Source organism: Hylobates moloch, unplaced genomic scaffold, assembly GCF_009828535.3.
Source record: "Hylobates moloch isolate HMO894 unplaced genomic scaffold, HMol_V3 SCAFFOLD_5, whole genome shotgun sequence".
Lineage (NCBI taxonomy): Eukaryota > Metazoa > Chordata > Mammalia > Primates > Hylobatidae > Hylobates > Hylobates moloch.
In genome coordinates, this window is record NW_026652280.1 from 106,192,000 (window position 1) to 106,336,178 (window position 144,179).

The 144,179-nt window shown below is 41.6% G+C and overlaps 2 protein-coding genes and 1 pseudogene across 2 annotated transcripts; all 3 read right to left on the reverse strand.

Moving 5' to 3' along the window:
* Positions 1–6,887: 6,887 nt before the first annotated feature.
* LOC116468031 (SHC SH2 domain-binding protein 1-like) lies at positions 6,888–36,120 on the reverse strand. The gene is made up of 5 exons (XM_032151663.2): positions 35,637–36,120; positions 15,825–15,910; positions 15,329–15,470; positions 13,648–13,789; positions 6,888–7,945 (listed from the first exon to the last, which is right to left on the reverse strand). The coding sequence occupies exons 1-5, from the start codon at positions 35,677–35,679 to the stop codon at positions 7,900–7,902; spliced, it is 459 nt and encodes a 152-aa protein (XP_032007554.1). The 5' UTR covers positions 35,680–36,120; the 3' UTR covers positions 6,888–7,899.
* Positions 36,121–54,007: 17,887 nt separating this feature from the next.
* GJA8 (gap junction protein alpha 8) lies at positions 54,008–61,648 on the reverse strand. Its single transcript, XM_032151633.2, has 2 exons — positions 61,582–61,648; positions 54,008–56,477 (listed from the first exon to the last, which is right to left on the reverse strand). Exon 2 carries the CDS (start codon positions 56,464–56,466, stop codon positions 55,159–55,161), a length of 1,308 nt encoding a protein of 435 aa, XP_032007524.1. The 5' UTR covers positions 56,467–56,477; positions 61,582–61,648; the 3' UTR covers positions 54,008–55,158.
* A 57,158-nt stretch (positions 61,649–118,806) lies between these two features.
* Positions 118,807–120,229, reverse strand: LOC116467936 (PRAME family member 17-like; annotated as a pseudogene).
* Between the last annotated feature and the right edge of the window lie 23,950 nt (positions 120,230–144,179).

The following is a 144,179-nucleotide window of genomic DNA, read 5'->3' on the forward strand; positions in this document are numbered from 1 at the left end:
AGGAGGGGTTTTGAGAGAGGCTAGATCTCTATGCATATGTGTCCATGAGCCTTTCCTCGGAAACTGTGCTCCAGCACCACTGGGCAGTAACACAAGGCAGAGGGCAATGCACAGTCTAGGACTCAGGGATCCAACATGAGTGGGCGCAGAAGAGTTCAGAGAGGGCTCCCAGGAAAACAGGCCCAGGACAGCCTAGGGAAACATAATCTATCCTGGAGGAGGATAACCAAAGGCCAAGGAAAGTTGCTCCAAGAAAAAACAGGCAACATATGTTTTAGTAGATAAAACATTATTTTTGTTAGGCATGTGACAAATGTTACAACACTTGGGGAAGAACAGCTGTCAAAAAAGAGGCAAAGGAACATAGTCAGAAAATTAATTCCATACACAAAATAATGAAGGATATGAAAACAAAGAGCCCAGCTGGGGGGTAATTGTCGCATTTGGCTTTATGAGCTATCATGGGCTAGGAAAAGGGGGGTTATCTCGTAGAAGTACAGAAGTGTTCAGATTTCAGAAATATTTAAGAGAAAAAATGAAGGATGTACAAGGAGGAGGCACAGTCAGAATACTATATGACTCAGCAGTGAATAATATGTGCATACCCATAATCATGTAAATATCAATTAGTGATTTAATTAAAAATGTGTTACAGGTGGAAGAAACAGAGAGAGAAATAAGGTCACAGTGGAGTGAGGATGCTACGCTTTCACCTGCTATGACAGGAAGTCAGCAGAAAGTGTTGAAGAAAGTGGACTTAGCTATTTTTAATTTTATTTGAATACAAAAGATTAAATATTTAAGGCAGATATTTATATCACAACCAAATTATGTAACTTAAATGTCAGACACCCTTAAAAATGGGCACAGTAAGCTAAAGACTTTCTTGCATAAATCCGATACTTAGGAAAATAGAAGAAATTTAGAAATTCCATCAAAAAAGGATCATGTTAACAGCACTAGCTCCCTGTTAAATATTTAAAGAATCATGACAGATAGACTTTTAATTCAAACAATTAATTTCTTAACTTTTCAAAAGCTTACTTACATAATATAGGTGAGAGCTCCTCCTCTTTTCTTGCACTAAGAATGAAAAAATAACTAATCAATTCCGGTAAAAATACCATAGAATAAAAGTAGTTGCTGATCATCTGATTATCACTATATAAAATGAGATAAAATTCCATTTTAAAAAATTCTTACCAACAGAATTTATAATTTAAATAATCTGGCATGATGAATCTCATAAAGTAAAATCTAAAAATATAGTTTTACTTTTTGACCTAACATATTTTATTACACAAATATGAAAGAATCCCCATGTACATAAGGAAAGGCAAAACAAATTAGGCAAGTGTGTGCTCTGCAAATCTCATGTTGAAATGTAGTGCCCAGTGTTGGAGCTGGGGAAGTGTTTGGATCACAGGGGCAGATCCCTCATGAATGGCCTAGCACCATCCCCTTGGTAATGAGTGAGTTCCTGCTCTGAGTTCATGAATAATCTTCTTGGCTTTTTATTGTTGTTGTTGTTCTGAGATGGGGTCTCACTCTGATGCCCAGGCTGGAGTACAGTGCCGTGATTATGGTTCACTGTAATCTTGACCTCCTAGGCTCAACTGATCCTCCCACCTAAGCCTGCGGAGTAGCTGGGGCTGCAAGCACGCACCACCACACCTGGCTAATTTTTAAATTTTTTGTAGAGACAGGGTCTCACTATGTTGGCCAAGGCGGGTCTCAGACTCTGGCCTCAAGTGATTTGCCTGCCTCAGCCTCCCAAAGTGCTGGAGTTACAGACATGAGCCACCACACCTGGGCTGATCTGCTTGTTTAAAAGCAGGCGGCACCTCTCACTCTCTCTTGCTCCTTCTCTCACCATGTGAGAGATGACTTCACCTTCCACCATGATTATTAGGTTCTTGAAGCCCTTGCCAGAAGCAGATGCAGCACCACACTTCCTGTACAGCCTGTAGAACCATGAGTCAATAAAGCGTCTTTTCTTTATAAATTATCCAGTCTCAGGTATTCCTTCACAGAAATGCCAAAATACAGGACAGATGAGAAATTTAGCTAATAAAAAATTTACCTATTGTATATCTGAACCTCTAGGCAGTAGTGTTTTCTGATTCTACATTTACACATAGCTTACTTTCATTACCAGGATATAATAGCTGACAGCTCTAAGAACCAATTTCTGGCCAGGAGCCAATCTCTAGATGCACTAGAATCCCTGCAAGCATCCCAAAGGACTTACCAGTCATCTACTAATATGTTACTGAAAAAATAAATGGGTCTTCACACAACTGAAAAGTAGCCTCTCTTAAACTCACATGTTGAAATGAGTGTCTAACCTAATTGAACATGGTATCCTCAACACACAAAACCATTTTGTTCTAACACAGGTCCAAAGAATAAAAGCTACAAAGGGGACTTGGGCCACACTTTGTTCTCCACAATGCCTCCTCCTTTGAAGTTGAACTGGTCTCACTGACACACATTTCTCACTGCTGAAGAGGGCATGGGGTAGGTTTTCTTCCACTTCCATGCACTCTATGTGTGAGAAGCCCATGGTTCTGGAAGAAACTGAGAAATACAACAATCCTAACCAGAAGTTACCAGCTCAAGACAGGCAAAGTCCACACAAACTATGAAAACGCAGGGGAGAAACCCATTTTTTATTGTGCTACGTTACTTCAGATGTTATTATAGAACCCCCACTTCTTGTATTCTTGCTGTTGAAAATAACTAAAAAACATGGTGTATGGCTTTTTTTGAAAATAAAGTAAGATTTGGCAGAATGTTACAAAAAATAAGCAGGAGTACAGAAAACTCCTACAGTTTTAATTCTCATCCTTAAACAAGCAGGATGTGGAAAATTTACACTAGTTTCACACACTAAGGCTAACCTGGAAAACAGCACAGGCCATATTTACATTTCCATTACATTTGAATGGATAAGTTCTGAGTAGCATGAACATGGATGTGATAGGCTCATGTGGTTAGAGCACTGTGTAAAAAGGAGGCCAAAATCACAGATCCAATCTAGAACAATGGATTCTTTTCATTTGTTCAAGTGAAATCCAAGCTGTAGCCTAAATCCTATCACTCATCACTAAAATGTACTCTTTGGAGCAAGGGAAAAATGGCAAAGACGTATGAAGAAAAAGGCATAAATCCATGACTACTACATTCAATCATGTGGCCAATTAATTGCATTGATAACAATGTCACCAATTGTGTAAACACAAAGTCTGCATGTTTCCATGAACAGTGACAACTAAAGGAAATTATGTCACACATTAAAATAAGACAAGTAAATATATGAAAAGTTGAAAATTTTTTAACTAATATCTGAGTTCCGCTAAATATGTTCTGTAATACACAAAACAGAAAGTTTGTAGTTTTTTGCTTGGAGGAAGAAACCATATTGTCTTACCACTCATTTGCTATTTTCTCAGGAAGAGTGTGCTTTCCCTTGGATGGTCAGAGGCAAAATCTGCAGAGGAAGAAGAAGGAAAAATGTAATAATTTAGATGAGTAGAAAAGATTCTTTTTAAAGCTACACATCCATTTTAATCACTTTTAACAGTCTTGAGAAAAGTTTTTAGCAATAAATGTAAAGGAAATAAAGGCCACAATGTCCCAATTCTACTGAAGAATGCAAAAATCACAGTTCTCCACATACGTGGAATAAAACCAGGCTGTGTCTGGGACTTCTTTTTAAAACTTGCACCTAAATAAACTGATGCAACTTGTAGATGAATCATATACATGCCCTCCTCCTTCTACTTATCAAATATAACCACCCTCCTCTATGCTGCTATTTCAGCACATTTCAGGGAAAAGTCTCAAGCAGCAAGTGATGCTGTGGTCAATTAGTGTCAGACACTGGCTCCATATATCAAATACGTAAAAACAAAGAGCTGTTTTAGGCAAAAAACAATTTGGTAAAGAGGCAGGGTCTCACTCTGTTGCCTGGGCTGGAGTGGTGCGATGGTGCCATAGAGCCAGCATAGCTCACTGAAGCCTCAAACTCCTGGGCTCAAGTGATCCTCTTGCAGCTGAGACTATAGGTGCAAGCCACCATAGCTGGTTAAGTTTTAACCTTTTTTTTTTTTTTTTTTTTTTTGTAGAGACAGGGTGATACATGAGGCATACATGAAAATGTGTTATAAATCCTAAAGAATGATATAAAGAGTCTATTTTGGGCTCTCATCCAACACTGCCCATCTACTACCTAGTGTGTAAAACCACTCAGAGGCTTACCTTACACCACCAAACAAGGAAAAACTTTCACAAGTACTTGCATGCTTTGTGTATAAAGGTACAACTCATTCACATACTATCTTTGTTCATTCTTTCACGATTTTTGAATATTCCAAGATACAGTACTTTCCAGTTACAAAGGCACATTCATCATGATGCTTAATTATTCTAATGTTTAAATAAATTAAGAGGCCAACCAAAGTTTATAAACAGAAGAGCTGTAAGACACTTCCACTATAGGAATGAAATCTGTAGCGTACATTTTCTATTTTGAAAACTTAGTTTTTGGCCAGCCTGGGGAGATGAGAAAGGGGCTAGAACTGGGCACTGGGGTAGGGAGGAGGAGAGAAACCACCAGATGCTGCAGGGAAAAAGAATGAGGGGTGGGGGCAGGCAGGCACAAAGCAAGGCCAGTCGTCCTGCCTGGTCCGGTCCCTGGGCCTAGGAAAGCTGGCTAGGGGCAGCAGGGAGGAACCCAAGGCTGTGGATGCCTCTAGGCGGGACCTTGGGTCAGTGGCGACCAGAGGCGCACCTGAGGGCAAACAGTATCAGCCGCCTCCTTACATTTGGGCATCTCCTGGTCGCTGATGTGCTGCAGGTCATGGCCCTCTTGGGCTCCGAAATCCGACGGGGCAGGCTCCACAGCAGTGGGGTGTGGTGCTACTGCCACCTCCACCTCCGTGATGTTATAGCTGCAGAGTGGTTCCACCTACCACACCCTGCGCTGTTCTTTGCTTGGGGCTGGCATTAGGGAGCAGCATGTTCCATCTGTAGCGGCTCCACTCCTCTCTGCCTTGGCCTGCACCTTTGCTTGATGCTGCCTCATAGATGTCAGCGCTGCAGGACAGCTCCCCAGACCTCCTGTGCTGGCCCCGCTTGGGGCTGGCGTTGGTGCACAAGCAGCAGCTCAGCGTGTTCCCCATGGGGTAGCTCCACTCCTCTCCAGCAGCTTTGGCCTTCCCCTGCTTCCAAGTCTGCAGAGCTCAGCACTTCCACCTCTTCCCAGCAAAGGTACGCTGGCAGGGCCAGCCCCTGGCAATGGGGCTGCACCCCACTAGCAGCCTGCACCTCGCCTCAGATGCCTCCCCTGAGCTGACTTGTCTGCAAGGGTCCCTTGGGAACCTGCTTAGTTTATTTAGAATGGGTCCAGACGCAACAAGCTGTAATTGAGGGAAGAGAGCACAGACGGAGCTCCTCCTCCTTCCACTGCTTCCCACCAACTGAAGGAGGTTGCCCTGCCAACAGCCAGAGCTCCCTCCTGGTTGCCAGGAACCAATCAGGCCCAGAGTCCCTTCCACGCGCCCCCGCCCCCATTGTGATGTGGGAGCCTAGGCACCTGGCTCACCAGGCCCCACCCTGCTGGCAGCCCTGCCCCCACCTTTCATTCATTGCTGGCTGCTGGGAGCTTTCAGGATTCTCCACTGTGAGGAAGATCTTATGGTTTCAACAAAGGAAGAGGCTTATGTAAAAGAAAACCAGGCCAGGCACGGTGGTTCACATCTGTAATCCTAACACTTGGGGAGGCCGAGGCAGGAGAGTCATGAGGTCAGGAGATCGAGACCATCCTGGCTAACATGGTGAAACCCCATCCCTACTAAAAATACAAAAAAAAAAAAAAAAAAAAAAAAAAAAAAAAGCCAGGTGTGCCAGCATGCACATGTAGTTTCATCTACTCAGGAGCCAAGGCAGGAGAATCACCCAAACCCAGGAGGCGGAGGTTGCGGTGAGCCAAGATCACACCACTGCACTCCAGCCTGGGCGACAGAGCAAGACTATGTCTCAAAAAAAAAAAAAAGAGAGAATAGAAGAGAAGAGAGGGGAGGGGAAAGGAGGAGAGGAGAGAAAACCACTACATAATAAGATTTTAAATGTGATCCTAATTGCTATTTTTTTTTTTTTAGATGGAATGTCGCTCTTGTTGCCCAGGGTGGAGTGCAATAGCGCGATCTCGGCTCACCATAACCTCCACCTCCTGGGTTCAAGCGATTCTCCTGCCTCAGCCTCCCAAAGTGCTGGGATTACAGGAGTGAGCCACCGTGACCAGCCTGTGATTTTTTTTTTTTTTTTTTAAAGACAGGGCCTCAGTTTGTCACCCAGGCTGGAGTGCAGTGGTGCAATCATAGTTCACTGCAGCCTTTAACTCCTGGGTTCAAGCAATCCTCCTACTTCTACCTCCTGAGTAGCTGGAACCACAGATGTGTGCCACCATGCCTTCCTAATTTCTAAAATTTTTTATAGATGAGGTCTTGCTATGTTGCTCTAGCTGGTCTCAAACTCCTAGCCCTAATCGATCCTCCCACCTCAGCCTCCCAAAGTGCTGGGATTACAGGCAGGAGCCACCACATCCAGCCTAAAATAAATTTTTAAGAAGCAGCTTACAACTTCCATTAACACATGGAAAGTAAACATTGGAAATATGGCTGCCCAGAAATCTGCAAATGTGATAATGGCTAAAGGCTATTTTGTCTAGCAAATTTGAGGCTAAGAAATTTTGTGGGATTGCAACCACTGTGATAATGCATGAGAGGATCATTTGCCTCATAAGATATGTTTAAAATCAAGAGGTTCATAATCAATAGCTTAAAAACAAGTCAAACTCAGATTTCTTGTACCCCATGTAATTCTGGAGAATAAATGGTTCTGGAGCAGGCTAGCAAATTTGAGGCTAATAAATTTTGTGGGATTTCAACCACTGTGATAATGCATGAAAGGATCATTTACCTCATAAGAGATGTTTAAAAATCAAGAGGTTCATAAAAAATAGCTTAAAAAGAAACTCATATTTCTTGTACCCCATGCAATTCTGCAGAATAAATGGTTCTGGAGCTGGGGCAATGGGTGGGGTAAAGTAATAACTCTTCTTTATGCTTATTTTGGAAGTCCCACCATCTATAGCACTTAACACAGGATCAGACAAAAAGTTCCCAGAACATATTTAGATTCACTGGTTGATGGCCATCATCAAAATGGCTGCTCTTGTCCACAATCTTGTTCAGCCAGATTCCAAATCTTAATCTGAACAAGAAAATTCCTACTGGAATCTGAGTTTCCATGAACATATTTACTGGTGGCTGGTACAAATAATAAATCTTATAACAATCAAAGAAATTTAAAATATAAATATTTTTAATATTTGTCAGTTGGAAACACAGAAAACTTTACAATTATACTCCCTAAAGCAGCATTTTCTGTAACAGCCAAAAGATGGGAACAACCCAAATATCTATCAATGGATAAATAGAGGAATAAATAAATTGTTATATGTACGTAAGTGGAATAGTACTAGGCCATAAAAAGAAAGTACTCATGCCTGGCTATAAAATCAATGTAGATTGCTACAATTTGGAAGAACCTCAAATACATTATGCTAACTGAAAGAAGCCAGGCACAAAGGGGTACATGTTGCATGATCCCATTTATATGCTATATCAAGAATAGGCAAATCCATACAGATAGAAAGCAGATTAGGTCCCTATTCACTTACTGGTCTCCTCTGTTCCAAAAGAATCCCACAGGCTCCTCTGGGGCTTCCATCGTCCTGTGACCTGTAGGTACTAGGAGATCTGTTGGGAGACCATTCAGATACTGCAGAAGCTGGGAAATTGACCAGTGGCCTTTGAGGATGTGGCTGTAACTTCACCCTGGAGGGGTGGGCTTTGCTGAATCCTTCCCAAAAGGATCTCTGTAGGGAATGTGATGTGGGAAACTTTTAGAAACATAGCTTCTGTAGGAAATAAATGAGAAAACCAGACCACTAAGGATCAGTGCAAAAATTCTTGGAGAAATCAAAGAAGTCATATGGTAGCAAGACTCTGTGAAAGTAAAGAAGGTAGTCAGCATGGAGAAATGTTCAGCCAGATTCCAAATCTTAATCTGAACAAGAAAATTCCTACTGGAGTAAAGCTGTTGTGAGAATCAGGAGACTGGAGAGATCAATAGGTAGAATAGGAGGATTTCATTGAGTGCACTCAGACCTAGGGGATTAATATCAAGGGATTGGGCCTAGAACAAAGACAGGACTTGAATTTTATACACACTTCTAAAAGGGGGTTGGCTAGTTTGAAACAAACTTACAGTGGCGTGAAGTGTAGTGGAGCAAAAGCGAGTGTACAGAAGCAGAACAAAGGCAGTTAATCAAACAGTGACAGGTTCATAACTCAGAATTACATGTGACTCTTGCTATGTGGCCTAGATGGCTGTTATCTAGGTTTGCTCAAGTCCCTTGCAGAGCTTATCTTATAACCTTTGCTATAGTGCCTAGATGGCTGCAATCCAGGCCTGCTCAGGCATGTCTTATGACCTTCACTGTGCTGCTTAGATGAAAAACAGAATACTTGGAGTTAGTAGTTATAGAAAACAGGAATCTATAAACTCATAAATTTTCTCATACTATAGGGGAAAGGAAAATAAAAACAATTTGTTTTTCTTCTCCTTATATTGAGAGAGTGCTAGGAGACTCTCCAGAGCACATTCCTTGGAGCCCTGGCTTCTTAGATAATGTTATCGAGACTTTGCCTGGGTCTGGAGTTTGCCTGTTACTGCTTTTAGGATGAGTCAGCCTAATACAGAAGCTTGTTTTTTTTTCAAGCTTGTTTTTCTTTTTATTTTTTTTTCTTTCTTTTAATTTCCTGCCTCAAAGCCATGTAAAAGCAGTGTGTGTAGAAACATCTTCACCTGCCATTCCTCCCTTTGGAGGCATATCATACCTATTTCTGGACAAAAATCAGAGTGTGAGGAATGCAGAGAGAAGACATACACATGTAAACAATGTGGAAAAGCCTTAATTTCTCACCAGTGTCCAACGACACACGCTAACACACACTGGAAGTTGATATTATAAATGTACGTTATGTGGGAAAGCCTTTGATTTTCCCAATTCATTGCAAATCCATCAGAGAACTCACACTGAAGAGAAACCCTATACATGAAATCAATGTGGAAAACCTTCAGTTTTTCCAGATCCTGTCAAATACATGAAAGAATTCACACTAGCAAAAGACTGTGAATATAGGGAATGTAGGAAAAGATCCATTTTTCCTTTGTCTCTTAAAATACATGAAAAGAGTCACACTGGAGAAAAATTCTATAAATGTAAGAAATGTGGTAAAGCTTTCAGATATTTCAGTTCCCTTTATAACTGTGAACTATAGCAAAACCCTATCAATGTAAGGAATGTGTTAAGGCTTTGCTCATTCCAGATACCTTCATGATCATAATTAAACTCATACTAGGGAGAAACTCTATGAATGTAATTAATGAGGTAAAACCTTCAGATATTCCACTTCCCTCCATAACCATAAAAGAACTCATACTGGTGTGAAGCCATACAAATATAAGAAATGTGATAAGGGCTTCACTCATTCCAGTCACCTGCATAACCATGAAACAACTCATACTGGAGAGAAACTCTATGAATGTAGGAATATAGGAAAGATTTGTTTTTCCACGTTCTCTTAGAAGACGTTAAAGTATTCACACTGGATAAACACCCTATGTGTGTAAGAAATGTGGTATTCACTTACTTGTTCCCTTTAACTACATGAAAGAACTCATACTTGTGGGGTGTGGTGACTCACACCTGTAATCCCAGCACTTTGGGAGGCCTAGGTGAGTGGATCATCTAAGGTTAGGAGTTCGAGAGCAGCCTGGCCAACATGGCAAAAGCCTGTCTTTACTAAAAAAATACAAGAATTAGCCAGGCATGGTAGTGTGCACCTGTAGTCCCAGCTACTCAGGAAGCTGAGGCAGGAGAATTGCTTGAAACTGGGAGGCAGCAGTTGCAGTGAGCCAAGATCACGCCATTGCATTCCAGCCTGGGTAACAGAGTGAGACTCCATCTCAGAAAAAAAAGAAAAAAGAAAAAAAGAAAAGAAAGAAAAAACTCATACTGTCAAGAAACCTTATAAAAGCAAGAAATATAATCAAGCTCTTATCCTTAGATGTTTAGTTCCAGGAACCAACTTTCATACAGCCTTTCTCAGTTGAGTTTCTATCACTTATAACTGAAGGAATTCTGGCAATGGACTATAACACAACTATCAAAAGAATAAGGTGGATTTGTACAGACAGATATATTTTTCTGCAAGGTATTAAGGGAAAATAGCAACAGCAGTTTTCAGAGTGTTGTTACATTATGCCTGTTTTGTTGTTTTTAAAAGATATGTATTTTTCTACTAATAGTGAGAACTGGAAAAAGAGGAGAATGTTCACTTCAACACATGTAAGACTTTAAAACACACACATACATATATATATTTAATCACAGAATAAAACAAAATGTTATAGAATTAAATGCTATGCATAAATTTTGCATCAATTATCAAATTGTCAAATTTGATAAGCCCAATTATCAATTTATTTCAATTTAATTTCCATAGAAGCCTGTGGAATGTACTTCCCAGAAAGGAATAAGAATAAAAACAGCAAACTGAATTACAAAGAAACATGAATGACACGGTTCTTATGAGCTCATCAGTGTTTTATTGAACTTTCTTCAATCTCCCTCTGAAAAGCAAAATCTAGAAAATGGTTATTTCACCATCCTTCTATAACTCCAGAAAGGTGAAGTATATACACTTGAGATCAAATGATCTCTGGGCAGTTTTTAAAAATATATTCATGTTAATATCTATGGTGCAATAATACAACAAGAAACCGAGGAAGGGAAATACATCTAAAGCAGCTGAAATAAAATGCTCAAATCAAGGTATAGAATTTTGCTACCTGCCATAAATTCAAGGTCACATTAAGTGTGGACCATAAGGACAGGACACACAATTAGTCAACACAGAAGACTATCCTTTTTCCACATCAGTGTTTTCATCTCAAATATCAAATCCATACCCCTCCAGGGCACTCCCTAAATTCCCTATGCTATTCCATTGGAGATGTTTAACTCTCCATAATTGGGGCAAAATATACTGCATATAACTTAAATAAGAACAAAGTAGGTCTACTTATTATAACGAATTATGTGAATAAAAATTAATATAAGCTTAGATTTAAACTAAAATAGAAATGAAATCTGAAAAACTCCACGTTATAAAATGGAACAAGGAAGGTATTAATGTTACTAACTTATCTACAAAATCTAAACCAAGATAAAGTAGAAATTCAGTTGAAAAACCAACGTGATTTGAGAGGCTGAGGTGGGTGGATCACTTGAGGTCAGGATCACGCCTGTAATCCCAGCACTTTGGGAGGCCAAGGTGGGTGGATCATTTGAGGTCAGGAGTTCGAGACCAACCTGGCCAACATGGTGAAACCCTGTCTCTATTAAAAATACAAAAATTAGCCAGGCATGGTGGCAGGTGCCTGTAATCCTAGCTACTCGGGAGGCCGAGGCATGGAATCACTTGAACCCAGGAGACTCAGGTTGCAATGAGCCGAGATCATGCCACTGCACTCCAGCCTGGGTGACAAAGCGAAGCTCCATCTCAAAAACAAACTAAAATAAAATAAAATTAAAATAAATACAAAAATAATTAGCTGAGCATGGTGGAATGAACCTGTAATCCCAGCTACTCAGGAGGCTGAGGCAGGAAAATTGCTTGAACTCAGGAGGCAGAGGTTGCAGTGAGCTAAGATAGCACCACTGCACTCCAGCCTGGGTGACAGAGCAAGACTCCATCTCAAAAAAAAAAAAAAAAAAAGTGAATTTTTTTAAGTTGAATAAGTGGTATTTATCTTAAGACATCACATCTAGAGGCAAAAATTTTAAAAAAGAATAGAAGGTTTTAATATCAACATTTGCCTGAAACTGATGCAGAAATGAACATTACTTTTTAAACCTCTTTGCGATAAGATTTTTAAAAAGTAAAAATACCTTTCAATGATCAAATAATAAATCTAACACAAATCCTACATTTAGTAGCATCCAAAAAATAAGAATTATTTTTCACTCAAATTTAAGAAACAAATATAACCACACTTCATGGGAAAAAATGTAGTACTCTTTCTGAAGCATAAAAACAGATACCAAAATACCATGTGTTCTTCAATGGATCACATATGCTACACCGACACTATGGCCCATATTGGGTTTGAAAAGATATGACAGGATTCAATTTTGTTATTTCATCACTATAATCTTAATAATCAGGCATATTAATGTCACATACAGTTTTTGAAATACAAATATTTTTAAAAGCTTGTTTTACAGTATGATACCAAGAACACACAGCAGATACAGGTTGTACAGTTAATCATTTTGACTGTGTCAGTATTATAATCAGAATACTGTAACGGTAAGAGATAAATATTTTTTTTTTTTGAGACAGGGTCTCATTCTGTCACCCAGGCTGGAATGTGGTGGTGCAATCACACCTCACTGCAGCCTCAACCTCCTGGGCTCAAGGATCCTCCAGCCTCAGCCTCCTGAGTAGGTGGAACTACATGCATGCACCACCACACCCAGTTATTTTTTTTTTAATTTATTTTTAGTAGAGACAGGGTCTCACTATGTTGCCCAAGCTAGTCTCAAACTCCTGGGCTCAAGTGATCCTCCTGCCTCAGCATCCCAAAGTGCTGCGATTACAAGTGTGAGCCACCGCCTGGCCTGAAAAATACCTTGTTTTTAATCATTCACTTTCAGCAATAGTGAAAATACTCTATTTACAACATTGACTCTGAATAACACATTTCATTTCTGCTTCAAACCTCCTATCAACAGAAAAATGCATCCCATTGACAGTCTCAATAATAAGTCTGATTAGGCAGATCAATTCCCAATCATAAAAGCTTTTATTTTAAGACAAGCATTATGCCAATACAGCATGGAAATCAGACTCAACTGTCATTGGGATGAAAAGGCAACTCTAAGAAGAATGCTGTACATATGACACCTATTGCATTTTTATGCACTAGTTTTGCATTCCCTTCCTTTCTTCCTCGTCTTTGAAGTGCTAAAGGTAATTACACTAAAAAGTTACTACCAGGCTTAATATGAGAGAACCATGTGTATAAGAAAGCAAGACTTTCAGATAAGCAATCCCCAAATATTTTCTATTTTATATGTGTTTATGATCTTTCTTATAAAGGGGAGTGTTTTATGTGCAACATCTGCAAATGGAAATAAATCTACCTTTCACTCAAGCCCAAATAATCAAATATAAAATACAGACATTACAGCAAACTACAATGGCAGCAGTGATTCTTAGGGCAGCATGTGCAAAATCCAGTATTTTGCTATCTACTTACATCCCTGTGGTCAGAAAAGAAATGTGCCAAAACTACCTTTCCCATTCCACTTGAACTGGTTCCCCACAATCCCAACAAACATCTCCTGTGACATTAAGTTGTCATCAGCTTGCATGACCCCAGTTCACTCAACCTTTTCTTCTTCATCTGGCCTTTTTGTGTAGAGGCAGCAATTAGTTCACTTACAATTTTCCCTCGACTTGCTCAGAAGGGTCAGTTCTTGCATAAAGCTCCATTTTACCAGTTGCACACTGAATCAGCTCTTCTAGATCCACTCTTTCAGCCACATCTGGCTCTCCACCTGTCTGAATTTTAAGTGCTTTATTTTCTGGAGAAACAAACAAATAATAACAAAGTTAAATATACAAGCTAACCCAACTAAAACATATATTTCTACACAGTCTGTTAGAGCTTGCAAGTTTTTTTTTGGCAAAGGATTTCTGCTGTCCTCTAACTGGATTTTACAAATTGTTTGCCATAAGATTCTCAACGAGCAGCTGCCTTGCTTTCTATACCAAGGTTCCCTGACCTTCATGCAGGATCACCAACTTTGAACTCTTCCTTTACCCTTTTAATCCAGAATCACTTTTACTCAACAGATATTTCCTGGACAGTTACTATCTGCTAAGCACTGTGTCAGGAGGTAGGATGCACAGACTGATAAGATAGTGCCACTTTTCTAAATGAAGTCCCAATCTAGCAGCTAATTCTGGATAGGCCCCATGATCCCCACCCCCTGGTATTACTTTCATGGCTATTAAATGGCAGAAGAATTTTGCATTGTAATTTTACAACGTAATTAAGATTACTCATCAGTTTTCTCCAGCTGGTTGCAAAAGAGGAAGTCAGAGAAATTCAGGGCATGAGAGATTTTCCTTGAGGGATGTTCTCTGTTGCTGAGATAGGGATGCCATGAGACAAGAACCTGAGAGCAGCCTCTAGGAGCTGAGTGCCAGCCCCAGCAAACAGCCAGCAGCCAGCAAGAAAATGGAGACTTCAGACCCATGAGCTAAAGGAATGAATTCTGCCAGTGAATGACATGAATGCATTTGGAGGCAGATTCTGCCCCTAGAGCTTTCAGATGAGTCCTGCCCAGCTGACACCTTGATTTTACTTTTGTAAGACCTGTGAAGAAATAAAGAACTTGCAGAGATGTAACTGGAGCGGATCCTGAAGAATGACAAGGACTACCCTTTAAACTCCTCTTTCAACCTGAAAAAGCTGATTAAATAAATAAACTGCTTTAAACTTTCCTCACCTATATCAATGCTTAATCCTTCTCTATGACGAGACTTAATAGTGATCTACATCATAGCTTGAAGTTCACAAATTTCCACTGAGTTAGCTCCCCTTTGCTGCCAAGAAAGACAGGTGACAGGAAGGCATTTACTTCTACCAATAAAAACAGAGGTAAACTCCACTATCCCCTCCAGGAAATGCAGCCTTCAACCTGGCACATTCATGTCACTGCCTCCAGCCTTAATAAATGCCAGGAGGAGCCACCATTGCTGTCACACACCCACTGTTGCTGTCACACACCCACCATAGTATCACACACCCACCATTGCTGTCACACAGCCACCGTTGATATCACACATCCACCCTCATTGAAAGCTAAGTGTGGTAAGAAGGGAACTGCACAGAAACCACATCAGGACTTTGAATGACAGTTGAACTAGTTAACCTTGAAAGTTTCTTTCACATTCTATAATGTTATGGCTTTATCAACCTTCTCTCTCTCCATGCCCAAGCATATCCCAACAACCTTTTTGAAGGAAGAGAGGAAGACTCAGATCCTTAATCAGCATTTAATGCTGAAATAAATTATGTCTGGTTTTTATATTAAAAATTACTAAATATAACATACCTTCAGTTCCATCTTTAGCATTTTCTTGCAGGTCAGAGAAGACTGTAGGTTTCACCAAGACAGCACCATAACCTTCATTATTATGTATTATATGATTCACCATGGATATCTTGGGAATGTCACAGTGTTCATCTAAGAAGTCCTGTGGCAATGAAAACAAATGTTTTAGGAACTATCATATTCAACATTTCCTGCTTTAAAAATCTTCTTTATTCACACTATTCTAAAAATAAAGGGGAAAAGCTATGCTTAGTTCCATGTTGTAGCACAGTTTGAGCCCTTAGTGACACGGCTTTCCTCTGTCATTTCTGCAGATCTATAGGTAACAAAGCATTATCACAAGAGATTCCAATCACTGACTACTGATATTATCGAAATGTGTATACTGTTTATGCTTTTCAAAACCAGAAAATAGAACCCAACAATTTAATAAAGCATAATTTGTAGGTGAAGCCATTCTATCCATTGAAAAGTGGATGTTTTGGCCAATGCTCACCTTAATGAAGATCCCTTCCTTGCAGTGGTGGATCCCATTGTCACTCAGGGTGCACTGACTCCCAGGGTAGATTTCTATACGGGCACTGTATGAGTCACAGTTTGAGAAAATGACAATCAGTTTTTAAAAGGCAAGACTATAAGAGTTTATTATAATTACTTCTTAGCCTTTAACACAGTACAAATGTACAGCATAAAGATAAAGTATTTTACAGATAAGTTTTATCAGCCATTTTTAATCAACATTTCCATTTGTTCCATTTCTAGCAAGTTGTTGACAATTTATCACTTTCAAAACCACAGACACACACACACACACACACACACACACTTGCCTAAGTGCCAACAGTTAATTCTTGTTCTACTCTTTTTCATTCTAGATAAATGTTTTCTGATTCTGCCAAAAAAAGGTCATTTAACAATTCTGTCAAAAGATGCACTTATTCAAAACGACCATTCTCTCAGATACTCAATTAGTTGGAGAAAAGTATTTGAATTTAGTAAAATATTGTAATTTGAGGATAGAAACAAGACCCTACATTTTCCAAAACGTGCCAGTTTTAAAATACCCCACCCAAATTAAAAATCATTTCTATGAGTTAAACAATGGCTTTCCCTACCACACACGTTAACGTTAGCAGCCAGTACAAATGCCATTCAAACAGAGTAACCAGAAGGATCAAACATGACACTATTCTCTCACACCTCATGGCACCAAAAAATATAAAAGAAATAAGAATTTCTTTCCTAATGCTATGCAAGGCACTCTGGAAAACAAAAATAATTCACTCAAACCTCTATAGTTATTTCAGCAACCATTTGGGAATAATTTAATACACAATAGCATCAATGAAGAAGAGTTGCTATAACCATTGATGACACATTTACTGCATGTATGTTCAGTTAATTTTCTAGTAGCAGTAGTATTCCATGAGAAGACATTTATGATTACTTAACCCTGTACATATGCCTGAACCATATGTATACACCAATCTAACTCTCTGTAGAGAGGATTTTTAAAATGTGCTAATTGGGCCTTCTTCTAAGAGATTTTCAGTTTGGGGTTATGTGCAAAAAAAAAAAAGGTTTAGGGGTGATTACATTAAAAAAATATCTACAGCAACATAGTTAAAATTAAGTATCAAACTATCAAGAATCACATAAAATTTGTAAAGGAGAACAATTAAAACCAGCAGTCATGCAGCACATGAAAGTCATATTCAAAGTATGTTATGAAAATGTACAGATAATTTGTTAATTAAAAAGTAACCGAGGAGCCTGCCACTCCTGGGATGATGGAGCAGATGTCCCTATTCCTCCTGCTAGGTACAGCCAAAAACCGTGGGCACTATATATAAAACAAGCATAAGACTGAAAAGTGGAGAGAAGAAGGCAGACCAGCTAGGGACCTCAGGACCCAAGAAACAACACCAACACAGTGGTTAAGTTCCTTTCCTTTTGCTTCATAATCCCTAGACTTGGAGCTGAAGAAGCCAGCAATCCAGTACACCAACAGACATACACCTAAAACAAAGCTGCTCTAATGAAAAGACTAAGCAACCTAGAAAGACAGAAAACTTTTACATAATAATAGCTCTATTCCAGGTAAACACCACAGAATAAAACAGCAGCCCAAATCTCACCCATGCCAGCAAAGGTCAAGAGACAAACCTAAACTTTTGCTCCCTCAAGGATGTAACCAGGTACCACACCTTGACTGGGGGAGTACCAGAGAAGATCAAGCAAGGAGCCAGGACTTTCATCCCCACCAACCACAGTTACAAGGCCCTCCCTGCAGCAGTGTCAGTGAAAAGTATATGAGGAGCCTGGACTTGTACTCCGACCTGGCAGTGCCAAGACAACCACTCCCTCCCTACTGGGGCAGTGTCAGAGCAGGCCTAGTGGAGATTCCAGACTTTCACCATTGCCCAGTGGTAACAAGACCACTCCCATATATCACAGTGCCAGTGGAGACCATGTAGAAAGCTAGACCTCCCACCCCTACATAGCAGTAATGAGGAGCTCCTCCACCCAACTTTGGTATCAATGGAGGACAAGTGGGAACCATGACTTCTACCTCCACCAGTAACAAGATGATGCCCATCTACCCCCAACCCTGTCCCTTCTTGTAGTAGTATCAGAGAAGCCAAGTTAAAACAGAAGATCCAGAGTCTCACAACATAATACAAAAATATCCAACTTTCACTTGAAAATCCCTTGTCATACCAAGAATGAGGAAAATGTCAAAATGAATAAGACAATCAACAGATGCCAAAACCAAGATGTCAGAGATGATAGAATTAACTGGCAGTGATTTTAAAGCAGCCATGATAAAAATGCTTCAATAAGGAATTACGAATGCACATAAAACCAATGAAAAATGAAAGTCTCAGCAAAGAAGTAGACGATATAAAAAACCAAATGGAAATTTTAGAACTTAAAAATACAATAACTAAAATAGAAACTAAGTGGATGTGCTCAACAGCAGAATGAAAACAACAGAGGAAAGAATCCGTGAACTGGAAGATAGAACAATAAAATTTACCCAATAGCAGAGAAAACATACTGGAAAAGAAAAGTAAACAGAGCTCCAAAGTTCTGCTGGAATATAACAAAAGATCCAATATGCATGTCATCAGAGTTCTGGAAAGAGAAGAGAAAGAGGGTGAGGCTAAAAACATACCTGAAGAAATAATGACTAAAAGCTTGCAAATTTGGCAGGATTTGGATAACAAGCCTACAGGTTCAAGAAGCTGAGCAGACCCCAAAATATCTCAAAATAGTCAACTTGGGGGTTAAGCTTTCAACATACAAATTCACAGGGAAACACTTCAGTCTGTAACATCAAGCAATACAGATGATCCTAAGATCCTCTACCTATTAAATCCTGTGACATTTGCCTGGTGGTGTGGCCAGAAATAAGTTGTTACCAAGGCTGCTATTATTGTTAATTCTATGATTAGGAAAGCACACCTGAGCTGGTTTGCCTGCCATATAGGAAAGAGTGCAGATCAAACAGGTATGAAATAAAAATAGGGGAAAATGGTAGCAAACAAAACAGTGCTCTTAAGTGAATCATGAATCTAGGAAGGACTGAAATCATGCAATTTCAAGAAAATCCTAGTGTCTTTATCAGGAGAATGACTTGCCAAGGTTCCTAAACTAGGGAGAAAAGGGTGGTGTGGATTAAGGTCCATACCTGACTGTTCTAGATAACGTGAGTTCTTGGCTAATCAGCTATATGGTGTGAGAGACAGATCAGAACTCAAAGAAAACTCTTAAGATTTCTGGATTGAGTGTATGTAAGGATGGAGTTTCCATCAACTGAAGTGAGAAAACTGCAGGTGCAGTAGGTTGCAGGAGGAAGAAGAGAGATCAGTACCAGGCCTCAAAGCCTTGCTTGAAAGAGGTTTCCATTCCCCCATCTCCATTTCTGCATCCCATTTAGTCTTTTGAGGTTGGATGCAGAGGTGTTGGTGATTGGCCACTTCTCCCCCTGGGCATTTCTCCTCTCACCTCCTCTGACAGCCACATCCATGGGCCTCATGTCTGATGACCATCTCCCAGCAAGATGTCATTTTACAAAGGTGATCTCAAAATCAGCTGGGTGAGGTCACCCACTCCTTGATTTTTGTGGCCTTGGTGGGCCCCAGGACCACTTCACTGCTTCTCAGGGGAGTAGGTCTTTTGTATGGAACTCTTCATCTGAGGGACGCAGGGAGGAAATGGCCTGTGGGGAGGAAAGGGAGGACTGTACCAGGGAGCCTAGGTGAGCAGATCTAGACTCTCAATGCAAAGAACATTTAACACCTGAGAGGTTCTACTCAGTTACTATTGTTAATTTAGGATCTCGTCAACGAAAATCGTATAGAAATTTGTTTTCTCCTTGGTTACATGTGCGCCTACATAATACCATGGTTTCTGCCTCCTGGCTTAGAAGCCTACAATATTTAATATCTCTCTAGCCCTTTACAGAAAAACGTTTGCTAAACTCTGCAGAGAACAATGCCATATGCTTTACAGAAAGGGACACTCAGGAATCTCCTTTGCTAATTTTTTTGTGTTGGATGTTTTTTCTGGCAAACAATAAATTCTCTTTCTTGGCTTGTAATGATTAGTCTCTGGATGGTTGTCATCTGCAATGAAACAATACATATGGAAACCTCAAAGTAGAAAAATCCTAGAAGAAAACCTAGGAAATACCATTCTTAACATCACCCTTGGCAAAGAATTTATGGCCAAACCCCCAAAAGCAGCTGTAACAAAATAAAAAATTGACAACTGGAACCTAATTCAACTAAAGAGGTTCTGCACAGCAAAAGAAACCATCAACAGAGTAAACAGACCACATACAGAATCAAGAAAATATTCACAATCTGTGCATCTGACAGAGGTCTAATGTCCAGAATCTATAAGAAACTTCGAAAAAGCAACAAGAAGACAAACCCCAAATAATCCCACTAAAAAGTGGGCAAAGAGACATGAACAGGCACTTCACAAAAGAAGACACACAAGCAGCCAGCAAATATAGGAAAAAATGCTCATCATCACTAATCATCAGAGAAATGCAGATAGAAACTCCAGTGAGATACCATCTCACACCAGTCAGAATGGCCATTATTAAAAAGTCAAAAACCAACAGATGCCGATGAGGCTGTGGAGAAAGGCTTATACACCTTTGCAGTGAATATAAATTAGTTCAGTCACTATGGAAAGCAGTTTGGAGTTTTCTCATAGTACTTCCAACAGAGCTGCTATTCAACCAGTAATCTCATTACTGGGTATATACCCAAAGGAGTATAGATCATGATAACAAAAAGACACGAACACTAGCATGTTCATCGCCAGGCTACTGACAATAGCAAAGACATGGAATCAATCTAGGTGCCCATCAACGGTGGATTAAAGAAAGAAATTGTGGTACATACACAACATGGAATGCTACACACCCATAAAAAAGAATGAAATCACATCCTTTGCAACAACACGGATAGAGCAGGAGGCTATAATCCGGAGGAAACTAACTCAGGAACAGAAAACGAAATACCAAATGTTCTCACTTAGAAGTGGCAGCTAAATAGTGAGCTCACACAGACATAAACAGAGGAACAGTGGACACTGTGGACTACCAGGAGGGGGAGAGGAAGGAAGAGGGAGTGGGTTGAAAAACCAGCTATTGGGTACTATGCCTGCTACTACCTGGGTCCAATATACCCATGTAACAATCTTACACATGTGCCCCTGGTATCTAAAATAAATGTGAAATTTAAAGAAGAACAAAATCATATTTTATTAAAAATAATTAATACACAGAAAGTATGATAGACAAGGATTTAAATGTTTTAAATATTACAAATAAATAAAAGATAACATTGAGATAGAAAACTGTACTAAATCTGAGCTTGGAAACAACTTTTGTGATCTGTAGTGATCACCAACCACTTCTGGGAGTACAGTAGCATTCCTGATACAATGTTGATAGACTACCATAAATGTGAAAGTTCCTCTGGGAATCCTAAGAAGATGTTTTTCCATTTTCAATGAAGCCAAATAACTTTAAATCATTTTCGTAAGAAACTGATTGTCTGTACCCACACATTAATCTTTTGTACTCAGTTGAACAAATGATTACCAATGATTCTTTATGGTTTCTACCAAGACAGAAATATGTGAATTTGCTTACATAAGAACTTCTTTTCTGGAAAGGATTGGATTTGATTATAGGCTTACAGGATTGAACTAAACCTTTGATGAAGTTTTCATGAAGAAACTGGGGTAAGACTTTTTGAGGCTTTGACTACATGAAAATGAAAAATGAGTCTGTGCACACATAAAACTGGGCATCAGGTTAAGAGAAAGCATGAAATTGGGGAAAGTACATGTAACATGAGAAAACCTTAATGGTATCTAGAATAAGTATTCAAACTCCAACAAATCAATAAAACCCAAAGGTTATGTCCAACCAAGCTGAATTTTAATAGTTAGAGATGCTGGGTGACCTGATTCACTGGTGAAGCAATTTTGTCTTGACATATGCAGAGGCTCCAGAAGCCAGAAGAATCCCACGTTGTTTTACTGCTCCTCTGCTGGTGTTAATTCCTAAAGGCAAACAGATTCAGGGCTGATTTTCATCGGGGGAGGCAGTGACATCACAGATTCCATAAGCACAATGTGCAGTGATGGATGTAGCCTTGAAAACTCCTGAGACCTCTTCCACATCTCCTGAAAGACAGGAATGCATCTCACTTACCCCTGCCTGCAGAAGTATACTGATTCCAGCAAGTTCCAAAGACTCAAGAGCATGAGAAGAACCTGAAACCTGTTATCCAAAACCTAATATGACAATTCTCTTTCTTTTAGCAGTTTTAGGATTCTTAGCATTTCTGGCACTAACCATTAGAAAAGTAGAGACTTGGTGAGAGTATGAATGAGCTTCTCTTGGGATCTTTCTTTTGACATCTTTTCAGGGTTCGGGATGTAACTGTGTGTTTGTTTTGTAATTTGGTACCTGGCAATAATTTCCACATGACATCAAATAAGTATTTCTCACATACACACACACACACACACACACACACACCAGTTTGCTGTGAAAAGGGCAAAATAAATCACTACTAATTGAAACAATTTCTCTCACCTGCAGAGAAAACAAAGGGGAGGAAAATATCCAATAATCATTATGAGAAAATATCCTGGGCCTTAAAGACATACAGTGCCCTAATAAATGGCTTGATGAAATGCTTAACCCATGGAAGCAAAAAATGAAGTACACTGCGGTACATCATCCTGGAATGCCAGAACTCTAGGCATGAGCAAAAGATCCTGAGAGCTTCTAGAGGGGTGGGGGGAAGACTCCATAGAAAAGATTAGGTCTCAGAATGTCACTGAAATACTTCATAACATTAAAACTAGAAAAAACAATCTGAGCACACTACTGTTAGGATAAATCTTTTTCCACCATGAAACTGGCAAACATGTGTGATGCATGTTATGCACAAGTACTTACATTAAAATGAAAGACAAAATCACTAGGAAAACCTGGTATCTGAGAAATAGGGGATCCAGAATGACAGAGGACGCAAGGGAAGCCCCAGGATGGCAGCTACGCAGTTGGCCTTGTGAGCAATCAGAAGTAGGGTGAGCAGAGGGATGCAAGACCTCATGTGGGGAGTGTCCAGAGAACAACTAACAGTACAATGGATGATTTATATGACATTTATTGATGGCTTGAAGAAAAAATCAGAAATTACAACCAGACTTGTAAAGCACTTAAAAGCCATCACTCCCATTCTCACCAGAAAAAAGCTGAACAAACCGAACATCAATAACTCTACTTATATGCAACAGAAAATGGAGGTCCTAAGACATGCCCACCCTATGAAACCTGGAGCCATGGGCGAATACAGAGAATCACAACTTACCTGGATCAGAAACCACCACTGGAGCCAGCATTGGGTAGACATACTTCAAAGGGAATTGGCTAATTGCTGGAGCTGACGGCAGCCTAGCCTGAGAGGTAAAAACTCCTGGGGGCCTAACTAGTGGGAGCCTCCCATACCTTCATGAGTTTTGTCTCCAGAAGACTTAGGGTGAGAATTGGAGAAAACTCCTCACATGCTTCTGGAGGGGAAGGAGAGGTAACTGTTGAAAAATATGCCTGGTGCAGAACAGCAAATATTGCAGAACAGCAAATGTTGCTGCCTGATCCTTTCTCTGGAAGCTTCATCTCAGAGGGGCACCTGGCTGTACGAGGTGTTAGTCAGCCCCTACTGGGAGGTGTCTCCCAGTTAGGCTACTCGGGGGTCATGGACCCACTTGAGGAGGCAGTCTGTCCATTCTCAGATCTCAGACTCTGTGCTGGGAGAACCACTGCTCTCTTCAAAGCTGTCAGACAGGGACGTTTAAGTCTGCAGAAGTTTCTGCTGTCTTTTTTTCAGCTATGCCCTGCCCCCAAAGGTGGAGTCTACAGAGGCAGGTAGGCCTCCTTGAGCTGCGGTGGCCTCCATCCAGTTCGAGCTTCGTAAAGAAGAAAATGCAAAGGCAATTAACAGTGTCATCAATAACATCCTTTCAAGAGAAATACCAGTTTCAGAGGGCTGTTTCTTACTGTTCCTTCCTTAGTACAGATGGCAGGCATCACAAAACAAAGAGCCATTCAGTAAAAGCTACCCTACTGGGAGTGAATACCATTTAGACTAGATACACTGACAACTTTTCACTCCTCTAGGTTAACCTACTTTAGAGCATTTAGAGAAGGAAACAAGCTGGACATCCTCCAGGCAATACTACATAGTATTTCAGCTAAGCTTCTGAAAGATTTTGGGAGGCAGTGGGTTTGAAATAACAAGTGTAACTTTACTTGGCAGTAGGGACTGCCTATTAGAAGTGAACCACATGTTTTAACTAGTCTTTTGAGCTGAGAGTAAAGTGATATTCTCTTGGAAAAATTAAGGATCCCAACAAGATTACACAGTTGAATAGGAAGTCATATAAGAGGTGAGTCAAAGGAATATTCTCGGCAAGATTCTCTTTTCAAAACGATTCTGAGTCCAGTCAATGGACAGTTATACATCATCAAGGTTCACATTTGTGTTCCATGATTGGGTGAAACATTAGCATGAAAAAACAGGTATAACTGAAGACATGTCTCAGACTGAACAAACCCAATCCTCTATAGAGCACACAAAGAAGAACCGGATTTTAGCAATGCTACTTCTTATCCTCTTTAACTAATTAAGAAATTTAAGAAATATATACCAAAGTATAACTGGTGTTTCTTACTATATGGGTTATTAACTATAAGTTAAAAGTTGGGGGACATCATCTACCAAAAACAATAACTATAGCTTTGGAATATCTGAATCCTCTGTATCAATATTTAGATGAGTAGTTGGCAAACTATGGCCTGGCAGCCACCTCCTTTTACAAATTAAGTTTATTGGAGCATGGCCATGCTCGTTTGTTTATATATTGCCTATGACTGCTTTCGCTCTACAACAGCAGAGCTGAGTACTTGTGATAGAAACCTTCTGGTCCACAGAAGCCTAAAATATTTACTATCTGGCCCTTTACAGAAGAAAGTCTGCCAACCCCTGCTTAAATAGCAGTGAAAGATGAAGGTTGTGATAATAAAATTTAATAGCCATTACATAAAATAATACTTGTCTATTCTCTATAGTCATAGGATCTATATCTAGCTCATCCAAGGAAAGGTTTGGATTATTAAAGTTTAAAAGTAGGAGAATCAGAACATACTTCTATTTTACCATAATATATGTTATTCATTGTTCTATCAAGAGACCATTATTATCAACTCTGATTCTCCCTCTCTCGTTTTTTTAAGAGATGGGGTCTCACTGTCTTGTCCAATGATCACAGCTCACTGCACATCCTCAAATTCCTGGGCTCAAGGGATCCTCCTGCTTCAGGCTCTAGGGTAGCTGGGACTACAGGCGTGTACTACCAAACTCTGCTAATTTTTCTTATTTTTTTTGTAGAGACAGGGTCTCACTTTGTTGCCCAGGCTGGTCTTGAACCCCTGCACTTAAGTGATCCTCCTGCCTCAGCCTCCCAAAGTGCTGGGATTATAGGCATGAGCCACTGTGTCTGGCCCCTCTCTCTTTTTTTAACCTTTCAATGTTTTGTGATTAATAATTTATATAGTAAGTTTTTCTTTTTAAATTTTGTTTTCAATTCTGATTATCAAAGGATTTGAGAGTACAGTCTCTCTACAAGTCTCAAGTGCCAGGGGTCTATAATGAACTCACCTTGGCGCTGGGTCCTAACTTTAGAGTGAAAGACTGCTTTACTCTTAAAAGGTTTTTCCAGGTGGTGATAAAAAAAAGTACAACAAAAGTCTGCATAGCATAGTTGATGAACCCTACATATAAATGCTGGCCTAAAAAAATACTCAAGCTTGCAGATTAAGAAGCAAGAAATATTTTGGATAGGCTGTCTAATAAACTAACAGGTCTATTATTTGGAGGGGAGTAAAGAGTTACTTTAAAAAAGTGTTTTAAGAAACACTTTAAATTCAACCAAACTTGACCATGACTGTAAAATCAGTAAAAGTAACTAAGTTAAGAAAGAACTGGAGTTTCAGTCTTCAGAGAGATCATTAAGTAGCTCTGAGGAATTCTAATCTTTTCAGGTAGAGATTTTCAATCAGCAGAACAATGTGAAGGGCTGTTACTGGGATTCAGTCAGCGAGCAGACCCGGAAAAATAAAGCTTCTAGGAGCGAAGCCTAGACTGTGGCTTCACAGCCTCACTCCAATGAGTTCTTCAGAGTTAATGGTCAGATCTTTTTCTTCCTGGTATCTCATAATCTTTGTCAAACCAGCTATTAGGTGGCTGTGACCCATATCTGCTGTGATCATTGTAGTTACTGAGACTAAACTATTAACACAGTTTTCTTTTTTTTGTTTTTGTTTTTTTTTCAGTTATGAGATCCAGGTAGATTTTCCACCGTAAAGAATGTAGCACAGAACTCTTCAAGAGGAGTTATTCAGTACTCTTACTCACCCGCAATTCAATACTCCTAAGATTTCAAAGATGATAAGCTCAAACATGGTGCAAGAAAATGCAAACGTCACAGAGAAGATCACCTGTACAACCTACTGACGTTACCTGTTAAAAGCCAAATAGAGACTAGAAGTTATTTCCTTGTTTAAAAACTGAACTGATAACCTCCTTCTCGTTACAAGTCAGAAACTTATTTTGAGGAAATTCTCAAGTCACTGGAAGTAGGGCCACAACAACAACTTGCCTGGAGCTAAAGAAAAAGATAAAAGTAGGTGGCACTTCTGAATCTTCAGTCACTATTACCAGCATCCTCTTGTGAATGAAGAATTTTGAGGACAAGAAGATAAAGTGACAGGGTCATAGGTAGCACTTAGAATTCCTGATGCACACTGACAAAAAACGGACAGATTCGTATATAATGGTTAATGTTTCAGGGGTTCTTCAACACTCTGCAGATCCTGCAGCAGTTCTGGAACCTCCTCTGGGAGGCCTTAAAGTATTGGGCAGAAGAAAATCTCCAGAATCCCAGGCTCTTTCAGACAATAAACTCCCTGGGAAAGTTTAATGAAGAACATCCTAGAAATGACCCAAATGTAGACTATAACAACTGATCTTATTACTAATTAGGAGAACTAATTAGGAAATGTCGAGTCTAGGGTGGTGATCTTCTGAATCCAAAGCTTAAGATAAAAACAACACCAGCCTTGGGATTTTGGTTTTAACTTAAAATATAAGACTGGCAATTCAGGGCCAGATAGACAAATGAAAGACATTATGAATCAAATTCTCTCCTACAGAATAACTATTTGCTATTGGTACATATCCTGATATGACTAAGGCATGACATTCCTTGCTCCTAACTTTTGGGCTATATTTGACTTGCCTTTTTTCCCCCCTTTTAAATCAATTAAGCCTAATTATATTCTCCAATCTAATAGTTATATAGTACTTATTTGGTAAAAGCTTCCTATCTTGGAAATGAACATAATGTTTCTTTAATGGAGGCATTTTTCTTGTCCCATTTTAAAACAATCTAAATTCATATAGTGTAAGTAGGACAAAATGATTTATCCTCACCTCATAGTCCTTAAACAATTGGCGCATGAAGAAAAGCCACCCAAATCCAAAAAATAGTATCTGGAGGAGAAAGAAGATAGAATGTCAATATATATTTTCTTTTGAGAAATGTTTTATAGAAACTCTTTTATGATAAAAGGTCTGCTAACTAGACAGTTAACTTGTTTCAGTGATTAAAGACAAGATCCACTCTTATAAGACCTACTTATTAAAGCTCATTACATTGGAAATAAATGTTTAAATGCTCTTGGATTTTTGAAGTTATCCATGTCACAGAGTGTGCTTTAAGTAAGACAAAAATGGAAGTATATGTTTTCCCATAATCTTAGGATAATCATTATATGAGCCAGAGAAGTTCGCAAATAGAAAAGGAGTCAGTGGCCAGGCGTGGTGGCTCACACTTGTAATCTCAGCACTTTGGCAGGACAAGGTGGGCAGATCACCTGAGGCCAGGAGTTCGAGACCAGTCTGGCCACCATGGCGAAGCCCCCTCTCTACGGAAAATACAAAAACTAGCTGGGTGTGGGCACCTGTAATCCCAGCTACTCCGGAGGCTGAGGCATGAGAATCGCTTGAATCTGGGAGGTGGAGGTTGCAGAGAGCCAATATCGCGCCACTGCATTCCAGCCTGGGTGATAAGAGTGAGACTCAGTCTCAAAAAAAAAAAAGGAGTCAGAGTGAGACTTGCTTCTTATGGATGATCTCTGATTGCAAGTATTTAAAAATAATACCAGCCTGGCCAACATGGCAAAAACCCGTCTCTACAAAGCACACACACACACATAAAAATTAGCTGGGGTGATGGGGCATGCCTGTAGTCCCAGCCACCTGGGAAGCTGAGGTGGCAGGATCACCTGAGCCTAGGAAGTTGAGGCTGCAGTGAGCCATGATTGCACCACTGCACTCCAGCCTGGGCAACAGAGTGAGACCCTGTCTCAAAAAATAAATAAAAATAAATTAATTTTAAAAATAAAAACTTCAGGGGAGAGGAGTTGAGACCAAAATTAGAGGAGTAGTAGAAAGCCTAATATTTTTATATCTGCTTCCTTCAGAGTTTTCTTAGCTTCTCCACCATCCTGCCTAATCTACATAAAGTGGTTTTCATCTCAGTGTAAAGCCGAGAGATTGCAGAATCCCTCTTTTGTCAGTTTTGTTTCAAACTGGCAGAGACCGTAGCCACATGACAGCTGACAAAGCTGGTCTGTAGTAAACAGAACTTTCTATACATAGATACACACTGACACAACTATTCTTCTTAAACTGGGTAGGACCTTTATGAATAAAATGATTTTATGTCTTTCTAGGGACTACTTTACTGAGCACGTGTAAACTCAGTAGTTTAGCACAGACTACTTTAGCTTCTTATGCCCCTGCTGCCTAGCAAACTCATGTGTTCAGCCCCCTGGAACTTCTTTGGTTCTTTAGATCCATATTCTTCCACATCGAGACCTGTGTAGATGTTCCTCCGACAGGAACTTCTCTCCAGCCCTCTCCCAGTTATGCTATTTACTCCCTCTGGAAGGTCCTCTCTGCCCTCCCAAATGCAGATAAATTGCTCTTTTTATATAATCCTATTTTACATTGTACTTCCCTCATCAGAGTGCTTACCATACGGTTTTGTAATGCCTGATTTAAATATTTTTTGACATTAGATTATAAGCTCTATGAGGACAAAATCCATGTTTGTCTTGTAATCTTTGTATCCTTGGCATCCAGCACAAAGCCTGGTACGTAGCAGGCTCTCTATAAGTGCTTGCTGAATGGCTAAGTGGTCTACATAAAAGATGGTTTATTCTTCAGCATTCAATCTTAAATCTTCTGTAATAACTCCTATGTGCTATGCTAGGTGCTGAGGATACAAAGATGAATAGGATGGTTACTACCTTCTAGGAGATCACAATATAGTGAAGACAATACATAAATAACATAATATGGATGTGCAATGATAGAAATACATACATGATATTGTAAAACAATATGAAAGAGGGGGTTAGGACGGATTTTCTGGAGAAGATAATGCCTGAGCTGAAGGAAGTTTTATTTGGGGTTAAAACCTGATATTGTGTGCACATTTTGGGGTTATGTGCATTTTTCTAGAGTGGTTTCAAGGTATTCATCACATACTCAAAGGTTTCCACCACCCCTAATATATTAAAAACCACCCTCTCAAAGGGTGAGTAAGAATCAAGTAGGGAGGCTGGACACGGGGGCTCATGCCTGTAATCCCAGCACTTTGGGAGGTCAAGGCAGGTGGATCACTTGAGCCCAGGAGTTTGAGAACAGCTTGGGCAACATGGTGAAATCCCATCTCTACAAAAAATACAAAAATTAGCTAGGTGTGGTGGTGCGTGCCTGTAGTTCCAGATTATGGGGAGGCTGAGGTGGAAGGGCCACTTGAGCCTGGCAGGTGGAGGCTACACTGAGTCGCGAGCACATCACTGCATTTCAGCCTGGGTGACAGAGCGAAACCCTGCCTCAAAACAAAACAAATGAACAAAAAAACGAATTAGGTAGGGTAAAAATAGGTGGTAGGGATAGGAGGACAGGACTTTCCAGATAGCAAAGGGCGTGAGTAAAGGCACAGAGTGAATAGCATGGCATATGCCAGGAATTGCACTTGGTGCCGCTAGAAGATGAAATTCAAAGGAGGAAGAGGTTAAAAATAAGGCTAGACAGGAGGAGTGGATGTCCAGTCACTGAGAGCTTTGAAGGCCACCCTAAGGAGCTTAGATTATAATCTGTAAGTGGTGAGGGTTATTTAAGCAGGGAAATGGCATGGTCTGATTTGTTTTATATTATATAGAGCAGTATGGTGGCTGTGTGGAAGACACATTTGAAGGAAACAACATTGTAGAAAGAGAAACATTATAGAAATGTGTTATGGGAGTTCAGATGAAAATGATGAAGCCCTGAATTAAGACATTTGGTGACAGAAAAGGAGACAACAGATTTGAGAACTATTTAGAAGGTAAAATCGGCAGGGAGAAGTCAAGGATGACTAGTTTGGAATACAGGATGAAGAGTGAAGCTACCCAATTTATATAAAGAATATTGGAGAAAGAAGAGGTTTAGGAAAGGGGGCAGAGGATGGGGAAAAAGATGAGCTCATTTTTGAACACACTGAGGGCCTGAGGGACAGCCAGCAAGATGGGTCGATACCCAGCAAGATGGGTCGATACCCAGCAAGCATCTGAGTAAAAGACAGATTGTGAAGGCAGGTCTAAGATATACCTATGAGTTGAAACCACCAAAGTACATGAGATCACCTGGGAATAGTATCTAGAGTAAGGAGAGTAATGTGCCAAGAAGAAAACACTAGAGGATAAGGAAAATAGTTTTGAATGGTGAGGTAGAGGCAGGAACCAGAGTGTAGCAGGTCAGAATGAATGGGACTAAAGCAGTGGGGACAGTAAATGCAAATTACTCTAGGGAGAGCCAGGAATGAGAAAAAAAGAAAACATTAGATAATAGGCTAGAGAAGAATGTGGAATAAAGGGAAAGTTTATTGGCCAAGGGGAAAGAAAGCAGTCAAGTAAGGAGAAAAAGATGAGAAGGATGATGGAATACTAGAGGATGAACCAATAATACTATTAATTAATTATTATTATTAGATAACTTTTATTGAGCATTTACCATATTTCAGGCTCTCTAAGTAGTATTTAGCATTATAATCTTATAAAAATCATTAGAAACCCAGTAAGGTAGGTCTGATTGTCCTATTTTCAAAGAGAAAGATGAGGTTTAGAGAAGTTAATCAATTTATAGTTAGTGTCAGAATCAAGATTGAACTCAAGCCTGTTTGACTCCAAAATCTTTTTTTGTTTTTTTTTAATATTATTTTTTCAGCTCTTATTGAGTCTGTCTGTCTAGAAAACCTGTGCTTTTAACCACTTCAAAATAAGCTACTTTAAGATCAAAGGCAAGTAAAATGGCCTTAAACTGGAGTAGGGGAACCCCATTTTCTGAAATGGGAGGAAAGGAGGTGAGAATGGTTGTGAACACAGATAACTTTTTAGATTAAAATGCAGAAAGTATTCATAGTAGGAGACTATACCTTTTGGCTTCACTTTTGTTGAGTAAGTACGAGGCAAGGTTATCTACTAAGAATAAGAGAGGTGAGTATAGAAAAGGGAGCATTGAGGAGAGTGACAAAGATTCAGAGAAACTTTGAGGGGAATGAAACAAGTAGCTGATTAAGGTCAAGAAAAGGAATAATTCAGTGAGCTGAGGGTTAAACTCATGGCGTTGGCAAATACACGGCTATGTGATTTTCATAGTAGCCCTCAGGCCTCTGTATTAGTAGTAGACAAACTATAGCAGTGATCCAAGTGTGGACTTATATATATATGAAGGTAAACGAACAAGAGGGTGTAAGAAAGTAAGTTGGATCCAAGCATCTAGATCAAGCAGAAAAGGAAAGGGTCAAATAGATCAGGAGAAAATGTCCAGGATGTCCTTTGGCTATTATAAACAGTTACCAGTGGAGACAGATGTAAATTCAGAGTTTAGAGACCATATTTATATGACTTATGAAGCCACGACTGAAGACAGAGAAGTTGGGCAGTTAGGACTGAGAATGGTATAGTATAGTCGAAATGGATGATTAAAAAAAAAAAAAATCACCAAGATTGCTGTGAAATGGAACTTTAGACAAGGAAAACAAGCAAAAATTTTAAGTTTATATGGTGGGGAGGGGAATGGAAGAAAAGAGAAACAGATATATACCTTTAATATTTCATTGTGGCCTCCTTTCGCATTGACAAAGAAAGCTTAAAAAGACTTTCAGAACAAAATTATGTCCTTTTCAGCAACATAGATGCAGCTAGAGGCCATCATCCTAAGCAAATTAACGCAAGAACAGAAAACCAAATACCACATGTTCTCACTTCTAAGTGGGAGCTAAATATTGGGTACTCACCAACAAAAGATGGCAAAAACAGAAACTGGAGACTACTTGGGGGCAGGGGAGGGGAGAAGGGGGAAGGGTTGAAAAACTAATTACTGAGTACTATGCTCAGTACGTGGGTGACCGGATCATTTGTACCCCAAACCTCAGCTCCCACAATATACCCAGCACAAGTACCAAATCTAAAATAAAAGTTGAAAAAAAGAAAAAGACTTTTAAACTACACACACCCACAAAAGTAGCTGGAGAATTCATTACATTCAAGATAAATACAAATTATGGCAAGATTATAGAGGATCCAAAAAGAAAGCAGAAGCAAAATGCAATTTCAAATAGCTTTGCAAATAAAATGGAAGGCACATAGCTTCTTATTAAAAACGAGACAATACTTTCAGAATTGTACACAGTAGAGTCTTGACCTTAGGACTTAAGAGTGTACTCTGGAACTGATAAGTCTTATGATGGTATAGAGGGCTCAAAACACGAGTTAGATAACAGTTGCTTTTATAGAAGTGACTTCTGGGTTGAAAATTAGCTACGGTTAAAAAAAAAAAGATGGCCATCAGCAGGATAGTTATTAAAGAATTAACTATAAAAGACACCTTTCTTGGATCATTTATTCACCCTTTTAATCATTTAACAAATATTTATCGTGCCTAATATGTGCCAGGTCCAAGGGATAGAATGGCAAACAAGAGAGCATGAATGCTACTCTTAAGGAGTTTATAATCTACGGAAGAGATACACAAGTAATTACAAAACAATGTGGTAGTGTTGTTACAGGGGAAGTAGATGAAGGGTACTATGGCAGTATGCATAAGGACATCTATTCCAGTCTAGGGGAAGCTTCTTGGATGTTCAAGTTGAGATCTGAAGGCTGAAAGAAGGGGAGGGATATGAGGAAAAGGCCCAGAAAGAGAAAACACACTGTGGAAATCTGGAGGCACCATAGCATGGCCAGGATAGGGAACTAAAAGAAGTTCAGGAAGTCTAAAGAATAAAATGGTGAAAGCCACAGCTGAAGAGAGAAGAGCCAGGGTCCCATCAATAAGAGAGCTGATAAGAGTGAGGGTCCCATCAATAATGGACCTGAAAAGTCATGTAAAGGAGTTTGAACTTCATCCTGTGCTGTGGTGAGCAAGATTCAATATGTGACCTCTGATTTCAGATTTCATTTCAGTTAACACAAAACAGAAAAAATGAGGGGGAAGGGGTGTAGGGGGCAATGGTGGTGTTTCCAAGGTAACCACACCTCTCTAGAGAGGGGCTTTTTATTAAACAAATATTCACTACAACTCTACTATGTGCCCGCAACTGATCTACATGCTGATGAATACAGGAGAAAACAAGAAAGACGGTATCTTGGACTTCATGGACAGATAACAAACACATGAACATACAAATGAACTATAGTAATAAATGCCAAGAAGAAAATAATGAGGAAGAAGGCAGCCGAAATGGAAAGCTACTTTGGCTGTGGGCAGGGTGTCAGGTAAAACCTTCCTAAAGCGACATTTTTACTAATACCGAAATGATGATAAAGCAGCCACATAAATATTTGAACAGAGAACATTCCATGCAAAGGAGTCTTTGGGTCTTTCTTCCACATTTGTAAAGAGCAGGTTTATCAATTAATTACTGCATGTGGATGCATGTGTGAAGTCAAAGTCTATGATTATAAGGCATACAAAATTAGAAAGCCACTTCCTTGGTTCAACGTTATCAATTATATCCATGCTAAAAATCTTAAAGGCTGCAATGCAAAGCCAATTTTCTACTGACATTATTATCATTATTCTAAGTGGAAAAAAAAAAAGCTAATTAAACATCGTTATTTTTCTTAAATTGGTACCAGGGCTAAAAATAACCCTGAGTTGTCACCAAGGGCACTGGGTAGTCTTAGAAAGGTTTTAAGCAGAAGAGTTACATGCCCAGGTTTTTTTTACATTAATACATTTGAATACTATGCAGCCAATAAAAACAGTAATTATGAAAACTATAGAAAAGGTGGTAAATTTAAAAAATGAAAAAAAAAAACTATTGCATTAGGGTGGTAGGATTATGGATGGCTTTTCCTTCTTTCGTAATTTCTTAAATTTCGTAAAAGTTTTGGAAAAGAAAAGGACAATGCTCCGCTCTACGGAGACGAGTATTAGGATGAAGCAATACAAAAACTGAATCAAAGAACAAAAATTTAGTTCACTTTAAGCCCCAAAAGGTAACTGTTTCTGTTATTTGCCATTTGAGAGAAAGAACAAGTAAAAACAACCACACACACAAAAAAACCATCTTTAAATTATTGGAAAGCCGAGGGGGAAAAGGTCAATAGGTAGTCTGAGCTTCACAAATATTAACAATTGGCCAACAATTATTTATTGAATGCCTGCGCTTGGAAGTGGGGATACAGCTATGAACAAGGCAGGATTTCAAAAAACAAAATCATAAACACATACATAAATGATGCCAGTGCTATGATAAATGCTAGGAAGAAACAATAATTAACAATGGATTACATGGTAAAAGCAAGAGGTTCACTAGACAAAGCTTCTACCGGGCAGGGACAGTGTCTTATATGCTTGTACGCTCAGAGCTTTATATAATGATCGATAAATGCTGACTGTACAAACAAATGAAAGTGGCCAACGGAGAAGAAATGAGGGTCAGAATAAATAAATGCCTTAAGAGTTAAAAAAAAAAAAAAAAAAAAAAGAAAGAAAAACATCCGAAAAGGGTGGGTAAGTAAGCGGAGGATAAAGGATAAGGTGTCACTGCTGTTAACTTTTAAGCATAGGTATAACCTTATATTGATACTTTGAAGCAGCAAATTTCTCCACACCCGGATGCAAGATTTGACATCTAACAGCAAAGCCTGCACTGACGTGTCCTCAGTATCCAGCCCTGATTGGCGGGTCGCACACCCCGCGCCCAGAACCACACAGGCTTCCCCAGTTCAGGGTCAGCGGCGCAGCCCAGAAGCTTCCAGGAGCTCCGAGGACCGTCGCCTTAGCTGGCGGCGCCGGCTCTTAGCGTGGAGGCCGGCGGACCCCTTCCAAAAGTGGACGGAAATTCCGGGGATGGATGCCAGGTGGGGCCGCCGACGGCCGCAGGCCAACCTCCTGACGGCCGGGGCTGAGGGAACCGGACGCAGCAAATCGCACACCCTCTTCGCGCTCTGGGTCCAGGAGTGAGTGGCGCAGGCCGCATGCGAGAGGAGCGAGACCCTGGACCAGCGCGCACCGCGGAGGACCCGAGACGGCGATTCGGGAGAGGGAGGCGGACGGGTGTCGGGGCGGGAGGCGGTGAGTCACCTGCGAGGTAATAACGATGCTGGAGTCGATCAGGAAACTCATGGCGAAGTGTAAGGAGGGCTCCTGCCCTGCCTCCACTTCCCACTCCCCGAGGCCACGGCACGCTGGGGCCACCGGACCCTCACACAGGGTGCCTTCTCCCAGGTGCCGCAGCCGGAACTGCGGCTCTCCAGCCCGACGCCATCAAGCTGCGCCCCAGCCAGCCAATCAGCGGCTACATCCAGAGCCCCGCCTCGGGCTCGGCGTGGGTGGGGCGGACTCTAGGCTCCAGCTGCGGAGGCCCCAGGGGCGGGGCTTACTAGGCGATGGTAAAAGCAAGGTAGCCTTGACATTTCTGAGGCTGAAGGAGGTAGGGCCTGAGAGCTAAGTGGTAATTCTGTTTTGTAATGATCATAGCTCATAAGATAATAATGGTAATTATAGTAAGTCAGGCATTGTGTCCTAAATGTTATAACTTACTTGACTCGGCAAATATGACTGCACAAAGAGAGAAGACTGGAAAGTCAGATGAGACATTAACAAATATAATTAACCAAATACATTTCTGTGACAACAACGAAAAGCACACCGTCTGTAGCAATTTAGTGATAATATTGTACTGCATATCAGTTAGGCCACAGGTGGAGTACTGCACTCCGTGTACCACACTTTTAAGAGATTTTACAGGCCAGGTGCAGTGGCTCACGCCTGTAATCCCAGCACTTGGGGAGGCCGAGGCGGGCAGATCACCTGAGGTCGGAAGTTCAAGACCAGCCTAACCAACTGGAAATACAAAATTAGCCGGGCCTGGTGGCACATGCCTGTAATCCCAGCTAGTAGGGAGACTGAGGCAGGAGAATCGCCTGAACCTGGGAGGGAAGGTTGCGATGAGCCGAGATCGCGCCATTGCCCTCCAGCTTGGGCAACAAGAGTGAAACTCCTGTCTCAAAAAAAAAAAGAAAGAAAAAAGAAAAAAAAGCGAGAGATTATACAAAAACATATTGGAACTCACTCCAATGTGAGCCACGAGATAAGGGCTGGTGGAAGGAGGTGAAGAAAGATGACTCAGAGCATGACATCTGTCTTCATGTGAAAGAATGGGTAGAACTGATGTGGTGCTACGAGTTATCTGTAGGCAAAGGATTGGAAGTTAAATAAAGATAGATTTTAATTCAAACAAGGATCAGTTCTTTAAGAGTCTGAAGAAGGGTTATTTTAGGAAGTAGCTCCCTCTGCCCCCTTCCCACCTGTTGCAGTGGATCAAATATATACTGAATCACTACCTCATTCATTCAACACTCATTTCATGAAGGCTTAATGCATTGCTGTGGGGCTTACTCTGCCGCCGACCTAGGGCCTAAGCAGGCTTTGTAGTCCATATAGTCTCATAGTCCTGCAAACTGGCTCCACCCAGGAAATCACCCTGTGTAGGAGTGGCTGCAGTCAAGCCAGGAAGACAATCCTGAGGGGACCTGACATCCAGCATCTGAGTTCAGACTACTACAGTTTGAATAAGTGACCTGCAGATTCATTACACACAAGGGAACATGTCTTCCTTTTGTTGGATTGAACTCTGTCATACCAAGCAGTCAAAACTACCTGTCAGATGTCCAATCCCTGATCCAGAATTTCAAGGAGCTGTAGAGGCAGCTCTACTATGGGAGTGTCATAAACCAGAGAACTGTGTGTCCTGGCTGTATCTATTAGGGAAGCAGGTAGATTCCCACATAACAGCACCTAACTGACATTCAAGAGTGTGTAGAGTGCAGAGTGCTGAGAGAGACTATCAAGGCAAGCAGGTTACCTTGGTGGCTTTCTGGGGTGTACAGTGGGGATCAGAGTCTCAGTAACCAGGAATAGCAGAGAAAGATGTGCAATGCCTGCTGGCCTAAGGCCTATGCAAAGCTTTGGGTGACACTATTCAGAATTCCCCCTACTGTACCACTTGTGACCAGGTAAAGGACAGGCCTAGGTGATTCAAGCGACTGCTTTACCCCCTGATTTTGATTGGGGAATGTCTTTAGAAACCTTCACACTGCATTTAGTATCCAATTGACTCTCCTTTCAAAGCAAGTCTCTACTGCTGGTGGTGGACTCTGACACTAAAATGGCTTGTCCTCCCATCTCTACCGCTGGTAATATTCTCCCGATCCACTCTAGCTGCTGCCATCCTCTAGAATAGTGAGATCTTTTGGTTCTGCCTCCATGGACAGTCATACCATCTGGGCTCTGAGTCCCCGGTTTGTGCTATTTTTCCAAGGGAGCTTTTCAAAATACGTCATGTTCATAACTAGTAGCCATGGTTTGCCACTCATCCAGAGATTGACAGCCAGTCCCATAGATGTGCTATGAAGAGTGGATTGGCAAGATGATCAGTCTGTGTCCTTGGGATGAGTGTTTGCTCACACCACTTTACTGTCCTTTTTCATAGCAACTGCAGTGTTCATACCCGCGGTACTCTCACACTTCGCAGCACCATCCACATACTGACAGCTAACTACTTCACCCCCTTCCTCCAAATTAATGCAAAGGACTGGGCCCAGGAGTTGACACTAACACTAGATCCCTGGGAAACACCCTAGTACCTCTTCTCCATGCACATACATAGCACTTGCCCATGCCAGTGGCTGGATGATCTCTGTTAGGGATTTTCTTTTGAAACTTTTTACTTATTGTGACGTAGTTGTAGATTCACATGCAGTTGTAGGTCTGGGATCTTTTGAGACATATGATATCACCAATTTCATGGCATGCTACTCCAGCTGTCTCCCTTCATGGATAGACATCCTATCTTGTAGTTTTGCCCACTGTGCCAGGTTCACTGAGTGTCTGAACTCCCTTGTGTGCCCCACTAAGTCACCAGTGTAAGCTGGACAGGAAACCCCAAGTATTCAGAGGAAAAGTGTTTATTTCCCAATGGTCCCATGGACAGTATCTATACTTGATACCTAGAAAATGTATAGGTGCAGTTTTCTCAAAATGTGATTCTCTAATGACTTGGGGAGCTTATTTAAAATGTAGATTCATAAGCCCTAATGTAGACCAGTGGACTTAGGATTTCTGAAAGTGACCCCAAGGAGGAATCTGGGAGTCATAATATATAAAAATTGTATACATTTATCATGCACAAAATGATGTCTTGCAATATGTATACATTGTGGAATGGGTAAATCAAGGTAATTAGCATATGTATTACTTCAGATACTTATTTTTTGTGGTATTAAAATCTACTCTTTTAGTGGTTTTCAAAAATGGATACATTGTCATTAACTATAGTCACCATATTGTACAATAGATCTCTTGAACTTACTCCTCTTATCTAACTGAAATTTCCTTTGACCAACATCTCCCCAACCCCACCTGACCGTCCCCCCCAACCCGTGGTAATCACCACTCTACTCACTGCTTTTGTGCATTCAATTTTTTTTTAGAAGGAATTTGCATTTTTAACAGCTTCCCAGGAGATTCTTATGCACACGGACTGGGGATTGGTTGTGAGACTCTGCTCCCCATCTCAAAACTTTCCTGGAGTGAATTAGCACCTTCACACTAGGAAAATGCCAGTTCCGATTTGCCTAGAGCAAGGGGACTAAGGGCCAGAGTGGTGCAAGCTTTGCTCTTTGATTTTTCCACACCCGCACCGTTTCTCTAGATATGCTCACTCCATAGCCTCAGAAAGCCTAAAAATCTTTTTCAACCACTTGTGCTTTGGCTCAAGAATTCCCCTTCATCTTCCTTGAGTCTACTTTGAACCTCTTCCCTAGTTGGTTCTCACTTTTCCATACCTTCTTGGAGGTGCATTCCAGTCCTTTCCTCTTACACAATCTCATTTTGGATATATTGACCTCGGTGCTGACCTGGTATGCACTACCCTGTCCAGGGCCTTGATTGGTTCATATGAGTTAGAGTTAACTCTGTATCAAGTGCTTGGTTGTTCTTGAGGCCGTGTTCCTGAGGAATAAAGAAGATTAAATAGTTGTGTGCTTTTATGCAAGTTACTAAACTCTCTGTACTTCAGTTTCCTCATCTGAAAAATAGAGATAGTAATAGTACCTTATCTCATAAGGCTATTATGAAGATTAATATACATAAAGCCCTCAGGAAAATAAGCACTTTATAGTAAGTATGCAATAATTTTTACCCATTAGTATTATTATTATTATGAGTTTACATTCAGTTTTGCTTCATTGTTAATTGGTTTCAATGTATATTTATTAATATTTATAAATGTATATTTGAAAGTTTTGGTTGTCAATTATTCAAATTATACTGAAAAGATTGATGATTGTAGAGCTCCCAAATTTGGAAAGATTCAGTGGCATTATTTGAAATATATAACACCAACTTTTTTCATTTATTAAAACTAATTTTGGGATTCTCTGTTAATATAATTATCATACAGAATGAATTTGATCCATATATTTTGTGAACAAAGGGGAAGAATGTGTAGAGATTAAATTTAAAATGGAATATATTAGTTGAGGTTCAAAGTAAAGGATGTTCATATTCTTACTGTATGAACTGTTCCAAACTTCTGGTCCCCTGCTGTCTGTGATCAGGCAGAGCAGAAAGCTCTCCCTACTGCCCCACCACTTCTTGCTCCAGGACTAACTTCTTCTTGGGATAACTACCAGCAGGGACATTCGCTTATTTAAAGAAGTGCCCACCTTTACCACTGGATTGAGATTTGCCACCATGACGTTAAGACAGTTGCAAAGGAGTACAACACTGGCATATTTCCAAAGTCTGGGATATTCATTCTTATTCTTGGTTAACGTGATGCATACCCACACCAATGCACGTACACCTTTTGATTTTCCCAAAACTGGATCACAAGGAGTCCATAGCACTCCTTGTGATCCAATATTTTGATCCAATATTGAAAAAATGGGTCCTGTTTGTGTACCCCCAAAATGCACACGTTGAAGCCCTGGTTCCCGATGTGATAGTATTTGGAGGCGGGGCCTTTGGGAGCTGATTAGGTTTAGATGAGGTCATAAGAGTGAAGCCCCATGATGGGATTTGTGCCCTTCCAGAGAGATGAAGGAACCAGCATGCTCTTTTTCTGACAGGTGAGTATATGGTGAGAAGGCAGCTGTCTGTGAACCAGAAGGAGGGCCCTCACCAAGAAGTGACCATGCTGGCACCCTGATCTTGGACTTCTGGCATCTGGAACTGTGAGAAATAAATGTTTGTTAGATATATACACCTATTATGCACCCACAAAAGTTAAGAATAAAAAATTTTAAAAAGTTTGTTGTTGAAGCCACCCAAGGTATGGTATCTTGTTATAGTAGCTTGAACTAAGACAATGAGCATACTATGTTGTTACATAGTTTTCATTATATTTCATTTTAGAAATATATTATGGGGCTGGGCATGGTGGCTCACATCTGTAGTCCCAGCACTTTGGGAGGCTGAGGTGGGAGGATCACTTGAGGTCAGGAGTTTGAGACCAGCCTGGCCAACATGGTGAAACCCCATCTCTACTAAAAATACAAAAATTAGCTGGGCATGGTGGCACATGCCTGTAATCCCACCTACTTGGGAGGCTGAGGCAGGAGAATCGCTTGAACCTGGGAGGCGGAGGTTGCAGTGAGCCGAGATTGCGCCACTGCACTCCAGCCTGGGTGACAGAGCAAGACTTTGTCTAAAAAACAAACAAACAAAAAACAACAACAACAAAAGAAATATGTTATAGGCCAGGCATGGTGGCTAAAACTTGTAATCCCAGCACTTTGGGAGGCCGAAGTGAGAGGATTACTTGAGCCCAGGAGTTTGAGACCAACCTGGATAACATTGGAAGACCCTGTCTCTATTAAAAAAAAAAAAAAATTAGCCAGTCATGGTGGTGCACACCTGTAATCCCAGCTACTCTGGAGGCTGAAGTGTGGGGATTGCTTGAGCCTATGAGGTTGAGGCTATAATGATCTGTGATTGCACCACTGCGTTCCAGCCTGGGTGACAGAGTGAGACCCTTCTCAAAAAAAATGTATATTATGAATATTTTCTCATGCCAAAGACTTTATAGCATTTTTATTGACTCAATAACATCCCATCATATGGTTATGTCATGAGTAACTTAACCAATCTACTTTTGGATTTTTTTTTTTTGGTGGTGTTTACTATAATAAAATAATATTATGGTGAAGAGCTTGGCCCACAAGAAACACTTATTCAAGCCTCCAATTTTCCCTGGGCAAGGGAAGGTCACTGTGTCTATGTTCCAGCAAATTCTGAGGACACACATCAAGGTCCTGCAAGCTTGGCTACTGTGGCAGCCGGAAGTGAGCCTGTGAACTTCTGCAGACCAATAGGCCGCTAATGACTAGTGAGAAAGTGGTCAGGCCTCCCTCCCAGCAAGTGCTTCCCAGAAAGTCTCAGGGGTTTTCCTTGAGCCCCTCACTTGGAGGGGAGTGAGGGAAGGGGGTGAGAAACACCACAGCTCTTTCTTCTAGTCTGACAACTCTCTTCAAAGACTGCTCCTATCGGTCAACCCTTATCTTTCTCTTAAATAACTCAGAGGTGGATTGTGAGCTAGGAGTTGCAAGACCGTTTGGGGGCTACTCTTTTTTTTTAAGCAATTCTAGATTGTGCTTTGTACCACTTTTTAGAAAGTGTAGACATTGAGCATTTATTGTCCTTGGTTATGTAGCCTTACTGAAACTCCAAGACATAGGAAATATTTGTTTAACATTTCATTACATATCCATTAAATCGGACTTGTAAATTACATTCAGGTCTTCTCTATTTTCATCTTCTATCAATTCGTCAAGGACTGAAGTCTTTTATCGCTACTATTTTTCTGCCCATATCTCCATTTTTTCTGAGAGCTTCATACAGTCCAGTGCCTTATTTTTCAGTGCAAAATGATTCATAGTATGTCTTTGTTGCATATTATATTTTATATTAATAAAGACCAATATTTTGATTTGGTTTAATGATTCTGCTCTTGTATTTTCTGTGTTTGGTCTTTATTTTTGCCTTTTTTCTGTTTTTTCTTCTTTTTGCTATATGGACTGTGTAGTCCTTGTTTCTTGTTTTGTTTCCTAATAATCTGGAAGGCATGCATTTTGTTTTAAAATAACACACAACACTTTATATTTTTCTTATTACTAACATAGAGAATAAAATAGTATCTTTGTAAGTTGAGAATACCAGGACACTTCTACTTTCTCACATTTCTCCTTGTTACTCCCTTCACCCCACACAATACCCAAGTTTATGTTGGTGTAATCTGGGATTTTAAACCTTACTTTAAAAATATATTTTTGTTAAGGATTATTTATGATATTTGTATTCTGTTTTGTAACTATACTTAAAATAGTTACATTGAATTCATTTTATGCTTAAATGTCTTCAGTATTCATCATCAGCCTCTTTCATACTTTGCCTTCTTGATTTCTTTCTTTTTTTTTTTCTGAGACAGCATCTCACTTTGTTGTTCGGGCTGGAGTGCAGTGGCATGATCACAGCTCACTGTAGTTCCTGGGCTCAAGTGATCCTCCCACCTCAGCTTCTCAAGTAGCTGGGACTATAGGCGTGCACCATCATGCCTGGCTAATTTTTAAATTTTTGTAGAGACAGAGTCTCACAATGTGCCCAGGCTAGTCTCAAACTCCTGGGCTCAAGCGGTCTTCCCACCTCTGCCTCTCAAAATGTTGGGACTACAGGTATGAGCCACTATTCTTGAGCCTTGAATTCTTTTAAAAAATGTTTCTCTTGGGCAGGCGTGGTGGCTAATGCCTGTAATCCCAGCACTTTGGGAGGCTGAAGCGGGTGGATCACCTGAGGTCAGGAGTTCGAGACCAGCCTGGCCAACATGGTGAAACCCTGTCTCTACTAATAATGCAAAAATTAGCCAGGTGTGGTGGTACATGCCTCTAATGCCAGCTACTCATGAGGCTGAGACATGAGAATCTCTTGAATCCGGGAGGTGGAGGTTGAATGAGCCGAGATCAAGCCATTGCACTCCAGCCTGGGCTATAAGAGTAAAACTCCATATCAAAAAAATATATATATATACATACATGTATATATATGAAGGGTTCACAGGTATTTTGAGCTTTTGCATAATTGAGAGTACCTTTCAATTGGCTTCACGCATGAATGAAATTTGGCTTGTTGTGGAGTTTTCAGCTTAAATTTTTCATCTGCAATATTCTGTGGATAATCTTTTCTTTCCTGAAATTTAATGTGCTGTGGAGAAGTATGATGCCAGCCTGATGTTTTTTTTCCTTTGTGAGTAACTTGATAAACACTCTTTTCATCCACAGTTGGCACTGGAAGGACTAGCGCCACATTGAGAGGGTTGGCTGAAACTGAGAGCCATGAGTTTTTGGTTCCTTATGCTCACTCCAGCTTCCCTTTTCCTTTTGAGCTATTACTCATCCCTATGACCAACAGTGGCCTCTGAGGGAGAGGAGGAATCTCTCTCCTTTACCCTCCAGACCACATAAACCCTTTTCTTAAATCGCTATCAAAGCTGAGTCTAAGGTACATCATTTAATAATAAAACTAGGCCGGGTGCAGTGGCTCATGCCTGTAACCCCAGCACTTTGGGAGGTCGAGGTGGTGGATCACGAGGTCAGGAGTTCGAGACCAGCCTGGCCAACATGGTGAAACCCAGTCTCTACTAAAAATACAAAAATTAGCCAGGCATGGTGGCATGCGGCTGTAGTCTCAGCTACTCTGGAGGCTGAGGCAGGAGAATTGCTGGAACTCGGGAGGTGGAGGTTGCAGTGAGCTGAGATTGTGCCACTGGACTCCAGCATGGGTGACAGAGCAAGACTGTCTCAATAATGATAATAAGGCTATGCTAAATTACAGTAATCATATCACATAGAATGATAATTATGAAGGTGATGACAGCTAACATTTGTGGAATGCTTACCATGTGCCAGGTACTGTTTTAAGACCTTGACTTGTATTAACTCATTAACTCTCCAACTTAGTTCCTAGCTTGCCTCCATATGGCAGATGCCATTTCCCCTTCCTTTTTTGGAAGCACTAGTGAGCATATTATGACTCTTTGGATTACAGGCTCAAGAGAATGAGGCTCAGGGAAAGGAATTCTCTCTTGTTTCTGTTTAAGGCCCACTTTCCAAATTCTCTTTTCTCATCTTAGAATCTTCCTCTTTTCAGCAGTTGACATTTGAAATATCTATTATCTTCAAGGAAGCCTTACCTGCTATTGAGAGAGGTATGACCCTACTCTATGTTCACAAGCAGACAAGAATGTGAAAACATAGCTGTTCAATAGTGCTACAGAAACCATTGCAGGGGTTGTTCCATTACATTTCTAAATTATAGAATTATGTCTTTATACTTGCAAATCAAAATTTATCTAGACTTTTTCCCTGGTGCATGATGAATCCCTTCCAATTTGCAATTTTAGGTCTTTTATCGGCTCAAAAAAATTTCCTTCTATTGTATCTTTAGAGCTTATGGTTCACTTGTCCTGACTTTTCTTCAGGAGCATCGATATCCATGTGTTGGATTTTTATTGTCTTTCCTCCATATCTATTATTTCTTCTTGGATAATTTTCATCTCTTTGTCCTTTCTTTTGGCATTTGGGAGAATTTCTGGTATTGATTCTTTACAAAATTGATTTGGTTTTATGTATTGCTAATTTTGCTCTTTATTCTTAAATTCTGCTGTGGCATTGTTTGCTAACTCTGCCAACTCCTTTTACAATTCAATCTAGTACCTTATTATCTTGTGTTTCATGTATTGTTTTATAGAGTCCATGTTTTCTTTAACCTTTTTTTTGAGAGTACAAACAGATTTTAAATAAATTTTTATTTTTTTAAGTAAAGATTTTTTGCAATTATGCCATTCTTTTACTTTTGGTGTTGTTTTCTTCTCATGTCTTTGAAACCTTCCACAGACTCCAGGTTATTCTCTGTCTAGTTGTTGTTATTTTCCCTATCTATTACTTATCTATAAAACTGAGAATCTCATCCATCCCAGAATAGGTATAGGACCTGATTAGACACAGTAAAATTAGGTCAACAGAATTAATAAAAATGTAAAGAAGAATTCTCTTTGACTATTGGATAAGTAAATTTCTAAAAAATATTTGGCCAGGTGCGGTGGCTCACGCCTGTAATCCCAACACTTTGGGAGCTGAGGTGGGCGGATCACGAGGTCAGGAGATCAAGACCATCCTGGCTAACACGGTGAAACCCCGTCTCTACTAAAAAATAGAAAAAATTAGCTGGGCATGGGGGCAGGCACTTGTAGTCCCAGCTACTCGGGAGGCTGAGGCAGGAGAATGGTGTGAACCCGGGAGGCGGAGCTTGCAGTGAGCCGAGATCGAGCCACTGCACTCCAGCCTGGGCAACAGAGACTCCATCTCAAAAAAAAAAAAAAAAAAAAATTTAAAGAAAGACAAGTAAACTATAATTCAAGAAAAATATAGAGTTGTCCTAGAATTTAGTGCCATAGGCTGATACAATTATGAAAAAAAACTGGAGGAAGTTGACCTTCTGATCTGAGAGATCTTAGAGAGATGAACAATTGTTGTAATATCATAATGACATTCCCTGTCACAATGTCTGCCTTATAGATATTATTGAGTTTTTTAATTGTTAAGTTATATTCCATTGGCTGAGGTCACTTGTGTTTATCTAATCTCATCATTTTTGTTGGTTACATTGATCTAACTCAATTTTGGAGGTACCTCCTTGTTTCTTCCATCTACAGATCTAGCTAGTTTAAAGATGAAAACTGCAGCAGATGAGAAAGAAAAATACAACTGGAAAACTTGGATGAATTAGAAACACTAAACAGTTTTCAGGAAAGCTGAGTGTCAGAGAAAAACAGATGCAGGAGGAAAAGAAAAAAAGAGGACACAAAATCTGTCCTGGCCGAAGGGGTCATGACCACACATTATCCTCGGATGAGGGCTTCCTTTATGGTGACAATTGAACAGAAGCATTTAGAGCAGATTACAATGCATATTATACGTACAATGAAATCATTGAAACAGAAAAAAGAGCCCAATTGATGTCTTTGCCTTAAATCTTGCTTCTTTCTAGTTTATTCTCTCCACAGTGGTCGGGGCAGTCTGAGAGAAAATGACCAACAGAATACGGTGGAATCGATGGTACGTGCCTTCCAAGGTTAGGTCATAAAAGACATTGAAGTTTCTGCTTTGGTCTCTTGAACTACTTTCTCTGGGTGAAACCAGCTACTGGGTCATAAGGACACTCAAGCAGCCCCATGGAGGGGCCCAAGGGGAGAGAAACCAACTTGCCTGCATTAACTTGGTAGTTGTGCAGCCGTGTGAATGAGTGGATCCTACCATTCCAGTCAAACCTCTGATAACTGAAGGTCCCACCTATATTTGACTGCGATCTTCCGAGAGACCGCACCCAAGCTGCTCTAGGATTCCTGACCTACAGAAACTGTGAGGGATAAGATATACTTGTTGTTTTAACCCATTAAGTTTTAGAGTGATTTGTTACACAGCAATATACAACAAATACACAAGTCATCACAGGTAATATTTTTATTAAATATTTGCATAGTACAACATGGCGAAACATATGAAAAATGCGACAGACAGACCAACCAACCAACTCAGTGACAACGGAACGGGTCTACCCTGGAGTCATACTCTAAGTTTTTCTATTTTCCTCCCTTTCTGATCCTTTGTCCCACTTTCTTTTTCTTCCTCTTCCTTCTCCTTCTTCTTTGTCGAGTGGAGGATTGAGCTATTATCACTGATCCATATAAAGTCCCTCTCTCATTTATTTTAATTCGCACCCCCCATTTCTATTCCCCGACTTCCCATGTGCAACCTTCCTAATATGTTTGATATGCATCTTTTTGTTTGTATGTATTTTTAGAAAATGTTTGTTTTGTGTGCAAAATAAAATTAATAAAACAACAACAACAAAAAAATATTTGCATAGTACAAACCTGGGTCTTCATCTTTGTAGGCTTTGATTTTTGTTTTTTACCACTCACTGACTGTTAAGCCACATATTTTAGGTTTTTGTTACAATCACACCTAACCTCAATGTACCAATCTCTGTAAATAGATAATGCTAGATACTATAACAGGTAAATCTTGACATCTGAGTCGATTAATACAATAAAAGTTTATTTTTCATCTCGTGTAAGGTCTAAAAGTCCAATTAATGGGAATTGGCAGGGTGGGAAGCCCTCTGACAACTGTTCAAAAACTGACTGACATCTTCATAACATGGCTTCCAAGGTTGCTCTGGGTGACAGCGGCTTTAACATAAGGATGCTATCTTTAATATGTGGCTTCTGGGGTTGCTCTAGGTGACAACATCCAGTAATTCTTATGAAAATATCTTTTTCTTCCTTTATGACAAAGAAAGTTTGCTTGCTTTCAAGCCTGGAACTCCTGGGACCTTCAGGGAACCTCTTCCTCAGATATATGCCTGTGCAGTGTCAACTTGCTCTATTGCTGGGGAGTGCTTGGCTGATTATCTTCTTCCTGCCCCGAGAGATGTCTCAGTAATCATTCATTCATTCAGCAAACATTGCAACGTTCCAGACGCTGTGCTAAGTACTGAATATTCAGTAATATAGGAAAAAATCTCTGTCCTAAAGTTGCTTGCAGTCAGATGGGAGAAAAGCAAGTAAATACAACAATTTGGTAAGTGCTATGATAGAAGGGCACAAAAATACTGAGGGACCACAAAGGTGGGGGCAACTGACTTTTCTTGGGAAGTTTGTAAAATTTCATAAAGAGAAAGACAACTGAGCTGACTCTCGTAGGATGAGAAGAAGCTGACCGTGGGAAAAAGGCAGCACAGAGTCCTGAAACAACATGACATTCGTCGTGATCTGCCAGGACTGTCCATATTGGGGACTGGCCAATGGTTCTGTAAGGCTGGGGCACAGTGATGTGTAGACGAATGTGGGAGGTGAGGCTAGAAAGGTGGTGTACTAGTCGGGCTGCTCTGGCAAGCAATGGAGATGATTTTGGCTATGTTAAATTAAAAAAATAAAAAGGAACTCTGAGGTAGCTCAGCAAATTGAAGGAAGGCTGAAGAACCATGATCTGAAAAATGTGGAGCCAAACATCTCCTGGAAATCTAGGTAAGCAGAAACTAATTGTGAATTTTTCTTCTGGAGCTTCTGCCAAGATAAATGAATTCCAACCAATTTGAGTTTCTTTGTTACTCTTATTCAAGATTCACATTCCAGGGAGAGAGTGTCTGACTGGCCCATTTGGGTCAAAAAACCTGACCCTTAGCCAGGGGATGCTGCATTAACACGACTAAGGGTTCACTAAGACTACATCTAATTGAGGATGGATGTTTCCCATAGGTGAAACAGAGATTATAAAAGAAGGGAGAATAGATTCTGGTCAGGTAAAAACAGACATAGTCTCTAGGTGGGTTGGAGTCAGTAATAAAAGGCTTCGTAAGTCATGTTAAAAAAAATCTAGAATTTATTGGGTAGGCAATGAAGAGCTATTGAAGGAATATGAGCAGAGAAGTGACATGATAAATCCCAGACAGAAGCTTTTGGCTAATTTTATTTTGTTATCAGTTTATTTTTACCTGTAATGAACAAAGTTAACTCTTTCTGTAGTTCTCACTGATATGGAAGAGAACAAATATCATTCTATCGTACCTTTCCATAGTCCAAACAAATATACCTTTTATTTTTGCCTGAGATTTGTGTAGTGAAAGAGAGGAAAAAAAAATGGACCAAATCTCAATTGATCAAGAAAGTTTTCATGCTCTTTCTGAATCAGATTCTCTTCCATCCCACCCAGTGGTGTGTTGGAGCTGGTTTGTACTGGCTGACAAGAGTCATTTGCTAAATTTTCAGGAATTCGGTGAGTCATTTGTTAAGAACAGTCACAATTAAGTTGTATAAATTTAAACAAAAAAGATATGAAACACAAAGGTAATAAATATTCAAAGCTGATCACTTCCTAATTATTTTACTATTGCCTGTGTTCTTGAGGTTATTTATACCTACTGAATGGTACACATCCATCATATGGTGGAAAACTTTATCATGTTATGCTACTGCACCTCTTCCCAACTCTGCATTCAGTGACATTAGGTTGGTAGCTTGAAATTGGTGGCAGTGGGATAATTTATACCAAGGAAATTGGCAAACACTACAAAGTCAGCCCTCTTTACACTGGAGAGAGCTGGTGGTTGAACATTTACTAACATACCACCCTCACCCCCTTTACCCCACTCCCCTTGTTTTCTAGGCCCTCAACTCTAAAGGAAAAATAACTAGAAACTGAGGCAGTCTCTTCACAGTCTAGTTCAGCTGACACGTAAAAAGAAAAAACAAAGATGGTGAAAAGTCAAGTTAATTTTATTTGTTTTGTAACAGTCTAACACACGACTATTAGCTCTGGCACAAGGATGTGGAAGGTTAGAGAATACAGGACCGCCATCCCAATAATGTGTCTCTCTTTTGCCAGAGATTTCTCCAGGAAGTTTGTTATGAATGTGCTTCATAACAAACTAAGTCTTTACCACTTTGTTTCATAGATGAAAGAATTGCAGAAAAAGGCCATGGGGCCATCTACTTTTCCCTTCAGACAACCTTATGAATTCTTTTAGAATCTTCTTTGTCTGCTCTGTAGAACTTCCAGAAAGCAGTGGCATTGGAGACAATGGGATGTCCCACTGCAACTTGGTGGCTACTGCCAGAGCTGAATACCACTTTTTCCTGGCTCTAGGAGCTGCAATGTCTAGGGCAGTGGAGAGTGAACTGTCTTTCATAAAAGTTTTTCTTTCTTCTTACCCAACTGCTGAACCGAGAATTTTTTTTTCCTTTTTCTCCTCCCTTCTCCAAGTATGTATTTAGTTATAATACAATAATTGCAAAAGGGGAAAGTCTTCCTGCCTATTTCGCTATCACTTCTAGGTACACACTTACTAGTTTTACAGATTGTATTTACACTCAGAAGAGTTTTTCTTCCAACCAGGCAAACCTTTCTCATCTAAACTTTGCTAAGCTGGGTTGTGCAATCATTTGCACATGATATGCATAGAGGGTAAATCATGGTCAGAGAAAGGAGAGAAGAGGAGGCTGGGGGAATGGAATGGGACACGCAGTTGGGGTGGTGTTCTCATTCTTACTTAGAACATGCCTAATGACCCTTCTCAGGAACTGGAGAGGAGCAGTGGTTTGTACTAATCTTGTCCTAGGCCTTCCACATGGCCTGGACTGACGAGTTCCTGCATGCAGCTCTTTCTGTATCCATGGAGCCCCTTCTGCCATGAGTCAGAGATTATCTCAGGGGTTGATGCTTCTCCATATGTGAGCTCTAGTAAGCCGAGTACCTTTAGCACCTCTTTCGGCAACCAATTCTTGCGTGATTAAAGACATTCTTCTTTTTGTACCATAATTCTTAGGAATTCAAGACTACCTGCTGCCCCTCCAAATTTATTTCCCTTATTTTAGTTATTGGCTCACTTTTTAAATCAGGATCTTAGTTAACAATCTATGCAGTATTTGAAAGCGATGACTATCACTGCTTCAGTATACATTTTACAATATGGTTTTACAAAATTTGATGATGGCTTCTTTCTTTTCCATTTATTTCCAAATTAGTGAGTTTTAAAAAAGACCTATAACATCTTGTGAAGGAGGGGCAGAACTTATCCTCAATTAACACAGAAAAAATTGTCTCATAGAGCAGGTAAGTGGCATCTTGGAATACCCAGAGTCAGGAGGGGCAGTCAACACCCCTGACTAGAATGTCAGTGTTCTTTGTGGGTCCCTAGGTCACACAGACCTTCAGGAATATGTGTCCAGTGCTGTATTGGATGCTTCCCTTTGTGGCAGGCGACAAAGACATGGTGAAAAGCAGACAGGCTTTTTTTTTTTTTTTTTTTTTAAACAACGCCTGAAACACTAGGCCAGGGTTTACACAGCCAGGCTGAAAACTGTCTCACTGAACTTTGAGTACCTCTATCCTTGGTCGCAGATATCCCCTGATGGCAGTGTTAGAACTGCTATCAAGTGATTAGCCCTTTTCCTCTGGAGGGAGCTGTACTACTGATGTCCCGCTGTCTAATGCATCTTTTTATTGGTAGGTCCACGTGCCCTAGGGTTTTTATCTAACAAGGGACTGACTAGGAGTAGAAATGAAATCTGGACATAATGAAGCCCATGGGGATTATAATCCTGAGTCAGTCATAATTATTTGCCTCAAAACAGATGCTGAGGGGTGCAGCTGCCTAGAGTAAGGACTACCATAGAGTAAGGACTACCATTCCCACCAATGCAAAGCGCGCACCTGCTTCTGAATGGAAACTGGCTGCGTTTGTGTGGCGGCTTAAGATAGGACCTCTTTCTCAGAGGATGAAAGTAATTGGCACTCTGTCTCCAGTCATTTCTTAAGGTCAGTGAACCTCAGGTTCCTACTAAACATATGGGGTTAAGATTCTGTTTTGAATCTCTTCTGAGAAAAGTGATCTCTGGAGTGTCTATTTCATGTTGAAAAACTCACCAGGTAACTACGAGGCAGGTTGGGGGGACAGATGGAAACCATCCACTTGCCCTTCTTCCCGGTCTCACTGCTGTTGGAGGAATCTCTCAGGGAATGGTACCACTCAGCAGGCTTCATGCTTGGCAGCCAACTCAATCTTTATGACACCCCTGGATGTAGGTAGGTGGCAAATGCCAGCTCTAGTTTGTAGACAGAAAACTGAAGTACAGAGAGCTCAAGGCACAATAATGATACAGCTACTAAATGGCAGAAATAGAAAAAAGAATGCAGCCCCTTGATGCCTGTGTCTTTCTTCCTAAATAAGCTTCTCCTTTTATTGGGAAGACTAAGAGGGAAAATGTGAGGACAGAGTGGGTACGTGCGTTGAAGCAGGATGCTGCTTCATCTGAGGAAGGACACTCACACATTTACGTCCCACCTGAGACAAGGAGACCTGTAGCCCTCATTTCTACAACTGGTACTAAACAGCAGTTTTACTTAGAACAGGATATTGTTTTTCTTCTTCTTTTTTGTATTAGGCTCTAGTTGAGATAGACACTGTATTCTGGTAATGATCAAGTATTCATAAGGCTCTTCCTAAAATGTGTCTTCAGGAACAAAACTATGGGAGCAATAGTGCAGCCATTAGGGTCAAGTATGCACTCTCTGGTTCTCAGGCCTCGGATTGTGTTAATTCTCTCACCATATAGGAGAAAGTCTGTGTGGAATAACGTTGCCTGCTAGGGGTAAGATCAAGCAGTAGCCAGAAAATCATGTGTCTCCAAGATAAACATACCTCTTCTATTCAACATCCCTCCACTGAAGGTTTGTCACTTTGGGCTACCTAGGTAAAAATATATTTCAGTCTTTCTCTTTTAAATGCAATTTTTCCCAGGAGTAGTTACCAAACAATCAAACCTTAGAATGAATTTAATTTTTAGACTACTTTGCTTTAGAATGGGTCACCAAGGAATGGAAATTTTGTCAAGGGGGAGGAATAGTTTTGGAAAAGGCCTGCTTTGGAAAGGTATATCTTGAATGAATATCTTAAAAGGAAGGTGGTAACCAGAGGGCAGCAAAGGGGATTGATATACTTTGAGATGATGCTGATCGGGGTTGGGAAGATACAACAAAGGCAGTTTTTCTAAGTGTCTCTTTTGGGCTCCTTGCTGGTCTCCTGCCCAGGTCCCTGCCACGTCAACTTGGTTTCTATACCTCCTACTCTATCTTTGGCACTGCAGTCCATGATGCATAGTGTTGCTTTAGGTGAACCATCTTAGTTTTCTCTCCCTGCTCTGGAAATCGATTGGCTGAGGGTAAAATTGCTCCTGGTATGAAATATGTACGTGTACATGAGGATTTCCCCTGAATAGACTCTGTGTTTGCGGAGGGTGAGTTGTGGGAATATGAGGACAGGAGCCCTTCAAGATTCTTCTTGTTCCCTTTAGCCTCTGTGTCCTTTCCAGGGATGAAGCTTGGCCTGAGACTCCACTTTGGGATCCTGGCTGTGTGAGCACCCACTTTGTGAGAGGCTCCGTCTGGTGCCACTCTGATGGCCCTTTGATCATGTCTTGTGCCTGAACAAGGCCTGAGAGCTGCCTCTTCCCAGGACATGCCTGTGAGCAGATGTCCTTCAGCTCAAAACTGGGCTTGCTTCTAGTCCCTAATGAAAAAAGGTATAGATTTTAGGATGAGCACTGAAGCTGCAAGAGGGGAGTAAAGAAAGGGTCTTCTTTGCTTCAGGAAAAAAAAACTACAACCAGGCCTCAAAGCCTTTTGATTTCACAGAGAGAGTTTTGGCAACTTGCTCTCTTTCTCTGATGGTACCCAGGGCAGAATTCCCACCAATACAAAGCATATCATTGCTTCAGAACCCAGGGGTTACAATGACCCAAAAGAATGGTCAGTGAGAACTCTAGATATCTCCTGGACTGATGGTTTAAACAAAACACTCCAAAGTAGTAAAATAAGGTTTGGGAGCCACAGAAACAAGTTGAGACCATAAATAATAAGACCAATTCCATAGGAAAGCTGGGCTAATTAGCATAAGCTGATATTGCAAATTGGTGCCTCACAGGTTAAATGTGGCTTGCACATATTTCATTTGGTCCACATGTTGTATTTAAAATTTAGTTGCCAACATTAACAGTTTTGAAAATTTCAATTAAAATTTAGATTTCATGAGCCAGGCACGGTGGCATACACCTGTAATCCCAGCATTATAGGAGGCTGAGGTGGGTGGATCACTTGAACCCAGGAGTTTGAGACCAGCCTAGGCAACATGGTGAAACCCCATCTCTACAAAAAATACAAAAATTAGCCGGGTGTGGTGGTGTGTGCCTATAGTCCCAGCTAATTGGGAGGCTAAGGTGAGAAGATCACTTGAACCTGGGAGGTTGAGGCTGCAGTGAGCTGAGATTGTGCCACTGCACTCCAGCCTGGGCAACAGAGAGCCTGTCTGAAAAAAAGGTTGGATTTCTGGCCTCCCTTGAAAAATCAGAAAGACCAGGTAACGCTTCATGGTACTCATTGTCTGGAAGTGAGCAGCAGCTGCCCCTGCTCTCCAGCTTTCACAGCCCCATTCTCTCCCTTGCATTAGAACAGGCCTGCCTTACAACTTAAGTCACCTGTCTGTATTCTGTAGGCTTTTGAGTCTGGATCCCTGAAATATGGTCACATGGTATCTGCTTCAGAAATGCTGGGATGATAGATTCTGGCTTAGTGAGCTTGAGACAAGACTGGTAAAATGCTATGAGGCAACCCCAATTCCGATTTAAGGGTTTCTATGGAGAAGTGGGGATGAAAGAAGAGTCCCCCATAGCTGTTGGGGTTGGAGGAAGCGGGTAGTCCTATGAGACTGGGGAACTTTAGTGGGTCGATGGGTTTATCTTGGTAGCCCTTATGCTGGATGTGGGAAAGACTGTTTCCCAGAGTTGCGTGGCATGCACTGCCCTGCTGCAGTGCCTGTCCCACCAGGGGCTGGTGCGAGGACAGGAGACAGAAGATTCAGATCATGTTGGCACCTTTTCCTTTCATCTTGCCCTATGTAAGCTTGGGCGTTTTTTTTTTCTTTGGCATCACTTCATACGGTTAGATCGTCTGACCTGGCTCGGCTGCTGGCTTTGCTCAGCCTGCTCAGGGGTCTGGCATCATCTGTTGTCTGCTCTGGACAGAGTGAAGGCGTCTTCTCAGCTGGCAGCCCTTGCTTTGACACATTCTCTGACTGCAGCTCTTCTTTTTCACCCTCTTTCCCCACTCCGGGGGTCTCTACTTTCTCCCCCTCTGGCACGGCCACCTTTTCCTGCTCCTCTGTGGTCAGCCTCTCTGCTTCCTGCTGCTTCTCTCCCACCTCGGGTTCGGGTTCGGCTCCCTCCTCTGCAGGCGGCCCCTCGCCCTCCACTTCTTGCGCCCCCACCTGAGCGTAAGAAGGTAGTGTCTCTTGGTAGCCCCGGGACAAGTCCCCCAGGGGTCCTGTGCTGATCTTCTCCTCGAACTGATTGAAAGGCTTGGCAGACAGTGGGGTGGTCTCCACCATCCCAACCTCGGTCAAGGGGAAATAGTGGGAAACTATTTTCTCCTCTTCTAGGAGCTGATAGCCCTTGGCTTTCTGGATGGAGGAGACAGCAATGGAGTGGAGGGATTTCTCAGGAATCTCCCCCAGGGGCTGCTCTACCGGCCTCTTGAAGGCAGACCGGATCCCCTTCAGGCCCAGGTGGCCCAACTCCATCACATTGAGGAAGAGGGACACAGAGGCCACAGACAACATGAACAGGATGAAGATGGTTTTCTCCGTGGGCCGGGACACGAAGCAGTCCACCACATTGGGGCACGGCCACCGGCTGCAGCGGTACAGAGGCAGGATCCGGAACCCGTACAGGAAGTAGTGGCCCACGATGAAGCCCACTTCAAAGAGGGTCTTGAAGATGATGTGGCAGATGTAGGTCCTCAGCAGGGTCCCCTCCAGCCGGAACTTCTTGGTGCCTTTGCTGCCGCTGCTCTTCTTGACGCTGCCCTGGTCCGGGCCACCGTTAGTCCCCGCCTGCTGGCCCAGCTCCTCCGCCTCGCGGCTTTTGCGCTTCTCCTCCATGCGGACGTAGTGCACCGCGTGCCCCACGTACATCAGGGACGGGGTGGAGACGAAGATGATCTGCAGCACCCAGAGGCGGATGTGGGAGATGGGAAAGGCCTCATCGTAGCAGACGTTCTCGCAGCCAGGCTGCTGGGTGTTGCACACGAAGTCGGATTGCTCATCCCCCCACACGAACTCTGCGGCCGTGCCAAGGATGAGGATCCGGAAGATGAAAAGCACGGTGAGCCAGACTCTGCCAATGACGGTGGAGTGCTCATTCACCTCCTCCAAGATGTTCCCCAGGAAACTCCAGTCGCCCATTTCTCACCCACCTGAAGAAATGAGGGAGAAGGCAAGAGCTGAGTGGCCGCAATGCAACCCTGAGTCAATATCTGTTTTTGCTAACGCGGGGTACCTCTCCTTTCCAAGTTGCCAGAACAGTCAGTGTGCACACAGCGTCTATCCAGTGCTTCCTCTGTGCAGACTAGGACTAGGGAACAAAGAAGGCCCCAAAGTATGTGCTTCCATTCGCTTCCTCATCTGTAAAATGGGTTTAATAATAATAATACCTATTCTCATTCACTTCACAAATGGTCTGAAAGCATCAATGAGGCAATATCTGTATAATTCCTTAAACTCCACCAAAAATAAGGATTCATTGTTGACCATAAATAGAAACCCTTGGTTACATGGATTTAAATCAAGACCACACTGATCTAAGTTTCGTGAGACATAATGCTGAAGAATTACCTTATACTATGGGTGTCTGGGCTCCCAACACAGTTCTTGTATGTATGAAATTGTCTGTGGCCATCTTATGTTTGACTGTGTCAGAATATATAATGATATATATTTGAAGGGAAATGGAAGGGGATTAGCATTTATTGAATACCAACTTTGGGAAAGAACTTTGACATTATATTATTTCATTTAACTTGATCCTGCTAGACTGTAATTTCCATGAGGGTAGGAGCCACGCCTATCTTATTTACTGCTATATACTCAATGCCTGACATACAGCCCAGCACACAGTGAGAACTTGATAAGTATTTGTTAACTAACTTGATTCCAACAAATAAGAAAACTGAAGGCCAGGCACAGTGGCTCATGCCTGTAATCCTAGAACTTTGGGAGGCCAGGGCAAGAGAATCACTTGAGCCCAGGAGATGGAGACTAGCCTGGGCAACACAGTGAGACCCCATCTCTACAAAACACTTTAAAAACTAGCTGGGCTTGGTGGTGCATGCCTGTGTTCCCAGCTACTTGGGAGGCTGAGCCAGGAGGATTGCTTGAGCCTGGGAGGTGGAGGTTGCAGTGAACCCTGATTTGTGCCACTATACTCCATCCTGGGCAACAGAGAAAGACCCTGTCTCAAAGGAAAAAAAAAAAAAAAAGAAAAAAGAAATCTGAGGCTCAGAGGGGCTAAATATATTGTCCAAGATTAGACAGCTAAATAGCAGCAGTTCTATTTGCTTGATCACAAAGGCTGGGTTCTTCCCACTACACCATTGAGATAAACTGCCTGCAATCAAAGCTACACAATTCTTTGACTTCTGTGCTCTTAATTTATGTTTCCTCTTCTCTAGGTTGAAATTTGGAAACCCTTATTAATAGCTTTACACATTGAGGGCCGTATATTTTTATTATTATTCTTTTAATCCAAAGAACAGAGAGAATGCTTTGGGAAGGAATCATGTCACAGGATGAGGAAGGTCTTCTAGGACACTTTAAGTGTCCTACAGAATGAAAATGTTTCAGGGTCTGTAACATATGGCGGTTTTAATAGAGTTAAAAATTTGGTCTATAGAAAAAATATCATTAAACATGATAGTATATAATGCCTCTAGCACAGTAATGGCTAATGGAAATGGCATTGAGCTGACAAGGGGCTGCGTGCAACTGGGTCGTTCATCCAGTGCAGACCTGTAACCTATAAAGAATGATGAGCAAAACTTCCACTTCAATGGAGAACAGTTGTTCCTCCAGCTTGACTATCTCTAGAGTTGTAAAGTTTACTCATCACTGCCCTCAGACCAGGGCAAGAGCCCATGTTAGAGGATCCTGCTCTGGGCTTCCTCTAGCCATGCCCCACACTATAGGCCCAGGAACCCATGGGGCTGAAGGGATACGCCTATTGTTTTTTAATCACAGTGATATTTGTTAAACACAAAAGCCTATTTCCAACCTGTGATTTGGAGTCTGGCCAGACAGAACCTGGTGGCAGGATACTAATTGCAGGCATCTGCAATGTCCAGCCTGTGCTGTCAGGGCAGGCACAATAGCTGTTTGCTTCTTGTGAGGGAGCAGAGAGTGCTCCTCCTCTTGAGGCCTCATAAACTCCCAATCAGGCAGGGCATCCTACAGCAGTTTCTCTTCTCCTGAAAAGGTGACAGCAGCTGTGGCATCCCCAGTCATGGGTCTGGCATTGGGAAGAGTTCCTTGTAGGAATGGGTGATGGAGATGGGGAGGGAACCAGCAGCTCAGAATCAGAACCAGCAACTCAATCCCAGCCACATGCATCTATTTTTAACTCCTCAGACTATAGTTAAGTCTAGTACTTGCCCTGGTAAGAGTGGTAGCCATTCCCATTGCCTTTTGGAAAATAGGTGGGAAATATCACAATCAGGTAAGCAGCCCAAGCATAAAGCTCACCTGTGGCAGAACCAGGAAAAAGTTCATTTCTTATCAAATAGTTCATTCTAAAATTTATGTTAAAACAGCAATTTGAATAACTGTACTTCTATAAGATTTGGCTAATATCTTACTATCTTACTAATATCTTACTTAATCTTAACTATCTTGCTAATACCCTCATTGATATATCAGTTCATTTTTGACAGTGTATTTCCCTCACATACCCACATGAATGTGTATGATGAGCACATGCTCTCAGTCCTGTCTGTTAATGAATCTTGTTTCCCCTCCTTTAGTATCAAAAGGTTTTGGAGGGCAGGAACCATTTTGGCCTCATCTTTTGTGAACCATCACAACACAGAACAAAGCCCTTTACAGAGTGGGAGCTCCATAGACAGCAGTGCATGGTTCTAATAGTAATCTTTCCGAAATCTGAAATTCTCAATCCTCAAATTCCTGTAATGTGAGTACTAGAGACCAAGGAACTTCAGTCCTCTTGCCACAGCTAACAGCAGAAAAATTAAGAACCTGCAAAAAATGGTAAATAACAAAAAGGATAGTAAATTGATCCCCAACCAGCTGCTTTGAGACACAAAACTTCTTATTTTGTATGCGATCAAATATATAAACTGGAAGGCCAACAATTCTTGACAGGAGTGTCATGATACATGTTCATGACACAAGAAGTCGCTCCTGACCACCTTATTAGTAATTTCGAAACCAAAGCCAAACAAGCCCGTGTCTTTCTATACTATAAGCTGCCATGCTAAGATTGCATTTTTTTAAAATGTCTAGTTACAAAGTTTCTTGTGATAACTGAAGGAGAGAAACTGTAATTTAGGACACAATCTTTCCAACCCCATGATGTTGAAACAGGCCTACTGTGCTTTTAAGGAGAGATACTTTAGAGGTGCGAAGGGAAATGTATTGGTTTCCTGACTTGTAACAGTGAAAATTTAAAGGAAGTCAGATCAGAGAAGCAAAGCATTCTGTGGGAGCAGGGAGAAATCTGAACCAAAGGAAGAATATTTCTCTTCTGTTTTTCAGAGATAATTCTCTGTTTTATTTTGCTTGTGAAAATTTAGTGAACAGACCTATTACAGATGGAAAATAAATGGATAGAGTTCAAGCCTCCAACCCCAGGGTGTCCGTATAAGGCCAGGAACATCCCACCAGAAAATGATGGCTAGAGGTAATGATTAAAATAACACCTTATGTTTGGGTATCCTTGATCTAAGTGATACATTTTCACGTATCTTATTTCAGTCCTCATAACAAGCTGTGAACTAGGCCAGTGGTTCTCAGACTTAGATTTCACAGACTAGTGTAATAACAACAAACTAGTGTGACCAACATAAGGATGCCAACTCCTTATTTTGCCAAACAAGGACATAAAAATAAGAGTTATTGGCTGGGCGTGGTGACTCACGCCTGTAATCCCAGCACTATGGGAGGCTGAGGTGGGAGGATCACTTAAAGTCAGGAGTTCAAGATCAGCCTGGCCAACAGGGTGAAACCCTGTCTCTACTAAAAATACAAAAATTAGCTGGGCACGGTGGTGGGGCACCTGTAATCCCAGCTACTTGGGAGGCTGAGGCAGGAGAATTGCTTGAGCCTGGGAGGTGGAAGCTGCAGTGAGCCGAGATCACACCACTGCACTCCAGCCTGGGCAACACAGCGAGACTCTGTCTCAAAAAAAAAAAAAAAAAGAGTTATTAAATCACTAACTACAACTACAGTCTATTTTCATCATCATTTCATAAAAGGGGATTTTAACACTACAAAACTAGAGCGGACATAACTTCGGAATGAAAGACAAGCCTTTAAATTTAACACACTTAACTTGGCGAAACGTTTACTACATTGTTAACTTCATCAGTGTCACATTTTGGTCACAGCTTGTGGAAACCTTCATCTTGGGCTAGAACTGACAGATCCCCAGATGGATGTCTGAGAACCAGTGAACTTGGCATTATCAATCCCCATTACCAGACAAAAAGACAAGCTGGGAGGTTAAATGAGTCTCCAAGATGGGGGCTTAGCTAGTGAGGGCAGAGCTAGGATGTGAGCCCTGGTCTTCCAGATCTAAGCCCATTACAGCATAGCCCTCCTCTGGTTTTGAAGAGGCAGAATAACACATCTACATCCATTAATAAGTTCTCCAAAGCGTTCAATGGCCAGTTACCACTCCGGTTGGTAACCGAGTGGAAATTGCCTCTTTTCTTGTTTCTATAACAGCCACTAGCCAGCAGTTCTCATAGACAGACAACAGAACCTGCTCCTAGGAGGAATTTTATGGTCCTTAGCCAGATCCATTCCTGTGCTCCATTAAATGCTCCAACCTGGAAAATACTGAGCACGAAGCCTCCGCTACCCCCACAGCATTCAATAATTATGACTATTATTTCTATTGTAGAGTTTGAGTGAAAAGGGCACAAAACTTTTTCATAAATATCAAATACTTGGTTTAGGTCCCTGTGGATTCCTGTAGACATGTTAATTCATTCTGATAACTGAAAAGAGCTTAAGAAGTCAAATTGTAGTTTGAGTTTGGACATCTCTGTTTCCCCATCCTGCCGATTATTCCAGCGTTCCTCTCCCTTCCAAACCTCTGCCAGTTCTTAGGTCAACTTGAAGAGGGTTTTCAGAGTTGGAGTGTAAGTCCAGCCATCCCAGCCCAGGAGTGAATCTTATTGGCAACTTTTTACCTTTTGGAGAAGACGATATATGACCCTTAGATTAGACTGAGAAAGAACAATTGGGGGGAAGGTTACAAACTAATATCACCCAAGGAAAACTTGCCAATACGAGGAGTGTCCCACGGAGAAATACGTGCTCTTTCTCTCTTGGCGCTCAACAGCAAAATGGCAACTCTCATCTCTTTCCTTTGCTGCCTAAAAGCCCACCTCCCACTTCTCTACCCCGCCCCTACTGTGCTGCACGACTGAGCAGATATGACTGGATTGGCCCTGATGGGTAGGTTTTACTGTCCAGCAATATTTTAAGCTCCCAGCCAGACAGCTTTTATGAAGGGAGGGATGTTTGGGAAACAATGGGAGTGAGAGAATGGGAGAGCTGTGTTGGGCACTGAGGGGAGGAGGATGGGGAAAGCTGATGTGTGAAAGCTTAGATGGGGCTTCTGTGCCTCCCAAAGTTTCTTTTAGCAGCAGACTGGGCCTGTACATCTGTAAAACTTTGGCGTCTCTCCAGAGCGCATGAGCCTAGGGGCATTTTCCCAAGGCCTTATCATCAGCTTGGAGTATCTTGATGTAGGGACAGTAAGTGGTCAGTTGTGTGAATCCCTCTGCCCTGAGTCAGATCAAGAGTGGTTGGTTCTTTCCAAAGGACCATATTTCATCCTTTATTGGTGGTTTGCTCTTGTCTCTCAAAGCCTTCAGCAGAATTGTGGATATTAGAGGCTGGGAAGGGTAGTAGGGGAAGGAAGGATGGGGAGTGTGTTGCTAACAGATACAAAAGCACAGCTAGATAGGGGGCATGGGTTCTGGTGGTCTGCCAGAATATGTGAATATGGTTAACATTAATTAATTAATTTGTTTATTTTTTATTTTTATTATTTTTTTTTTTGTGAGACAGTCTCACTCTGTCACCCAAGCTGGAGTGCAGTGGCAAGATCTTAGGTCACTGCAACCTCTGCCTCCTAGGTTCAAGTTATTCTTCTGCCTCAGCCTCCTGAGTAGCTGGGATGACAGATGCCCACTACCATGCCCAGCTAATTTTTTTTTGTATTTTTAGTAGAGACGGGGTTTCACCATGTTGGCTAGGCTGGCCTCAAATTCCTGACCTCGGTGATCTGCCCGCCTTGGCCTCCCCAAGTGCCGGGATTACAGGCATGAGCCACCATGCCCGGCCATTAACTATTTTATTGTATAGTCTCAAAAAGCTAGAGGAGAGGATTTTGATTGTTCCCAACAGAAAGAAATGATAAATGTTTGAGATGCTGAATATGCTAATTATCCTGATTTGATCATTACACATTGTATACATGTATTGAAATATCATTCTGTATCACATAAATATGTACAATTATTATGTGTCAACTAAAAATAAAAGGAAAAAAGGTTTCTAAAAAGATCAAAACAATAAAAAAGAAACACAAACAAACCTTCAGCAGCGTGGTCTCCCTCTTTGAAAGGAGCCTTAACACTCCAAAGAATTCTGGTGCCATTTGTCAAAGTAATAGCATTTCTCACCATGTTTCACTCAATTACAAATACTTTTGAGTGGCGGAAGTTGAATCAATGTCAGCTAACATTTTTAGACTTTAGTGCCTTCATCTGTTAAATGGGGATATGATGGTTTCGCTCACCAGGAGGCTCTTGGATTAAATTCTAATTTGGCTTAATGAGGAATGATGCTTGGAAAACCAGCTTGGAGGGCATGGACACATGCTTTCCCTTCCCATCATCTGGGACTGACTATTGGTAGTATAAAAAATGGTTATTTTGACTCCATTTCCAAACCAAAAATAGGGGCATTTTATCCTACAAGTTTATTTGTGAAAACAGTGGAGCAAAAATAGTTGAAACTTAGATTGTTTTATGAAATCTGCAATGTATGATTACTAAATTGAAGACAAGTTTGAGGGTAAACTAGACAAAAAAATCTAAGCACTTGCTTCATCTCCCCCTTCCTGACCTTTCTGGTGTCATGGACATATTGCATTTTGATGGGGGCAGTTTGAAGGAGGATGGTACCAATGTTGTGTGAGTCCCCAATTCCATTTTAAATAAAATGGTCACTAGCCCAAAACCTTGTTTACTTTAGATGTCTGATTTCTTCTGAACTCCCAAGTTTGAGGGCCTACACTGACTGGGACAATGCCTTCTAGCAAATCCTTCAGTTAAAAATAGATGGTCGGCCGGGTGCGGTGGCTCACGCTTGTAATCCCAGCACTTTGGGAGGCCGAGGCGGGCGGATCACGAGGTCAGGAGATCGAGACCACGGTGAAACCCCGTCTCTACTAAAAATACAAAAAATTAGCCGGGCGTGGTGGCGGGCGCCTGTAGTCCCAGCTACTCAGAGAGGCTGAGGCAGGAGAATGGCGTGAACCCGGGAGGTGGAGCTTGCAGTGAGCCGAAATTGCGCCACTGCACTCCAGCCTGGGCGACAGAGCGAGACTCCGTCTAAAAAAAAAAAAAAAAAAAAAAAAAATAGATGGTCAAGGCTGATCCCTGCAATATCAATAAGGCAAGAAGTCAGAGGATGAGGGGAGAAATCCAGTCATTCTTTCTTTGGGAATATTCAGTACATGCTGATTCCTGAAGCTTGCGGTCTCCCTGAGATAGTCCTATGAAGAGAAGATAATCTACAAAGCTTCTCTTCAAAATGAAGTTCTCCCTATCCAAGGCTTCCCAGTCCAACTTGGCTAATGTGGTGGGTGGTGTCATCGCTCGTCATCATTTTGTGAGAGATGGTAGTAGAGGATGCGTTTGAATCCAGAAAAATGGGGCTGTCAACAAGGCTCTGAACCAGTTATAGTCTCTTGGATTTAGACAAATCTGGCTTTTCAATTTAGCACTTTCTTTGTTTTCTTACTCTGTTAACAAAGAAGATACTTCTCTACTCGTAGTAGCCAATTGATTAAGTTATCTTTGTTGTTGGTTCTTCTGTTTGTAGCCCGGACGTCCTTGAAAATATAAACACTCAATCTTGGGGAAAGTTTTGAAAGAGATGGGGAAAGAGGCTCATCTTAGCTACCATTGAGAGATGACTTATCTATTCCTACCAGGAATCACTTTCTCAGGTCTTTCAGAGGGATGTCTTCCCAGGGTGTCTTTATTGCATTATTTGATATAAATAAATAAATGTCTAGAATAGGAGACATAACCACATTCAAATGTAAATTCCAATTTTATATTCTGTAATCTTATAAATTATTAGATTATTGACATTTTGGATAATCTAATGGTGGCATTCTCCTACCAGGGTTCCTTTCTTTCTTTCTTTCTTTCTTTCTTTCTTTCTTTCTTCTTTCTTTCTTTCTTTCTTTCTTTCTTTCTTTTCTTTCTTTCTCTTTCTTCTTTCTTTCTTTCTTTCTTTCTTCTTTTCTTTCTTTCTTTCTCTTTTTCTTTCTTTTCTATTTTGAGACAAGGTCTTGCTTTGTCACCCAGGCTGGAGTGCAGTGGCCTGATACTGGCACACTGCAACCTCCACCTCTGGGCTCAAGCAATCCTCGCACATCAGCCCCCCAAGTAGCTGGTACTACAGGCACAGGCCACCACACCCAGCTAATTTTTGTATTTTTTGTAGAGATGGGGTTTTGCCATATTTCCCAGGCTTCTCTCGAGCTCCTGAGCTCAAGCAATCTGCCTGCCTCAGCCTCCCAAAGTGCTGGGACTACGGGCATGAGCCACTGCACCTGGCCCGGGATGCATTTCAAAAGCAATGAGGCAGTTCTCTGTGGAAAGTCTGTGGAATTTGTCATTGGAAGACCTGGCTTTGAGTGTGGCTCTTCTGCTTCCTATGTGTGGGTGGCTTGTTCAGCCTTTCTGAGCCTCAGTTTTCTCATCTGTGAAATAGAGATAATAATCACTGCCTTTTTTGCTTTGTGAAAACAGATGGTGGCTGCTAATCTAACCTATGTGATGTTGTGAATGCCTGTTCACTTGTTGGTTATATTTGCTATGATCTGAGTGTGGCTGTGTCCTGTGCCCCAGGGCCATGGGTTGGTTTGTTTCTAAGTACATTTTGACCAAGGTTATGCACTCCCCCACTTCCACAGGGAAAATGTCAGAACTGGGAAAGACTGGAGGAGATCATTGGTCCCAGCCCTTATTTTATAGATGAGGAAACTAAGGCGAGAGTGGAAATGACACCCTAAGGTTGTGGCATAGCTCTCAAGCCCATGTGTTTTCCATGGCTCCGGGTGCCTCCAGTTATGGGACACAGACTCAATATGCAGAGAGGCTGTTTAGGGAGAACCAGATGAGCCCTGGCCTGAGGAGAAGGGCAGAAAGATTTATGGGGCCCAAGAGGACCATCCTCAGTCAATCTCTGTGGTGACTGGAATTGGGAGATGTAGAATCTCTCTCTTCCAGTTACTGGGAAGTGCTGGGGGAACGAGTCTCTGAGAAACATAGGACTGGGGGTTGTGGGAGAATCCGATCACTTCTCTGAGTATTTCAAGCCCAGCTCTGACTTAGTGGGCGATGTTTAGAGATTCATTCAATAAGTATTTGTTGAGCTCCCACCCTTTGAGGTGTGTGGGACACTTTGGTAAGACAAAGATTCCTAGTGGGGAGGTGGAGAATAGGCATTAAACACAATGAATGAGTGAATTATAGAGAACATTCGAAGGTAGTAAGTACCAGAAATGAGAACATACGGCAGGGTGAGGGGGATTGGGATTGCTGGTGGACAGGAGGTGGTGCCCAAAGAGACCTCACTGAGGTGAGATTTGAGCAATTTTCCAAGAAGGTGAGAGAGAGAATTGTGAGGGCATGGGGGTGAAGGCTTGAGGCAGCAAGGAAGCCAGAGGGGCTGTGGTAGAGTGGGCAAGGACAAACATAGTTGGGAAATGTAATTTTAATCTGTTGGTTGTTCATCTATGTATTGTTTGTTCACCTGCATGTCTTCAAAACCCCAACACCAGCAAGAAGCCAGTTACTACCCCGTGCACATCATACAACTTTTTCCTTCCTTTCTACCACAGGCTTTGCTAAGCAGCTACTGTGTGCTTGGCACTGTGCTGGGAGCACAAAGGTAAACGAAGCACAGTCCTCTATGTGATGCTTAGCACATGGAGTGTGCAAAGAGGCCTCATGTATGCTGCTCAAAGAGAGGTGTCGGGGAAGAATCTGGTCCACCCCATCATGCTGAATACTGGGCCTAACCTTGGCCTGGGAGCCTCCATCTTGTGGGAAACTGAACAGCAAAGAGGTTAACGCCAGGCTCTGGAGTTAGATCGTCTCAGCTTCACTACTAACTACCCAGCTGCCTGACCTTGCCTAAGTGACTTTCCTGGTTTCAGCCTCAGTTTTCTCTTGTGAAAAATGGTGAACAGTGTCTGCCTCAAAGAGTTGCAGTGATTAAATAAAACAGTGTGTGTGAAACTGAGTCCAATACTTGGCATAGTAAGCGCTTGATAGATAGTAATTGCTATCACCATTATTAGGAAGAAGGTTTGGATCCCACCAGACAGAGAAACCAGGGGTACTTTGCTTCACCAGCAGAGAGATCAATACTTGCTTTTTTGGTCTGTTTGTGCCACCTGGAGAGGGTCAGGAGGCAGGCCATGGCCCTCTCTTTCCCTCCTCCCTGGCCAATTTGGTTGGGAGCCAGAAATTCTTCTTCATCACAACCATTTGGCCGAGGTTCAAGGGCTCCCGTGCCCTGAGGGGCAAAGGGTGTGTTGGAGGGGGGAACTGGGGGGACTTTCACTCGAGAGAGGATTTCCAGCACAGACGAGTTGTCAGGGCAAGGCAGGGCTCTCTATTGATAGGAGCAGCTCATGCATGAGAGCAGATTGTGCCAATTCTATAGAGCACGACCCCTCGGCCCAGGCTTCTCCTGCTAACAAAGTTATCTTTCCCAATCTGCTTAGGCAGAAGGGGGATACATTTCCTGTCCTTGTGCTGAGCACACACAGCAGGCAGGACCCAGGCCAGGGGCTGGGTCTGGCTCTTCGCATTCCCCCCAGTTTCTCCCCTCCCTTAACTAAAAGTCTTGGGTTCTTTCAGCTGCCCCATCACCTTGGACAGAAATAGCACAGGCTGCAGAAATTGGCCACTGGCCATGGGTAAAACCAGGGAGTGTCCTGGAATTCTTGATGCCTGGGAAGGTTCAGAGAGAACGCCAGAGGAAGCATCTCCAGAACTAGGGGTAGGGAAAGAGTCTGCCGCAGCCTAAAATTCACTGGGCTAGGGGCAGTTGTTGATGCTTTAAGTCTGAGAGTCTCAAAGTGTGTTCCCCACACCAGCAGGATCGGCATCACCTGGGAACCTGTTAGGACAGTGTGTACTCCCAAGCCCTACCCCAGACCTGCTGAATCGGCAACTCTGAGGGCAAGACCAGCAAGCTGAGTTAACAAGCCCCCCCCAGGTGATTCTAATGCATGCTAAAATTTTAGAACCACTGATCTAGGAAGCTGCAGCTACTAGAATTGTTCAACCTGGCCCTGGTGCTCAGAGCTTTTGTATTACAACCCTCCCCAACAACGAACTGCACCTCTTGACGCTCTGCCACCAAGATAGGGCCCTAAAAACATTTCTTTGTGTCCACCTAAAAAAAAATCATTGTAAAATGTTCACTACAGTCTCCCAGCTGCCATATGAGCCCAGCCTACATATACAATATCATAAATGAGAAAGGGAGAAAAATATTTTGTACACACATGGTGTTTGCATCAAGACTAAGGGGTAGGCACTTGTATCTTTATTTCATGGAGACACAGTGAGCTTAAGCAATTAGCACACAGTTGCAGAAAGAAAGGGGCAGGGCCAGGACTAGGACCAGATCTGCTTGACTCCAGAGACCATGTTTGCTCTGGCCTGCCCGTGTTGTCTCCTTTAATTATAAGATTTGGTTCTACAGTGCTGACTTTTCAGAGCATCTTGGGTCACCGGTCTTTGTGCTAATTAGTTAACATTTAGCACGTTTAAAAAAGCTACTTTTTGTTCTGTAAAACCAATATAGCTGCAAATATTTTCTAAATAGACTAATTCACTTTGCACATATCCATATATTTAATAAAACTACAAATGTATGGCATGAATATCTGCACATTGAAAAAAACTAACAATATAGGGGCATGAAGGGTAAAAAGTAAAGGCCTCGGCCAGGCCTGGTGGCTCACACCTGTAATCCCAGCACTTTGGGAGGCCGAGGCAGGCAGATCACCTGAGGTCAAGAGTTCAAGACCAGCCTGGCCAACATGGTGAAACCCCATCTCTACTAAAAATACACAAACTAGCTGGGCATGGTGGCGGGCACCTGTAATCTCAGCTACTCGGGAGGCTGAGGCAGGAGAATTGCTTGAACCTGGGAAGTGGAGGTTGCAGTGAGCTGAGTTTGTGCCACTGCACTCCAGCCTGGGTGACAGAGCGAGACTCCGTCTCCAAAAAAAACCCCATAAAAATAAAAAGAGTAGAGGCCTCTCCTTACCCTCTTCTTCCTGTCCTACCATCACTGTGACCACGCTTAACAGTTTGATATGTGTCTTTCTAGATGCTTTTTCTATGCATGTATGTATGTACATGTCAACGAGATCAATGAATTGCATATTATTGCATGACTTGACTTTTTCACTTAATATATCTTGGTGATCTTCGCAGTGCATGCAGATCAACCTCATCCTTTTAATGTCTGTAATAGTATTCCATAGTAAGGACATCCTGTACGTTTATTTGGTCTGTTCTCTATTGAAGGACGCTTAGATTGATTTTTTTCCTGTCACAATACTTTTAATTAATAACATCCTTATGAATATATTTTGAGCACATGTAGGAATATTTCAGGAGCATGTAGAGGTAGAAATGATTGTTCAAAAGAGGTAGAATTTAAAAGTTGATAGGTACTACCAATTGCTCTCAAACACACTGTACCATACTACACTCATATAGCTGTCAAGGGAACACTTTGTTATGTATTCTTACCATCACTGGCTATTGTCCAGCTTCACATTTTTTACAATGGGATGGGCAGAAAGTATTTTGTTATTTTAATTTGTGTTTTTCTGGTTACTAGAGAAATGGCGTGACTCCTCATGTTTACTAGCTATTTGCCTTTCTTTTTTTCTGAATTGCCTACTCATGTCCTTTGTCCATTTGGGTAGGGGGAGCAGTTGTCTTTTCCTTATTGATGTATAAGCTCTTTCTATAGACTATGGTTATTATTCCTCTGCCACTTATGTTGTAAAACTTTTTCCAAATCATCACTTGTCTTGCAGGTTTACTTTTAGTGTGTTTTGCTGTATAGAGAATTTATATTTTTGTCTAATCAAATCTGTCATTTAAAAATGTATGGTTTCTTGACTTTGTGCCTGGCTTAGAAAGGCCTCTACATTTCACTTAAATTCAAGAAACCAGTTAGAAAAAAATTTGCCAGATCAGCTTCTGTTTCAGTTCAGCATTTAAGCCTGGATGCTTAAAAAACTGGATTATGATAGCAATGTCAGTACTGCCGATTCTCCTCCTAGTTTTTAGTCCTCTTTCTCTGCTGGCATTAAACATAATGATAATAAAGGAGTACAGTCATCCCAAAGTATCTGTGGGGGATTGGCTCCAGGACCACCCACAGATACCAAAATCCACACAAACTCAAGTCCTGTAGTCTGCCCTATGAAACCCGTGGATATGAAAAGCGAGCCCTACTATAATGCAGATTTCCAAATCTTGCCTTCCTACCTGTGTTTGGTTGCTGATGCAGAACCCACCAATACGGAAAGCAGACTGCATTTATTGAAGAACACCTGTGTATAAGTGGACCCGCACAGTTTAAATCCATTTTGTGCAAGGGTCAACTATATATACATACATATTTAAATTCATCATCTTGGTGCATCTGGAGACAGACTTTATCATCATTTGCAAGGGCCTCTTCTGATTCGCAAATCAGAAAGTCAAACCTGGGGATTATCTGTGACATTTTGCTTCTCCAGTGTGTTTTTGTCTTGCCTTTTATGGCTCTGGATGCCTGATTTGTACTACATTCAGATATCACTGGTGGATGAGATAGGTGAGAGAGAGCAAGAATGTTATTTTTATTATTTTTTTAAATTTTAGCTTTTTTTTGAGACAGAGTCTCACTTGTCACCCAGGCTGGAGTGCAGTCGTGCAATATCGGCTCTCTGCAACCTCCTGGATTCAAGCAATTCTTGTGCCTCAGTCTCCTGAGTAGCTGGAATTGCAGGTGTATGCCACCATACCCAGCTAATTTTTGTATTTTTAGTAGAGACGGGGTTTTGCCATATTGGCTGGGTTGGTCTCGAACTCGTGACCTCAGGTCATCTGCCCACCTCAGCCTCCCAAAGTGCTGGGATTACAGTCGTGAGCCACCACATCCAGCCCTGTTTTTCTCCTTTATAGGCATATTTTCTACCTTTTTTATGGAGAGAGAGCTTTTTTATTTTTCTCTTTGCCTTTGCTTTTTGTTTTGGAAATTGCTTGTCTCTTTTATATATCTCGAAGGCTGTCATTACCCTTTCTTGGGCCTGTAACTTCTCATTCAGAAGCAACACCGTAATTGCCACAGCCTGTCTGGGTTGGTCCTCTTATAGGTACTTGGCTGGTCTTTTTGGTCTCAATGTATGTGAAAGACAGAATAATGGCCCACAAAGATGTCAGCATCGTAATTCCTGGAATCTGGGAATATGCTATATTACATGGCAAAGAGGAATTAAGGTTTCAGATGTGGAATTAAGGTTCCACTCAAACCACAATTCTCAGTTTTTCCTGGCTCTAAGCGATGCTCTGTTCTACAGAAAGCAGCCACTCATTCTTAAGAAACGTACTTGCTGGGCATCTGATTGGCTTTAGGCTCACAGATTCCTATAATTTGCATATTCCGGTGGTAATTATTCTTCCTATAATTATTCTAGAATCTAATATACAACTGCGCTTTTGTTGCCATTCATGACAAAGAAATAGCTGTGGTCTGTCTGTGCCAGTTACTCCGAATTTCACAAAGGCTTGCCTCTTTCCTCATTCTTTACTACTTGGTTTCTTTTCAACTCAAGTTAGAGATTTGAATCTGACCAGATTCTTTGGAATGAATCTAGACCTGAAAGCAGGAAACCTCAGTGTCTGTAGCTTAATTTAGTTGGTCTCTCAGTCACCAAGGTCTTCAGTTTGTCTATCTTGTAAGTGGGGATAATGCCAGTCTCATGTACATCAGCTGACATAGTTCCTAACCCACAGGAGACTCAAAACAAATATTGTTTTCTGCCCATCTCTCAGTTTTATGGCCTTAAACATGGGTATATTAATGAGACATACTTTGCCAAGGTATTTTGAGGATTAAATAAGATAATACAGATTTTCAGAAAGAAATACAAGCTTGTTTCCTTTTGGAGTCATGCTGCACTCCTACCACTAGATGGCATGATCAGCACAGCCAGCTGGTGAAAACGGCTCTGAAGTCTAAGGGAAAGGGATCCCACTTCATTTTCTTTTCTCAGGATGAAGTAAGTTTGGAAATAATTATCACAGATGTACTGAAGAAGTCTTCATTTTTGCTGTAAATCACTTATTACCATCAGAGATTTTCTTGGGCAGTAGACTTCCCTGAGGAATGGTTGGAAGTGAGGCCTGGAAACTGGAGGGGTCTCTTTGAAACGTCGTTTGATGATGTCCTTCCCGTATATGCCTCTTTGATCGTGTCCTTCTCAGACTTAAATCTTTCTGTAGTTTGCTGTCACCTATTCAAGTACATAAAAAATAAGTCACTCAAGGCTGGGTGTGGTGGCCCATGCCTGTAATCTTAGCACTTTGAGAGGCTGAGGCGGGCGGACCACTTGAGTTAGAGTGAAACTCTGTCTGGAAAAAAATATCACTCAGGTTGAGAGTGAGAGAGCCCTAGTCCTGCCCCTGAGGCACCACAGTGGAGCCCTGGAACTCTGTGAGCCACGACTGAAGAACCACTGCAGGATGAAGCTTGGGGCCTTTAGCATGGCACATAGGGCCCTCTGCTGTCTGATGACTGCCAATTTACTCCAGCCCATCTCTTGCCACTCATAGCTTTGCACTGGCTCTCGGCACCTATGATCTACCGAGTTTCTTATGCACATCACCCTGTTTCTTGCCTCTATGCCTTTGCCTATGCAGTCCCCTCTATTTTGAATCTCCTCTTCCCTAACTGACTCATCCGTTGAGGCTCAGTTTGGGCTATAACTTCCCCAGGACTTCTTATTTGACCCTATCTAAGTTGTTTTCTAGTAGTTCACTTATGTGTCTTCATCCCCCATTAGTCTGTGAGATTTCTCAGTACAGGGAAATTCTCTTACTCACGTCTATTTTATAAAGGCCTGGCAAATGAAAGAACTCAATGGGTTTTGAGAAATGAATGAGTGATGAGTAGAGAGAAGGGCACCACCTAGATGAGATGGTAGGAGATGAAGATGTAGGAGTGGCAAAGGAAAATGAGTGTTTTGAATCCAGAAGTAAGGGGAGTCCTTCCCCAGCTGCAGGCTGAGCCCCCGGCATGAGACCAGGTGAGGCTTCTTCTCTCAAACCTCAGTGGCAGCCCTCACAAGAGGTCACCAGGGGCTGGGAAATTGCAACTCCTTCAGCCACAGAGCAGCTGTTAGAGAAGCACTAGAAGTGTTGGGAGAGGAGGACCTCGGGATGGGGACAAAGGCTCCGGCTGTCCCAGAGACACAGTGCAGAAGGATGGCTGTTTGACTGCCCAGGCTCCAGGGAAAGCAGGCTTGCTTCTAAGAATCATTTTGACTGTGATCTTCGAGGCCTGGGGTTGGAGGGTCTAAATCTGCCCAGGCTGCACTAAAGGCAAGTGTCCTACCAGGGATGACCTCTGCCAGAAGGCCAGAGGGCAGAGAGTGGATCTCAATCTGAAACTGGGAGGGAAACCACTTGAATCTTAAAAAAATTGCTTCTTACTTCATTTTCCTTCTGAGCGGGTCCCTAGGCATCCAAACAATGCCTCTCCAGGCAGCCTGGCACGGCTGTCATAAAATGCAACTGAAATCTGTATCTATGGAAACAGGCTGGCTCCTCGTTTTTGCCTCTCTCACTCCCTGCTTCTGTGTTGGCCAAGATGGGGCTAGACTCCAAGCTCTGCACTCTGATGTAGGGGCAGCTTCATCCACGCTCTGATGGACCTCCTGTGTCCACCTTCCTTTTACCTCCTCTTACCAGAGGCAGAGGAGGTGCTGGGAGAGGATGACCTCGGGATGGGGGCAAAAGCTCTGGCTGTCCCGGAGAGTCAGTGCAGAAAGATAACTGTTTGCCTGCCCAGGCTCCAGGGACAGCAGGGAGTGACTGACAGGGGTGCTGTAGGCTCGATGCCCCAATCTGGGCTTTTGGGATTGAGGCCCAGACCTTTATCCACTCAACAAAATTAATTCCCTGCCTCCTCCACCCACCCTAGGCTTGACAGCAATTTTCCGGTCCTTTCTTTCCGTTGCCTGAAAAGGTGACTCATTATTCCTTAGGGTACATATGTGATGGTGTTTGGTTTGAGAGGTTTATTTTTGAAAAATATTTTGGGGGGATTTAAGATGAATGAAAATCATTCTGCTTCAACTTGGCAGAATGGACTGAAATGGAAACAAAGACAGCAGAATTCTTTTCTTCTCTAGCCCTGATGTGCTGATTTACTAAACCAGGAGTTTTCTTGCAGGGGCAACCTGTTTTCAATACACACTGCAGACAGGTCTAGCTTAGCTGACCTGTGTGAACATCAATGGGGAGGGTAGAAGGAACAGGGTGATGGCATTCGGGAATCTCACCATTCTGACAAGACACAAGTCATTCAACAGCCAGAGGTTCTGAGGACAGCATTTCCACTCCCACAGGGTGCCTCTGCCTGGGCAGCCCGGGAAAGCGTCCGGAATACCGCAGAGATGGGCCCTGCGCCACGAGGGGGCGATGCCGTCTCTCTTTTGCTCAACGTACTGTTGTAGTCGCCTTCAGAGCCTGAGGGCAAAGAAAAGAGGCTGACTCCAAGTCTGCAAAGGAGAGTCAAGTGAACTCTTTTTTTCTACACGGGAAAAGATGGGTATAGTCTAAATGGGAGGGGCTGGGAGGACAGGAAATGCAAAGGGGGACAACCTTGGCTTTAATTTTATTGTATAACCACACTTTCTGGGCCGATTTCCTGGTGCCCTCCCTTTCACCCTGTTTAGTGATCATTATACTGGTGGCACTGGATGCCCCAGAGGGTATCCCTCTTTGTCTCCTCTTCCTTTTCTTCCTATTCAGAAGTCCCTTTTATCACAGAAATATTTGCCCTGTCTCCCACAGCACCACAAATCCAGAATCACCAACCCAAGGGTTTCAAGGTTCTTTGATCTATTCTCCTCCCTTTTCCCAGACCTGTCCTTGTTTCCTTTGGTCCTGCACAATTCTACTGTATCCCTGATTGTACCAGGGGCAATATTTGATCATGAAAGGGCAGAGTAAATTGTAGAGCGTTAGGTTCATGTGATGACAAAGCAAAGGGTAAAACTTCAGCAGATGGCAGACCTTGATCACTGGAGACAAACATTCTGGGGCCTTTCTGGTTAGGGCAATGGAGAACCCATTCAAAGAGTTATGGCTGAGGTTGTGTGAATTTCACTCACTCACCTGCAAATCAGAGACAGACTTGGCTACAGGAAGCCTCTGTTGCTGGGGGCAGAATTGGGGAGCTTTTGGGACCTCCTCTCTTGTGGGTTGTCCATGCCCTGGGCTTGCCCTCCAAAAGCCTCCTGGCTAATTGAAATCCAGTGGTACAGCTTGCATGAACAAAGACTCCAGGCTCCTACTCAGGAGTTTATTTTCCCCTTGGCCTACCTGTAAACCCACTACAGTGGAGAGTGCAGAGGAATTTCTCTCCTCACTAGGTCCAGCAAACACATTTGCATGTCCTTGTAAACGATGAGGGTGTCTTCCATGGAAGACTGTAGGTAGAGCCATCACTGGCTTTCACAACATGGTTTAGTATTTTTGTTGTCTGTCTCTATAATCAGACAGCCTGGCTCAGAATCTATCACTTACTAGCTCTGTGATAGTTGGCAAATTAACCTTTTTAAGTCTCATTTTTATCATCTATAGATGGAGATGATTATTATAAGAACTTAATGAGATAATCTATGTACAGTATTTGGCCCAATTGCTGGCACATAAATGGTTGTTATCATTATCTTGAAATGCAGTGGAGTATAAAAGCTAAGCCAGCTGACTCAAATCTGAACTCTACCACTTACTGTCAGTGTGAGCTCAGGAAAACCATTTGATTTCTATATGCCTCAGTTTTCTCAGATATAAAATGCAATTTATTTATTTGAGACAGGGCCTCTCTCCTGTTACCCAGGCTGGAGTGCAGTGGCACAATCATAGCTCACTCTAACCTCGAAGTCCTGGGCTCAAGTGATTCTCCTGCTTCAGCCTTCTGAGTAGCTAGGACTACAGGCATGTGCCACCATGCCCAGCTAATTAAAAAAAAAAAATCTGTAGAGAAAAGGTCTGGCCGTGTTGTCCAGGTTGGTCTCAGGCTCCTGGCCTCAAGTGATCCTCCCACCCCAGCCTTCCAAAGCACGGGGATTACAGGCATGAGCCACCACACCTGGCTAAAAATGCAGTTTAATAATCACAGCTATGTCACAGGGTACTTAGGACTGAATAGATAATGTATGCAGTGTGCTGAAAACACTTCTTGGCATATGCTAAGTACTCAAAGAAGGCTGGTCATCACTGCCTGTAAAGCTGTGCTTTGGATTATCCAAAAGTTACCTGCATTTTGCTCTAGAATACTAAGATGCGTGTTTTAGTTAGCAGGAGAATTATTTTCTCATTTGACTGAGTTTGCACTAAGGTGAATCTGTATTTGTTACATGTACAACTGGTTAATGCTGGGGCTGGGGCTTAGAACATGGCTGAGGGAGACTTGTTAGAGATGCAAGATGTGCCGCAGAGAGTCCAGAAAACAGATCACTTTGAGGCACTTGCATGGCATCTTTTCACTAGTGCTCCTGTATAGTTTATCTTTTACTACATATCAATTTAGAAAGAAAGATTTTATTGTCACACCAATTTTGCAGGTAGAAGAGTAGGTGAAAGAGACAGATTACGTGCCCTGCCCAAAGGTCACAAAGGCAGGATCTATATCCACATGCCAGTTGCATTTAAAAATAAAAATTAATCAAAGCAGCTTTTGGCTCTGCCTGACAGGACAAGTCATAGACAGTGTATTTAACATGTCATTAGACTGTGTTGGCAGCCTTCGGCACAGCTGCAGTGAATCTGGGGTAACACCAGGAATAGAGCACCTCTCTGATTATTTATTTTTAGAGTCTCCAATAAGAAAATTATAAGAAAAGAGAAAAGAAATTATTGTGGGTAGGAATCAGGAGAGAGTAGTCAGGAAAAATCTGAAATTTTCCTAAAATTAAAAAAATATGTATTATGAATTCTAGGTCCTGGGCCATTTAAGCCAGTCTCTAAGTCATATAATTATCTTATAGGAGGAGAATCTTGGACAATAAAAAGATCAGAATGAGGGTAATGTGCTATAAATCTTTCTAAAAAAGTGAGAAGAATTAATTTGGAGAAACAACCCATTGGGGTTGACAACTGTTTAAGTAAAACTGATGACATGAAACTGGAAAGAAAATACTCTGCTGACTTCTTAAATGGGAAGATGATTCATTAGCAGTGAGGGTTAGGGGTGTCTGTAGTCCTTTTCTGATTATCTATGAAATAGTAGCCTGGATTAGCCAAAAAGAGATTTGCTTTTGGATCTGAAAAATGTCATGATATTTGTTTTGGCAGTAGATAAATTTTTGAACTAGACTTGTTAGCTCAATTGTAAATATTTCATTAGAGAGTGATGCACATATGAATGCTATAGCTTCTTTTCATTCAACAAATATTTATTGAATATCTATTATGTGCCAGATACTGGGCTAGGAGCTGGAAATACAATGCTGAACTAGTTAGATATGGTCCTTGTCCTCCTCTTGGACATAGACTCTGAAGAAATAATACACATGAGCAATCATTATCATCTAATTAATAATCATCACAATGGGCCAGGCGCGGTGGCTCATGCCTGTAATCCCAGCACTTTGGGGGGATGAGGTGGGCAGATCACTTGAGGTCAGGAGTTCAAGACCACCTTGGCTGACATGGTGAAACCCCTTCTCTACAAAATACAAAAATTAGCCAGGCATGATGGCCAGTGACTGTAATCCCATCTACTTGGGAGGCTGAGGCAGGAGAATCGCTTGAACCCGGGAAGCAGAGGTTGCAGTGAGCCAAGATCACGCCATTGCACTCCAGCCTAGGCAACAGAGTGAGCAACTCTGTCTCAAAAAAAAAAAAAAAAAAAAAATCATCGTCATCACAATGAAGGCACATACAGAGTGCTAAATATGGGTATAATGAAGAGTTGGCCTTGCCCAGGAGGTGAGAAATATGAAAGTCCTTTGAAAACTGTGAAGTGCTAACTAAGGCTTTGTCTGGATTCATCTGGATTGTGGTTAGTCTCTGAATGGGCACAAGATTGCTCCTGTTTAATGCCTGGGGTGCTGTTTCTGCCTGCACTTTCTCTCTTGAAGGAGGCCAATTTCTTTCTCAAAATTCTACCTGGTGAGTGGGAAAGGCCTAGGAGTGGGTGGGAATTGAGAAATGCTTCTATCAGTTGCTGGAGCAGAGAGACCAGTTCAAATTTATGAGTTCATCATCTATTTTGGTTGGAAATCTCACAAAAAAATAAGAAAGCACAACTTCTTGACCAAAATTATGAGCAGAAAGGTCTGCTACTGTCCACCACTCATACTTTCAGGGACTGACACAATGCATTTCTCATTCACCAGTTCTATCCTAAGAGTTAGGCATATGCAGATGTGAACACCAACATTATTACAAAACTTGAAGATCCCTTTTAAAATAGTCATAACTTATTAAATGTACATTATAAGGCTGGCACCTTTATATACATCATTTCACTTCATCATTAAGAAAGCCCTATAAAGTAACTCTTTTATTCCCATTTTACAAATGTGGGAATGTAGTTAAATATATTACTCACTTGCCCAAGGTCATAATGCCAAGAAGTGGCAGAAGCAAGATTTGTATCCAGGCCCAAATTTGAACTTTAGAACTTGCATTTTTTCCATTACATGGTACTTGTCTTTTGGTTAGAGTTAGAGACAGCAGCTGGACTTCAAGAGTTTGGTAACATTACTTACTTTCTCTTACTAAAGAAATGGGGTTGGGGGGGAGGAAAGAGTCTACAACTGAGCTTTAAACTGGGGATTAGTGGAAGTATATTTTATAACATTGTAAGTTCAATGTCTTTTATTGGATTGGCCTTGAAATGAAAGTCTAGGAAATAAGATGTCTGCTCTGAGATGGGGGTGGAAGATCCTGTACTTTCACATGCCTGTTAAAATTAGAGATGAAATGTAATCAGTTGATGGAGGGCTTGGATAAAAGAAACTGAGACACGTAGCTGGCAAATATGAAAGTGCGCGAAAGGGACCAAGACCCAGAAGATCATAGAGAAAAGAGACGCATATCTCATTGCCAAGCTGGAGTTATTTCTGTTTAGAGACACCAAAGTTCTCCCTAAAACTTCTCCCTTAGTCTTGGTAATGTGAAACTCTGGGGGGTCATTCCTACAAATTCTGCCCCCTTTATGATCTGCTGTATAATTACATCCATCCTCTTTAAGGAAGAGGACCTGGCAGATATGTTTCATGGTTTATGCATAATCCAATTCCTTTCATGCTTCCTGCTGTAAATTTATGCCTGTACCTGTATTTTTGAGACCCTACTGCAATCATTCCTGGGGTCGGAATGATCACAACCAGCTGACCAGACCAGTCAGCTGCTATTTGGTTAACTGTTCAAGTAGATTGGAAGAAGAGGCAGTGAAAGAACTGGGCAGTGAGAGCAAGGTAAAGACATTGAGAAGATGCATGCCCAGGGATTTTGGTCTTCCATCTTCCTTTAACTTGTATTGTCCACATAAGTCTGTATTAGTGAGGGTTCTCCAGAGAAACAGAACCAATCTGGTATATATATAGGCATATAAGAGATTTGTTGTGGGATTTGGCTCATGTGATTATGGAGGCCAAGAAGTCCCACAATATGCCGTCTGCAAGCTGGAGAACCAGGAAAGCTTGTGGTGCAATTCAGTTCAAGTTTGAAGGCCTGAGAACCAGGGGAATCGATGGTGTAACTCCTGGTTCAAAGCTGAGAGCTGGTGGGATGGGGAATTGGTGGGGGAGGCACTGGGGTAAATCCTGGAGTCTGTAGGCCTGAGAACTAGGAGCTCCAATTTCTGAGAGCAGGAGAAGATGGGTATCCCAGCTCAAGAAGAGAGAGAGAATTTACCCTTTCTCCTGCTTTTTGTTCCATTTGGGCCTTTAATAGATTAGAAGATGCTCACCCATACTGGGGGAAATGAATCTTCTTTACTCAGTGTATTGATTTAAACGCTAATCTTTTCCTACAACATCCTAATAGATACACCTGAAAATAATGTTTTATCAGTTAAATGGGCATCCCTTAGCACAATCTAGTTGACATATAAAATTAACCATTACAGAGATCAATCTTGGATAGACTTCTCCTCTGGGTCCTCTCTAGCTGCCTTATAAAATGCTAAGCTTCCAACTGTATGATTTTTCTTGTTATCACTTCTTCTATTCTTGGAAATTTAAAAAGCACTAGTCTCAGAGGGATTGTTGTCCCCAGCCCCACACCATGTTAGTTTTAAGTTTAATGATTTTCGTAGTGTCCTTAAACTAACTGGTCTTTTTTTCCATTGGCATAGTCAAATGGAGTTCACGTTTATACCTGCTTAAGAGTTAATTAGTTTAGGCCGGGCGCGGTGGCTCACGCTTGTAATCCCAGCACTTTGGGAGGCCGAGGCGGGCGGATCACGAGGTCAGGAGATCGAGACCACGGTGAAACCCCGTCTCTACTAAAAAATACAAAAAAAAATTAGCCGGGCGCGGTGGCGGGCGCCTGTAGTCCCAGCTACTCGGAGGCTGAGGCAGGAGAATGGCGTGAACCCGGGAGGCAGAGCTTGCAGTGAGCCGAGATTGCGCCACTGCACTCCAGCCTGGGCGACAGAGCGAGACTCTGTCTCAAAAAAAAAAAAAAAAAAAAAGAGTTAATTAGTTTAGTTTAAGAATCGACTTTATGTGGTTCTAGCTTTAACTCAAGAATGACTGAAATAATAACCATAATAACAGTAACACTGAATAGAATCAATGAAAGAACATCGTACTGCAGGAGGGGATGGTGGTTGATGCATTGGTATTATTTGTTTTAACACATTCATTTGTTGCTGCCACAAAGATATAAAACCCATCATTCTTGACCTGTTCAACACCCGAACGTGTTTACAATGAAGATGATCACTATGGTCTCTTGAAAAACATGAAAAAAGAAAAACAGTTAATGATCCTCTTGTTTGGTTGGGATGGTGCCATTTGGTCCACACCTCTATTATGGACTTTATTAAAATGCATGATAGTTATTGGTTAACCTGGCTGGCTTCTCCAATAAAATGCAAGTTCCTTGAGGGCATATTAATTAAAATTCATATTAATAAAATTTTGCTGATCTTTGATTAAATATTATCCAAAAAGTCATAATAAATAAAGAATGAGGGGTCAAATTAATTAGGTTAATAAAATAACTGGGGCTGGCCAGCACAGCTAGCCAGCAGGGAACTCCCATCTAAATTCATTACCACCTGGCTATGTTTTGGCAACTCCTGATAGCAGTTATCTGCTCTAGCCTAAATATTGATGGGGATGCTTCTGGGTCCTGATGGGATTTCCAGGGAAAGGGCAGTGTGATTCCAAACATCTCCTGGTTAGTGGTACCCACTTGGCCCAATTCAAGTAGATAGGTCCAGAAAAACATTAGGGATGCCGGGACTTACCCTCCACTTCGCTGCTTCCAAAGACAAATTTACCACCATTTCCCCTATTTTTTCCATCCTGCCCCTCTTCTTCTTTCCATATTTTCTCTTTTTCCTCAAATAATAAGAAATGTGTCTGCTAATTTGAGAATGGGGGCTGAATGGAAGAAGGAAGCCAATATCAGGGTCTTATATTCTAGTGCGTTGTCACTGCAGGAGTTTTACTGTGTTAGATACTCAAAAAGTATTTGTTGAATTAATGAAGAAACACAATTTGTCTCAAGCAATGACCTGAACTTCTTAAAGAGTCAGACAACAAAATGTATAAATAAACCAATACAAGGAATCAACATTTGGCACCACTAAATCCTGGGTATCTAGCATATAGGCTAGCTAACGACATACTAATGACATACTAGCAAGTCTAGATTTTGAAAACCGAAGGAATTGCATGGCATATCTGCACACCAGATTAGCCTAAACTTCATAGTCAAAACTCTGCCCAATTCTAGGCTAAAAGAAGGTGTACATTGAAGGTAGCTGTGGTTGTGATCCAGGTTTAGATAATCGGTACTGACAAATTGTCTCAATCCAATCAATGACTGAGTTTATTGGAAGCTGAGATTTATTCTTTTTGAGGGCTAGTCTATTTCTAGTCCCTGTTTACTCCTAACTGTAAATCAATGCAACAGGATGACATAACAATCCTAAATATAAGCGTATCTAATAACAGAAGCAAAACGTGACATAACTAAGAGGAAAAATAAACAAATATTTAATTATAGTGAGAGATTTTAACAACATAGCTTTCTTTAAGTAATTTATAGAGCAAGTAGGTAAAAAATCAGTAAGGATAAAAAGCCCTGAGCAGCACAATCAACAATTTGACCTAACTGACATTCATAGAACAATCTACCTTATACAGCAGAATAAACATTCTTTTTAAGTGCCCAGGAAACTGTCACCAAAATGAAATATATGCTGAGTCATAAAATAACTCTTAATACTTTTAAAAGGTTAATATTATACATAATATATTCTCTAGCTACAATAGAATTAAATTATAAATCAATTAAATTAGAAATCAATAATAATAAAATATCTAGAAAAATCTCCAAATATTTGGAAATTAAACATTTATAAGTAATCCATGTCTCAAAGAAGAAATCACAAGAGAAATTAAAAAATATTTTCAATAGAATGAAACAAAACCAGAAAAAACACCTTCACAATAAAATAAAACTAAAGACCATTATCTTTCAAGGATATAGATACAAAAGCCTTACCAAAATATTGGCACACAGAATTGAGCAATATATAAAGGAGATAATTAAAAAATAAAAAAGGATATTATAAGACCAAATGGGGTTCTCCCCCCAAAAATGCAAGGATGGTTTAGTGTCTGAAAATCAGTTAGTACAATTTACCATATCTGCAACATAAAGATGCAAAGCCATTTGATCAACTTGATAAATGTAGAAAAAATTTGAAATAATTTAATACCCATTCATAATTAAAATGCTTATGCTTTCAGATATAACTTCCTTAATCTGAAAAGTGGCATCTATGAAAAATTCTACAGCTAACATCATACTTAATAGTAAAATATCGAATGCTTTTTCCTTGAGATCAGAAAAAATTCTCACCACTTATATTGAAGGCTGTAACCAGTACAACATGACAAGCCAAAGAAATGCAGTATGAAGTTTGAAAAAGAAGAAATAAAACTATCTTCAGATGGCATGATGTGTATGTTAAAAATTCTAAGGAATCTGAAAAGAAGTCTCTACTAGAATAAATACATTTAGAAAATCATGGGATATAAAGTCAATATACAAAAATCAATAGTATTTCTATATACCAGCAGCAAAAAGTTCAACAATAAAATTAAAAATTATCACTACAATAGCATCAAAAACATCAAATACTTAGAAATAAATTTAATAAAACGCAAAATGCTTGCACTGAGAAGCATCGTGGAGAGAAATTAAAGAAGATATAAACAAATGAAGAGATATATCATGTTCATGGATTGGAAGAATCAGTATTGCTAAGATGCCCATTCTCTCCAAATTGACCTGTAGATTCAGTGCAATCCCAATCAGAATCCTAGATGATTTTTTAAATATAAATTGACATTTTGATTCTAAAATATATGTGGACATGCAAAGGACTTTAATAGTCAAAACAATTTTGAAAAAGGACAAATTTGGAGAATTTTCATTATCTATTAAAGAAATACTTTAGGCCAGGCATGGTGGCTCACACCTGTAATCCCAGCACTTTGGGAAGCTGAGGTGGGAAGATCACAAGGTCAAGAGATTGAGACCATTCTGGCCAACATGGTGAAACCCCATCTCTACTAAAAATACAAAAATTAGCTAGGCGTGGTGGCATGCGCCTGTAGTCTCAGCTACTCGGGAGGCTGAGGCAGGAGAATCGCTTGAACTAGGGAGGCGGAGTTTGCAGTGAGCCAAGATGGCGCCACTGCACTCAAGCCCAGCATCAAACTCTGTCTCAAAAAAAAAAGAAAAAAGAAAGAAATACTTTAAAACTATAGTAATTAAGACAATGTAGTATTGATGTAAATACAGAAAAAAATAGATGAATGGAACAGAATATAGAGTCCAGAAAGAGACATACATATATGATCAATCGATTTTTGACAAATCAACAACTCAAATCAGTAGAGGAAAGGAAAACCTTTCCCCATATGGTCCTGAAACACCTGAATAAATGTATGAAAAATATGAAACTTTACCCTTACCCCATATTACTACACAAAATTAATTTGACATGGCTCATAGACCTAAACATAAAATTTAAAACTATAAAACTTCTAGAAGAAACCTTCAGAGAATTTTTTTTTGTGATCTTGGGATGGAAAATTTTTTTTAAGAGGTCATAAAATACACTAACTCAAAATAAAAAAAGTTGATAAACTAGATTTATCAAAGTTCAAAACTTCTGCTGATCAAAAGATGTCACCATTAAAATGAAAAAGCCAGCCACAGTCTAGGAAAAAAATATTTGTAAAATATAGATTTGACAAAGAATTTCTTTCATGTATATAAAGAACTTTTACATATCAATCATAGAAAGATAATCCAACAAATATAATGGGCAAAAGATCTGAATAGAGACTTCACAAAAGAAGATACATGAATGGCTAATAAGCACATAAAAATGTGTTCAACATCACTAGTCACTAGGAAAATAAAGATCAAAACTACAATAAAATTTCACTATATACCCATCATAATGGGTAAAATTAACAAGACAACACCAAATGTTGGCAAGGATGTGAAGCAACTTGAACTCACATTCATTGGTGTTAGAAGTTTCAAATGGTACAGCCACTTGGCAATAGTCTTTCAAAGTTTTAAAATGTCACACATACACCTATTATATAACCAGGCAATTTAACTATTATATATTTACCCAAGAGAAATAAAAACATGCCTGCAGAATGATTTGTGCAAGAATCTTCACAGCAGCTTTACTTATCAAGTGTCCACAAACAAGAGAATGGGTAAACAAATTGTGGTATATCCATACAATGGAATACTATTCAGCAACAAAAAGGAACAAACTACCGGTATACACAACAACATAAATGAATTTCAAATGCATTATCCTAAGTTAAAGAGGCCAGGCACAAAGGACTATGATTTTATGACTCCATTTATATGAAAAATTAGAAAAGGCAAAATTATAGTGAGAGAAATCAGATACATGGCTGCCAGGGGACAAGGAATGAAGGATGGGTATTGACTGTAAAGAGGCTAGAAGGAATTTTTTGAGGTGATAGAAATGTTCTTATCTTGATTATAGTAATGACTATATGATCCTATACCTTTGTGAAAACTTATTACATTGTACGGCTTTTTTTTTTTTTTTTTGGAGACAGGGTCTTGCTCTGTCACCAGGCTGGAGGGCAGTGGCACAATCACAGCTCACTGCAACCTCGACCTCCCAGGCTCAATGGATCCTCCAGCCTTACCCTCCTGAGTAGCTGGGAGGGACTACAGGCATGTGCCACCACACCCAGCTAGCGTGTGTGTGTATAGATAGATAGACAGATGATAGATGATAGATAGATAGATAGATAGATAGATAGATAGATAGATAGATAGATAGATAATAGATAGATAGATAGATAGATAGATAGATAGATAGATAGATAGATATTAGATACGAGGTTTTGCCATCTCACCCAGGCTGGTTGCAAACTCCTGGGCTCAAGCAATCCTCCTGCCTCGGCCTCCCAAAGTGCTGGGATTACAGGCTTGAGCCACTGTGTGGGGCCTAAATTGTATGCTTTTAATGGGTAAACTTTACTGTGTGTAAATTATACCTCAATAAAGGTTATTTAAAAACACGACCTTATGAGGGTAGATATTTATTACCCTATTTCAAAGGTGGGAAAAGTAGGATCAGAGAGATGATACTATCTTGCCTAAGTTCACACAGCAAGTGAGTGCCAAGGCCAGAATTTGAACCTCCATACGTTGTTGATGCCAAAGGCCATATTCTGTTATACAAATAATTTAAAAATGATTGTGCAAGTGTATATTACTTATACATGCAGGTATATTTCATTTCTTAAACTAGCATGGAAGCTCCTCAAAGGCAAGGACTTTCCTATTATACCTCTTTTCTACTTCCCCAACTGGCTTGCAGAATGCTCTGTAGCAGAGTCAGGAAGTCTGTAGACCTGAGCTTGTCCATCATTTGTATGTGCGGTGACTTTGAAGGGATTCTGGGGTGTGTCAGGGATATTGATCCTCTCTGTCCTCCAGGTATCTTGAGTCTCTGGGCTTATGGGCCTGGCTGACATCAGCTTTATGTGCTGTACAAATATGATCATTTTCTAATCCCTGAAAAAGGTGAGGAAGCACTGACTTGGACAAGAAGTGCTATTGAAATTTGAAAGGGAGAGGAAGTAGCGCTGGCTGAGATGCTCTCGGTCGAGGACCTATGGGGAAAACCTTGCTAATCAGTGAGGAGGGAAGGGAGTATGTGGAAGGGGAAGAGAAGAATGGATTGGAATGAGACTGGGCTTAACATATGTTTGGGGACAGTAGGCAGGAAGGTCAGGCTGGATCTGAGGGTATGGAGATATATTCTAGAGGGAGATAGACACTCTTCTGGTGAGGGCCTGGCCTCTGGGCTAAGGAGTTGGAATATGCTCAGCAGCACAAAGCCTCCTGGTCCAATTTCATCCAGGAATTGTGTGTGTGTGTGTGTTGTGTGTGCGTGTGCACACGCGTGTAGGAGGATGGGGATATGGAAGGAAAAATGTGTATGTTTAAGAACAACGTGCTGTTCCTGGACTTTATGGCTGAGGGTCGTTCTGGATGCTGGAAGTGCCAGGCCCTCACCCTGGAGGCTCTGGGGAAGTCTGGCTTTCCTTTTCACACAGCATTTTTTTTTTTTCCCAGCCCCTAGCTGTTTTCCCCCCAGGGGGAGGACATCTGTGGGGACGGTTCCTGTTTCCCCGCCGTTGCAGGCCCTGGCCTTCCTGAACATGATATGATTGTTTCTCTGGGCACAGTGCAAAGATGCCAATGGAGAACGGAAGTATCTCATGCCTTAGCAATTTTTTTTAAGGCAAAAAAGAAAAGGCTATTGAACTTGGGAACCCTGGACCTGAAGTCCTCTCTTCCTGGTGTGGAAGTGGGGACATTGTACAGGGTCTATCAATCAGCCCTGTGGGCCAGATCTCCAAAAAGGGAAAGATTTGACTCCCACCCATCCCCTAAGCAGTAACACTAGCACTAAATTCCTTCCTGTTCTCAAACTGCTACTATATATTTATGCACTGTTCCCTTGGGAATCTTGGGACATGGAAATGGAGAACTTTTTTCTCTTTCTCACCTTCCTCACTTTTCATATCCTCATCCCTTTTTAATATTCTTTCATTCATTCACTCATTTATTCCCTTTTTCAGCAAATATTTCTTGAGTACCTACCTGTGGTATAATAAGAAATACATTTGGTTTTTGTCCCCCATTCCTGGCACAGAGCTCCTAAATCGGAAGTTCCAGAATTATAGGAATATCCTTTGTCATGCATATGGAGCCCTTTCAATCCCACCAGAGTTTATGCTGATGATGTGATTTAGGGTTAGGGACCCCTAGATAGCCTCAGGATGCGGCTGCTTACCAGAAGGACAAAGTGATTAGAAGGTTGGTACTTTCAGTCCCACCCACTGACTTCTTGGCAGAGAGGAGGGGACTGAAGATTAAGAAGCTCTATAAAAACTCTTAAAGAGGCTGGGCGCGGTGGCTTACGCTTGTAATCCCAGCACTTTGGGAGGCCGAGGCGGGCGGATCACGAGGTCAGGAGATCGAGACCACGGTGAAACCCTGTATCTACTAAAAATACAAAAAATTAGTCGGGTGTGGTGGCGGGCGCCTGTAGTCCCAGCTACTCGGAGAGGCTGAGGCAGGAGAATGGCGTGAACTCGGGAGGCGGAGCTTGCAGTGAGCCGAGATTGCGCCACTGCACTCCAGCCTGAGTGACAGAGCGAGACTCCGTTTCAAAAAAAAAAACTCTTAAAGAACAAGATTTGATGAGCTTCCAGGCTGCTCGACACCTGAAGGTGCCAGGAGGGTGGTGCCCTCTGAGAGGAACAACCATCTGGTTGTTCCTGAGTTAGAGCCTTTATAACAAACCAGTAAACATAAGTAAAGTGTTTCCCTAAGTTCTGTGAGTCATTCTAGCAAATTATTAAAACTGAGAAGGTGGTTGTGGGAACCTCTGATTTATAGCTGGTTGGTCAGAAGTATCAGAGGCCCAAACTTGCAATTGGCATCTGAAGTGGGGAGATAGTCTTGTTGGACTGAGCCCTTAACTTGTAGGATCTGACATTAACTCCAGGTAGATAGTGGCAGAATGGAATTGAATTGTAGGGCCTCCATCTGGTGTTCAGAGAGTTGGAGAATTGTAGAAAAAACTCATACATCTTGGGCCAGAAGTGTGTGAGACTGTGGAGAAACAGAGTGTGTGTTTTCCCAGACTACTTTGTGACAGGTATTGTGTTAAATACTAACAATATAGCAGTGCTTAAGGAAAACCTCCCATCCTTGACCTCAGTCACTTATGGCCTGATGGAAAAGATCCATTATGTTCAGACATGGTTATACCAGGCATGGAAAGACAGAAAGTACATAAAAAGAGAAATGGCAACATAAAGAAGCATATCTCAAAGCTCTATGTAACCTGAATTTGTGTCTAATTCATCTTTTTTTTTTTTGTTTTGGTTTTTGGTTTTTTTTTTTTTTTTAGAAAGTTTTTTTTTTTTACCCCCCCCTGGGTGCCAGGGTTCGGTCTCAGCTCACTGCAACCTCCACTTCCCGGGTTCAAGTGATTCTCCTGCTTCAGCCTCCCAAGTAGCTGGGATTACAGGTGGCTGCCACCACGCCTGGCTAATTTTTGTATTTTTAGTAGAGATGGGGTTTCACCATATTGGTCTCGAACTCCTGACCTTGTGATCCACCCACCTCGGCCTCCCAAAGTTGATGAGATTACAGGTGTGACCCACTGTGCCTGGCCTCTAATTCATCTTTAACTCTGTTATAACACATATTACAACACATGGCACATAATAGGTACACCAGGACTATTTGTTGAATGAATAATGATGGTGCGAATGAGAAGTCACATAATATAATATAAAAAGAATAGAGCCCCTGGAATTTCACAGACCTGAATTTGATTTCCAACTGTACTACTTCTTGGCTGGTATGATTTTGGAGAAGTAGGATAACCTCTGTGAGCCTCAGTTTCCTCATTTGAAAAGTGAGGATTATAATACCCATTGCGTGGGAATTTAGTAAGGGTTAATGACTAAGGATTAATAACTATGTAAAGTATATAAATATGTAAAAAAATCTGGCACATAAGCGATCAATAAATAGCTTACACAGTTCTTTGGTGTTATTAATAATAAAGGCTATATGAATAAAAATAAAGGTTAAATGAATAGTAGAGAAAAAAGTTACAGAATTATGGAGGAAGGCATGGCTACAGAGCACTGAGGCTCTCGTTGAGATGGAGCTGGACTGAACTGTGCTTGGAAGGTAACCCACACTTGGGTAGACAGAGAAGGAGAAGGCAGCACTGGGCATGGTAATGGCAGGCTTCTGGGACAGGGCAGAGGAGGGAACTGGGAGGCAGTGGAATGGATGGACCAGCGTGGAAAGCTCCTTCAGGAAGCCAGGCTCAAGAGCTTGCCCTTGATTCCCTTGAGTCTTACAGGTGGACCTGTGATGTGCTAAGTGATGTTTTAGAATAATCAGTCTGGGGTAGTTATAGGGTGACTAGTCGGGGAGGCAGGGAGAATAGTTAGATTACATAATAATCCAAGTGGCCCAGGGACCTAGATTCAGGGGATAGCAGCAGAATGAAAATATAGTATGGATTTGACAGACTTTGAGGTAGAAGAATCAGCAGAACCAGCTTTAGAAAGCTTGTCCAGGATCATAGAGTTAGAAGGGAAAAAACAACCCTCTTCTCAAAGAAATGGACTCCACTGGGAACCTTCAAGGGGTCTTTTCCAAAACCTCTGCCACATTTGCGTTTGGTTCTGATGCTTTTTTTTTTTTTTTTGTCTGTTTAGACTGTGTTTTTTTGCTTTTTTAGCATATCTTGTATTTTTTTGTTGAGAGCTTGTCAGCCAGACCCCTATTGAGTTCTATACTAGGTTTGAGAGGCTGAAGAAGAGACCAAGTCAGAGAACGAGACATAGGGTTTACTGAGGGAATTTACATATAGGGTGGACCAGTGGTGGAGGGCTGGGACAGGAAAACCATTACCATCTGTGGAAAGCATGCAGTTATATAGATCAGGTGAGTCTACATTCTTGGGGGGTGTGCATAAGTTATTGCCATCAGGTGCATCTGCCATACAAAGCTACACATCTGGTTAAAAGAAAGAGGAATATTGGCCTTTGGTGTGAGGTTTTGTTTTTCTGGCCGGGAGTTAGGTATGTTTACTGTTTGCTGTAACTGCAGTGTCAGATGATAAAATTCCATCTCATGTCTTTGCTTTTGTTTTCTCTGTGGTCTCTGGGTTTCTCTAGAGACTCTTTCTAAAATAGGGTCATGGAAGGCTTGAAGGGGCTGGAATTGGGTATTTCCTTCCCCCAAGGCAGTTACGTTCTGGTAAAATAGTTTTCCTTGAAGGCAGCTTTCTTAAGGAGAATAGAGCTCTCTGGGAATATTTTTAAATGGTTACTTTGTCTATCCCCCACCCCTTTGCTGGCAGCATGAGGGGATTTTTCTTCAATTTTCACAATAAGAACCTGGTGGGGCTCCCGGAGGTAAAACTCAGGAAAGTGTTGGGGACCCTGGAAGACAGCTGCTACCCCTCAGTGTTTAACTCTCAAGCTAGTCCACACTAAACCTGCAGCAATTCATCCATGATGGTGTCAGTGTTTCTTCTGGAATTGGCTCCAGCTGTGGTCTTTTGTGCCAGTAAACTGTAATTCTCTGTATTTGCCTCATTGTCTCTCCAGTTTTCAGGGCAGCTGTTTGTCCTGTGATTTTGGTTCTCTGATGGATCTAGGAAGAGTTTGTTCAACATTTTTGTTGTTGAGTGGATGGAGGTGCTGACTTCCAACTCTTTACATGTTGGATCGTTAATCAGAAGACCCGGCGCCTTTTTATTTGGAATAAACTTACCTTTGATTGGCTGGTTTGAAAGTCAGAGAAAAACAATTACCTTAACTTATAGGAGTGAAGGAAATGGGTCATTTCGTTTTTTTTTTAATAGTGATTTCTTATTCATTTATTTACTCCAAAATATTTTTTGAAGGTCTTACTGTACATTGCACTGTGCTGGGCTTTGTGGTAGTTAGAAAGAACAATAAGACATGGTTCTTGGCCTAAGACTATGTGATATTCTCCTAATTCCATCCACCCCCACCTCAAAGTTGTCTTCCACACCTTAAGCTTGTTTTCTACATTTCAACCAGTGGCAGTGTAGCACATGAAGTAGCACGTTATTGCAATCAGAGAGATCTTGGCCCAAATATTGGCTTTGCTACTCACTGGCTGTGTATCTTGTGCACATTTCTTAGCCTCCATGAGGTTGATAATAGCCTATTTCATTGGATTTTTATGAAGATTAACTTATAGCCACATGGCATGTAGGAGGTAGTCAGTAAATGGTAGCTGTTTAAATTATTTTCTCTGACAATGCCAGAATTCTGTTGATGAGGTGCCAGGAACTCTTAGACAAATAATTTCTTATCAAAATTTTGGTAAAATGTCCATAACCTATAATTTACCATCTTAACAATTTTTAAATGCAGTTTAGTATTAAGTAGATTCACATTGTTCTACAACCAATTTTAGAACTTTTTAATCTTGCAAAATGGAAACTCTATACCCATTAAATGACTCTTTTTTTTCCTTCCCCTAAGTCCCTGGCAACTACAATTTTACTTTATGTTTGTAGGAGATTATGAGATAATGTCTTTTTTTTTAACATGAGTATGAATATTCATCCGCAATGAGACCCGAAGGCTTCACATCACTCCCTGGGGCAGTATTTGGTATATTAATGCAAGAAAATATATATACCTTTGTCAGGGCCTAACTGAATCAATAGGCAGAGGCTTGTGTCCTCCCAGCATGATCCCCAGCATCACTGGCAATAGGCCAGTGATTCCTCCAGGTTGTGTTCTGGATGATTTCAAGATGAAAAATGTGGCACTGTGGTCCCTGAGCTGCAGCCTCACCTTCTCATGCTGTGTATTAAGGTAGTTGCTGCGTCACTCAAGTCCTGACTTGTAACCCTGGTCCCCATTAGGTTCAGATTCTAAGTTTATGTAGGTGACTCCCACACTTCTGGCTTAAGCTTCAGTCTTCAATATTGAATTCATCTAGATGTTTCATTGGCACTTTAAACTCAACAGCGCTAACCTGAGCTCAGCATTTTTCCCTCAAAACCTGCCCTTAGTTCTGTGATCTTCAGTCTGTAAATGATGTTTCCCTATTTCCAGCTTCCTATGCCTTATTCTCTGGAATCTTCCTTTGATTTTCTGTCTTTCCTTCCCCCTGAGTTTCCATCTACAGCCAAGACCAGGTGAGTCTAATTTGTATCTCTCCTGTCTTCCCTCCAATCCCATTGTCACTGTTGCTCAAGTCTTCTTTGCTTCTTATCAGGGAATCATGAGCTTCTGAAGAGTTTTGCTTAATTTCTTAGCTTGGGAATCTCTCTCTTTTTTGCTCCAACTCACCTTATGCACCACTGCCAGATGACTGTTCAAAAAACCTGTCTCCACTCACATCATTGCACACAACATTTAATATCTCACAATTGCCTTCAGGTACAGACAAGATGTATCGGTCATGGGTCAGATATATCAGTCTGGTACTGAGGATTCTCCAAGATTTGTCTCTAATTATTTCCACATATATTAACTGTCTATCACTGCATAATCAAAATTTAATGGCTTAAAACAGTACACATTTACTCTCTAACAGTTTTTGTGTGACAGGAATCTGGATATGGCTTGACTGGGTCCTCCAGCTTAGGGTTCTCAAAAGACTGCAGTCAGGGTGTTAGTTAGGGCCACAGTCAATGCAAGGTTTGACTGGGATTGGATCTGTTTCCAAGCTCAGCCAGAGGTTACTGGCAGGATTCAGCTCCCTGTGGGTCATTGGATGGAGGGCCCCGGTTCCTCAATGGCTTTTGTTTGGAGGGTGCCCTCAGTTTCTTGCCAATTGGGCACCTCCATAGGGTAGATCATAACACGGCAGCTGGCTCCATCAAAGTTAATGACAGGAGAGGGAGAGACCAAGATGGAAGTCAGTCCAGTCTTTTAGAACTTAATTGGATTGGGAGGCGAGTATGCTAACAGGGTGTGAATATCAGGAGGCAATCAGTGGGAGACATTTCAGAAGCTGCCTACTGTATTAGGCTTCTTGTCTGCTACTCCGTTGTTTATACCCTGGGTTCTGGCCAAAACTGTGTGCTGGCTGTGACTTGAATACCTCTGATTCTTTTCTACCTCTATGCCTTTACTTAGGCTATTCCTTCCACCATTTAGTCTTCTTCACCTGCACAGCTATCTATATACATCCATCAGCACAACTCAAATACCACTATTCCTGCAGAGGCTTTTCTGATCAGATCTAGAGTTGATCTCCCACTTTGGAGTTCCCCGGGGGCTTATCTCTTTATTGGCTGCTGTTCCATTCTGCTCTGTGGGAGATCAGTTTGTATAAGTGTACTTACTGTCAGCAGACTGAGTTCCGTGAAGGTAGAATCATGCCTTAGTCAACTTTTTGACCTTTTGGCCCTAGCACAGTTCCTGGAACAAAGTAAATAGTGAAACATTGTTTGAATTGAAAATAACTGTGAGGTCTGAGAGCCCAGGTTCTGTGCAGATGAGATGAGTTAAGGGCCATGGTGGAGAAAAGAGGCCTCATGCTTCCCAAATAGCCCTGCATGGTGGACTTAAATCAGAAGAGCTGCCTTGCTGTGACTCCAGGGAGTAGTCAGGGGCTGGGATAGTCTGCAGAGACTGTGGGCTGATGGGGACCAGAAGCCATGGACATCTGATCTCTGTATAGGAACTTTGGAAGGCTAGTGTTAAGGTACCTTAACCTTACCATTTCATGTAAAGAACTCTCCTCATGACCTCAGTAGAGTGAATAGGCTAGAAATCAAAAGGGAAGGGAACTAATATTTATTTAACTTATGATAGCATTTAATACTCAGAAAATTCTCTATAAAGTGGTTATTATGCCCATTTTAAAGATTAAAAACAACAAAATCAGAGGGAAAAGTAATGGATGGAGCTTAGTAAATAGCTTAACAGTGATTCAATTCAGGTGTGACTGTGAAGCCTGTATTCCATTAAAACCACTCAATTCTGCCAATATTTATTGAACACCTAATATGTGCAAATCTCTGCTAGAGTATTGAAGATTTTAAGAGGTGTAAGGCATGGATCTTATCTTGCAAGGGGCTAGGATCTGGAGTTGAGTTATGGGCGGGGAAGTTGGTTGGTGCAGGATAACTGAGTTTAAGCCAGTAAAGAGTCCCATACAAACACACACACATACACACACACTTTTCTGTATATGGGAATATAGTGAAAATAAAACTGATGAATTGTAACTGGGAAGACAGGAAAGTTTTTTTTTAGGGGAGGTAGAGATTAAAGCAAAGGTAGAACTCTGAGTTTAAGAAGGAAATCTTACTCTTCTTCCCAGTCCCACCCAGGCATCACTGTGTAATCCTGAATAAGGTACACACTCCCAACACTCTTGGATGTGACAAGGATTAGAATACAGCCATATGTGGTAGTATACATAAACCCAGACTTAATTAAACCTAACTCAAGAAATATTGGATTAGCAACCAAAGGATAAATCAGAGCAAAGTTTTATTCTAACAAATCGGATTCACTGAAGCCAACTTCCTAAATGATTAAATGAGATGCAAGTGCTCTGTGAACAACAGAACACTATTCACATGTGAAATACTAAGATACTCCTAGGTCTTTTCTTTGTGTTAATGTTCAATTTGGTGAACCCATATGCAGGACTTTACATGTATCTTGATTCTATTTCATCTAGTTATCCTGAGGAGATAATTGGATCCTGGCTCCATCATTCTTTTTTTTTGTTTTGTTTTTTGTTTTATTATACTTTTAAGTTCTAGGGTACAAATGCACAATGTTCATGTTTGTTACATAGGTATACATGTGCCATGTTGGTTTACTGCACCCATCAACTCGTCATTTACATTAGATACTTCTCCTAATGCTACCCTCCCCCAGGCCCCCACTCCACAACAGGCCCCAGCATGTGATGTTCCCTGCCCTGTGTCCAAGTGTTCTCATTGTTCAACTCCCACTTATAAGTGAGGACATGCAACGTTTCGTTTTCTGTTCCTATGTTCGTTTGCTGAGAATGATGGTTTCCAGCTTCATCCATGTCCCTGCAAAGGACATGAGCTCATCCTTTTTTATGGCTGCATAGTATTCCATGGTGTATATGTGCCACTTTTTCTTTATCCAGTCTATCATTGATGGGGATTCGGGTTGGTTGCAAGTGTTTGCTATTGTGAATAGTGCTGCAATAAACATACGTGTGCATGTGTCTTTATAGTAGCATGACTTATAATCCTTTGAGTATATACACAGCAATGAGATTGCTGGGCCAAATGGTATTTCTGGTTCTAGATCCTTGAGGAATCGCCACACTGTCCTCCACAATGGTTGAACTAATTTACACTCCCACCAATAGTGTAAAAGCATTCCTATTTTTCCACACCCTCTCCAATATCTGCTGTTTCCTGACTTTTTTTTTTTTTTTTTTTTTTTTGAGAGAGTCTCGTCTGTCGCGCAATCTCTGCTCACTGCAAGCTCCGCTTCCCGGGTTCATGCCATTCTCCTGCCTCAGCCTCTCCGAGTAGCTGGGACTACAGGCGCCCGCCACCACGCCCGGCTAATTTTTTGTGTTTTTAGTAGAGACGGGGTTTCACCGTGGTCTCGATCTCCTGACCTCATGATCCGCCCGCCTCGGCCTCCCAAAGTGCTGGGATTACAAGCGTGAGCCACCACGCCCGGCCCTTCCTGACTTTTTAATGTTCACCATTCTAACTGGTGTGAGATGGTATCTCATTGTGGTTTTGATTTGCATTTCTCTGATGACCAGTGATGATGAGCATTTTTTCATGTGTCTGTTGGCTGCATAAATGTCTTCTTTTGAGAAGTGTCTGTTATATCCTTTGCCCACTTTTTGATGGGTTTTTTTTTTTTTCTTGTAAATTTGCTGGAGTTCTTTGTAGATTCTGGATATTAGCCCTTTGTCAGATGGGTATATTGCAAAAATTTTCTCCCATTCTGTAGGTTGCCTGTTCATTCTGATGGTAGTTTCTTTTGCTGTGCAGAAGCTCTTTAGTTTAATTGGATCCCATTTGTCTATTTTGGCTTTTGTTGCCATTTTTTTTTTTTTGGTGTTTTAGTCATGAAGTCCTTGCCCATGCCTATGTCCTGAATGGTATTGCCTAGGTTTTCTTCTAGGGTTTTTATGGTTTTATGTCTAACATTTAAGTCTTTAATCCATCTTGAGTTAATTTTTGTATAAGGTGTAAGGAAGGGATCCAGTTTCAGCTTTCTACATATGGCTAGCCAGTTTTCCCAGCACCATTTATTAAATAGGGAATCCTTTCCCCATTTCTTGTTTTTGTAAGATTTGTCAAAGTTCAGACAGTTGTGGTGACAAAATCTCTCAGCATTTGCTGGTCTGTAAAGGATTTTATTTCTCTTTCACTTTTGAAGCTTAGTTTGGCTGGATATGAAATTCTGGGTTGAAAATTCTTTTCTTTAAGAATGTTGAATATTGGCCTCCACTCTCTTCTGGCTTGTAGGGTTTCTGCAGAGAGATCTGTTGTTAGTCTGATGGGCTTCACTTTGTGGGTAACCCAACCTTTCTCTCTGACTGCGCTTAACATTTTTTCCTTCATTTCATCCTTGGCGAATCTGACAATTATGTGTCTTGGGGTTGCTCTTCTTGAGGACTATCTTTGTGGTGTTCTCTGTATTTCCTGAACTTGAATGTTGGCCTGCCTTGCTAGGTTAGGGAAGTTCTCCTGGATAATATCCTGAAGAGTGTTTTCCAACTTGGTTCCATTCTCCCCATCACTTTCAGGTACACCTATCAAACATCGATTTGATCTTTTTACATAGTCTCATATTTCTTGGAGGCTTTGTTTGTTTCTTTTTACTCTTTTTTCTCTAACCTTGTTTTGTTGCTTCATTTCATTAATTTGATCTTCAATCACTGATACCCTACCTTCCACTTGATGGAATTGGGTATTGAAGGTTGTGCATGTGTCACGAAGTTCTCATGCCATGGTTTTCACCTCCATCACGTCATTTAAGGTCTTCTCTACACTGTTTATTCTAGTTAACCCTTTGTCTAACCTTTTTTCAAGGTTTTTAGCTTTTTTGTGATGGGTTTGAACATGCTCCTTTAACTTGGAGAAGTTTGTTATTATGACCTTCTGAAGCCTACTTCTGTCAATTTATCAAAGTCATTCTCTGTCCAGCTTTGTTCCATTGCTGGCAAGGAGCTGCAATCCTTTGGAAGAGAAGAGGTGCTCTGGTTTTTAGAATTTTCAGCTTTTTTGCTCTGGTTTCTCCCCATCTTTATAGTTTTATCTACCTTTGGTCTTTGATGTTGGTGACCTACAGATGGGGTTTTGGTACAGATGTTCTTTTTGTTGATGTTGGTGCTATTGCTTTCTGTTTGTTAGTTTTCCTTCTAACAGTCAGGTTCCTCAGCTGCATGTCTGTTGGAGTTTGCTGGAGGTCCACTTCAGACCCCGTTTGCCTGGGTATCACTAGTGGAAACTGCAGAACAGCAAATATTTGTGGAACAGCAAATATTGCTGCCCGATCCTTCCTCTGGAAGCTTCGTCCCAGAGGGGCACCTGCCTACATGAAGTGTCTGTCAGCCCCTGTTGGGAGATGTCTCCCCGTTAGGCTACACAGGGGTCAGGGACCCACTTGAGGAGGCAGTCTGTTTGTTCTCGGAGCTCAACCACCTGGCTGGGAGAACCGCTGCTCTCTTCAGAGCTGTCAGACAGGGACATTTAAGTCTGCAGAAGCTGTCTGCTTCCTTTTGTTCAGCTATGCTTGCCCACAGAGGTGGAGTCTATAGAGGCAGTAGGCTGTGCTGAGCTGTGGTGGGCTCCGCCCAGTTCAAGCTTCCCAGCCACTTTGTTTATCTACTTGAAGCCTCAGCAATGGTGAACGCCGCTCCCCAAGCCAGGCTGCCGCCTTGCAGTTTGATCTCAGACTGCTGCGCTAGCAGTGAGCAAAGTTCCATGGGCATGAAACCCACCGAGCCAGGCACAGGAGAGAATCTCCTTGTCTGCTGGTTGCTAAGACCTTGGGAAAAGCACACTATTCGGGTGGGAGTGTCCCATTTTTCCAGGTACAGTCTGTTCTGACTTCCCTTGGCTAGGAAAGGGAAATTCCCTGACCCCTTGCACTTCCCGGGTGAGGTGATGCCCGCCCTGCTTTGGCTCACCCTCCGTGGGCTGCACCCACTGTCCAACCAGTCCCAATGAGATGAACCAGGCACACAGTTGGAAATGCAGGCATCATCTGTCTTCTGTGTCGATCATGCTGGGAGCTGCAGACTGAAGCTGTTCCTATTTGGCCATCTTGGAACAGATCAACCCATCATTCTTTGTATTTTATATTTTTAGCTTCATTGGTGCTGTATATTAATAAACATCTTATGTTTTCATCCAATTTATTGTTAAATATACTGAACAGGACAGAAATGAGGCCAGTGGGCAGTGGCCGGTGGTGGTGGATCAGTAATGTCTGAGGACAGTCACATCTTCTGGCACCTGGCAGGGCTTAAAAACTCTCATCTATGAGTTTTGCAAGTACTTTCACATTGGTTATCTCATTTGAGCTTCACAACAACCTCATGAGAGAGGCTGTACAGATGTTGCTATATAGATTCTCAGAGAATGCTGATGAAATCAAGGCTATTCGAAGTTAAGTAACTTTTTTTTTATTGTACTTTAAGTTCTGGGATACATGTGCAGAACATGCAGGTTTGTTACGTAGGTATACACATGCCATGGTGGTTTGCTGCACCCATCCACCCATCATCTACATTAGGTATTTCTCTAATGCTATCCCTCCCCTAGGCCCCCACCCCACAACAGGCCCTGGTGTGTGATGTTCCCCGCCCTGTATCCATGTGTTCTCATTGTTCAACTCCCACTTGTAAGTGAGAACATGCAATGTTTCATTTTCTGTTCCTGTGTTCGTTTGCTGAGAATGTTGGTTTCCAGCTTCATCCATGTCCCTGCAAAGGACATGAGCTCATCCTTTTTTATGGCTGCATAGTATTCCATGGTGTATATGTGCCACTTTTTCTTTATCCAGTCTATCATTGATGGGGATTTGGGTTGGTTGCAAGTCTTTGCTGTTGTGAATAGTGCTGCAATAAACATTTGTGTGCATGTGTCTTTATAGTAGCATGATTTGTAATCCTTTGGGTATATACCCAGTAATGGGATGGCTGGGTCAGATGATATTTCTGGTTCTAGATCCTTGAGGAATCACCACACTGTCTTCCACAATGGTTGAACTAATTTACACTCCCATCAACAGTGTAAAAGTATTCCTATTTCTCCACATCCTCTCCGGCATCTGTTGTTTCCTGACTTTTTAATGATCACCATTCTAACTGGCATGAGATAGTATCTCATTGTGGTTTTGATTTGCATTTCTATAATGACCAATGATGATGAGCTTTTTTTTCATATGTTTGTTGGCTGCATAAATGTCTTCTTTTGAGAAGTGTCTGTTCATATCTTTTGCCCACTTTTTGATGGGGTTGTTTGCTTTTTTCTTGTAAATTTGTCTAAGTTCCTTGTAGATTCTGGATATTAGCCCTTTGTCAGATGGATAGTTTGCAAAAATTTTCTCCCATTCTGTAGGTTGCCTGTTCACTCTGATGAGAGTTTCTTTTGCTGTGAAGAAGCTCTTTAGTTTAACTAGATCCCATTTGTCTATTTTGGCTTTTGTTGCCATTTTTTTTTTGGTGTTTTAGACATGAAGTCCTTGCCCATGCCTCTGTCCTGAATGGTATTGCCTAGGTTTTCTTCTAGGGTTTTTATGGTTTTAGGTATTACATATGAGTCTTTAATCCATCTTGAGTTAAATTTTGTATAAAGTGTAAAGAAGGGTACCAGTTTCAATTTTCTGCACATGGCTAGCCAGTGTTCCCAGCATCATTTATTAAATAGGGAATCCTTTCCCCATTGCTTGTTTTTGTCAGCTTTGTCAAAGATCAGATGGCTATAGATGTGTGATCTTATTTCTGAGTTCTCTATTCTGTTCCATTGGTCTATGTGTCTGTTTTAGTACCAGTACCATGCTGTTCTGGTTACTGTAAACTTGTAGTATAGTTTGAAGTCAGGTAGTGTGATGCCTCCAGCTTTGTTCTTTTTGCTTACAATTGTCTTGACTGTACAGGCTCTTTTTTGCTTCTATATGAATTTTAAAATAGTTTCTTCTAATTCTGTGAAGAATGTCAATGGTAGTTTAATGGGTGTAGCATTGAATTTATAAATTACTTTGGGCAGTATGGCCATTTTCATGGTATTGATTCTTCCTATCCGGGAGCATGGAGTGTTTTTCCATTTGTTTGCATCTTCTCTAATTTCCTTGAGCAGTGGCTTGTAGTTCTCCTTAAAGAAGTCCTTCACTCCCCTTGTTAGCTGTATTCCTAGGTATTGTATTCTCTTTGTAGCAATTGTAAGTGGGAGTTCATTCACGATTTTGCTCTCTGTTTGTCTGTTATTGGTGTATAGGAATGCTTGTGATTTTTGCCCATTGATTTTGTATCCTGAGACTGCTGAATTTGTTTACTAGCTTAAGGAGATTTTGGCCTGAGGTGATGGAGTTTTCTAAATATACAATCATGTCATCTGCAAACAGAAACAATTTGTCTCTCTCTCTTCCTATTTTAATACCCTTTATTTCTTTCTCTTTCCTGATTGCCCTGGCCAGAATGTTGAATAGGAGTGGTGAGAGAGGGCATCCTTGTCTTGTGCTGGTTTTCAAAAGGAATGCTTCCAGCCTTTGCCCATGCAGTATGATATTGGCTGTGGGTTTGTCATAAATAGCTCTTATTATTTTGAGATAAATTATGTCAATACCTAGTTTATTGAGAGTTTTTAGCATAAAGGAGTGTTGAATTTTGTCGAAGGCCTTTTCTGCATATATTGAGATAATCACGTGGTTTTTTTCATTGGTTCTGTTTATTGATTTGCATATGTTGAACCTTGGATCCCAGGGATGAAGCTGATGTGATCCTGGTGGATAAGCTTTTGATATGCTGCTGGATTCAGTTTGCTAGTATTTTATTGAGGGTTTTCACATTGATGTTCATCAGTGATATTGTCCTGAAATTTTCTTTTTTTGTTGTGCCTCTGCCAGGTTTTGGTATCAGGATGATGCTGGCCTCATAAAATGAGTTAGAGATGAGTCCCTCTTTTTCTGTTGTTTGGAATAATTTCAGAAGGAATGGTACCAGCTCCTCTTGGTAGCTCTTGTAGAATTTGGCTGTGAATCCATCTGGTCTTGGGCTTTTTTGGGTTGTTAGGCTATTAATTACTGCCTCAATTTCAGAACTTGTTATTGGTCTATTCAGGGATTCGACTTCCGGGTTTAGTCTTGGGAGGGTGTGTGTGTCCAGGAATTTATCCATTTCTTCTAGATTTTCTAGTTTATTTGCATAGAGGTGTTTATAGTATTCTCTGATGGTAGTTTGTATTCCTGTGGGATCAGTGGTGATGTCTCCTTTATCATTTTTTATTGTGTCTATTTGATTCTTCTCTCTTTTCTTCTTTATTAGTCTGGCTAGCCATCTATCTATTTTGTTAATCTTTTCAAAAAATGAGCTCCTGGGTTCATTGATGTTTTGAAGGGTTTTTCGTGACTCTATCTCCTTCAGTTCTGCTCTGATCTTAGTTATTTCTTGCCTTCTGCTAGCTTTTGAATTTGTTTGCTCTTGCTTCTTTAGTTCTTTTAATTGTGATGTTAGGGTGTTGATTTTAGATCTTTCCCACTTCTCTGTGGGCATTTGTGCTATAAATTTCCCTCCAAACACTGCTTCAGCTGTGTCCCAGAGATTGTGATACATTGTGTCTTCATTCACATTGGTTTCAAAGAACTTATTTATGTCTGCCTTAATTTCATTATTTACCCAGTAGTCATTCAGGAGCAGGTTGTTCAGTTTCCATGTAGTTGTATGGTTTTGAGTGAGTTTCTTATTCCTGAGTTCTGATTTGATTGCACTGTGGTCTGACAGACTATTTGTTATGATTTCCATTCTTTTGCATTTGCTGAGGAGTGTTTACTTCCAATTATGTGGTCAATTTTAGAATAAGTGTGATGTGGTGCTTAGAAGAATGTATATTCTGTTAATTTGGGGCGGAGAGTTCTGTAGAGGTCTATTAGGTCTGCTTGGTCCAGAGCTGAGTTCAAGTCCTGAAGATCCTTGTTAATTTTCTGTCTTGTTCATCTGTCTAATACTGACAGTGGGGTGTTAAGGTCTCCCACTATTATTGTGTGGGAGTCTAAGTTTCTTTTTAGGTCTCCAAGAACTTGCTTTATGAATCTGGGTGCTCCTGTATTGGGTGCATGTATATTTAGGATAGTTAGCTCTTCTTGTTGCATTGATCCCTTTACCATTATGTAATGCCATTCTTTGTCTTTTTGATCTTTGTTGGTTTAAAGTCTGTTTTATCAGTGACTAGGATTGGAACCCCTGCTTTTATTTTACTTTCCATTTGCTTGGTAAATCTTCCTCCATCCCTTTATTTTGAGCCTAAGTGTGTCTTTGCATGTGAGATGGGTCTCCTGAATACAGCGCACCAACGGGTCTTGACTCTTTATCCAATTTTCCAGTCTGTGTCTTTTAATTGGGGGCATTTAGCCCATTTACATTTAAGGTTAATATTGTTATGTGTGAATTTGATCCTGTCATTATGATGCTAGCTGGTTATTTTGCCCATTAGTTGATGTAGTTTCTTCATAGCACCAATGGTCTTTACAATTTGGTATGTTTTTGCAGTGGCTGGTACTGGTTTTTCCATTCCATGTTTAGTGCTTCCTTCAGGAGCTCTTGTGAGGCAGGCCTGGTGGTGACAAAATCTCTTAGCATTTGCTGGTCTGTAAAGGATTTTATTTCTCTTTGACTTATGAAGCTTAATTTGGCTGGATATGAAATTCTGGGTTGAAAATTCTTTTCTTTGAGAATGTTGAATATTGGCCTCCACTCTCTTCTGGCTTGTAGGGTTTCTGCAGAGAGATCTGCTGTTAATCTGATGGGCTTCCCTTTGTGGATAACCTCACCTTTCTCTCTTGCTCCTTTTAACATTTTTTCCTTCATTTCAACCTTGGTGAATCTGACAATTATGTGTCTTGGGGTTGCTTTTCTCGAGGAGTATCTTTGTGGTGTTCTCTGTATTTCCTGAATTTGAATGTTGGCCTGCCTTGCTAGGTTGGGGAAGTTCTCCTGGATAATATCCTGAAGAGTGTTTTCCAACTTGGTTCCATTCTCCCCATCACTTTCAGGTATATCAATCAAACATAGGTTTGGTCTTTTCACATAGTCCCATATTTCTTGGAGGCTGCGTTCATTCCTTTTCATTCTTTTTTCTTGAGTCTTGTCTTCACGTTTCATTTCATTAAGTTGATCTTTAATCTCTTTTATCCTTTCTTCTGCTTGATTGATTTGGCTGTTAATACTTATGTATGCTTCACGAAGTTCTCATGCTGTGTTTTTCAGCTCCATCCGGTCATTTATGTTCTTTTCTAAACTGGTTATTCTAGTTAGCAATTTCTCTAACCTTTTTTCAAGGTTCTTAACTTCCTTGCATTAGGTTAGAACATGCTCCTTTCACTCAGAGGAGTTTGTTATTACCCACTTTCTGAAGCCTACTTCTGTCAATTCATCAAACTCATTCTCTGTCCAGTTTTGTTCCCTTGCTGGTGAGCAGTTGTGATCCTTTGGAGGAGAAGAGGTGTTCTGGCTTTTGGAATTTTCAGCCTTTTTGCACTGGTTTTTCCTCATCTTCAGGGATTTATCTACCTTTGGTCTTTGATGTTGATGGCCTTCTATTGGGTTTTTGTGTGGACATCCTTTGTGTAGATGTTGATGCTATTCCTTTCTGTCTGTTAGTTTTCCTTCTAACAGTCAGGACCATCTGCTGCAGGTCTGCTGGAGTTTGCTGGAAGTCCACTCCAGACCCTCTTTGCCTGGCTATCACCAGTGGAGGCTGCAGAACAGCAAATATTGCTATCTCTTCCTTCCTCCAGAAGCTTCATCCCAGAGGGGCACCCACCAGATGCCAGCTGTCGCTCTCCTGTATGAGGTTTCTGTCGACCCCTGCTGGGAGGTGTCTCCCAGTCAGGAGGCACTGGAGGAGGTGCCTTGAGGAGGCAGTCTCTCCCCTAGCAGAGCTTGAGTGCTGTGCTGTGAGATCCGCTGCTCTCTTCAGAGCTGGCAGGCAGGAATGTTTAAGTCTGCTGAAGCTGCGCTCACAGCTGCCCCTTCCCCTAGGTGCTCTGTCCCAGGGAGATGGGAGTTTTATCTATAAGCTCCTGACTGGGGCTGCTGCCTCTCTTTCAGAGATGCCCTGCCCAGAGAGGAGGAATCTAGAGAGGCAGTCTGGCTACAGCAGCTTTGCTGAGCTGTGGTGGGCTCTGCCCAGTTCGAACTTCCCAGCGCCTTTGTTTACACTGTGAGAGGAAAACCGCCTACTCAAGCCTCAGTAATGGTGGATGCCCCTCCCCCCGCCAAGCTCTAGCATCCCAGGTCAACTTCAGAGTGCTGTGCTGGCAGCGAGAATTTCAAACCAGTGGATCTTAGCCATGGGGGTGGGATCCATTGAGTTAGACCACTTGGCTCCCTGGCTTCAGCCCCCTTTCCAGGAGAGTGAACAGTCTGTCTTGCTAGTGTTCCAGGCACCACTGGAGTATGAAAAAAACTCCTGGAGCTAGCTTGGTGTCTGCCCAAATGGCCACCAAGTTTTGTGCTTGAAACCCAGGTGTAGGCACCTGAGGGAATCTCCTGGTCTGCGGGTTACAAAGACTGTGGGAAAAGCATGGTTTCTGGGCCAGAATCCACCATTCCTCGTGGTACAGTCCCTCACAACTTCCCTTGGCTAGGGGAGGGATTTCCCTGACCCTTTGTGTTTCCCTGGTGAGGTGGCACCCCTCCCTGCTTCTGCTTGCCCTCTGTGGGCTGCACCCACTGTCTAACCAGTCTCAATAAGATGAGCCGTGTACCTCAGTTGGAAATGCAGATATCACCCACCTTCTGTGTTGATCTCGCTGGGAGCTGCAACCTGGAGCTGTCCCTAGTTGGCCACCTCGCCCAGGTGACCAGCATTTAAATAACTTTTGGAGGCTGACATAGCAGTAAGCAGGAGATCCAGGTCTCAAATCCTCTTCTGACTTCCAGACCTATGATTTTTTTTTTTTTACTTGCCTAATAAGTCATTTTCATTGAAAATTAAGTTCTTTTTTTTTCTTTTTATTACTCCTCAAACTTGCAAGAAGTGGCTAGTTGCATAGTTCCCCATTTGGCTCTATGCACCATGAGGGTAAGGACTGTGCTGTCCTGTTCACAGTTACATCCTTTGTGCCTATACAGTGACCAGCACAGAGTATGTGTTCAGTGAATGTGTGCTGAGTATATAAATAAGTGACTGAACACAAACTATTATCTAAATGTAATTGTTAGTAAGAATAATTCTTTTATTTAGCAGGAGTAGGATTTTAAATTGCTTCCTGCTATTAAACACTGAATAAATATGGCAATATGGCTATACTACATTCTGTTAATATAGAACTCAAGACTCTCCAAATACACTCTGTTTATCCTCACACACGCCTTGACAATAGGTATGGGTTAGTGGTGCTATCATTTCATCACTCATAAGAATAGGGAGATTCTTTACCTCACCCAAGACTGCACAGGCCTTTTCAGGAGCAGCTGTTAATAGATTTTATGTTTCTTTATATTCAGCCCATTGCTGAGGATGCTAAATCCTACTAAAGCTATCAGGCACCAGAGCCTTATGTTGCTTCAAGGGTCTACAATACTCCCAAATTAATTCATGGAAATGGCTGCAGGATTGTGGAAAAACAGCTGGTTACTTCCCAGCAGAATTAGCTGTAACCAGTTTAGTCACTTGCTGAGAAAAGGCAGGAAATCTCTTGCAAAAGTCAGCCACATTCCCCATAATATGATAGCAAGTAAATCTATTCCTGAGGAGCCCTGGGTGCCTGGCTGGTTTAGGAAGATTCAGGGACAGACAGAGAGCTGTAGTCTAAAGAATGTGAGAGATTTTAGAGCCAGCCCTAGGTCTTTGATTTGGTGACTCTGTTACACATGGGGAAATATTTTGAGAACAGTGAGAATGATTTGTCAGTGAAGTTTAACCAGAAATGTGGCCAGGCAGGAAATCTTGAGCCGCGTTCAGGCAGCTGCTGCTGCATGGACAAAATCAGTTCAATTTTCCTGCCTGAGACTGGCAACAAACTATTGGTCTCCAACCCAACAGGCCCTGAAATGTCCTGCAAGCTGGAGTGGGGGGACAGCCTGCCCCAAAGTAGTCAAACCATGGCCTGTTTATTTATTAGTATACTTTTAAATTAAATATTTTTAAAGGATTACAGTCATACTAAAAACGTACAAGTATGGTAGAAGTAATTGTTTTTCCTTAACCCTTTGAGAATAAGCTGCTAACCTGATTCCCTATTATCCCAAAAACTTCAGTGTTTATTTCCTACAGAGACATTCTTCCATATGCTTATATAGACTATATATAGTATATACAATACAAGTTCCAGTTACTCAGGGGGCTGAGGCAGGAGGATCACTACAGCCAGGGAGGTTGAGGCTGCAGTGAGCTATGATTGTGCCACTGCACTTCAGCCTGGGTGACAGAGTGAAATCCTGTGTCTTAAATAAAAAAAAAAAAAGAAAAGAAAATTAACCTTGATGAATCACTGTCATCAGATCCCATTCCAAGTTTTGCCAAGTGTTGCAATAATATTCTTTGTAGCAAAAGGATCCAGTTCAAAATGCTGCATGTATCACATCTTTGGCTAACTTCAATTTGAAATGGTTCCTCATCTTTCCTTGACTGTCATATCCTTGCCACTTTTGAAGATTATAGGCCAGTTATTTTGTAGAATGTCTCTCAATTCAGACCCATCTGCTGTTTCCTCAGAGTAGACTCGGGTTATGCATCTTTGGAAATAATAACATAGAACTGATACTGTGTTCTTCTCAGTGCATCATGCCAGATAGTGCAAAACTTCAATTTTTCCCATTATCGATGATGTCAATTTTGGTTGCTTTATTTATTTATTTATTTATTTATTTATTTATTTTGGCATGGAGTTTTGCTCTTGTTGCCCAGGCTGGAGTGCACTGGCACGATCTTGACTCACTGCAACCTCTGCCTCCGGGGTTTAAGCTATTCTCTTTCCTCAGCCTCCTGAGTAGCTGGGATTACGGGCACGCACCATCACACCTGGCTAATTTTTGTATTTTTAGTAGAGATGGGGTTTCACCATGTTAGCCAGGCTGGTCTTGATCTCCTGACCTCAGGTGATCCACCCGCCTCAGCCTCCCAAAGTGCTGGGATTACAGGTGTGAGCCACCGCTCCCAGCCAAGAGTTGCTTTATTAAGATGATGTCTACTAGTCTTTTCCAGTTTCAAGTTACTTCTTTTTGTAATTAATGAATATTTTCTGTGAAAAATGTTGAAGCTATGTAACTATCCTATTCCTGAACAAACTTTTAATTTATTTATTTATTGTTTTATACCTGTATGGGCTCATGGTTTCCTATTTTATTCAATGAATTATGATCTGTTACAATCATTCTTTGATACTCAAATTGTCTCCAGTTTGGCCATTGGAAGCCTCTTCAAGCTGGTGTTTGTGTGCTTTTGATATAGTCCTATCATTCTTTGAGTACTTTCTTGCCTTCTGAGGGGAAAAAATGTTATGAGCTCACCTTATACTTTCCCTGCCCAAGCCTTAAACTCAAGACATTTCTCTGAGGAACCCTGGTTCCTTCAAGTAGAGAATGATGTTGAGAAGCCCGCATCTGGGCAACAGGTTTGGTTCTTGCTTTTGGGGTGTTTCACTTCCCAGGACTTCTCAGTAGACATAGATAAGAAATATATATAGATATACACACATGTTTATATCTATATTTTTATATTCCTCTCTATATATTGCAAACTGATACTTCCAATTCCAGTCCAAAACCACAGAGTTCATTCTGTATTTCTCATTTTTCATATTTGTTAATCCATTTTCTGATGGTAAGAAACCTGGCTCTCAATATCTTTAATATATTTAATTATGTGACCAGTGTTCCTGTATGAGACCAATCTCCTATTTTCGTTGCTAGCCCCTCACCTGCAAATATGCCCTCCTCACTGTATATGCTAGTTCTAGCTTTCTACACCAGGCTTGAAAGAGGACTCTGAGCTACTGGCAGAAAGTGGACTGATTAAAACGACTCAGCTGCAAACATAAGCTACCTTTTGTCAAAAAGGAAAGATGTCTCAGAGACCAGAATGCAGAGTTCAGAGGTTAGAGAGCTAAACAGTCTCTATTCCCATTCCTTGAAACTTAATCAAGGAAATGTAATATTTGCTTGGCTGAATTTCAATACTGTGATGGACCGGTGACTCCTTTTTTTATCTCTCATCTCTCCCATTTTTGAACCAGGATGTCTATAGCTATTATCCTATGTCTGTCCGAACATTGTATGTTGGGTGCCTTGTGGGTAGATAATTTGTCTCTTAAGTTTTATAGGTTCTTAAATGGAGAGAAATTGTGCCCCAGGAATTGTACTGAATAGACTGTACCCAGGATCCCTGTCTGTACCTGAGTTATATGATTTAGATAATGAGATTTTGGATTTTGAGCTGATGAGATGAGATTTGATGAAGAGATTTTGCTGATGATGTAATGGGATGAAGATGCTGGGATGGTGTATTAGTCAGCTAGGGCTGCCAAATCAAAGTACCACAAACTGGGTGACCTGGATGACAGAAATGATTTCTCACACAATTCTGGATGTTAGAAGTCTGAAATCAAAGTATTGGCAGGGTTGTTTTTTTTTTCCTGAGGGCCCATATCTTTGGCTTATAGATGCCTGTCTCTCTCTGTGTCTTCACACGGTCTTCCTTTTGTATACATCTATGCCCAAATTTCTACTTTGTATAAGGACACCAGTCATGTTACATTAGGGCCCATCCTAAGGATCTCAATTTAATTTCTTCTTCTTCTTTTTTTTTCCAAAAACAAAGAAACGTATATTTTGAGTCATTCTGTGTTTAAATTTATTTATTTATTTATTCATTTATTTATTTTTGTTTGTCTGAGACGGAGTCTCACCCTGTTGTCCAGGCTGGAGTGCAGTGGCGTGATCTCGGCTCACTGCAATCTCCGCCTCCTGGGTTCAAGTGATTCTCCTGCCTTAGCCTCCTGAGTAGCTGGGACTACAGGTGTGTGCCACCACGCCCAGCTAGTTTTTTGTATTTTTGGTAAAGACAGGGTTTCACCATGTTAGACAGGATGGTCTTGATCTCCTGGTCTTGTGATCTGCCCACCTCAGCCTCCCAAAGTGCTGGGATTACAGGTGTGAGCCACTGCGCCTGACCTTTAATTACTTCTTTAAAGACTCTATTTCCAAATACAGTCACATACTGGGAGTTAGGACTTTCACATATGAATTTTGCGTGACACAATTTAGCCTGTAACAGATGAGGTGAATGTATTTTTCATGTGGGAGGAATATGAATTACTGGAGGCCAGAGGTCAAATTGTGGTAGGTGGAATTCTGAGATGGTCCCCAAGATTCCTGTCTCCTGGTATATACACCCTCTATAGTCCCCTCCCCTTGAATGTGGGTAGGACCTGTGAATATGGTGGAATAGTCACACTGTGATTATATTACATTATATAAGATTCCATCTTAGTAAGATGGAGAGAGAGTGAGCTTCCCTGCTGGCTTTGAAGAAGTAAGTGGCCAAGTTGTCAGAAAGCCATATGACAGGGAACTGTGGGGGCCTCTAGGAGCTGACAGTGGCCCTTACTGACAGCTAGCAAGAGAGCAGGGACCTCTGTCCTACAAACGCAAGGAACTAACTCTGCCGACAGTTATATGAGCTGAGAAGGAGAACTTGGAGCTCTACAAAGAAATGCAGTCCAGACACTGATCACAGACTTGTGAAACCCTGAGCAAAGGGCCCAGCTGAGCCATATCTGGATGCCTGACTCACAGGAACTGAGAGACGCTAAAAGTATGTTGTTTTAAGGTGCTAAACTTGCAATAATTTGTTACACAGCAATAGGAAGCTAATATATTGTCCAAAGTTTCTAGCCCTTGTCTGCTGTAGGCTGCCATTGTCTGTCATTGTGACACCTCCAAAATCTAACCAACCTTTAACTCCCTACCAATGAACAAACAAGCATACAAACCAAAAAAAGAGTTTTTGCAATAAGCATTGAGTCTAATAAGCTCATGTTTGCTTCTTGGACATTTCCAGGGTTGGGTTTCTTGGAAGGAGCAAGCAGGTGGTGCCAGTTTGTCATCCTGTCTCCATGGTCACCAGATTTGCATTTGAAGAAGTTCACTCTTGATTCTATGTGGGGAGTGAGTTGGCAAGACCAGCTGCAGGCTGATCATTTAGGAGGTTACTGTAGAAGATCAGGAGGGAGATGATAGTGACATGACTAGGTGATGCCAAAGACCTGGAGAGATGTGAATGGACTTGAGGAAAGCTAACAGAAGTCACCCTCAGTCTCAGTGCCCAGAGATATCCATTGTTAATGTTAATATTTTCATGTGTTTTCTTTTTTCCTTTTGCATATACATATATATGTAACAGTATATTTTTATAGTGTTGGGATAACATTGTATCTATAATTTGGCATACCGACCTCTTATTATGACCAATTATCTGAAGCATTAAATATCACTTAAAATATTATTTTCAGTAAGCCATTGGTTTTGTCTCTTTTATTCCCTGGAGCCACACTAAGATATATTAGTGGAAGATTCCTAGGAGAACTTAGGAGAACAAAATGGAGTGAATGATGCTGAGAGCTAGGTGGAGTATACACCTGGAGATGCCACTGATTCCCTTACTATGAGAGACAGGAGGCGTGGACGCCATCTATGCTGAGCTAATAGTTGAGAGGTGTGATTTGGGGAGCAGGATCTGGTATCAATGATCAGCCCCTGAAACAGGACACATCCCCTCCCCCTGCATCTGTCATAGCTCACTGTTCCCAGCTACCAGGTGCTGGCTATAAACTACAGCCTCTCTTGCCTGTTAACAAGTTTTTCATAGTGTAACTACTGACTGGATGCTCAGAATGATCTGATTTGGAAGGTAAATATTCAAATGGCTTTTTGTAAGTGAAGCAAGTACAAATTGGGTATTAGGAGAGAGGCTAGTTATTAAACAAATTTTTAAAATGATTGATTTAAAATATTTTACACCAACAGATTCAGCCGTCCCTTGAGGGTCTACAGTCTCCATTCAGGCCATGCAAACTTCTCTGCAATCCTCTTCTCAGAACTTGCTGTCTGCTTCCCAGGAGTCCTTACACAGATTATATAACACACACAAACACATACACACACGAACACACACACCTCTTGCCTCTCTCCCTGTCCCCTCTCTCATGAGTGCAGGGCAAGCAAAGCAAGTGGTCAAGATAGTGGAGACTTATCTTGGGTCTCCTCTAACAATTCTCCCTGTTCACTTTGCATTCCCTAAACCCTTATCGCCACCCTTCACCTTCATCTACCAGGGACAAAGCAGGGGTTTCTTTTGTGCACACACACTCTGAAAATTGTCAAGTAATTTGAGCCAAGGTGTTCGCTGATAACAAAGGTGCTGTGGCTGATAAGAAAAGTGTTAGCTGATATGCTTAACACCCACAGAAATACTTGCATTTTTACTAGGGGCCTTTTGAGAAGAGAAGCTCTTTGGGCCTCAAAGAAAGCGGTAGCATGGTGGGATGGCTTTGGGGGACTGAAATGTAGGGCAGAGCTCCCTGGCATCGTCTCAGACTGTGTTAGTCTTTGCAGAAGGATTCTCCATCCATCTGCAGCATCCCTTTCAGATAAATGCTTAACTGCTGCTAGATGAGTGGTCAGATCTCCCACAGGCCCACCTGACCTGGGCACCTAACCAGCCCCCTCAAACCCTTCCTTCTTGATCTTTCCAGGAGATGGTGAAAAGAATGGTGAGGGTGGGAGGGGAAAGGAGGGTGTGCTTGTTTCACCCAAAATTGGGAGACATAGTGTTAGAATTTTATTTCTGCTTGGCGTGGTGGCTCATGCCTGTAATCCCAGCACTTTGGGAGGCCACGGTGGGCGGATCACGAGGTCAGGATATCGAGACCATCCTGGCTAACTCAGTGAAACCCGTCTCTACCAAAAATACAAAAAATTAGCCAGGCTTGGTGGCGGGCGCCTGTAGTCCCAGCTACTCAGGAGGCTGAGGCAGGAGAATGGCGTGAACCCAGGAGGCGGAGCTTGCGGTGAGCCAAGATCGCACCACTGCACTCCCGCCTGGGCGACAGAGAGAGACTCCGTCTCAAAAAAAAGAAATTTATTTCCTTTTTTCTCTTTTTTTTTTGCCATATGGGTATATAAGAAACAATTTTCTATAGAGACTGATTTGAAAGGAGCCACTAAAACAAGCTGGACTACTAAACGCCACTTATTGCACTGGTGAATATTAATCTCCAAACTGGTAAACAATTATAGTAAATACATTGAGTATCATAAAATAAAAATTTGATCTTGCACTTTTTTGTGTCTTCCTATCTTTTAAAACATCTTTCTTTCCTGTGTTTGGTACATTTTCTACATTTGATATTTTTCCTATGTTTGGTATTATTATTTCTAATCCTTTTTCTTATGTTTTAGATTACTGTTTCCATGTTTGTAATTATTATTATCTATGTATGGTATTACTATTTCCCATGTTTTCATAATAATGAGTCATTTAAAATCTTTGGTATTAAACATGATAATTGATAATGGCATGAGGAAGAGAATTGGCTTGGTTCTGTGCCCCAGCCCCCAAGACGGTTCCTGGAACATAGTAGACACCAATGAACATTTATCAAATAAATGTATATATGAATAATAGGAGATGACTTTTAGAGTGTTAGAAATTATATTCTTACCTGTCACAAATACTGGAACTCTATATAAGTTCCAAAATTAAAAAAAAAAAATTACTGATTCAGGAAATCCATAGATTTAGAACATAGGATTGGGAGTCAGATCAACCTGGATGCAAATTTGCCCTGATCTTGGGCAAGTTACTCAATCTCTATTGCCCTCAGTTTCCTCATCTGTGGAACGAATGCTAGTTGTGACTTCACATGGTAATGTGAGGATTGCAGGAGATGGTACACAGGCACTACGTCAGGTGGTTAGCTTCAGCCCACCCCTAGTAATTCTGCTTTTAATGTCTGGAGACCACAGTGGCATTTTGATGGTGGAACTGCCTGATACAGACTTTCCTTAGGTGGACTGGGGGCAAAATGAGCACACTCTTCAGTGAGTTACGATTTTCTTTCTGAAAAGTTTAAAATTTACTTTAAGTTTTCAATAGAAAATATGTTATTGTTAAAAAAAAAAACTGGCTGGGTGCGGTGGCTCACGCCTGTATCCCAGCACTTTGGGAAGCTGAAGCCGGTGGATCACAAGGTCAGGAGATCGAGACCATCCTGGCTAACATGGTGAAACCCCGTCTTTACTAGAAATAAAAAATTAGCCGGGCGTGGTGGCGGGCGCCTGTAGTCCCTGCTACTTGGGAGGCTGAAACAGGAGAATGGCTTGAACCTGGGAGGCGGAGCTTGCAGTGAGCCGAGAGCACCACTGCACTCCAGCCTGGGTGATAAAGAGAGACTCTGTCTCAAAGAAAAAAAAAGAAACAAAAAAGAAAACACTAAGCACTTTATAAATATTAGCAATTTTATTACATATATAACTGTGTTCTCCCCCCTCAAAATAACTCTAGTGTTATTCCTATCTTTCAGTTGTGGAAATTAAGTTCTGAGATTAAACAGCTTGTTCATGGTCTCTCGTTAGTAGGTAGAAGAGCTACGACTGGAGCCTAGGTCTGTTGGACTCCAGAAACTGTGCCTTAGCTATGCTGTGCTGCTGCTGCATGGTAGTGAGAACATATTTATTTGTCTATTTTAGTGACAAATTTACCACCTCCTTTGGTGAGACAAAGATAAAGAATTCTTTCAGCCTATTCACTGAATCCTTTTCCATTCTGAGTGCTAGAGAACAGGCTCCGCCACTTACCAGCTGTGTGACTGTATATAAATTATATGCCCTCTCTCAACTTCAGCTGCCCACTCTATAAAGTGGGAATATGAACTCCTACCTTACTCTCTATGTTGTTATACATGAAAGCACCTTATAAAGTGCTATCTGCACCTGAGGTGTCATTGCTGTTAGTGAGTCTTTAGCTGGCTTTCTCTCTTTCATGTGTCTTTTTTTTTTTTTTTTTCAAACTTTTATTTTAGGTTCAGGGGTATGTGTCTTTGTTATTGATTATGGAGTTCCTTGCAAGGCTCTTCTTTATATATTTTTAATGGCCTGGTTTCCATTTCCACTTTACCCACAATGTTCTCTCTTGGGCTGTCTTTCCATTTGACTCCACTGATTAGTCAGGGAACCAAAGTTTTTCAAGCGCCTGATGTTTTGGTCTCTTTCACAATTGTCCCTCCTCCTTCCCAGCTTTCCGTCAGTCCTGCTTAAGGAGTCTTCAGCAGGCTTCTAGTGTGTTACTACATTTTATAATTCTAACTTCTAGTGTTTTCCTACTTAGTACTTCCTGTTCTGTTCCAATCCTGTTTTTCCCAGGCAGGACAGCTGGGAAATGGAGGGGAGCAGTCACTTTTGACCTTGGAAGGTGGTATGCTGGAATAGGTGGTATCAACAGTGTCAGAATAGCCCTTATGCTGTGGGCTTTGATCCTGCTTCTAAATGGGTGTCAGTGTTCTAAATCTGCTTTTGGAATGGGAAACATGGAAACATTCATCATTGTTCTAATATTGAAGAAGCTATTGAGCCACTACTCTATATTCATTGGGGAGTGACTATGTGTCAGGTTCTAGGTTAGGCACTATGGGGCCATCAAAAAGAATGAGACACAGTCCCTGACCAGTAGGGCTACTGGGGACAAAAGACTCATAGACCACCGAGATAGGAGTAAAAGCTAGGTGGGGGCCAGGGGCGTGTTATCCCCAGTGGGGCTCCTTCCCACCCTCCCACAGGCTTCAATGTCAGCTGCACATTCCCACCTGCACCAACCCAGGCTTCTGGAGACCTTGTGAAAATAAAAGTGAATTCCTTCTTTTTCTCCTCAAAGAAAAAAAAAAAAGCCAGCCTCACAACAATACCTCAGGGGGTCTAATGTAACCTTAAATGCCAAGTGAGCTATGCTAATGGCAACATCCAAGGCGAGCTGGATGTCCCAGTGCCCTGGTCATAGGTATAAATTCCACCCTAGAAAGGCCCTTTGCACACTCAGGCCTTACATCTGCCTGCCTCAGTTATGCTTATGTCAGGTTCACGACTATGCCAAATGTCATGTTGCAGTCCAAAGGGAGTGGGTGGATAAGCAGAAAGACCACTTTGGGGGCTGTAGGCAGGTGAAAGATGATTTTATTCAGCATCAGCTCTCATCAACAGCTTTCTCACACTGTCCACCCTGTCTCAGCTGGTTAGTTCAGTGGCTCCCACACACAGCTGCGTGGTCAGCTCTCCCTTGCCTTCAGAGTCAGCAGCTTAACTCTTTCTCTCTCTGGACATGAGTGAGCCAAGCTGCATCCTGGCTCCCCTCTGTCCATCTGCAAAGATGGACAGCTTTGGCTCTCTCTCTTTCTCTGGACACCAGTGTGCCTGTACAGTGTTGGCAAAGCAATCATACCTTTTATAGACAATAGTGGCTTAGAGCCAAGTGATGAGCCTTCCCTATATTATGGCTATGGTGGTGAACTTCTGTATGTTATGTCTACATGACATGACAAGTGGAGTTATACGCCTGTGCTCTAAACTTGCTGAGTCACTCTGAATGTTTACCTCGGCCTATCCTTGACCAAAGCAAGCCAGGTTCCTTACAGCTCAGTTCAGGGAGCATGCCCACCTTGCACTCCTGCACCCTGTTCCCAGGACACCTTGGAGGGTCAAGCTGGATGAGGAAATCAGTTGCTGTTTGAGTCCCTGGAGGGAGAAGGGAAAAAGACTTTTCCCCTTTGATTTCTCCTAAGCCCTGGCCCAAGTGCTGCACTTATAATATTGTGTCCACCAACCACACCTGTGTTGGCCCTGGATAGAGCCAGAAGTCTTTCTTTACAGAAGCTATGTGATATGGGGAACAAGTTGCCTATTTCTTGAGAAAGTCGAGGTCACTGTGTTAGTTTGCTAGGGCTGCCATAATAAAAAGTGCCACAAAGTGGGTAACTTAAGCAACAGAAATTTTTTGTCACAGTTCTGGAGGCCAGAAGCCCAAGATAAAGGTGTTCCTTCTGTGGGCTATGAGGGAGAATCTGTTCCATGCCTCTCTTCTAGCTTCTGGATGTCTTCTCAATATTGCATTTCAAATGCAATATCTGGGCCAGGCGCAGTGGCTCATGCCTGTAATCCCAGCACTTTGGGAGGCCGAGGCAGGTGGATCACTTGAGTTCAGGAGTTCGAGACCAGCCTGACTAACATGGTGAATCCCTGTCTCTACTAAAAAAATACGAAAATTAGCTGGGTGTTTTGGCAGGTGCCTGTAATTCCAGCTACTTGAGAGGCTGAGGCAGGGAAATTGCTTGAACCTGGGAGACGGAGGTTGCAGTGAACCAAGATCATGCTACTGCCCTTCAGCCTGGGCAACAGAGCAAGACTGTCTCAAAAAAAAAAAAAAAACAACACAATTTCAATATTTGGTATTCCTTGGCTTGTAGGCATATCATCTTGATCTCTGCCTTCAGGTTCACGTGGCATTCTCCCCATGTCTCTGTCTTCGTGTCCATTTTTCCCCTTTTTGTAAGGATACAGTCATATTGGATTAGGGCCAAACCCACTGGCCTCATGTTGACTTGATCAACAGCAGACACCCCATTTCCAAATAAGGTCCCATTCACAGATATTGGAGGTTAGGACTTCAACATTTTTTGGGGGATAAAATTTGACCATGACAGCTAAGATCTCTCAGCTTCTCCTCAGAATTCCTTGGTACTTTCACCTTGCTCCTTCTTTGTTCCAGAAAAGTCTCTCTTTTCTTTGACCACACTAACTCCTTCCTAGGCCTTCTAATTCCATCCCTTCCAACTTCCTCCTGGGTCCTTCTGTGCCAATTAGCCTTTCTTAGGCTTCTCTTCAGGGTCTCCCCAGACTTACACATTTGCTTAGGTCTTCTATCTGTTCCCGTGGGTCCTGCCATTGCTGCCTTCTGTTCTTTTGTTCTTTTTCATTCCATTGCCTACTGCGTCCACTTCCCCACCACTCATGTGTTCTCTGCACTCTAGCTGTCAAAATAGCCCTTACAGATGCAGTAAAGCATGGTTGCCAAGAGTTCAGTCTTTCGAAGTCAGAATACCTGGCTTCAAATCCTCATTTACCTAATCTCTCTAACCTAGTTCTGTTCATCTCTAAGCATGGATAGTAACAGTACTATAGTTTGGATATGGTTTGTCGCTGCCCAAGCTCATGTTGGAATTTGATTCCCAGTGTGGCAGTGTTGGGAGGTGGGATCTGCTGGGAGGTTTGGGTCATAGGGGCAGCTCTCTCATAAATAGATTAATGCCGTCTGTGGGGGTGAGTCAGTTCTTCCTCTTGTGGGGATGGATTAGTTCTGGTGAGAGTGGGCTTTTAGAATCTGGCTTCCTCAGTTTCTCTCTCTTGCTTCCTCTCTTGCCATGTGACCTCTTTGCACATGTCTGCTCCCCTTCCACTTACAGCCATGAGTGGAAGCAGCCTTAGGCCCTCAACAGATGCAGCTGCCCAATCTCGGACCTCCCAGCCCCCAGAATTGTGAGCCAAATAAGGCTCTTTTCTTTATATCCAGCCTCAGGTATTCTGTTCTAGCAATGCAAAACAGATAAAGACAAACAACATATAACTTATAGGGCTTTTTAAAATTTTATATATATATAGTTTAGCCTAATTAGCTTAATTCCTGGTCTCAGCTATGTGTTAGAATTACAAATTTTTTTTCCATTCAGGTTCCATTTATTTTTGGCATTTTTAAATAACCATCCTTGCAGGAGTAACTCCTGCATCACTCTAGAACTTCAGGTTCTGACTCTAGGGCACAGGTCCCTGAAGGCATCATGGACGCCAAGTCAACGTTTTCACCCAGTACTGCCCCCTGCTGAGTCACCTTTGTTTTTCTACTCACAGTGAGCCTGTGCCTGAAACACACTGGCTCTGTGCTTCCTTTGAGATGCACCTGACCAGGTCTGGCTGCTCATGCGTGTAAACCTGGCACTGTGGGAGGCAGAGGTGGGCAGATCACTTGAGGTCAGGAGTTCAAGGCCAGCCTCACCAACATTGTGAAACCCTGTCTCTACTAAAAATACAAAAATTAGTTGGGCATGGTGGCACACGCCTGTGACACCAGCTACTTGGGAGGCTGAGGCAAGAGAATCACTTAAACCTAGGAGGCGGAGGTTGCAGTGAGCTGAGATTGTACCACTGCACTTCAGCCTGAGTGACAAAGTGAGACTCTGTCTCAAAACAACAACAAAAACAACAACAAAATGTACCTACGTCCTAGATTTTAGTGCCCAAGTGTCTGGGAGAAAGCCTATCCACCCCACTAACCAGGCCTTCCCCAGGAGCAAAGATGGAGCTCCAGTTTCTCAGATGGCCATGAGCCACAAGAAGGGCAGGAGCAGGACCAAAGAAGATCATCTTGGGCTGCCTTACTTCCCTGAGTGTATGCATCAGCTCAGCCTGAATTGGGGACAGGATCTCCCAACTGACATGACCCCTGTTGTCAAGACTCTCCAGAGGGGCAGGATATGTCTCCAGGCCTAACTTGCTCCGTTTGCCTGTGTGACGCAACAGGACTTTCAGAGCATTCATGGAGGTCTCATTTCTGTGAAAGTAGAAGGTGGTGAGCTGGGAGCAGTGGCTCAGGGCAGGCAGGATGACCCTGGGTTGGGAGTCCTGGATCTGACAGTCCTCTAAGACGAGGGTCTTGAGAGTAGCAGCAGCTTTCTCTAGCAGAGCTCCAAGGGGCTCAAGATTGGTGGTCCGCATTAGGATATGAATCAGATGCAGCTGCTTTAGCTGACTGAGGCTTGGGTACTGACACTCCATGTCCCAATCAGCTAGGTAAGCATGACAGAATGTAAAGGCCTCCAAGGGGTTCTTGAGGCACCTGAGCAGGTGCTCTTTGATATTATTGATCTTTCTTATATAAAGCATCTGGGGGTTCCAGGCAGAGGAATGGAAAGTCCAAGTCAGGAATGAACTGCTGTTGGCCACACATGTATAACTCATGCCCATAACCAAAGGCTAAAAAGAGTTTGTGAAGATTGCTCATCTGGCTCAGGTAAGGGGCAAACTTTCCTGTTCTATTCAGCGAGCACTTTTTCCAGGCTTCCAACTCATGGATACTGCTGTCTGGGTATACCTTTTCCAATAAATTTCTGAAATTTGAAGTGGGCATTGAGTAATTCTGTACCTTACTACAACACAGGTGTACTAAACCTCTTCTGTAGTGGATTCAGCCACAGAGGTAGTGCAGACATTCATCCAGGGTGTTTTCCTTTAGGTAGAGGTCTATGAACACCTTCAAGGGCTGGTGCTCTCCTGTCCTTGGACAGTCCACCACTGTCTGCCTCTTACTCATGGCCTCTGGGAAGCAGGACAGGGCCCTGGCTCCAGACCATATGGTCCAGAAATTCTCATCAACATCCCACAAATCCAGCACTTGAAGTTTCCACCTCCTGTGGTGAACCTTCTGGCCAGCAGTGTATCAAGTCTCTTCAGCACAGCTCGAAGGTCTCCAGATGAGGTGTCTTCATCAGGGAACCCAGAGGGAGGCGGGGTAAGGGCCAGGCCTGCACCATGGCCTTTAGAATCTCACAGCATCTCCTGCTGAAGGCCTCCATGAACAGCAGACAGAAGACCTCCTTGGGCGGCTCCTCCAGGGTGAAGATGGCCAAGAACTGGTTCCTCAGCAGGCTCTGCCCCACCAGCTCCAGAAGTCTGAGTGGGGCCTGGAGGCTCATTTTGATAAATAATCAGAGGAGCAGCCTTCCAAACAAGAGGTGGTCCTTTCACTTTGAAACTGCTTTCCACAAATCCAATAGCTTTTTGTCAGTGAGGGAATTGTTTATCAGGAACCATGGAATCTGGCAGCTCCTCATGTAGTTCCAGAGTCAGTTTTAGGGAAAAAGAGGATCCATGCCTGTGAGTATCTCCTTTTGGCATTCCCCAGGTGGCATGATCCTATATAAACCATTGCTATTTAAGTATGGAACTCTGGGAACTGCCATCCTCATTAACATGTTTATCTGACATCATCCCAGACAGTATGGGCATTTCAGGTATCAGGATCATTTTATGTCCTTCAGTGATAGGGGTAGTTTCAGTTAACATTCCATATGCAGGTAGTAAATGCCCCTCAACTAGAAACTCTCTCATCATGGCTGGGAACGGTGGCTCATGCCTTTAATCCCAGCACTTTGGGAGGTCGAGGCAGGCAGATCACTTGAGGTCAGGAGTTTGAGACCAGCCTGCCAGCATGATGAAACCCTGTCTTTATGAAAAATACAAAAATTAGTCGGACATGGTGGTGCTCGCCTGTAATCCCAGCTGCTCGGGAGGCTGAGGCAGAAGAATCGCCTGAACCTGGGAGGCAGGGGTTGCAGTGAGCCAAGACCATGCCACTGTGCTCCAGCCTGAGCAACAGAGTGAGACTCCATCTCAAAAAAACAAAAAAATAAAACAAACAAACAAACAAACAAAAAAGAAGTGAAAAGACAAGAAACTCTCTCATCCAAAGTCCCTGTGAGACCACCTTTTCATAACTATGACATTAAGGGAAACCTGACATAGTTGACTCTTCTTGCTTCTGATCTCCAAGCTATCTTTGATCATTCCTGGGAATAAGCCAAGCTAGCACTGGGGGGAATTTAGTTAACAGTCTAACTTGAAAGCAAGGATGATGACAGCCTCTCCCTTAAACTACCACACTGCTTGCCCAGGGACTGAACACTCAGCATTACAATTTTTTGTGTGTGATTTTTACTACTCCTATTACTATGAAGCTAGTCACTATGTCTATATATTCAGCCACAAATAATTTACTTTCTGTATTTTAACTACTGGCTAGACATTTTATCTAAATATTCTACTGACATTTCAATACATCCCAAAACTAAGACCTCCCCTCCCCCTACACTTCTGAGCTTCTTTCTGATTTTTAAATTTATGTTAATGGCACCATTACACTTCTGTCAGCTCTGGACACACATCTTGGAGTCAAGACTTCCTTTCCTGTATCAACTACATCCAATGAATAACTAAGTTCTGTAGGTTTTATCAATGAAACATTTAAAAATATATGTATCTGGGTTGGCCACAATGGCTCATGCTTGTACTCCTAGCACTTTGGGAGGCTGAGCTGGGAGAAATGGTTGAGCTCATGAATCCAAGATTATGGAGCTATGATCATGCCACTGTGCTCCAACCTGAGCAATAGAGCAAGACCCTGTCTCATATATATATATGTCTCATATATATATATGTGTGTGTGTGTGTGTGTATACACACACACACACACACACGCCTTGTTTAGGCTATACACACACACACACACACACACACACACACACACGCCTTGTTTAGGCTATTACTCCCCCTAGACTATTCTAGTAGTCTCCTAATGGGATTCCTTGACTTCAGTCCTTGTCATGATGATTACTTATATGTATTGCTGCCAGATTATTCTTCTTAAAATGCTACTTGGTCATAGAACTTCCCTGCAGAAAAATTTTCAATGGCTCCTGTTTACCTGCAAGGTAAAATCCAAACTCTGACATTCAAATGCCTTTAAAATATGGCTTCTTTTCCTTCTAGCCTCATCTCCTTATACCTTTGACTACACAGAAGCATCAGTCATATTTGAAACATGGCCAGTACTTTTTTATTTGTGGGTCTTGGTTTTTTTTATTTGTGGATCCTTGGTTTTTTTATTTGTGGGTCTTGTTTCCTTCTTTATTTTCATTTTTTAGAGATAGGGTTTTGCTCTGTCGCACAGGCTGGAGTACAGTGGTATGATCATTGCAGCCTCAAACTCCCAGGCTCAATCAGTCCTCCTGCCTCAGCCTCCCAAAGCACTGGGATTACAGGCATGAGCCCCTTTGCCCAGCCGAGGTGTTTCCTTCTACTTGGAGTACCTTATTCCATTCCTTATCTTTCGGTGCTCTTCTTAAGTATGCCTTCCTCTTGGTAGGCTTCTCTGACTCCTTCAACTGGGTGAGTTCTCTCCCCTTGCTGACTCTCAGCATCTTATTTAATATCTACCCTCTTGTGGCCCTTAACATCACCTGTCTTACATTCTTTGGTAGGACATTCTTCAGTCTCATTTTCATATCTCCTGCAACTTCTAACAGTGCCTCATATATGCAGATGCACATAATTGTTGAGACTCTTGACCTGACTTGAAGAGTGCTTAACTTTGAATATCAAGTTTCATTTTCAAAAATTCTCGATAGGCTAAGAGTGAGTGACAAGGCAAATGTGAGTGAACGCTGCAGTGAAGTGTGAAGCAAGGCTTTAGCTCCCAGCCCACTACAGCCTCTCCCTGCTTACCCCTTCATGTCTTTTCATGGTTTCACCTCATCTGCCACTCACACCATGGGGGAATTCATGGGTTTTGGGGGAAGTGTCAACACAGGACGAAGATGCGCCTCCCTGCTCCCTTCCTGCAATCCTTTCTCTCCCTCATCTTGGCCATATTTCAACTTTTCCTTCTTGGCTCAGACACTTTCTTCTCTCTGCTTCTTGTCCTTCTGCTTTTCCTGTTTGCCTCACCTTCTCTATCACCATCTAGAGCCATAAAGGACGTGGAGTCTGTGGCTGGGTTGAAGATGAGAAGCAGAGACAAACAGATACGTTCGCATGGAGAAAGGCTAGCCCTCTGAGCCAAGGTGTGACCCCTCATGGCTTCTTTGGTCCCCAGCAGCACCAGACTTCTGACTCGCCTCTGACTACTGTCATCTCACTGCCTTCTTCGCTAACTTCAAACTACTCAGCTTGCAGACATGCAGCAATCGCTCTTTGTCCTGTTGGTTTGAGTTAAGAACAGAGGTTTGCAAAGTGATGGCTTTATCCACAGACACCTATGGAATGCAAAGTACTTTCTTCTTCCATTTACAAAACAAACAGCTGAGAACCAGGAATGCTGCCTCCTCATAGAGCCCTGCTAGCCCTCCCTCTGGCTTCTCACCTCCAGATCCCTGTACCCCATAAGCGCACTATCGTATGACTGCGGGTGCCCCCAGGAAGGTGCAATTTAATCTTCAACCTGTTTCTCCAAGGAGATTGCCTTTCTGGAGCACATTTTTGGAAGGGCTTAAATGTTTTAGTCTGATCATCTAGCATTCCTCGTCCTGCCTGCCCCTCCCTTAATGCATTCCCTTGTGTCCATCTGCAGCCTCTTTGTAAATCAGTTTCATTATCTCTAGCTGTACCAGTAACTTTCCCCTCATTACCATGATTTCTCCACTACCAGTTTATCCCAAATGACCCATGTGTTTAGAGACCACTGCGCTGGACGCAGAGATGACTCACTTGGGCATGTCCAGGTGAACAGTGAGTTCTTGTCTGTCACAAGGCCAGAACTCCCTGAACTCCAAATATGAAGTCCTTTAATTATTGGGAAGTTGAATTCTGTTTCTGGTGCAAGCATTTTTAAGAACCAAGAGGACACTTTTTAGAGCATTTTAAGCTCATGTAAAACACTTTTGTAAATCTAAAGGATTCCTTATATCTGTATCACTACTATTATTACTCAGATCTCCCTGGTTTTAGCACAGAATAACAAAAGGGTGATATTCAAGTTCACTAGAACTAATCACAGTTGCCCAAATATCTTGTGAATGTAACAAATGTCTAGAGTTTTGTTTCTGAGCTGACCTTAGTATATGATTGTCAGTAAATCCCAGGCCCCCTTGGGACAGCCAATCTTTCTAAAGTGGTTGGTCAAATACAACCACATACAATATGGATGACTCTCACAAATAAAATGTCGAGTGAAACAATCCAGCCCTAAAAGAGAAAATACCATACAATTCAATTTTTCAAAATTTGAAGGCAAAGAAAAAAATCAATTGTACCAGGTGCCAGGGTAGTGGTCACCTTGGTAAGGTAGTAACTGACACAGATGGGGGGCATCTGGGATGCTGGTAATATTTCTTCAGAAGATATGTTTGCTTTGTGAAATTTCACTTTGCTTTATGAAAGTGCACTTATGATCTGTGCACTTTTCTGTATGTACAGCATATTCCAACAGTTCTTTAAAAAAAGTTTGTCAAGATTCTGACTGCTGAGCTTGGGATACGTGTGGGGTGACACTATAGAGGCCAAAGCAATTCTATCTTAGATGCTAACTTGCCATTTGGCTTCTGATTGATCCCTCTTCTGGGAAGGCCTCTAAGATTTTTGGTTTGTTCCTTATGGGTGAGTTCCTACTTACTGTAAATTCTGCCCTTACGGCAAATTCCTACCCGTTCTCTCTGAAGCACTTGTGCTCCTCTTCTACAGTATATAAACACCCAGTCTGGGGGGTAATGGTGCAGGATCATCCATCTTGTCGTGCCACTGCCTGAGACATAGACATGGCTTCTGTTTGTTAAGCTCCTATTAAATAAATGTTCTTTCTAAGAAACTGGATTTGTTAGCCTCTTTCTTTAGCAGCTGAGAGGCTTCCTCGGACTCTGGGGACAGGTTTGCGTAGGCCTGCCCACCAAGAAACAGATACAGTACTCAGTTGTCTACCACAATGACTCTTGAAGGTGGCAAGCTCACCCCAACCCCAACAAATGGCTGTAGAAGGGGCAGATGCAGGATCAGACTCTCATTAAAAGTACATGTAAAACTTAAGGAGTTCTAGGAGTTATACTAGACATCTCTCACGCTCTTGGATAATCTGCTTCTGAATCCTAAAAGAAGGAGGAAGAGTGAGGAGGACTACTCTCTCTTTAAGAAAGCCAAAGAACGGAAAATACTCTTCTCTTGTTCCCTGGCACTGAGGAGTGGCTATGCAGCCCAGCCTTGACCAATGGACACTTTGGGCCTGGTCTTTGAATTTTAGGAACGGTTGAAAATGTTTAAAGCAGGAGGGATTCAGGTGCCTAGGGATTCAGTATTTAGAGTCCAGTAAGAGTCAAGGTCCGTTAGCAGTGGAGCCTGCCACGGCTTTCTAGACAGCATGTTTTTGTTGTGTGATCCAAATGAGGTTTCAGCTGTCCAGTCTTTCTTGGGTTCTGTCTGACTTCCAAGACTCCTCACCAGTTCTGAGTATACACACCTGATACCTTTTCCAATCTCATTTCTGATTAAGATAATCAGGGAAGGTTTCTGTTACTCATATCCAAGAACCTTCACTACTACAAAAGCCCCCCCACCCCAGCAAAAGATATGTCAAATTCTGTTTGCAATTGTCCACCCAGATTTTATCACAGGGCTTGTAATTCCACTAAGTAGAGCTTATTTGGGGTTAACTATGTTCCTACTTTACAAATACCTGCATTCTTGCAGGGTAATTCATCATTTATACTTTAGTGTGAATTCTTACAGTCCAATTGTTTTTTGTCTTATCTATATGAGACCAGTACATTAAGAAAATAGACTGGAGGGAGGATTTCAGGAAGTGTTCATTCTGGAGCTTGGAGCATTTAAGGGAGGGCAGGAATGAAATAAAATACCAAGGTGGGGAGCCTTGGGAAGTCCGAGGGTCTCATGAGGTCACAGGATTCATACAGGGTAGGAAAGAAAGGATACTGTGCAATAGAGGAAGGCTGAGAGCAACGTGTCAGAGAGCCAAAGAAAAATTTTGCAGTTTTACTTTAGGCTGGTCTTTTGCATATATGTATTTTTTGTTTTGTATTGGGTAGGTAATTGGGAATCCTGGCTTCTTAGGGTTCTGCAAGTGATTATAGATTATTTATTATGTTATCACTACTCCCACCTTAGGTACAGACACTGTCAGCAGAAGCACTGTGGGTTTAGGATCCATCCTGCCAGATGAACCTTCATAAAATAACAGGAACTCACTTGAAACAAATTATGCCAGACTAAACCCATTTCCTTTGTTGAAGGGGTTACTGAGCTAGTGAGTTTCAGCAGGATATAGACCTGTGAGCTCAGAACAGTTAAGCAGATATGTAACTGGTTGAACAATCACATGTGAAGACTGATGATTAATGAATCTGCGTCAACTTTACGGGAGGTCTCTAGTCATTTGCTGCAGGGTCCCAGTCAACATTTTTATTAATGACATAGACGGATTCACAGAATATACTGATCAAATTTGCTGAGAGGGTTAGTGACTATGCTGGATGACAAAATCAGGATTTAGAAAGATTTCAGCAGACTAAAGCGATGTCCCAGATACAACATTTCCTTCTCCACAGGGAGAAGGAGGTCTCCAGCTGAACTTTGTAACAGTGTGAATAGGGCAAGAAGCCTCCTGGCCAGAACTCAGGGGGGGATGCGAATCCAGTGTGCAGACTCCATAGGTTGGGGAAGAATCAAGCCCTTTTCTTTTGCAGCTGGTGGGTAGCCTGGGGCAAGTTCTCAAGCCCTTTTCTTTTGCAGGTGGGTAGCCTGGGGCAAGTTCTCAAGCCTGGCTCACCCACTGCCTGGAAACAGACTCAGTGCTGTTAGTGGGGGCATGGTGGGAGTGAGACTGGCCCCTCAGTTTGTGTGGAATCTGGGTGAGGCCTGTGACTGCCAGCTTTCCCCACTTCCCTGACAACCTGCATGACTCAGCAGAGGCAGCCATAATCCTCCTAGGTACAGAACTCCATTGACCCAGGAACCTCGCCCCCATCCCCCACAGCGGCCGCAGCAAGACCCGCACAAGGAGAGTCTGAGCTCAGACACACCTAGCCCTGCCTCCACCTGATGGTCCTTCCCTACCCACCCTGGTAGCAGGAGACAAAGGCATATAATCTTGGATGTTAAAGGGACCTGCCCACTGCTTGTTCCTCTCCATACTACCACAGTTGATGCTCTCTGGAAAGCGCCACCTCCCTGCAGGAGGCCAGCCAGCACAATAATAGAGCATTAAACCATAAAGCTAAGAAACCTCACAGAGTCCATTGCAGCCCCCATTGCCACCTCCACTGGAACAGGCACTGGTATCCATGGCTGAGAGACCCATTGACGGTTCATATCACAGAACTCTGTGCAGACAACCCCCAGTACCAGCCCAGAGCCGGATAGACTTACTGGGTGGCTAGACCCAGAAGAGAGACAACAATCACTGCAGTTCAGCTCACAGGAAGCTACATCCATAGGAAAAGGGGGAGAGTACTACATCAAGGGAATACCACTTGGGACAAAAAGAATCTGAACACCAGCCTTCAGCCCTTCACTGTGACAGAAGCTATCCAAATGAGAAGGAACCAGAAATCCAACTCTGGTAATATGACAAAACAAGGCTCTTTAACACCCCCCAAAAAATCACACTAATTCACTGGCAATGGATCCAAACCAAGAAGAAATACCTGATTTCCCTGAAAAAGAAATCAGGAGGTTAGTTATTAAGCTAATCAGGGAGTCACCAGAGAAATGCGAAGTTCAATGCAAGGAAACCCAAAAAATGATACAAGAAGCGAAGGGAGAAATATTCAAGGAAATAGATAGCTTAAAGAAAAAACAATCAAAACATGAGGAAACATTGGACACACTTATAGAAATGCAAAATGCTCTGGAAAGTCTCAGCAATAGAATTGAACAAGTAGAAGAAAGAAATTCAGAGCTTGAAGACAAGGTCTTCAAATTAACCCAATCCAACAAAGACAAAGAAAAAAGAGTAAGAAAATATGAATAAAGCCTCCAAGAAGTCTGGGATTATGTTAAATGACCAAAGCTAAGAATAATTGGTGTTCCTGAGAAAGAAGAGGATTCTAAAAGCTTGGAGAACATATTTGGAGGAATAATGGAGGAAAACTTCCCCAGCCTTGCTACAGACCTAGACATCCAAATACAAGAAGCACAGGTACACCTGGGAAATTCATTGCAAAAAGATCATCACCTAGGCACAGTTTTATCAGGTTATCCAAAGTTTAGATGAAGGAAAGAATCTTAAAAGCTGTGACATGGAAGCACCAGATAACCTATAAAGGAAAACCTATTAGATTAACAGGAAATTTCTCAACAGAAACCCTACAAGCTAGAAGGGATCGGAGCCTTATCTTCAGCCTCCTCAAACAAAACAATTATCAGCCAAGAATTTTGTATCCAGTGAAACTGGTTACATATGAGCATCACATATAAAGGAAAGATACAGTCTTTTTCAGACAAAGAAATGCTGAGAGAATTTGCCACTACCAAGCCACCATTATAAGAACTGCTGCCTGGGTGCGGTGGCTCACAACTGTAATCCCAGCACTTTGGGAGGCTGAGGCAGGCAGATCACGAGGTCAGGAAATTCAGACCATCCTGGCTAACATGGTGAAACCCCATCTCTACTAAAAATACAAAACTTAGCCAGCTTGGTGCCGGGAGCCTGTAGTCCCACCTACTCGGGAGGCTGAGGCAGGAGAATGGCGTCAACCTGGGAGGCGGAGCTTGCAGCGAGCTGAGATTGCGCAGCTGCACTCCAGCCTGGGAGAGAGCGAGACTCCCTGTCAAAAGAAAAAAAAAAACTGCTAAAAGGAGCTCTAAATCTTGAAACAAATAAATCCTGGAGACGCATCAAAGCAGAAACTCTATAAAGCATAAATCACACAGGACCTATAAGACAAAAATACAAGTTAAAAAGTAAAAACAAAAAACAAAACAAAGTACACAGGCAACAAATAGCATGATGAATGGAATGGTACCTCACATCTCAATACTAACATTGAATGTAAATGGCCTAAATGCTTCACTTGAAAGATACAGAACCGCAGAATGGATAAGAACTCACCAATGAACTATCTGCTGCCTTTAGGAAACTCACCTAATAAATAAGGACTCACATAAACTTAAAGCAAAGGGGCGGAAAAAGGCATCTCTTGCAAATGGACACCAAAAGTGAGCAGGGGTAGCTATTCTTATATCAGACAAAACAAACTTTAAAGTAACAGCAGTTAAAAGAGACAAAGAGGGACATTATATAATGGTAAAATGCTTTGTCCAACAGGAGAATATCTCAATCCTAAACATATATGCACCTAACACTGGAGCTCCCAAATTTATAAAACAATTGCTAATAGGCCTAAGAGATGAGATAGACAGCAACACAATAATAGTGGGGGACTTCAATACTCCACTGATAGCACTAGACAGGTCATCAAGACAGAAAGTCACCAAAGAAACAATAGATTTAAACTATACCTTGGAACAAATGGACTTAACAGATATATACAGAACGTTTCATCCGACAACTGCAGAATACACATTCTATTCAACAGCACATGAAACTTTCTCCAAGATAGACAATATGATAGGCCATAAAATGAGCCTCAATAAATTTAAGAATACTGAAATTATATCAAACACTCTCTCAGACCACAGTGGAGTAAGACTGGAAATCAACTCCAAAAGGAACCTTCAAAACCATGCAAATACATGGAAATTAAATAACCTGCTCCTGAATGAGCATTGGATCAAAACCAAAATCAAGATGGAAATTTAAAAATTCTTTGAACTAAATAACAATAATGACACAATCTATCAAAACCTCTGGGATACAGCAAAGGATGCTAAGAGGAAAGTTCATAGCCCTAAATGCCTACATCAAAAAGACTGAAAGAGGCTGGGCACAATGTCTCATGCCTGTAATCCCAGCACTTTGGGAGGCCAAGGTGGGTGGATCACGGGGTCAGGAGACCGAGACCATCCTGGCTAACACAGTGAAACCCCATCTCTACTAAAAATATAAAAAATTAGCTGGGTATGGTGGTGGGCACCTGTAGTCCCAGCTACTCGGGAGGCTGAGGCAGGAGAATGGTGGGAACCCGGGAGGTGGAGCTTGCAGTGAGCTGAGATTACACCACTGCACTCCAGCCTGGGCGACAGAGCAAGACTCCATCTCAAAAAAAAAGACTGAAAGAGCACAAAATGACATTCTAAAGTCACAGTTTAAGGAACTACAGAAACAAGAACAAACCAAACCTAAACCCAGGAGAAGAAAGGAAATAACCAAGATCAGAGCAGAACTACATGAAATTGAAAGAACAACAAAAACAATACAAAAGATAAATGAAACAAAAAGCTAGTTCTTTGAAAAGATAAATAAAATTGATAGACCATCAGCAAGATTAACCAAGAAAAGAAGAGAGAAAATCCAAATAACCTCACTGAGAAACAAAACAGGAGATATTACAACTGAAATACAAAAGATTATTCAAGGCTACTATGAACACCTTTATGCACATAAACTAGAAAACCCAGAAGAGATGGATAAATTCCTGGAAAAATACAACCTTCCTAGCTTAAATCAGAAAGAATTAGATACCTTGAACAGACCAATAGCAAGCAGCGAGATTGAAATGGTAATCAAAAAATTACCAACCAAAAAAAGGCCAGGACCAGCTGCATTCACAGCCGAATTATACCAGACATTCAAAGAAGAATTGGTACCAATCCTTTTGACACTATTCCACAAGGTAGAGAAAGAAGGAACCCTCCTGAATTCATTTTATGAAGCCAGCATCACCCTAATACCAAAACCAGGAAAGGACATAACCAAAAAAGAAAACTACAGACTGATATTCTTGAGTAACACAGATGCTAAAATTCTTTTTTTTTTTTTTTTTTTTTTTTGGTGTGCTCTTTTGCTCAGGCTCGGTGGAGTGCGGTGGTGCGATCTCAGCTCACTGCAAGCTCCACCTCCTGTGTTCACACTTTTTTTTTTTTGAGACGGAGTCTTGCTCTGTTGCCCAGGCTGGGTGGAGTGCAGTGGTGCGATCTCAGCTCACTGCAAGCTCCACCTCCTGTGTTCACACCATTCTCCTGCCTCAGCCTCCTGAGTAGCTGGGACTACAGGTGCATGCCACGCCCGGCTAATTTTTTGTATTTTTTGTACAGATGGGGTTTCACCATGTTAACCAGGATGATCTTGATTTCCTGACCTCATGATCTGCCCGCCTTGGCCTCCCAAAGTGCTGGGATTACAGGCATGAGCCACCACACCCGGCCAATGCTAAAATTCTTAACAGAATACTAGCTAACCAAATCCAACAACATATCAAAAAGATAATCCACCATGATCAGGTGGGTTTTATACCAGGGATGCAGGGATGGTTTCACATATGCAAGTCAATAAATGTGATGCACCACATAAACAGAATTAAAAACAAAATCACATGATCATTTCAATAGGTGCAGAAAAAGCATTTGACAAAATCCAGCATCCCTGTATGATTAAAGCCCTAAGCAAAATCGGAAAACAAGGGACATACCTTAATATAATAAAAGCCATCTATGGCAAAGCCACAGCCAACATAATACTGAATGGGGAAAAGTTGAAAGCATTTCTTCTGAGAACAGGAACAATACAAAGATACCCACTGTCATCACTCGTCTTCAACATAGTACTGGAAGTCCTAGCCAGAGCAATCAGACAAGAGAAAGAAACAAAGGGCCTGCAAATAGGTAAAGAGGAAGTCAAACTGTTATTGTTTGCTGATGATATGATAGTTTACCTTGAAAATCCTAAAGACTCCTCCGGAAAGCTCCTGAACTGATAAAAGAATTCAGCAAAGTTTCTGGATACAAGATTAATGTACACAAATCAGTAGCTCTTCTATACACTAACGGCGACCAAGCAGAGAATCAAATAAATAACTCAACCCCTTTTACAATAGCTGCAAAACAAACAAACAAACAGACAAACAAACACCTTAGGAATACACCCAACCAAGGAGTCGAAAACCCTCTACAAGGAAAACTACAAAACACTTTTGAAAGAAATCATAAACGATGCAAACAAATGGAAACACATCCCCTGTTCATGGATGGGTAGAATCAATATTGTGAAAATGACCATACTGTCAAAAGCAATCTACAAATTCAATGCAATCCCCATCAAAATACCACCATCATTCTTTTCAGAATTAGAAAAAAAAAATTTTAAATTCATATGGAGCCAAAAAAGAGCCCTCATGGTCAAAGCAAAAAGAACAAATCTGGAGGCATCACACTACCTGATTTCAAACTATACTATAAGGCCATAGTCACCAAAACAGCGTGGTGGTGGTATAAAAATAGGCACATAGACCAGTGGAACAGAATAGAGAACCCAGAAATAAACCCAAATACTTACAGCCAACTGATCTTAGAGCCTAAAGTTGGAGAAAGGACACTCTTTTCACCAAATGGTGCTGGGATAATTAGCTAGCCACATGTAGGAGAATGAAACTCGATCCTCATCTCTCACCCTATACAAATATCAACTCAAGATGGATTAAGGACTTAAATCTAAGACCTGAAACTATAAAAATTCTAGCAGATAACATTGGAAAAACCCTTCTAGACATTGGCTTAAGCAAGGATTTCATGACCAAGAACTCAAAAGCAAATGCAACAAAAACAAATTTAAATAGTGGGGACCTAATTAAACTGAAGAGCTTTTGCACGGCAAAAGGAACAGTCAGCAGAGTAAACGGACAACCCACAGAGTAGGAGAAAATCTTCGTAATCTGTACATCTGACAAAGGACTAATATCCAGAATATACAACAAACTCAAACAAATCAGCGAGAAAAAAAAAAAACAAACAATCCCATCAAAAAGTGGGCTAAGGACATGAATAGACAATTCTCAAATGAAGATATACAAATGGCCAACAGACATATGAAAAAATGCTCAACACCACTAATGATCAGGGAAATACAAATTAAAACCATAATGCGATCCCACCTTACTCCTACAAGAATGACCATAATAAAAAAATAATAAAACAGTAGATGTTGGCATGGATGCAGTGATCAGGGAATACTTCTACACTGCTGGTGGGAATGTAAACTAGTACAGCTGCTATGGAAAACAGTGTGATGGAAAACAGTGTGGAGATTCCTTAAAAAACTAAAATTAGAACTACCATTTGATCCAGCAATCCCACTACTGAGTATCTACCCAGAGGTAAAGAAGTCATGATATGAAAAAGATATTTGCACACTCACGTTTATAGCAGCACAATTCACAACTGCAAAATCGTGGAACCAACCCAAATGCCCATCAATGAGTGGATAAAGAAACTATGTTATATTTATATGATGGAATACTACTCAGCCATAAAAAGGAATGAATTAACAGCATTTGCAGTGACCTGGATGAGATCGGAGATTATTATTCTAAGAGAAGTAACTCAGGAATGGAAAACCGAACATCATATGTTCTCACCGATATGTAGCAGCTACGCTATGAGGATGCAAAGGCAGAAGAATGATACAATGGACTTTGGGGACTTGGGGGAAGCATGGGAGGAGGGTGAGGGATAAGACTACAAATAAGGTACAGTGTATACTGCTTGGGTGATGGGTGCACCAAATCACCACTAAAGAACTTACTCATGTAACCAAATACCACCTGTACCCCAATAATTTATGGAAAAATAAATATAATTTATTTTTTAAAAATTAAAATTCACAAAATTGATAGACCACTAGCAAGACTAATAAAGAAGAAAAGAGAGAAGAATCAAATAGATGCAATAAAAAATGAAAAAGGGGATATCACCACCGATCCCACAGAAATACAATCTACCATCAGAGAGTACTACAAACACCTCTACGCAAATAAACTAGAAAATCTAGAAGAAATGGATAAATTCCTCGACAAATACACCCTCCCAAGACTAAATCAGGAAGAAGTTGAATCTCTGAATAGACCAATAACAGGTTCTGAAATTGTGGCAATAATCAATAGCTTACCAACCAAAAAGAGTCCAGGACCTGATGGATTCACAGCCGAATTCTACCAGAGGTACAAGGAGGAACTGGTACCATTCCTTCTGAAACTATTCCAATCGATAGAAAAAGAGGGAATCCTCCCTAACACATTTTATGAAGCCAGCATCGTCCTGATACCAAAGCCTGGCAGAGACATAACCAAAAAAGAGAATTTCAGACCAATATCCTTGATGAACATTGATGCAAAAATCCTCAATAAAATACTGGCAAACCGAATACAGCAGCACATCAAAAAGCTTATCCACCATGATCAAGTGGGCTTCATCCCTGGGATGCAAGGCTGGTTCAACATATGCAAATCAATAAATGTAATCCAGCATATAAACAGAACCAAAGACAAAAACCACATGATTATCTCAATAGATGCAGAAAAGGCCTTTGACAAAATTCAACAACCTTTCATGCTAAAAACTCTCAATAAATTAGGTATTAATGGGACATATCTCAAAATAATAAGAGCTATCTACGACAAACCCACAGCCAATATCATACTGAATGGGCAAAAACTGGAAGCATTCCCTCTGAAAACTGGCACAAGACAGGGATGCCCTCTCTCACCGCTCCTATTCAACATAGTGCTGGAAGTTCTGGCCAGAGCCATCAGGCAGGAGAAGGAAATAAAGGGTATTCAATTAGGAAAAGAGGAAGTCAAATTGTCCCTGTTTGCAGATGACATGATTGTATATCTAGAAAACCCCATCGTCTCAGCCCAAAATCTCCTTAAGCTGATTAGCAACTTCAGCAAAGTCTCAGGATACAAAATCAATGTACAAAAATCACAAGCATTCCTGTACACCAATAAGAGACAAACAGAGAGCCAAATCATGAGTGAACTCCCATTCACAATTGCTTCAAAGAGAATCAAATACCTAGGAATCCAACTTACAAGGGATGTAAAGGACCTCTTCAAGGAGAACTACAAACCACTGCTCAATGAAATAAAAAAGGATACAAACAAATGGAAGAACATTCCATGCTCATGGGTAGGAAGAATCAATATCGTGAAAATGGCCATACTGCCAAGGTAATTTATAGATTCAATGCCATCCCCATCAAGCTACCAATGACTTTCTTCACAGAATTGGAAAAAACTACTTTAAAGTTCATATGGAACCAAAAAAGAGCCCGCATCGCCAAGTCAATCCTAAGCCAAAAGAACAAAGCTGGAGGCATCACCCTACCTGACTTCAAACTATACTACAAGGCTACAGTAACCAAAACAGCATGGTACTGGTACCACAACAGAGACATAGATCAATGGAACAGAACAGAGCCCTCAGAAATGATGCTGCATATCTACAACTATCTGATCTTTGACAAACCTGACAAAAACAAGAAATGGGGAAAGGATTCCCTATTTAATAAATGCTGCTGGGAAAACTGGCTAGCCATATGTAGAAAGCTGAAACTGGATCCCTTCCTTACACCTTATACAAAAATTAATTCGAGATGGATTAAAGACTTAAATGTTAGACCTAAAACCATTAAAATCCTACAAGAAAACCTAGGCAATACCATTCAGGACATAGGCGTGGGCAAGGACTTCATGTCTAAAACACCAAAAGCAATGGCAACAAAAGCCAAAATTGACAAATGGGATCTAATTAAACTAAAGAGCTTCTGCACAGCAAAAGAAACTACCATCAGAGTGAACAGGCAACCTACAGAATGGGAGAAAATTTTTGCAACCTACTCATCTGACAAAGGGCTAATATCCAGAATCTACAATGAACTCAAACATATTTACAAGAAAAAAACAAACAACCCCATCAAAAAGTGGGCAAAGGACATGAACAGACACTTCTCAAAAGAAGACATTTATGCAGCCAACAGACACATGAAGAAATGCTCATCATCACTGGCCATCAGAGAAATGCAAATCAAAACCACAGTGAGATACCATCTCACACCAGTTAGAATGGCCATCATTAAAAAATCAGGAAACAACAGGTGCTGGAGAGGATGTGGAGAAATAGGAACACTTTTACACTGTTGGTGGGACTGTAAACTAGTTCAACCATTGTGGAAGTCAGTGTGGCGATTCCTCAGGGATCTCGAACTAGAAATACCATTTGACCCAGCCATCCCATTACTGGGTATATACCCAAAGGACTATAAATCATGCTGCTATAAAGACACATGCACACGTATGTTTATTGCGGCACTATTCACAATAGCAAAGAGTTGGAACCAACCCAAATGTCCAACAACGATAGACTGGATTAAGAAAATGTGGCACATATACACCATGGAATACTATGCAGCCATAAAAAAGGATGAGTTCATATCCTTTGTAGGGACATGGATGAAACTGGAAAACATCATTCTCAGTAAACTATCGCAAGGACAAAAAACCAAACACCGCATGTTCTCACTCATAGGTGGGAACTGAACAATGAGAACTCATGGACACAGGAAGGGGAACATCACACTCTGGGGACTGTTGTGGGGTTGGGGGAGGGGGGAGGGACAGCATTAGGAGATATACCTAATGCTAAATGACGAGTTAATGGGTGCAGGAAATCAACGTGGCACATGGATACATATGTAACAAACCTGCACATTGTGCACATGTACCCTAAAACCTAAAGTATAATTAAAAAAAATTAAAATTCCATAAATTAAATTATGGAATTATACTTTATGGAATATTATAAATTATAGAATTATAATTCCATAAATTAAAAATAATTTATGGAAAAATAACAATAATAAAAAAAGAGATGGGGGCCAGACCATGCTGTGATCTGAAGCCATTTTGTAAGAGGGACAACAGCTGAAGGATGTCTAGCCCAGAGATAAGAGGTCTTGGAGTCACGCCACCTCTTTTTAATTATTTACAGGCTGGTAAAGTAGAAGGGGAATTAAATATGTTTTGATGGTCTCAAAGAGGAAAACTCACAACCATAGGTGAAAGTTGCAGCTTCCACCTAAATTACAAAATTTAGGAAACTTTTCCAATGACTAAGGAAGCAGGAATACCTAATGGTAAGAGCATAGGCTTTGGAGCTAGACCTTGATTTGAATCTACAATATGCTACTTAGTAGCTGTGATTTTGAGAAATTGACCCTTTTGTTTTCATAAGGATTAACTGAGATATTAAATAATCTAGCATATGGTCTACTACTTGTAGAGACTCAATATGTGATAGCTATTTTTATGATGCTTGTTGCTATAGTTGCTTAAAAGTTTAGTGAGTAGCCTCAGGTGGAAGTGAGTTTGAGCATAGCTGGAATGATGGAAAGGGGATTTTATGTGTCTTATGTGGTGTGATGGGCTGGTTAGGTTAGTAGGGCCTGTTTCATTCTGAGACTTGACATCTTTTGGACAAAGTGAAGTGTTTATCCCAGCAGATGAAGGAACGTGGGGTATGCCTCGTACCTACATTTTCTTTCAGGTTTGTTTTTAGAACAGCTAGATTTTGTGATTCACAATGTCGAAGAAGTTAGTTTCTTTCTAACTAGGTACATTTAGAGCCTGACCTGTGGGGCAGATGTGAAGGTATTCATAATCTTAAAATAGTTCTTTTTTATTGAGGCTGAGTTATAGGCTGCTCAGTGCGCTAATCATCTTCCATATACCTTTATGGTACCATTTTTATAATAATGATATAGGAATACTGCATAATATATATTATGTAATAAATAGATAACATTTTAATATAATGACATGGGAATATTATACAATAAACATCACAGGAACATTGAGCAGGAGACAATTAATTCTAACTGGAGGACTAGGAAAGGCTTCTTGGAGAAAGTGGCATTTGAGTGGGGCCTTCAAGGATGAATCAGACTTTAATTGATGGGAATGGGGGTGGTGGCAAGGCCTTCTGGGCTGGGCAATGGTTAAACAAAGGCACAGAAGTAATTAGCAGAGATAATGATCCATCTTCCCAGGGCTAAGTCTGTCCTTTTTTTTTTTTTTTTTTTAAATGGATGCCTTCATCATTGCTGTCACTGATGAGAGAATGTTAATATGAAATTGTAGGAACGATTTTGCAGCCATTGACTGGTTGCTGTTGTCCCTATGCTTAGGTCATTTTTGTTTTATTATTAAAATAGATGAAATGCCTACAGCACATGTGCAGAGCCCTGAGTGCTGAGGCAAGTGATGCAGGGTGACTGACTCAGGGAGGGCGTTTCAGGCAATGAGAGCTGCACTGCAGGAAAGGGAGTGTCAGATGTCACGCTGAGGTAGACCTCCTCCATCTGCCCGGAAGAGGCTTTTTTGGCTTTGAGAAGGCTATTTCTGGCTGAATTAAATCCACTATCTGGAAGGGGCCCTTGGTATAGGAGTACATCGGTCAGGCTGGGAGACCCTTCACAGTTGTTTTCACTCACTCCTTTATACACTGGACAAGGCCTGGGAAGATGAGAGTGACCAGGGTTCAATAGCAGGTCATAGGGAAGCAAGATCCAAGGCTAGGGTGGTTTTCCCATGGGTGGATGAAAAAAAAAAGAACATCCCCTCCATCTTTCCAGCCTTAGAGCAGGGCAGTGCTTGGGGAGCTGCCCCAGCCCAAGTTTAGCCCAAGTTTCCAAGTTTAGCAGAAATCGTCTATCAGTGACCAGGGGACAGGGTTAGTGGTGGCTCTAGAATTTCCATATTGGGGTAGCACTGAGGGACAAGAATCAGATTGGAGAGTGCTGCGGTCTGAATGTTTATATACTCCCCAAACTCATGTTGAAATCTAATCACCAATTTGCTGGTATGAGGAGTTGGGGCTTTGGGAGGTGATTAGGTCATGAAGATGGAGCCCTCATGAATTGGATTAATATTCTTATGAAAGAGGCCCTAGAGAGTTGCCTTGGACTGCCTGCCATGTGAGAACACAGTTAGTAGGAAACAGAAGGAAGCTCTCACTAGACACTGAATCTGCTGGTGCCTTGATGTTGGACCTCAGCCTCCAGAACTGTGAGAAATAAATTTTTGTTGTGTATAAGCCATGCAATCAATGGCATTTTGTTATAGCAGCCCGAAAAGACAAAGGCAGAGTGGGTGTTAGGATTCTTGTCTCAAAGCTGCCTTTGCATAGCAAGCACTCTGTTTTTACTTAAATTGTATAGCATAGATCAATCAACAAAGCAGTACTTTAAAAATAAACTTTTAGGCCGGGCGTGGTGGCTCACGCCTGGTAATCCCATCACTCTGGGAGGCCGTGGTGGGTGGATCACCTGAGGTCAGGAGTTCAAGACCAGACTGGCCAACATAGTGAGACCTTGTCTCTACTAAAAAATATAAAAATTAGCTGGGCATTTTGGTGCACATCTGTAGTCCTAGAGGGAGGCTGAGGCAGGAGAATTGCTTGAACCCAGTGGGCAGAGGCTGCAGTGAGCTGAGATTGTGCCACTGCACTCCAGCCTGGGCGACAGAGCAAGACTCCATGTCAAAAAACAAAACAACAAAAAAAAAATTTTATTCACATTTTATGTAAGGTTTAGAAAATGGCAGTTGTCCACATCGATGGGAGAAGTGCTGATGGAGATGAAGAGTATTGAACTTCAAGCTATTCCTCAGCAGTTGGACCATGCAGAACCTGGAGCAGAGAATCGATGCCTGGGATTATTCCTGGGCTTTGGCCCCAGCCCGAAATGTGACTCAGGGACAGGAATCCAGTGTCCCTGGTGCAGAAAATGTTTAGTCCTCTCTGGAGAACTGGGAAACTAGAATAAAGCTTAATCAGAAGCCCAATTCAAGAGGAGCTACAACTCAGGGAACAATTGAGGAGCCCAGGAGTCAGCCCCACTCTATCTAAGGCAGAGTGTTGGTCCTGTTCCTTCACTCAGCATTTACTAAGCATCTATATTTTGTTAGACATGGGGCACTGTACAGGGGGTCAAAGATAGATTAGTTAAGATCCTGACCTCAAAGACCTGCAGGTATATGGAGAGAGTGATCAAAATTAAGTACCAGATTGGGGTGGGGAGAGTAACAATAACAGCAACCATTTACTGAGTACTTACTATGTTTCAGGTCTGATACTAAGCTCTTTATACATATTATCTCACTCCTCACAATAACCCCAAGAGGTAGGTATTTATTGTTCCCATTTTACTGAATGATGATGTGACTTGTTCAACATCACATAGCTAGACTCCAAAGCCTGTGCTTGTGCAAACACACTCTCAGCCTCTCAGGATGGATCTGAGAAATGGAGCAGGGCTAAAAAGGAGGGTAATGGTTAATTGAGGGGCTGGAATATAGTATTCAGAGGCAGGAGTTGACTGGCCTCTTTAACTGATGCTAACTGATGTATATTTTCCATACCATTCTTATCCCCCTAAGTGTTAATTCTGATAAAGACAGGTAAGAGCTTGGGCACTGTAGCGATGAAAATGGAAGTAGGGGAAGAGGGAAGCCAGTGATGGTGAGGAGATGTAGGAGGAAAAAAAAAAGCACACATGTGTTTGAGACACACAATTTCGCTAGACTTACAGTTTGTCAAGGGCTGGCCATGGCTATAGATAAGACTTATCCAGCAATTGAGAATTTGAGAATTAAGCCAGCTAAGATGGGTGTCACTGTGCTTCTTAGCCTGGTCAAGCTGGAGCCATTCCATTTGTGGAATAAGGGGAAGCTCTAGAGAATTCTTAGTGGATTTGGGCATTCATTAGCTATATGAAGAATGGTGTTAACTAAAGGGAAACAATTGTGCAGGTCACACAGTCTGGACTTCGATGTCAGATTTCTTAAGTAATTAACTGTGACTCACTCAATGAGCATCTGCTAGTTGAATTGTTTATTGGAAGACACAGTCCTTGCCCTCAAGCAGCCTGTCTCTGAGATGGTAGGAAGGTAGGGCAGAGGGGAATGGGGATAACCAGTCTTTCTGCTTTGGCTAAAGGATGTAAGAAATGAGATAAAAATGAGCCACAGCATTAAACTACCCCAAACAAAATAGTGATATGGCAATTTGACTTATTTCTCAACCTTACATCTGTTTATGTTTCTATTTTTGGAGGATTCTCCCTCCATTCACATCACTTGGACATACTAACCACTTTCCAGGCATCTCAGCTCAGCAACACCCAGAGTGTATGCCATAAGATCTGTGGGTCTGAGGAAATGGCAACACACGCAACAAAGGACTAAAATGTTCCAGGCTACTTGGCAAAGAAAGGTCAGGCCATGACCGAATGGGACATAACATTGTTGGCAACAACTCTAAAAACCCTTAGTGATCAGCAAATGAAGAAGGTGTCTGTGATGACTATGCTGTTTCCAACAGTCCCAATGTCAAATAATCAAGGACTTTTTGCTGAGTTTTCTTTCTTTTGATGTAATTTCATTCTTTAAAAAGATAGTTCTTTACATACATAACTGAATGTATCTTAATTATTTTGCCTTTGAAAGACTTGTCACATAAATAAATTAACATATCTGAAAAGAAAAAACCCATCCGTGTGGTGAGGCCATGCATTCCAGTCTTTGGTTTTGGAAAATTTGATTATGGGAGAGTTAGGAAATCAAAATCCTTTTTTTTTTTTTTGCACCCAGAAGAGGCAGCTCCTGTCAGCAATGTAGTTTAGGGGAGAGTAGAAGTTAGAAATGGGATCTAGGAGTTTTGACACAGTGGCTTCCCAGAGCAAGTTCTGGGATTACAGTCAGGTTGAAAGAAGTTGGAAAGGGACCTAACAAATATCCATGGAGCCTCTCCCTTGTGCCTGGCTCTGACCAGGTGCTTCACATGCAACTTCATTTGATCCTCACTTCTGCCCTCTGAGGTGCGCATTATTAATCCGAGTTATAGACAAGGACACTGAGGCCCACTATTAGTACCCTTTGAAAAGAACAAACAGTGGATTTCAGAAGTTCAAAATTTCTTTTATACAAAGCATACCTATTAAAAAATACATTTTTCTAGTGAAAAAAGAAAGACATCAGGGAAAGCTTAGCTTGCTTAGAAGAGATAAGCCCTCATTCTCTGCTCATGCCACAGTTCACACTCTTTCCCCAGTAAATCCACAGGTGATACGTCATTGGCTTCATGAGAGCTTTGGCGATGATCTTACGTTTGCACCTTCTTCACACCATAAAGGGAGTTTTGAATCTCCCCCACGGTTCCCATATCTTGCATGTGAGTTATTTGAGATAACTCTCTGGGCTTAGCCTGATAAATCTTTCCTGGAAGCTTCTGCTTTGACTCAAGAGGAACTAAATAAAAGCTTTCAGAGTGCCATTGTGTATTATCCATGCTGTTTCACAGGAATCCCAAGTGGGGATGCGATATATTGTTTTAATTACAAAGGGATAATAGCCCTTTGTAAGGAGTTATTTGTAATGAGCTTTGTAAAGGAGTTTTACCACAAAGAAACGAGTCTCACATAATGAGCAATAAAAACTACTGTGATTATTATTGGTTTTATTCAGGGCCAGACCTCAGTGAGATTGGGACAGAGGCCGACTTTTACCTGAGCACCATTTTTCCCTGCCCCATACATCTGTTCTTCTCTGGGCATCATTGCTTTCCGCCCTTTTCATCATTCTTAGCCCCCAGAGGAGCCTAGTCTTTTCCACAAGAAGAAAAGCCTGGGTTAAATGCATTTATATAAAAGTAACACATTACATGTGTTACTTTTCCCAGAGGTATTTACATTTTAAAACTTTGGCCTCAAGAGGGCTATACTTAATTCAAAGGAACAAGTCTCCGGTGGCAGAAATGCAGGCCTTATGGAAGGAGGAGTTTCAAGAGAGACTGTTTCAGACAAGACTAAAAGGATGGAGGAGGAAGAGGAGAAATATTAATATCTTCTCACCCATTTTCATTACAAAAGGATAATGGCCTAAAATACAGCATTTGGATAGGATGAAATCAGTTCTCCCACTTCCTGATACAATGCCTATGGAAGTGCCTGTTGGCTTTCCTCTGCAGAGGGACGGCCCTTGTTTCATTTGCTGCTTTCTAAATCAAATGACTCCTTTGGGAAATGGTATAGCTCAAATCAATTCAATTCAACTTGTGGAGATGTAAATTCACTATAAAGTGGTGATACAAATATAAAACATGGTCCTTGCCTTCAGGGAGCTATAATCCCCTTGAGAGATGCAGACGATTCTTCTCCATGATGCAGTAAGATAATAATGTAAGACCGTGCATTATGGAGGACTATGTACAGCTTTAAAATAATTTTTTATCCATTCCTTCCACCCCTTGCAGCAAAAGTGCCATCTATAATATACTATGTAGGAGATTTGAGCCTCTACTTGTTACCAATTTGCTGAGAGACAAATGCATTTACAGGTTAAGTATCCCTTATTTGAAGTACTTGTGACCAAAAGTGCTTTGGATTTCAGATCTCTTTGAATTTTGGAATGTTTGCATTATACTTACCAGTTGAGCATCCCTAATCTGAAAATTCAAAGTCTGAAATGCTCCAATGAGCATTTTCTTGAAGCACCATGTTGACAATCAAAAAGTTTTAGATTTTGGAACATTTCGAATTTCAGTTTTGGATTAGGATTACTCAATCTGTACTAAGAAGTTTGTGGTGATTTTCTCCACAACAAACCAACTTAATGTGATCAATAATTCTTTCTCTTCCATGGAAAGCCACAGGCATCCCTAAAGGGAAACTGGTTGTATCCCTCTCAACTTTCAGTTCTCTCTCTCTTTCTCTTTCTCTCTTTCTCTCTCTCTCTGTCTTACTGACCCAGGTTACGACCTGTTCTTTTCCTTGGCCTGGTGTTTCTTTTCAGATCACTGTGAATTGGGCACTTTAATTCGACTGTCTTTGAGTTTCAGGCGCTATTTTAGCCCTGAATGATTTCTCTTCCCCAGTTACTCCATACTCCCTGCTGCAGCTGCTTCTGTTCCCTTGCCCGATCTAAGCTCTATGAGGACAGTGCAGGTCAGAACTGGGCCCCTGTTTTCTCAGGAGGGGAAGTTAGGCACTGTGACCCTACTTTGCAAGAACAGCAGCCGCCGCTGCTGTTCTTTATTTAGATCAATGCATGGGTATTGAGTGATTGGGTGAGCCCCTGGAGAGTCCTGAGATTCTAAAAACATTTTACACCATGCAGTTTCTCCATGAGGTACTAAGGA

Coding starts and splice junctions, on each gene's coding strand:
- LOC116468031 (XM_032151663.2), bottom strand. CDS start 35,679: ATGAGTTTCCTGATCGACTCCAGCATCGTTATTACCTCGCAGG. Junction 15,471..15,824: donor AGGAAGGGATCTTCATTAAG/GTGAGCATTGGC, acceptor TCATTGCCACAG/GACTTCTTAGATGAACACTG. Junction 13,790..15,328: donor TGCTAAAGATGGAACTGAAG/GTATGTTATATT, acceptor TTGTTTCTCCAG/AAAATAAAGCACTTAAAATT.
- GJA8 (XM_032151633.2), bottom strand. CDS start 56,466: ATGGGCGACTGGAGTTTCCTGGGGAACATCTTGGAGGAGGTGAATGAG.